The following is a 115369-nucleotide window of genomic DNA, read 5'->3' as shown; positions in this document are numbered from 1 at the left end:
AAAATTCCTGAACCACTGGGGATAATTTCAGGAATTTACCCCATTCTGAAAGAAAAGAAAAAGAAAAACCAAACTAGGTAAATAGCAACTTTTCGCTAACCCTTCTTGACTGCTTTCTTGCTCTGAGTCCCTTCTGCTCCTTTGGGAAAGCACCCCGGAAGGTGTTAAGGGCCCCTCTCCACTCTCCGGAGTCCTGAGTGTATCTCAGTTGTGGGGGTTGTTAACATCAATACAGCCCAAGTCCCTGTTTGCTAATTCCTCTCAGATCAGATCAGATTAAGAGAAGAGAATGCTAAGGAACTGTAGGGAAACTCAAATTCTGCCTCACTGTAGAGATAGGGGGAGCAGCCACGCCTGTAGGGACCCCATAACCTTGCTCAAACACCTCCCCAGTCCAGCTTGGGAGGACTGGGAGGGAGTGGGAGTCAACCTTCCCTGAGCCCTGGCACCTGAACTACCATCCAAGGGAGCTCCTGCACCCGTCCCCCGGCCTTCAGCAGGGTCTGTGCAGCAACTGCCTGAGAAGAACCCGGGTGCCCCCGGCAGCACCCGGCATGCCAGCGTGAGGTGAGAAAGCCAGTCAGCCTCTGTTTGGTGAACCCCCATTCCGTTTCAATTGCAGGAAGGTGTTAGCTAGGTGGTTTATGACAAATTATTTTATCTCTGCCAGCTTTCTGATTTATACAGAGAAAAAGTTGTTGTAAAGATCATGTGATTGCAAAAGTGCGTAGCATAAAACATGCTATGTGAATGTTAACTGCTTTGTTGTATAAATTAAGATCTCCCTGGACTAGGACGATAATGTAAAGAAGAAAGAGAGAGTCTTTCTCTTTCTTCCCTATTCCCTCCTTTCCTACCTGCCTACGTGGATGAAGGGATAAGAAGGAGAGGAAGAAAACATATTTAGCTCAATGAAATTTATTTCAAACATGATAGTAAAAGCAATTTTAAAGGAACTCTAAGCAAAGCTCACTAAAGGGACACGTAAATTGTAATCTATTTGCACTGATAGTGTTCACAGAAGATTTACAAGTTTGGGAACTTTAAGAAAACAGAAAAGCAGTTTTCTACTACTTATAAACTCTGGCAACAAACAGTCTGCTTTTGAGTTATCAGTCAGATTTCTGAGTGTCCTGTCCACTAAAAGAAGACGGAAGTTTATTTAGCCTGGTTAATCCCATTTTATAATGCTTTGTAAATAATCTAGGGCATTTGGTATTTTCACCTTTGCTAGAAAACTAAGAGGAAATTAGCCATTTGGCTATTACTTAGGAAAATTCTAAAACTGTTAACTAAGTTACTTGGAATTGTTTTCATCACTTTAAACCTAAAACTGGTAATTACTGTGTGTGGAACAAGAGGGATGAGGTGAGAGCCTTATCAGTTCACCTACAACACCTTTTCTCCCTTTCACAGAGTGGGGGAAGGTATCAAACAGCACAGTCCATAGCCCACTAAGAATAGTTGGGGTAGGCAACAGCAAGCTCAGCCCTTCCCTGGGGTCTCCCTCAATTCTCTGTAATCTGTAAACTTGCCAGTTTTTTTATTTTTTTTTTCCTTTTCTTTTTATTTATAATTTTTTGACAGTATATATGCATGAGTAATTTTTTTTTATAATATTATCCCTTGTATTCATTTTTCCAAATTATCCCCCCCTCCTTCTACTCCCTCCCCCTGATGACAGGCAATCCCATACATTTTACATGTGTTACAATATAACCCAGATTCAATATATGTGTGTAAATCCCATTTTCTTGTTGCACATTAATTATTGGATTCCGAAGGTATAAGTAACCTGGGTAGATAGACAGTAGTGCTAACAATTTACATTCACTTCCCAGTGTTCCTTCTCTGGGTGTAGTTATTTCTGTCCATCATTGATCCACTGGAAGTGAGTTGGATCTTCTTTATGTTGAAGATATCCACTTCCATCAGAATACATCCTCATACAGCATTGTTGTTGAAGTGTACAGTGATCTTCTGGTTCTGCTCATTTCACTCAGCATCAGTTGGTTTAAGTCTCTCCAGGCCTCTCTGTATTCCTCCTGCTGGTCATTTCTTACAGAGCAATAATATTCCATAACCTTCATATACCATAATTTACCCAACCATTCTCCAACTGATGGACATCCGTTCATCTTCCAGTTTCTAGCCACTACGAAAAGAGCTGCCACAAACATTTTTTGCCAGTTTTTAAAAAACCATCAGCAAGGTCATTGGCCCTGAGAATTGAGCCTCTTTAGGATTTATAGTTTTTAAATGAGAAATGGGTTTACTAAGAATCTATAAGTTTGTTTAATGACTGATCCTTTAAGCACCAGGATAAGCTTAAGCATATCAACCATGTTAAACAAAATCTCCTATGGGTTTAAGTCCTGGGAAACTTAAAATAATGTATTAACCCAAAGCTGCAATGAGTAGAATTTGCTATTAGAGATAAAATCTCTTGACTGTAAGTAATCATCTTTTTTGAATTTGGCTCCTTAATCATTATTAGGTCAGTACCCACCATTCCAGAGAAATGCCATAAATCACTCAGAGGAATGCTTTCCTGGGCTCTTATCTGGGCAAGAGCTGGGAGGACAACCTTGGCCTGTGCTTAAGGTGGGAGCCTTCTGACTCAGTTTCCCAGTTTTGTTTCTTTGTTTCCCACCTGAGTCTGGCTAGGTGGTGGAATTATTACTGCATGATTGGCTGTCAAACAGACCTAAGGATGCTTCATCTTGTCATGTGTGTGCTCTCAGGCTCAGGCTATTATCACATGTCCCTGCTTTTTCCCCCTTATAACAAATTTCTATAATCAGAGTAAATGATCGCAGAAGCCCTGAGCCCAGAACAAGTGTCCCGGGGAAACAAAGGTTTTCTCCCTATATCTTAAACATGCTTGCCTTTGCATACCACTGCAAAAAGACTCACGGTTTCTTTTTGCCCTTGAAGGGGCAAATCCAGGGGAATAACCCCCACAATTAACCTGGACAGTCATGTCCATAACATGGAGGTAGCTCCGGGCCTCCGCGGCAGCCCCCACATATTTAGGCTGGTCCTGGCTACCCGTATGTAGATGATAATTCTCTCTGCACCAAGAGACTTTCCTGAAGGCAGCCACAGGAACCCCTAACCTTTAGGCTTCCTGGGGCCATAGTTTCTTTGTCCAAAAGCCCACATTGCTTTTCACTCTATTAAGTGTTTGGGACATGAATTACCTCCCACTCCCTTTTGTTCACAGCAGAGAGGAAGCGATCTTATCACTCCCTGAACCTTCCTCCGAGAAACAGCCAGTTTGGATTTTATCCCTAACTCTAGTTATTGCCAAGCCCCTCTGAGATTCCATTCAGGTCCCTGACACAATTCTCCTCGAATGGGGCCCTGATCGGGCCATGGCTTTTAAGACCCTGAAAGCTAAACTAATTTCTGGCCCAGCCTTAGCCCTACCTAAAGCCTTTTACACTATACATTGATGGAAGGGGGGACCAAGTCCTAGGAGCCCTGACTCAGTCCCTGGGACCTCATCCCAGACCCCTTGTTTACTTCTCAAAGAAACTTTTTGGTAACCCTCCTGCCTTAGAGCTAGCTGCCCCCGCCCTTCTAATTGAGGGAACCTCCAAGCTCACTCTAGGACAACCATTAGAGGTTCTAACGCCCCACTGGGTTCAGAGCATTTTTGCCCTCACCAGAGCTTTAGAATTGGGGAAAGGAATGAGAGTGAACGTCTCTATTTTTAATTTTGCCTCTCATATTTTGCATGCTCATGGAGCTATATGGGAAGAAAGGGGACTTTTGACAATACAAATAAATAAATAATCCCCCTATTAAATATCCAGGGGAAATTCTACAATTACGTTATGTTTTGTAAAGAACCCCAAAAGGGGGATTCATTTCAGGCAAGGGAGACAGGCTTGCAGGTTCAGCTGCTCTTGCTGCTGCCTATTTGCCCCTGACCATGCCCCTTGGGTTCCCCAACTCCCACACTTCCTCATTGCTCCCAGGAACAAGCTCTTGCTAAAGAAAGGGGGGACACCCTCTCTCCTTCTGAATGGTTTCAAACACCCTCAGGCCAGCTTCTAATCCCAGAGACCAGCCAGTGGAAACTTCTCTTTGACCTACATACATTTGGGGAAAAATGCTCTCCAGTTCCTCTGAAACCTATTTTTACCGGCCACAAGCTGGGAGAAACAGGTCTGTCTGGCCCGCCCAGTTTGTGCCCAGGTAATCCTAAAAGGGCTGTTAACCCCCGTTCTGAAGCCTATCGGGAGGAGGGGTACATATCTGGGGAGGACTGGCAGATGGATTTTGCACATAAGCCCCCTGGCATGGGCTTTAAACTGCTTTTGGTTTTTGTTGACATCCTTACTAATTGGTTAAAAGCCTTCTCTTCTAAGACTGAAAAGCCTCAGAGGTTTTTACTAAAAAATATCAAACCCATTTAAAGTTAATTATTATCTCCACTCTGTCCTTCATCCTCTCTAGCCAAGGCTTCCTGCCTTTTAAACATCACAGTGCTTGCACTGAGCACTGCTTTCACTGTATATGCCCTTGTTCTACCCATTACCTCTATTCCTTTAAGGGAACAGAAGGGGGATTTGGGGAAAACATTCTTTGGCATTTATCTAAGAAAAGCTGTCTAGATGAGACCTCATGATAGCCTCATCTCCTTCCTCCAGTCTTCCTCTGGATGGGGTTCCTGGTTACTGTAGCGCCCACACTAACTCCACTTTTAATTAATTTAATTTTTGCTCATATTTGACCCTGGCTTTTCTAATTTACTTGTGAGATTTGTTTCCTCCAGGCTCCAAGCTTTCAACTTCCAACTATTTGTTCACTCTGAATACCTCTGGCTAATTTTGAATGCTGCTTCCGTCATCAGTCTGGACCCCCTGAGTAGGGACAACTCCACACTCCCTATCAGCATGAAGCAGCTCCGGAAGATGAGATCTCCATCCCTTTATCCCAAATGAGTTTGGGGTTCAAACTGATGTACTTCTCCCGCTGATCTGGACCAAGAGTTAAGCATGGGGACTCAAGCTTTCCTTGTGTAATAATAAATTTCTCAAATGATTTCACATATATTTGGAGAGAGAAAGGGGATCTGGATGAACCCAATTCAAATGGACTACCTCCCTCCCACAAAGTCCTGAGGATTCTTGGGGAGCTTCTGCTGTTAAAAATGTGGCCAAAGCTGATGGGGGAAGAAGAGTCTTTGAGAAGACCAGGTCTTTCAGAAAGATCATGATATAAGGATAAAAAGCTGTGCTCCCTGCTCTGTAAATGAGCAGTGGTTCTTTTTTTTTTTTCCCTTTTTTTTTAAAATTAATTTTTATAATTATAATATTTTTTTGACAGTACATATGCATAGGTAATTTTTTTTTTTACATTATCCCTTGTACTCCCTTCTGTTCCGAATTTTTCTCCTCCTACCCTCCACCCCCGCCCCTAGATGGCAGGCATTCCCATACTTATTAAATATCTTATAGTATATCCTAGGTACAATATATATGTGCAGAACCGAATTTTGTTGTTGTTGTTGTTGCAAGAATTTTATTCGGAAGGTAAAAAATAATCTGGAAGAAAAACAAACAAACAAACAAACAAACAAAAGTGCTCACAATTTACATTCATTTCCCAGTGTTCCTTTTCTGGGTGTAGCTGGTTCTGTCCATCATTGATCAATTAGAATTGGATTAGCTCTTCTCTATGTTGAAGATATCGACTTCCATCAGAATACATCCTCATACAGTATTGTTGTTGAAGTGTATAACGATCTCCTAGTTCTGCTCGTTTCACTTAGCATCAGTTGATGTGTGTCTCTCCAGGCCTCTCTGTATTCCTCCTGTTGGTCATTTCTTATAGAACAATAATATTCCATAACCTTCATATACCATAATTTACCCAACCATTCTCCAATTGATGGACATCCAATCATTTTCCAGTTTCTAGATACTACAAAAAGAGCTGCCACAAACATTTTGGCACATACAGGTCCCTTTCCCTTCTTTAGTATTTCCTTGGGGTATAAGCCCAGTAGTAGTATGGCTGGGTCAAAGGGTATGCACAGTTTGATAACTTTTTGGGCATAATTCCAGATTACTCTCCAGAATGGTTGGATTCTGTCACAACTCCACCAACAATGCATCAGTGTCCCAGTTTCCCCACGTCCCCTCCAACATTCATCGTTATTTGTTCCTGTCATCTTAGCCAATCTGACAGGTGTGTAATGATACCTCAGAGTTGTCTTAATTTGCATTTCTCTGATCAATAGTGATTTGGAACACTCTTTCATGTGAGTGGAAATAGTTTTAATTTCATCATCTGAAAATTGTCTGTTCATATCCTTTGACCATTTTTCAATTGGAGAATGGCTTGATTTCTTATAAATTAAAAATTCTCTGTATATTTTGGAGATGAGGCCTTTATCAGAACCTTTAACTGTAAAAATGTTTTCCCAATTTGTTACTTCCCTTCTAATCTTGTTTGCATTAGTTTTGTTTGTGCAGAAACTTTTTAATTTGGTGTAATCAAAATCTTCTATTTTGTGATCAATAATGGTCTCTAGTTCTCCCTTGGACACAAACTCCTTCCTCCTCCACAAGTCTGAGAGGTAAACCATCCCATGTTCCTCCAATTTATTTATGATTTCGTTCTTTATGCCTAAATCTTGGACCCATTTTGATCTTATCGTAGTATGTGGTGTTAAATGTGGGTCCATGCCTAGTTTCTGTCATGTGATGGTTCTTGAAGTCTATGTCTCCACTGGTGGCCATGAGGTCAGTGAATTAAGAGGAGGCCTCCAAAGGCAGAGGTTCCCTGAAAGGCTGCCTTTCTGGAGCAGGTTCTCTTATGGTCTCTGAGGCCTGACCCTTTAGTGGCAATGGGTATTTATGATGCATGGAAGACACACCAGATCAGGATCTCTGGACTTCTCATGATACGGACAGCTCCTCCGGGAAGTCCGGCAGGACCAGGGGATTAAGGCATGGGGTGTTTTCTGGACATGGGGAAGTCTGGAGCTCAGAGGCATTGGGAGTGACCCAGAGACGGGCAGAGCTGTTAGTGTCCTGGGGGATAGGAAAAGGCCCAGAAAAGGCTGCAATGGGAGGCTTCCCCAGCCATGCAGGCCCGTGGCCCGGGCTGGGAGGCAATGCTGTGGGAGGTTCATCTGGTCAGCAGCTGTCTTGTGACTCCTGGTCCCGTGGGTCACTTGGATAATCTGTTTGCCACCAGCCAGAGTCCAGAGATTTTATCACAAGTGCCTTTTCCTCTTCGGACAAAGGCCCTTGTGCACAAAGGGCATGGTTCTAAAGCTAGGTCACAGTGCAATGAAAGGAGGCAGAAGAGGGGCTTGTGAAATCATCTCGACGAGTTTGTCAAACAGAGGGACGGAAGAGCCCCACAATGGCCTTCCTGTTCTTTAGAGACAGAAGGCAGTGCCAGAATGCAAGACGGCTGGGGGTGGGCAAGGGGACAGAGGTGGGGTCCCTCCCTTCTGGGGGTGACTCCCTGGGGTTGGCAGGCTGAGGGGAGTCATGCCCGTTGCCCAGCAGAAGCCAGGCCTTCTGAACAGTTGGCCTGGGTGGCACATACCCCTGGTGCCTGAGGCCCTGGGAGGGAGGGAAGGTCAGGAAGTCAGAGATCCCTGGGAGAATGCCCAAACCCAGCACGCCTGCGATGTGTCACAGTGCCGGGGGAGGGGGGGTTAGAATTTTGCACGTATGCTCACACCAAGATTTCAGAACCCTGGTTTCCGAGGTTGCCTTTTGGGCCCGTCCAGCCCTTTTCAGTGACAATGTCACTTCATTTGGGTTATTTGTGACTTCAAGTCACAAATAACCCAAAGTGTCGCTGAGGCGCCTAAAATGAGCTTCACTTGCCTGGCATTCTCAACATTCAGGGAAGGCAGAGAAAGTGAACCGCTCTCTCCAGGCAGCTGCTTTCTCCTAGCCTTAAACCCCTTTACCCTAGTCTGCCCCTTTACCCGTTCATCCCAAGCCAGGGCTCTGCTCTCAGTGCTCCCTCCAGCTCTGCCTGCCCCGCCTCGGGGGCTCCCCCTGGGGAAAACTGGGACATTTGTCTCAGTAAGAAGAGCCCGTCCTTTCTGCTACTTCTGAAGGCCCTCTCGAGAAAAAAATGCCCTGATGTGACCCCCTTCAGCCACCCAAGAAGTGAGGACATAAAGGACATGCTGTACCCTAGATTAGCCTATGGAGATTACTAACAAATCTCCTAAAATCACTAATATAAGCATGTTTAGACTTGCTGGGCCCATAGAAGGAACACTTGCCCACAGGAACTGTTCCTTGAACCCAGGTAACAAGTTGCTTTCTGTTTTTAACAGATCCTACGGCTAAGCTATGGTGTGAAAAAGATTTTAGGCAGCCTTAGCATTCCCAACATGGTTTAGAGCCAAAATTTTGGATTAAAAGCTTTCAGCCCTGAATTCAGGAGGACCCGAGTTCAAATCTGGTCTCAGACACTTAATGCTTCTTAACTGTGGGACCCTGGGCAAGTCACTTAACCCCCAGCCTCAGGGGAAAAGAAAAAAAGCTTTCTTCCTTCATCCTAATTGTCAGTTACCCTTGCTGTTTTCAGCCCCCCTGCTTTGGTGAAAAAGACTCTGAACCAAATGCTCTCCCACGGTAGTGGGAATCAGCAATTTTTTTGGCTAGTTGTCTTATTTTGGGGGGACCAACCCATGGATTTCCTGAGGCAAGATCTGAATCTGAAGACGTGCAAAATTGTTTCTCCAATCTGAGGCTCAAGTATTCTGACAACAGAGGATGGGTGGGGTGGGAGAAGCAGTCTTCTTGGGATGGGTCTCACCTGCTGCAGATCCATCCTCCAGCATGCAGCGTCTCCCCTCCCAGGGTGTCCCTGTCCCACACCAGAGTAGGGACTTCCTTTTCTGTTGCAGCCTCCATTCTGGGCAGCGTTTGGTACATCTCCACCTGCCCCGGTCCCAGGGTGATGTAAAGCTAGGCAGGGACACGCACCCCACCTCCTTGGGTTTGTGTTGGCTTTCCCACAGCATCTCCCATGGACAGAAAAGGTTTTAAAGATGTGTTGGGTCATTTCTTATAAAACTCTGACTCAAGATTACTGAGCCAATTTCCCAGAGGAGGGGGAGCCCCCTTTCTTCCTGGTGTTCTTCACCCCCACAAAAGCCCTTCCATGAATATTTGCGTCACCCCAACAGCTTTCTCAGCCCCACACCCCATACACGACAGACACCACAAAATCAATCCAGAGGAAACATTTATTGGGGGGAGGGGATCTGCACATGCCAGCAACTAATCTAGGGGCCAGACGGATTCCCTCCTCCTCTGTACCACGGGTGGGATGTTCTGTAGCTTAGGGTCTTGCCCACTCTGGCTCATTTCTTTCCCAAGAGCTGGAGCCAGGATGAGCAGTCACCCCTCCCCTACCATGTAGTAGCTCCCTGGAGGAGGGAACCGTGTGAACTCTGAATCAGCTCGGTGAAGAATCCCCCATCAGGAGTGGCTGCTCAGGCAGGGGCCTCCTTGGTCTACTTCAAGAAGCCTTTCTGCAGACTGGCCTCCCCTCAGGAGTGGGGATCTCGCTCAGAAGACACTCTGAAGGCATGGGTAGGAGTCTTCCATTCCTGACCTGCATCCAGCTTCAGTTTCTCATTATCTTTGCTCTTCAGCCAATCGGGGCCCCCCATCTGTTGAAAACCTTGGATCCAGCTGCCAAGGAGGGAAAGCTTCGGGGTGCCCCCCGAGACGCCTATCCCACCCACAGAGGGCAACTTCAGGGCTGTGGCTCCTTTTCCAGGTGATGTCTCCAGGCTCTTGTTGGTCTGAAGTGCTTCTTCCAACCAGGCCCCCTGACAGCCTGAGTCCCAGGGAGGAAGGTTGATGGGTGTCCTGGGGGGGGCCTCCCTCACCAACATAAAGGAAACAACTTTTCTTTACAAAACATCGCATCTGCTGAGTATTTTATTCAGGGCAACAATGAAAAGGAGAGCAGGACGAAGAACACTGTCCTCATTTGCAGTATCTGTCAGCTTTCAACTTGACTCTCCTGTTTAAACAACAACAAACCAAAGTGAGGTGCCACATGTGACAAAGGCAGAATGTGGTCCAGGGGAGGCCAGTGTAAGCTTCCTCTGCTGTCACACACCCGGGTAGGTCTCCTCCACCTGTGATCCCACGGCCCCAGGACAGCCCTCATGTTTGGGGGGCTCTTGCCACAGATAGTGATTTAACTGTGGAGCTTGAATTGGATTCCCGCCCTGCAGCCCCCAGCTTCGGGCCTTTGATGCCCAGGGGTAGCCTCGTTGTGGGGTGGGCTTGATCCTTAGGACTCAATACAGCCCGTTCAGGGGTCACAGTCACAAATATGGGAGGAGATAGAAGCTGTGCTCCCTTGTGCCTAGACGCACTCTCCAGGGCTGGCCAACAGGCTCACCCTCATGAGGCTGGAGGATCCAGGAGCTGAACTCTGGAGGGGCTGCTCTGCTCACAGCCTCCAATCTCACTTTTTAGGACTGTAGCAAACTGCAGATTAATCTGAACCCAGAAGGATGAGTTCCCTAAGAAGCCAGGCCCATCAGCCTGATTCTAGCACTGAACGCCTGCTGAACCTCAGGACGCTAACTGGGAGCCCCCATCCTCAGGCATAGGAGGGATTTTGTCCTTATTTATCTGAGGAGCAAAGGAGGCCCTGAAGCAGGGCCATTTTTCTACTGGTGTGGGTGGGTGGGGAAGGGAAGGGCATTTCTAGTCTCTTTCCATATTATATTTTCACTTCAAAACCTAAGGAAAATAGTGTTTCAGTGAGATGAGAAGCAGCTCAATCCAGAAGAAAACAGTGGATGTGGGGTAGAATCTGCAGCCCAGGGAGCTGCCCTGACCTTCCTTGGGCCTCATGATGTTTCCTCATCTATAAAATAGGCACAAGTCATGACTTTTACCAAAACAAGTCACTTCTCTCCCAAGCCCCCCTGCACAGTAAGCTCCCCTAGAGGAGCAAGAGAGGCAAGGGTCAGACATCACAGGCTCCCCAGGTCCAGGTCTGTAGCTGGAAGGGCCTTCAAGGCCAGCGACTCTAACTCCTTTCCTTTACAGAGAGGAAAAAGAGACCCAGGGAAGGGAGTTGGGTGGGATCGGGCTCCAGAGAGTGTGCACCTTGTGCGTGTCCGATATGGGTACAGGGAGTAGAAGGGTGTGAGCATGCACAATTTAATGTGTAGGGGTGAGGGGAAGCAGGGCGGTCCAGCTGGCGTCATCTTTACTTCCCCCCAGATTTGAGAACACTTTTGTTCATTATGAATATGATGAGTGTGGAAATATGAAAAACAAATCTAAAGATGTCATCTCTGGGGACTGGTTTTTGAATTCCCTGCACAGGTTCCTGAGGTGGAAGGAATAGGCCGAAGACGTACCTGTCCAGGAGTGTCTCGTGAAAAAGTCCGTCTTTCCGGGCCTGTTTAAGAATTCTGCTGTCTTCTTTGCTTATTTTAAGTTTGTGGTCTTGGAAGCTCTGGAATTTCTTTCTGTTGAGAAAAATGACACGCTAAACCAAACCACATAACAACAATTCTGATGACAGCCGGCGCTTATAAAACACTTATGTTGTCAACTTTGACCCCCCTACAGTCCTTGAAGGAAATTTCCAATTTTAATCCCTGTTTTGTACTGAGGAAGGAAACTGGGCCGAAGGTCAGCCTTGCTCAATGAGGACTGATGGAGGCTGGATCTACACTCAGGCCCCACACTCTACCCACTGCATCACCTGCTGCCTCAAACAGCCTACCAAGCTCCAGGACCCCTCGGTTCAGCCCCAAGTCCAAGTCTAGCAGGTCCTGGTGCCAGCAACGGCCTCCCCTGGCCAGAGACCGTATACTGGGGACCTTTTCCTGGCCACGCCAACCTGAGAGGTACCAGGCTGTGGAGGGGGTGCCACCAGCACCAGGAAGTAGAGGGCCAAGGGATTGTCTACCAGAGGAGGGGAAAAGCCAGGAGGTGTGGGAGTCCAGCTTCTTCATCCTTCCTATAGTGGCTTTCTTCCCATTACCTCTCACCCCCCTTCTCTGTCCCAAGTAACCAAGGGTGAAAAGGGGAGGAGGAAGGAGGCAGTCTTGCTGAGCTCCCCCACAACTCGTCCTAGGCCAGCCTTGGAGGTGCAAGCCCTGCTCCTGGATGACAGTGCAGGGAGATCTAGCCCAGGCGTGTACCTGAGAGTCTGTGCCCAGACGACTCCCAGCACTGCTACTTGCCCAGGCTGACTCAGGGTGTTGCTCCCCGACAATGAACCCTCTTGCCTCTGCAGCGCCCACCAGGGTCCCGTTTGGGGAGAGCTCCATGTGGCCCAGAGGGGCTAGCCTGCCTCCAGCCACAGGTCACTCCCTGCTCCCTGGCACGGATCCCACTCCCGGCACCTTGCCAGGTCAGCAATTTCTGATGTGTCCCTAAGCTCCATTCACCATCTTGATGCCTGCCCAGAGTGGAGTGGAAGCTGCTTTGGAGCAAACCCCGTCTTTGCCTTGGTATATGGATTCTCAACACTTAGCACAGTGCTCGTCACAGAACGACAGCTCCATGAAGGCTTCTTTCAACTTTTCTGCCCCTCTTCCATCTTCCACTCCCTCCCTGTGTCTTCTGGATTATTTACAAGTTTTCTGAACAAAAGATGCTGACCGGGAACACTCCAGAGAAAAGATCCTGACCCCTGACCTACTGCCACATCATGCATATGTTAAGCAGGACAAGGATCCCACCTGTTTCCCCAACAACAAGCCTAGAGCTCATCAGTTTGGCCACCTGCTCTTTCCCAAGGGCCTCTGGATTTTTTGGATGCTAGGCCCCCTCTGGGATGTGGATGACATGGACCTCCCTCAGAACCAGGGTTTGAAGTGAAGGAAAGGCTAGACTTCAGCCTGAGATGAGTGAAAATAAAGTCCCACGTTTCCCCACCCAGGTTCACAGACCCCTTGAAATCTACCCATGAAGCTCCTTGGAGCCTTCGAAGCCTGCTGATCAAGTCACAAATCCATAGTCAGTAGTCCTGTGTCAGAAGAAGTGGGTTTGAACACCCCCCACCCCTCCCTCCTCCAGTGGGTTATCAAGGTGGCAGATATTTGGACACAAGTGTGAGTCCTAATGAATCATTCTTTAGGGTGAAATACCTCAAGAGCCTGAGTATGGGAAACAAGCTATTTTCTCGGATAATTGGAGCACAGATATTCCTTGCTTAAAGTCACATAGCAAGTAGTAGGCCACCTGGGACTTTTTTTCCATGGTTTTCTTTCCTAGAAGCTCAACTCTAATGCTAACCTTCCTCACCCACTCCATCCTTAGTGGGATATCCTATTTAAAAAAGCTCTTGAGGAAGATGGCAAAAGATATCTGTTGGAAATGTGTCAGGAGAGAATCCAACCATCCATTCATCCATATAACATGCATCCACCCATGTATCCACCCATTCATCTATGCACTCACCCACCTCCCTATCTATCTACATAACCATCCATCTATCTGCCAGCCACCCACTTATCAATCCATCCATTCATCCACCCATCCACCCACTTGCCCACCCAACTACAATACATACACATAGTTGATTTCACACTGCTTCACATTTCCTTTGTCTTCTTCGGGAATATCATCTTTCTTCTTAGTTTCTCTTTCTGCACAAGAGCGAATCTAGAGGTCAGGGTTTGGAGAACAAAGAACAGGACACATGTTATCCCAAATAACTTTGTGGAGGATCCCTCAATAAGAAGCTATGAAAGGGACCTGCTCCTTCAGGAATGGGGCTGCAGAGAGAAGGCAGGCTCTGGAGTGGGAGGCTACAGTTTAGGTGTATTGTGAAGAAGAGAACACCCAATCCATCAATCAAGCCACAAGAATTTGTTTAGTGCAATGTTGTGCCAAGAGCTGTGTCAAGGGCTGGAGACACAGGAGAGACAAAAATGAAACAAACCAAACTCATGAGGAGTTCACATCCTATCAGGAGACAACACAAATACATATGTACGTACACACACACACATACACACACACTAAAATAAATAAAAGACATTAAATCACAAAGTAGCTAAGGAAGGAGGTAGAGCCTGAAGGGATCAGAAAAGGCAGTGGGAGACCTGAGCTCTAGTCCAGATTTTTCTGCTGACATGCTATATGACTCTGACTTAATTCCCTGCCATTCCCTGTTCTCAGGTCCATCCTCCATAAAATGAAGAGGGGAAGACTGGATCAGAGTTCAGCTTTTTAACATCTTCAATGTTTGGTCAGCCTGAGGAAAACAATAGACTTCTCAGTTTAAATGGGTTTAAATACAAAAAATAAAATATATAGATGGCAAAGGATTGTAATTATGCAATTAGAGACTGCAATTTTATTGAAAAACAGTTACCAAAATATTTTTTAAAAAAGTTTCAGGATGAAAGGAACAAAGCATTCATTAAGCATTTGCAATGTGCTAGGAACCAAGTACAATGATCTCTATCCTGTCCTGATCTACTTAAAGTGACAAATATGGTAAAAATGGGAAACAGATTAAAGCACAGACCATCATCATTTCCTAAGGAGGCTTAGCCCATGTAAGTCAGTCATGAGAAGCTGAAAGAGATGGGAAAGGCCTCAGTTGGCTCCTGGACCTCCAGGATGAGGAAGGGAGGAAGCACAATAGCAACCTCAAGGTGGGCTTATCTTAGAAATTTGCTCCTGCAGCCTTCATGAAGGAATAATACAACAGAGAGGATGCAAATCAGCCTACTGAGAGGGCGACCCCCTGGAAAGATCTGCTGCTAAAACCTTTTTCTTTTTAAGACCCTTGTATGGATGTCTTTGGCCTTTAAGTTCATCTGTAATCTCAGTTCTTCCTCTACCCCTCTCAGGGAAGAATAAAAAAGAAAGGCAGTTTAGCAAAGCAGCACAGTGCATCAAGCCGGACCACTGACCAGAGGGCCAAGGCTGGTCTGGTGTTCAGCATCCCTCAAAGAGAGGCCAGAAGGACATGATGAAAACAAAGAAGGGAAAATGACTGGAGCTGGCCTAGAGATCACTAAAAGCCTTCCTTCTCCTCTTTGGAGACAGCCAGGTAGCACCCCGGGCACAGTGCTAGGCCTAGAAGTTAGGCCTGAGTTCAAAGTTAGCCTCAGACACTGAATAGCTGGGTGACCCTGGACAAGGTGCTTTGTTTCTGCCTGCTTCAGCTTCCTCATCTGTGAAATGGGGGCCAAATCATAAGAGGACATAAGGAGATCTGATTTGAACAATGATTTGTCCAGGACCTGGCATGCAGCAGATGCTATGTAAATGCTTGTTTCCTTCCTAAAAAAAATACTGACAATATTTTCAAAAAGGGGTCCTTCAGGCACAATGTAACATCATACAAGATTTCCCAAAGATGAAACACTTTTCTAAGTAGAAAGGGGAACAGAATGGCCAAGGCTTTAACAAAACAGCCGGCCAAAGTCTGTCACTATTTTGGAGACCCTCTGGGGCCTCCAACAGAGGAAGGAGCCCCTTGAGCAGGGGAGAGTCCTCATGCTGCAATCCTGTGATGCTGCAGAGCTGCCTCCACAAAGGCCAAAGCTGATCTAGAGGAGCTACTTTAAGTTTCCTCCCATTCAGGAGAAAACCAGTGGATGGACGAGGGCTGCCCACTATCCATGTGATGGAGCTGGCTCATCAGTCCATGCAAGAGACAGACCTTAGAAGATAATGAACTGGGCCTAGAATCTAATAGGAGAATCAATTTGTATCTGGGATATTAAGTGTTGCTTTTAATAACTCTAAGTCTATCCCTGAAACAAATCCATCTTTTTTCAACATCAATATTCTTTTGAAGGGGGACAACTACATGGCACGATGGATAGAATGCAGGACCTGAAGTCATGAAGCTTCCTTTTTCTGAATTCAAATCAGGCCTCAGAAATTTACTAGCTAGGTCACTTAACTCAGTTCCCTCATCTGTAAAATAACATGGAGAAAGACATGACAAACCACTCCAGTATTTTGCTAAGAAAACCCCAAAGTCAGACATGACTGGTAAACAACTAAATATTCTTCTGCAGATGCTGTATGACTATGAGTTGCTGGATAGCTGCAGAATAAAATGTGCCAGTCATCAGTGAAGCAGGGGGAAATCTTATGGTGAACAGCTTACTGCCAACAGAAAATTATGGGTGTGGAGTCAGGTAAGAGACATCCTCAAAGGGAAGAAAGTTTGGATAAAAAGAGAAGACTATAACATAAAACAAGGGATGATAGACAGACAGACAGATGCATGGATGGACAGTGTATGTTCTGGCATATTTACTGAGGCATTGTGAATTATACACAAGATTGAGTCTCCAGAAAATAACAACATGCTTCAGAGAATTAGATCATAGAAAACAGGAACTAGAGTTGGTCAGAGAACAATGCTTTTCGTGAAAATCTATGGTTTTAAGATCTATAAGTAGCATGATTTCTCTCAATAAATGGTTCTGCTGAATTATCAGCAACTTCACCTCCTTATTCCAATGGCCACTAGCCCATTTGTGTGGCACTGGTCACAACACAATTCCAATGTCCTGGAGAGAAACCCTTATGTGGAAGGCTAAGGCCAGGAGAGAGAGAGTGACCCCAGACAGACACAGCTAGGACTGTGTGAGGTCTGTGTCCCTAATGGGAGGATGCCCAGGGACACTTACGGCTGCCCCCCTCAGTCAACCAAAGCTGATGCAGCATGATTACCTTGATCATTTCTTCTTCTCCTGCAGTCTTGCTCTTGGCTTCTATATCTCCTCCTTCATTGCACCTGATAAAGCAGCTGTTTGAAGCCAGCAAAGCCATCTTCCCCTAGATTGGAGGGGAAAAAAAAAAAAAAAAAAGTTACTTAGTCAATATATAAAAATTTTTTTTTTTTAATTAATTAACTTAAGTTTTATTATTCCCTATGGAATTATTTTCCTCTACCAATGAAAGGCATTAAGCACTGGATTTACCCTTGGTTTATCTAAGCTCAACTGGGAAAAAACCACATTTTTAAAAGCTTTTTTTTTTTTTTTTTAATCATAGCTTCTCCAAAGAGTAAAGTGGTCCAAGGATATGAAACAAAATTTAAGAGACCTGAAAACCATCAACAGTCATGTGAAAAACTGTTCTAATTTAATGAAGAGAGCCGTGGATACTTGAAAAACCATAAGGTTTCACCTGGTGCCCAGTAAATGGGCAAAAGTGGCAAAACTCAGTAATCATCCATATTGGAGGGGCTTTGGGAAGATGGGTCCATTTATACGTTGTTGATAGCCCTCTTTACTGACCCCATTTACTAAATTGTCCATGTCCTTTGACCTAGAGACACCTCTGGTAGGCTCAAAGACCAAAAGAAAGGCCCTATATATGCCAACAGATTTAGATTATTAATTTTTGTGGCAGTAAAAAAATAAATACAAAAATGGGTGGGTGCTCATCAATGAGAGAATGGCTGGACAAATTCCAATGAAACAGAAATTACTTTGTATAGAAAGAAATGAGAACCAAAAGAAATTTAGAGATCTGTAAGAACATGTAAGGAAACTGAAGAGAACATAACCAGAAAATCACTATGCATAATGATTATGATGACGTTAATGAAAAGACAAAGTATCGCCAAAGGCAAATTGCAGATAAGGAGGTGCACCTCCCTTTGGTAGGAACAGGGTCACATGGGGCAATGGATGTGGGTGCAAAGCTTCCATGCACAGCCAGATGAATGAACTGTCTGCAGGAAGAGAGGGTTCAGCAGGTGGGACACACCTGGGAATGACTGGGATATAAAAAACCAAAGGGTTTCCATCAAACTGAAAGTCACCCAGACTGATTCACTGGAATCCCTGCTGCCTTTCCTGGCACCCACAAACAACACTGCCACTCACGTCTTGAAAGACTGGCTCCCACTGCTCCCGGGGGCCAATGGCATCGGATCGCCCCACCACGAGGCCATCTGAATTTATTCCAAGGTACTTTCCATAGCCAGACTTGAGAGCGATCCTTTAAGCAAACAGAGATAAGGATGTTTAGACCCGGCCTTCTCCGTCCCCTCCCCAGCCTTGCTCCCTCACCTATAGCACAAAATCCCAAGGACATGCTAGGACAGACCCCAGACAGACACAGCTAGGATTGTGTAGAGCCTGTCTCCAGGCTCCCCAGTAGGAGTGGGTGACTCCCCCTTGTCTCTAGTGTGGGTGTATGCTGGCTGCACTGGGACAGGAGAGTCCCAGGTGTGAGGAGGCAAAGGACCATGGGCCAACATTACCTGGTGTCAGACAGCTTGACCGCTGTTAGCTGCTCAGGAGGGCTGGGGCCTTCGTCATCTAGAAAACAGAAACATTTAAAACAGACTGGCTCCTGGGACAGAGCCACGCTTCTTGGAGGCCCCAGAGAAGTGCATGAGGGTGTGGGAAGGATGCTGCCACACTCGTCTCATGGGCACGGCCTGCTCTGGGAGGCTGTCAAGGGTCCTTGGGTGCACCCTCCCCACTTCTTGGAGGGACTGTCCTCACTTCAGGGTCTGGCTCCTCTGAATGAGCACGAGGCCTCCAGACTCAGCTGTGGCTCTGGCCACCCCCAGAGCCACCATTCTGAAATGCCCTCTGGGGGCCTGGAACCCAGAGTTGGCCTGATACCTTTGCTTCACAGAGGGCCAACTGAGGCCCAGGGCAGCCTGCCCCAAGGCACCTAGACAGCAAGGGGGAGAGCTGCCTCTGCAGGAGGTGCTATCTTCCTCCTCCCCTTGCAATGATTTATTTCCATCCCCATTTTCGAAGCCCTCAACCTTCCTCTGGAGTCCTTCCCCTTGCACTCCTTCCAATGGAGGGAGTCAGGGTGGCTGGGGGAGGTCTGCCCCCTTGGCATTAGAGACCCTTCCCTGGTACTCTGTGGTAGCCAGAGCCAGCCTCCTTCCCTGCACCTTGGCCTTAGATGCAGAAAGCCTGAATTCAAATCCAGACTCAGACACTTAGTGGCTGTTAGGTCCTGGGCCATTCCCCCGGATTTAAGTCCCTCCCCTTTCCAATCCACCTTCACCCTGGTCATCAAAGTGGTGGCCCTATGCCCAGGTCAGGCTGTGCCCCCTGCTGTGAGCTCCAGAAAAGATGCCATGTCCTCACACTGGCACCCAGAGTTTGCCACCCAAGGGGAAGCATCATCAAGAATGGAGCTGGGAATTCCAAAAAGACGAAAGACATGATTCTGTCACATAAAAGCAAAAGACTTTGGAACAAATAAAGATCAAGCAACCAGAATAAAGATTGAAGGTCAGGACAGGAGCATATGTTTGCTCATTCAAAATTACTAGTAAGACTGACATCCAAATCTACTGGGAATGGTCACAAACATCAGTGTTTGAGAGCCATTCCTCAATTCGTGCACTGGGCAGGTCTAGTAATAACAATAGCTAACATTTAAGCAGCACATCCAATGTGCCAGGTCCTGGGCTAAGTCCTTTACAAGGATCTTCTCACAGTAATCCCAATGAGTAGGGGCTCTTATTATCCCCATTTTATAGTTGAAGAAACTGAGGTGAAGTGAAGTGATTTGTCTGGGATCACCCATCCAGTAAGAATTGGGGGCCATACCTGACCTTGAGTCATTTTGACATTTTGACAAGGAGGCCCTTTCTCTGACCCCTGGTGCTCCCTCATGCCCACTCTGAGGGTAAGGTCCCTGAGGGCAGGGGCCACTGGGCACTGGAGGCAGCTGACCACTCTCTGACCGGTTGCCTGTGCACACACAAGGGCCCGACCCAAGGACCTTCATTCGCTCCCTCCTGGACTTCTGACCACCAACCTTCTCTATGTGGTGCTCCTAGGGTAAAGAGGCCATTGTCAAGGGCGTGGACGTAGGTTCCTTTGTCCATTTCAATCGCTATGGTTCCAGAAATCTCACCAAAGTTTCTCACTGCCCACCAATTTCCTAAAAAGCAAAAGAAATACTCTCATCTTCCTTCTAAATTTCAGGTGTTATCCCAGTCCTGTCAGGCTAAAGTGGGCCACAGTGTTCCAGGGTCCCAGAGCCCTGACTGGGGGGGCTTTGGCATGTTGGTGCCACCACACTGCAGGAAATCCTATAAGGCGCCAGCACGGCTGGACTGGCAAGGGGAGACCACAAAGAAGAGGCAGACTGTGGCCCATGGGCAGAAAACCTCAGGTGGCCCCAAGAGGGGCCCCTGCTGCCCCTGCCAATCAGACAGAGCTCCCCGGGGCCTCGTTCCCTGGGCGGAAGGCTGCTCCCCACCATTGCCATTCTCTGGAGGTGGCGGGGGGACAGGCCGTCCCGTCAGAGATCAGGAGCAAGGCGGGGACTTTGGCAGACCCAGCAATGACAGTGACTGCAGATGAGGCTTCTAGAGGGTGGGTCTTTGGGGATAGGGAAGGGTGGAAGCCAGGAGGAGGCTAGGAGAGCCCAGCCCCATTTCTGCCAGCCCTGGGGATTCCTGGGCACTCCTAGGCGGGCAAAGTGTCTCTCCAGAATGACCTCATTTTGCATTCATAGCTAGCTAGCACCTTCACCAGGGCAGGGCCAGCTTCTAAGGGGCAGAGCTGCAGAGGGTGCAGGTTTTCTTCCTCCCACCCCCACTCTGACCACTGGCTGACTTCCTGCTGGAAAAAGCCCCAAGGGAGCTTCAGCAGCCTTAGCTTCCCACACAAGGTTGTCCAACTGACTCAGAGCTGGGAAGGGCTGGCCCGGGGTCAGAGTTTCACCAACGCTTGGACCTGGCAAGGAGTAAAGGGACCAGGCCTGAGGGGCAGGGGAGGATCAGTGACAGGCCATCTCAAGTGTCCCCGGGCCCCATTTTCCTTTAAACTGGCCACGAGTTGTACAGACTGTAATCACTGAGGAAAGACTAACAACTGGGAAGATTCATCCAATACTCAGAAAAAGTAACATGAAAATGCACGTGCTGCATCACTCCAAGAACCCCGGGTAGGAGCAGAGCCGCAGGGAATCTGAAAGAAGACCTAGTCAAAACTGAGGACAGGAGGAGGATTCAGGAGCTGCAATGACCCGGGGTTGGCAAGGACACCGGCTCTCCCCCAGGCTCTCCGTGGCTCAGTGCAGTGTGGCTGGCCGGGCTACCTCGGGCCTGGCTCGCTGCTCTAGGACTCAGGGCCCCTTCGGGAGGGGCCCCGGCGGACTCACCCACACAGTCGAGCTGGCTTTCCTCCTCCTCTTCCCTTTTCCGCTTCTTCTCCTTGTTTTTCTTCTTCTTACTGTAAGACACAAGGGGAGGCTGTGATGGGACATTACTGGAGGGAGGGGGAGCCGACAGACGGGACACACGGAGGCCCGCGGCCAGGCGGGGTGGGCAGACTCCGGCCAGGACCAGGCCACAGCCGCCTCCCCCGAGGGCTTCGGATGGAGAGGGCACCAAATCTCTGTGACTGCCACGGCAGGCCTGAAGAGGAGGGCCCCACACATCCTCGGGGGTTCTTTCTCTAGGTTTGACAAGCATCAGTCACGAAGCTCTGATTAAGGACCTAATACGTGCCAGGCTACAGACCGAGGAGAGGCACAAAACCCCCACTCCAACCCATCCCTACTCTCAGTCCAATGGGGCATGCACACATATACAGAACAAGCTCTACACGGGAAATAGGGCATACCAACAGGGAGAAAGCCCTGGAATTGGGAGGGCTTAGAGAAGGCTTCCTGGAGAAGTGGCATTTTAGTAGGGACTCAAAGGAAGCCAGGGAGGCCGGGAGACAGACAGGAGGAGGGAGAGCACTCCAGGGGGCAGAGATGAGGAGGGAGAGCACTCCAGGGGGGCAGAGATGAGGATGGAGAGCACTCCAGGGGGCAGAGCACTCCAGGGGGCAGCGATAAGGAAGGAGAGCACTCCAGGGGGCAGAGATGAAGAGGGAGAGCACTCCAAGGGGGGCAGCGATGAGGAGGGGGAGCACTCCAAGGGGGCAGCGATGAGGAGGGAGAGCACTCCAGGGGGCAGCGATAAGGAAGGAGAGCACTCCAGGGGGCAGCGATGAGGAGGTGGAGCCCCTCAGGGGGCAGAGATGAGGAGGGAGAGCACTCCAGGGGGGCAGTGATGAGGAGGGAGAGCACTCCAGGGGGCAGAGATGAAGAGGGAGAGCACTCCAAGGGGGCAGCGATGAGGAGGGGGAGCACTCCAGGGGGCAGCGATAGGGAGGGAGAGCACTCCAGGGGGCAGCGATAAGGAAGGAGAGCACTCCAGGGGGCAGCGATGAGGAGGTGGAGCACCTCAGGGGGCAAAGATGAGGAGCGAGAGCACTCCAGGAGGGCAGAGATGAGGAGGGAGAGCACTCCAGGGGGCAGAGATGAGGAGGGAGAGCACTCCAGGGGGCAGAGATGAGGACGGAGAGCACTCCAGGGGGCAGAGATGAGGAGGGAGAGCACTCCAGGGGGCAGAGATGAGGAGGGAGAGCACTCCAGGGGGCAGAGATGAGGACGGAGAGCACTCCAGGGGGCAGAGATGAGGAGGGAGAGCACTCCAGGGGGCAGAGATGAGGAGGGAGAGCACTCCAGGGGGCAGAGATGAGGACGGAGAGCACTCCAGGGGGCAGAGATGAGGAGGGAGAGCACTCCAGGGGGGCAGAGATGAGGAGAGGGGGCACTCCAGGGGGCAGAGCACTCCAGGGGGCAGCGATGAGGAGGTGGAGCACCTCAGGGTGCAGAGATGAGGAGGGAGAGCACTCCAGGGGGCAGCGATAAGGAAGGAGAGCACTCCAGGGGGCAGCGATGAGGAGGTGGAGCACCTCAGGGTGCAGAGATGAGGAGGGAGAGCACTCCAGGGGGCAGCGATGAGGAGGGGGAGCACTCCAGGGGGCAGAGATAAGGAGGGAGAGCACTCCAGGGGGCAGAGATGAGGACGGAGAGCACTCCAGGGGGCAGCGATAAGGAGGGGGAGCACTCCAGGGGGCAGAGATGAGGACGGAGAGCACTCCAGGGGGCAGCGATAAGGAGGGGGAGCACTCCAGGGGGCAGAGATAAGGAGGGAGAGCACTCCAGGGGGCAGTGATGAAGAGGGAGAGCACTCCAGGGGGCAGTGATGAAGAGGGAGAACACTCCAGGGGGCAGCGATGAGGAGGTGGAGCACCTCAGGGTGCAGAGATGAGGAGGGAGAGCACTCCAGGGTGCAGAGATGAGGAGGGAGAGCACTCCAGGGGGCAGAGATGAGGACGGAGAGCACTCCAGGGGGCAGAGATGAGGAGGGGGAGCACTCCAGGGGGCAGAGATGAGGAGGGGGAGCACTCCAGGGGGCAGAGATGAGGAGGGGGAGCACTCCAGGGGGCAGAGATGAGGAGGGAGAGCACTCCCGGGGGCAGCGATGAGGAGGTGGAGCACCTCAGGGTGCAGAGATGAGGAGGGAGAGCACTTCAGGGGGCAGAGATGAGGAGGGGGAGCACTCCAGGGGGCAGAGATGAGGAGGGAGAGCACTCCAGGGGGCAGAGATGAGGACGGAGAGCACTCCAGGGGGCAGAGATGAGGAGGGGGAGCACTCCAGGGGGCAGAGATGAGGAGGGAGAGCACTTCAGGGGGCAGAGATGAGGAGGGGGAGCACTCCAGGGGGCAGAGATGAGGAGGGAGAGCACTCCAGGGGGCAGTGATGAGGAGGGAGAGCACTCCCGGGGGCAGCCAGACAGAGTAGCCAGAGCTAAGAGGGCCCATCTCCTTGGTAGAACAGCCAGGTGCCTGCAATCACTGGGTGGAGGACTATGTGTTGGAGAGAAACCTGTACGTCTGGAAAGGGGGTAAGGGGCTGACCACGAAGGGCTCTGAATGCCAAGCAGAGCGTTCAGAATTGACTCCGGGAGGCACTAGGGGCCGCTGGAGCTCACTGAGTAAGGAAGCGCTTGGTTAAAATTCACTATTTTAGGAAAAGCTCCTCAGTAGCGGAGGCGGCGTGAGGCTGCCGGCCAGGGGGTTCCCAGAGTTAGAAGAGGCGGAGACACGAGATGTTAAACTCCTCTTCAGCACTCAGTCCTTCACCACCTGAAGGAGGGAATGGGCTACAAAAGCATTGGAGAAGTGACAGTGGCTCAGCACCTAAGAGCAACACTGTTAGTTTCTGACAATACCCGAAATAACACGATTCTAAGATAAAACGCGCACCTGTGTTTCCAGCAGAGATCTAGTTCTCTATCTACAAGTATGCGGTGTCTGGAGCCACAGAAGCCGGCTATTCCTGCCTCAGTTTCCCCGTCTGTACAATGGGTGACAATAGCATTACCTGCCAGGCTGTTCCAGAGGCAGCGTGTGGTCACGTCACTAAAGCTCTGCAAGCCTTAAAGTGCCCTATAACTGCGCGCGGCTGCTGTGATCCCTGTAACTGGGAGCGTCAGAAGGGAAGCAGCACAGGGACAGTCAGGGAGGTCGGTGAGAATCGGAGCAGGCCCAACTGAGGCTGCGCAACACAAACGTGGCTGAGGGACCAGTCCGACTCCCAGAAGTTTCCAGTAACCCCCACAGAGCGCCTCTAGGGGCTCAGAGTTGGGATCTTAGAGGAGAGAAATCCCTTCTGGATTATTTCAGGAGGGGAGGAGGGGGGAGGGGCTTCCAGGTAATTATTTATTGCCCTGTGACAGTTCCCAAGGTGGGGAAGGGGCGAGAGGCAGACGCGCGCATGCGCGCACACACTCGCGTTACAGAGGAAGTCGAGGCAGCCCAGGGAGGTTCGGGAGAGCCCGCCTAACGCTGGGTGCGGACACAGAGAGGCCCGCTCCTCGGCTTCTTACAGCAACTGCCCCGGGCGATAACTGCTCAATAACACAAGCCACAGCCGGGCACTGCGCAAGCCCGTTCCTCAGGGGGCGGGGCCAATACGAAGACGCCCTGGCCCCGCCCCCATCCCGGCTTCCGTAGCGCCCGCTCCACTCCTCTTCTTCCCCAGCCTCCATCGCCTCAGCCTCCGGGGCGGGCTAAAGTAAACACAGCCGCCACACCCATCCCCCGCCCGGCTCCTCCCGCCTCACCTCTTGACCTTCGTGCCCTTCAGCACCAGCTTGGTGGACTTGACTGATGCGTATTCGGCCATGACTGCGGCTCCCGAAGCAGCTCAAAACTACCGCGAACTGTGCTTTGGCAAATCCCACTTCTCTTATATGGCGCAGGGAACACTTCCGGTTCATTGTTAATTTCCGTTTTCTTCCCGGAAGCTACAGAAGCCGCGGCGGTCCGACATACTTCAGGATGCGTTTTCGCGCTGCGAAAAGGCAGTGACCCGGAGGGTGGAGGGAGCTTCCTCACGTGGACGTCCAGGGGCCGCTGAAACCCCACTTCTAGTCTTCATCCTTAGAATCAGCCCACATTTGCTTAAAGAGTGTAATCGTCTTTCATATTGATCATGTATTGGTCAATCTGCCATGGGGGAGGGGAAAAGTTAGACAAAAGGTTCGACAATTGTCAGTGTTGTAAAATTACCCATGCATATATCTGGTAAATAAAGACTATTAAAAAAAAAAAAAAAAGAATAATCGTTTTGAGTGCAGGGCTCTCTCCCCTACTCGTCCCCAATGGTATACAGTAGGCGCTTAATAAACGAATTATCCTGACAAAAGTCAGCCTCCGCTCTGTGACATGTGACATGTGAAGGCCACACTGGCCGTTATCTCAGCTATCTAATGATTTCTCACTTTAGCATTGATGCTATGACGTTTAAAAATTATTTCTAGAAGGGATTGCAGGTTTTCATAAAACGGATCAACTTTGGTCTCTTTGACATTAATGGTTGGAGCTTTGAATTAAATAGATGCCATTCTATGACTCACTGTTATTTAGCTTATATGCAGAGCACATGTAAAACGCCAAACTAAGGCTGCTGGGAGAAAGAGCAGTAATCTCAGTCCTGCAGGTGATGTCACTGTTGGCTGAAAGAATATTCCAGTGAATAGGAATGAAGAAGCTTCTGGGTGAGAGTCAGAGAGGGAAGTGTAAAAGCTGGCTTGAAGCTTAGAAAAGGGGCCGCTAGGTGGCGCAGTGCATAGAGCACCAGCCCTGAAGTCTCAGGAGGACCCGAGTTCAAAACTGACCTCAGACACTTAACACTTCCTGGCTGTGTGACCCTGGGCAAGTCACAATCCCAGCCTCAGGAAAAAAAAGAACCTTAGTGAAAACAACAACTACTATATCTTGGCAACTTGTTTCATCACTCCCAGGCAAACAGGGAGCACTGTAAGATTTTATATTGTTAGGTTCAAAGATGGCCGCAGACAGCAGTTGCAGGCCTGAAATTAAAAGAGGCTGCTTCCTGGGAGGAAAACGAAAGCCATCAAGACCGCAGAGATGGCACTTTGCCAGCAAAGGCCCCTCTAGTCAAAATCGTGGGTTTTCCAATGGCAACGTCTGCTCGTGAAAGCTGAGCGCTGCAGAACTGTGGAGCCGAAGACTTTGGGGAATGCTTGGACAGCAAGGAGATCACATAAGTCAATGCTTAGAGGAATTAATTTAGTACAAGCCTTCCCCAATCCACAAATGGTCAAAGGACGGGAATAGACGATTTTCAGACGAAGAAATTGAATCTATTTTTAGTCATATAAAATATTATAAATCACTATTGGTTAGAGAAATGAAAATTAAGCTAATTCTGAGATTGACTAAGATGACAGGAAAAAATAATGATGAATGTTGGAGGGGCTGTGGGAAACCTGGGACACTGATGCATTGTTGGTGGAGTTGTGAAAGAATCCAGCCATTCTGGAGAGCAATCTGGAATTATGCCCAAAAAAGTTATCAAACTGTGCATACCCTTTGACCCAGCATTGCTGCTATTGGGATTATATCCCAAAGAAATACTGAGGAGGGGAAAGGGACCTGCATGTGCCAAAATGTTTGTGGCAGCTCTTTTTGTAGTGGCTAGAAACTGGAAGATGAATGGATGTCCATCAGTTGGAGAATGGTTGGGTAAATTGTGGTATATGAAGGTTATGGAATATTATTCTTCTGTAAGAAATGACGAGCAGGAGGAATACAGAGAGGCTTGGAGAGACTTACTGATGCTGAGTGAAATGAGCAGAACCAAGAGAACATTGTACACAGCAACAAAATTATGTGATGAGCAATTGTGAAGGACTTGGCTATTTTCAACAATGAGGTGATCCAAGGCAATTCCAATAGCCTTGTGATGGAGAGAGCCATCTGCATCCAGAGAGGGAACTGTGGAGACTGAATGTGGAGCAAAGCATTTGTCCTTGTTGTTTGTTTGTTTTTTCCTTTCTTGTGTTTTCTTCCCTTTTGAGCTATTTTTTTTTTGCATAGCATGATAAATATGGAAATATGTTTAGAAGAATTACACATGTTTAACCTATATCAGATTGATTTGGAACACAAGGTTTTGTCAAGGTGAATGTTGAAAACTATCTTTGCCTGTATTTGGAAAAATAAAATACTATTAAAAAAGAAATTCAGACTTCACTGGAAGATCAAATACTGAAGTTGAATTTTAAATACTTTGGCTACATAATGAGAAAAGAGCACTCACTGGAAAAGACCCTGATGTTGGGGAAAATTGAAGGCAAAAGGAAAGGGCGATGGCAGAGGATGAGATGAGTAGATAGTATGGAAATCATGAACATGAACATGAATAAACTTTGAGAAATAATGGAAGACAGAAGGGCCTGATGTGTCCAGGTGATCATGAAGAGTCTGCAAAAGTGAATAACAGCAAAGTGAAGATTTTCCTTAATCAATATGATGGAACAATAAGGGTCATTGAATGAAGACAACGGATAAACAAAAGGCACTTCCAGTGGTTGGCTGAGGAGGTGATCCATGTCCTTGTTGCTTCGATAGAAAACAAGCTGATCCCTTTCTGTGGGGCTTGTTTTCATTCTCTGGTTCCTCCCTCTCTCTCTTCCATACCCCCATCATTAGAGGCAGACAACTGGTGCGCTGACTAGAACTTTATATACTGAAGTCAAAATGCAGCCTCCGCTACTCTAGCTGTGTGGTCCAGGGCGAGTCATTTTACCTCTGCTTACCTCAGTTTCCTCAACTGTAAAATGGGAATAATAATATCAACTCACAGGGCTGTTGTGATCAAATGAGAATCTTTGCAAAGTACTTACCACAGTGCCTAGCATTCAGAAGATGCTTAATCAAAGCCTGTTCCCTTCTTCCTCATCAGCAATGACATTTTGGAGCAGGAATACCTAACAGAATACTCCACTTCTTTTATTTTGTAGTTTTTGAGTAGAGCAGAGGGGTCCAGCTCCAAAATCTGAAGGGACAGGAGGGTTCTCTTTCCTCTCTCCCCATTGTCCATGGTGTTTTGCAATGTCCAATGGAGCCAAGTTGGCTGCAGAATCAGGGAGTAGTCCAACTCTATCTGCAGCTTTGTTCGGTCATCTGACTTCAGGGAACAAGATGTCCTTTCCAGGATAAACTCCAAATCTCGTCGCTGGGAGACCAACTTAGGCTAGGATACTCAGTTCCTTCCCATTCTCCTGGGGCTCTTCTCCCCTCTGATTGGAGGGCTGATGGAGGCACCAAACCCCTCCCAAAGCTTTCCTTTATAGAAGGCAGCATTTGGACTTTTCCAGCTCATTCCACTCTCTTAATTTTAACTCCCTGGAACAAGATCCCCTTTGGAGTCCATCTCCCTTGCCCTCACTGCCAGTTTCCTTTTGAGCATCATTTTCTTCAGTAAATGGTAAACTTCTTGAAGGCAGAGACTATCTTTCTTTCTCTTATTTGTATCCCTAGTGACCAGCATGGGGCCTGGACCATGACACAGTAAATTGCTGGCCAGTCCCTATATATTATAACAGGGGTTCTCAAACTACAGCCCGTGGGCCAGATACGGCCCCTGACGACCTGCTGGGTAAAGGCAAATGGGCTGAGGGGTGGAGACAGAGTGAGAGCTTTTGTTTTTACTACAGTCTGGCCGTCCAACAGCCTGAGGGACAGTGAGCTGGCCCCCTATTTAAAAAGTTTGACTGAATTTAATTTAAAATTTACTATCAGAATACACATTCCATTAATATTATAATGGTTGGGGCAGCTGGATGGCACAGTGGATAGAGCACCAGTCCTGAAGTCAGAAGGACCCGAGTTCAAATCTAATCTCAGACACTAAACACTTCCTGGCTGTGTGACCCTGGTCAAGTCACTTAATCCTTATTGCTTAAGCAAATAAATAAATAAATAAATATATATATATATATATATATATATATATATATATATATATATATATATATAAAATGGTTGACCACAATGGCAGTGCTAATCTTTAGTGGAAAAATATTTGCCTAAAATGTCAATATCCCCTAGGAGCAAGACAGAGATAAGGAGGGAGAGCACTCCAGGGGGCAGTGATGAAGAGGGAGAGCACTCCAGGGGGCAGAGATGAGGAGAGGGGGCACTCCAGGGGGCAGAGATGAGAAGGGAGAGCACTCTAGGGGGCAGAGATGAGGAGGGGGGCACTCCAGGGGAAAGAGATGAGGAGGGAGAGCACTCTAGGGGGGCAGAGATGAGGAGAGGGGGCACTCCAGGGGGCAGAGATGAGGAGGGAGAGCACTCCAGGGGGCAGAGATGAGGAGGGGGGCACTCCAGGGGGCAGAGATGAGGAGGGGGGCACTCCAGGGGGCCAGAGATGAGGAGGGAGAGCACTCCAGGGGGCAGAGATGAGGAGGGAGAGCACTCCAGAGGGCAGAGATGAAGAGGGAGAGCACTCTAGGGGGCAGAGATGAGGAGGGAGAGCACTCCAGGGGGGCAGAGATGAGGAGGGAGAGCACTCCAGAGGGCAGAGATGAAGAGGGAGAGCACTCTAGGGGGCAGAGATGAGGAGGGAGAGCACTCCAGGGGGCAGAGATGAGGAGGGAGAGCACTCCAGGGGGCAGAGATGAGGAGGGAGAACACTCGAGGGGGGCAGAGATGAGGAGGGAGAGCACTCCAGGGGGCAGAGATGAGGAGGGAGAACACTCGAGGGGGGCAGAGATGAGGAGGGAGAGCACTCCAGGGGGCAGAGATGAAGAGGGAGAGCACTCTAGGGGGCAGAGATGAGGAGGGAGAGCACTCCAGGGGGCAGAGATGAGGAGGGAGAGCACTCTAGGGGGCAGAAATGAGGAGGGAGAGCACTCCAGGGGGGCAGAGATGAGGAGGGGGGCACTCCAGGGGGCAGAGATGAGGAGGGAGAGCACTCTAGGGGGGCAGAGATGAGGAGGGAGAGCACTCCAGGGGGCAGAGATGAGGAGGGAGAGCACTCCAGGGGGCAGAGATGAGGAGGGGGGGCACTCCAGGGGGCAGAGATGAACAGGGAGAGCACTCTAGGGGGCAGAGATGAGGAGGGAGAGCACTCCAGGGGACAGAGATGAGGAGGGGGGGCACTCCAGGGGGCAGAGATGAAGAGGGAGAGCACTCTAGGGGGCAGAGATGAGGAGGGAGAGCACTCCAGGGGGCAGAGATGAGGAGGGAGAGCACTCTAGGGGGCAGAGATGAGGAGGGAGAGCACTCCAGGGGGGCAGAGATGAGGCGGGAGAGCACTCCAGGGGGCAGAGATGAGGAGGGAGAGCAATCTAGGGGGCAGAGATGAAGAGGGAGAGCACTCCAGGGGGCAGAGATGAGGCGGGAGAGCACTCCAGGGGGCAGAGATGAGGAGGGAGAGCACTCCAGGGGGCAGAGATGAGGAGGGAGAGCACTCCAGGGGGGCAGAGATGAAGAGGGAGAGCACTCCAAAGGGCAGTGATGAAGAGGGAGAGCACTCCAGGGGGCAGAGATGAGGAGGGAGAGCACTCCAGGGGGCAGAGATGAGGAGGGAGAGCAATCTAGGGGGCAGAGATGAAGAGGGAGAGCACTCCAGGGGGCAGAGATGAGGAGGGAGAGCACTCCAGGGGGCAGAGAAAAATTGCCAAAAATGGGCTTTAGAAAATCATAGATCCTAGAAAACCAGCTGAGTAGCTAAGATAAAAGAGAATCAGAAGAATCCATGAAGGAAGACAAGAGCTTTCAGAAAAGGAATCAGAATATGCATTCTCCATACATATGTTTCACTAACATTGTATTTCCATTTTGAGCCCAGAGCTCTGGGCCTCAAATCCGTAAGACTTTCTGAGTTCAAATCTGGCCTCAGACACTTAACTAACTGTGTGATCCTGGACAAATCACTTAACTGTATTTGCTTCAGTTCCTGAATAAAATGAGCTGGAGAAGGAATTGTCAAATGATTTCAGTAGCTTTGCCAAGAAAACCCCAAATAAGGTCAGAAGGAGTCAGACGTGTCTGAAATGACTAAACAACAAATCTCCATGGATGCTGTGTATATTTGTGAGAGAGTATACGCCATATTTGGGGGGAAATTAAAACAGTTCCAGCTCTTCTAGCTCCAAATCTATGATCCTGATTCTTTTTTTTTTTTAAATTTTTTATTATATATATATTTTTTATAATATTATCCCTTGTATTCATTTTTCCAAATTACCCCCCCCTCCCTCTATTCCCTCCCCCCGACGACAGGCAATCCCATACATTTTACATGTGCTACAATATAGTCTAGGTACAATACATGTGTGTGAATATCATTTTCTTGTTGCACAATTAACATTAGAATCCGAAGGTACATGCAACCTGGGCAGACAGACATTAGTGCTAACAATTTACACTCACTTCCCAGTGTTTCTTCTCTGGGTGTAGCTACCTCTGTCCATCATTGATATGATCCTGATTCTTGCCATGTCTTTTTTTTTTTTTTTTTTTTTTTTTTTTAATTAAAGTAAATACCCTTTATAAGAAGTTCATTAAACCTGGCTGGTAGACTATTAATGGGAAGCTCACTGGTGACATTAAGTTAGATCCTCAGGAGTAACTGAGAACCCTGAGAGTAATAGTGCTTCACTGAGGGACCCCACCTGCCAGTCCTGGTGTGAAATGGGGGGAGTTACCGCAGAAAGGCTGAATTGCAAAGGGCAGCAAAGGAGCATGGGTCCTATCCATCTGTATAAGAATGGGAGGAAAATGGGACTATTTCATGGAACAACCCCCCACTAAGAAGGCCAGAAATTCAAGGGAAACATGTGCAGGGCACCAACCTTAACCCCAAGTTGAAGATGCCATTTCCCCTTTACAGCTGGAGTCCTCTTGTGCCTTGGGCCCTATACTGGAAGGCAGTGACACTGGGATGAGAAGATCTGGGTTCAAATCCCACCTCTGATGCTTATTTGCTGTGTGACCTTGGGTAAGTTACCCTTCCCTGGGCCTCAGTTTCCTGCTTTGTGAAATAAGGAGATGGGACTAATAGATGGCCTCTGAGGTCCCCTCCAGTTCTGGAGTTTGTCCAACGTTAATAGAAATACCCCAAAAAGCCACATGGTGGCGGTGTTTCACCAGATCTGGAGGAAGGGTATTTTGGCAAAGGTTTGGAGTTAAATGGAGAGGGAAGAGACTTGTGGGTACACAGACTGATGGGGGGCTATTATAAGAGCCTACATGAGAGAGACAGAGAAAGAAAGAGACAGAGAGACAGAGAGAGAGGGGGAGAGAGACAGAGACAGAGAAGCAGAGAGACATGGAGAGAAATGGAGAGAGAATGAGAGGGGAAAGAGGGAGAGAGAGAGACAGAGACAGAGACGGTAAGGGTTTGAAGAAATGTGGTGGGCACGTGAGTGGAGAGAAGGGGAAGGCTGCCTGAGAGAACGAAGTGAAGATTTGACTGCAAATGATGGGAAGGAGAAGAGGGGAGGCTGGGGGTCTGGGTGCCTGGAAGGATGGCAATGCCTGAGCAGAAATGAGGACTTGGGGGCTGAATGAGATGAGGTGAGATCTTTCAAGACAGTTGTGAAAATCGAGTAAGGCTTCATCTACTTCAGAGTTCGAGTAGGCCTGAAGGACTCTGAAGGGCATTGCCTTCCCCTCCTATGACATCTCCCTATTTCATCCAAATATGGGCAACTATGTACTTATTGGTCAAGTTCAATTTCATGGGTAGATCTCGCGTTTAGAATTAAGACTCAGCCAATGAGGATGAGGGTCAGTGGTGGGAGGGGGCGTTTTGCGTTAGGGATTAAAGGTGCTGTCTTGCCCACAGGAGGCGCTTCCTCTCTTCGATAGTCTACTCGAAAAGTGGGACGCCCTTCTCACGAGAAAGTACAATAAACTTTGCTTTTCTCTAGAGCTCTCTCCAGCTTTTTTATTAAATGGTGACCCCTCACCATTTCCGTACCACACAGGGCTGCGGGTAGGAAGAAATCTTATTCTACTCTCATGCATTTATTATGTCCCCCTGTGCCAGCCACTGGAGATGCAAAAACAATGAAAAACCAGTCTCAGGGAGGCAACTGGGCAGTGAGAGCGAAAGGGGCGGGCACAGGACTCTGGGACTGGAGCCAGTCCTGTCTTGGGAGCTTCTTAGGTATGCTTCTGGGCAAGTCACTTCATCTCTAGTTTCCCCATCTGTAAAATGGGGATAAAAGCACCTACTGCTCATGGGGCTATCAGAAGGTGTATGAACGGCGCTTCGCCAACCTTAGATTCTGGGGGAACTTCAGCTACTTCAGCAGTGTGTGGACCCCGCCTGAGCGGATAGTCGAATTTTCAGCGTGAGCTTCTGCAAGTCAATAAAGCTTGATTCTTTGGTTGATAGTCAAATCTTAGAGGAGTCCCGCGGACGTTCCCCTCCCCTCTGCCCCGGAGCGCATCGCTAAAACCGTGGCCAGCAGCCCCTGGGCTTATCCTTCCGAGGGGAGAACGGTCACCCCTGGTCGGCGTGGGGACGCCTGGGGAAGAAGGCCGGGAACGAGGAGCGGGACTTGCAGGCAGCCGGGCGTGGAGGGCTCGGCCCGGGCAGGGGCTGATGGTGGGATATGGGGTTTCCGAGTGGTTTCCCGAGGAGTCTACTAGAAGTGATCGTCCAGTTCTTGGGAAGGGCTGAGATCAGTGAAAGAGAGAGAGGGCTCGGGGCGGAGGCGTGGGAACCCTCAGCTTTAAAGACACCTAAAACATGGTGGGCAGATGAGAGGCTCATGGTGGGGGGGAGGGTCCCGACAGAAGGGACTTAACGGTGATGAGCGCTCTTCGGACTCACCAGGGGAGGGATCGTCGCCTTCAGGGGGATTAAGTGAATTCTGTTCGGTCCAAGGGGATAGAACTAGGGGCAATATAGAGAAGTCCCTAAAGGTCAGGAACGCCTTCTTGTCCATGATGGCTGTCCCAGAGAAGAAGGGGCCGCTTGGGGGGGGGCAGCACGCCGGCTCTCAGGTAGCTCAGGGGCCCCGAACCCACCTAGAGCCTGCGGAGCTCCCGCCTGATTCAGAGCGGGCGGGACTCTGGCGTCAGACCATCCTAGGGGTGCTCTTCTGTTCCACCCAGCGGGCCTATGTGCAGAGCCCACTCCAGCAAAGCTGGGCGCCGTGAGCTGTGGAACCGGATAAGGGATGGATCCTGCCCCCTGGAGTTTAGTATATACGTCATACTTCTGTGAGGGGGATAATGAGGGAAAGACTCCTGCTTTGAAGCCAGAGAACCTCCTGCACGACGGACAAGTGCCCTGACCCCCAAATTCAAATCCATCCCTTTCTATGTATCATAGTATATATAGTGGAGAGTAGGAGATACTTTGTTCTAGGTATATAATAGATATATAGTATGTAATAGTAAATATCTCACTCTGTGTATGTAGCAGATAGTAGCATAAAGTTTGTTCTAGTAACATACAGTAAATGTAACATAGTAGCATATACCTTATTCTGTATATGTAGCAGAGAATAGGATGCACTTGGTTCTATGCATATGATAGATGTGATATATACCTTTTTCTTTCTTTTTTTTATTTGTTTTTTTTAATTTTATTTAGAATTTTTTCCCACAGTATATATGCATGAGTAATTTTTTTATAATATCCCTTGTATTCATTTTTCCAAATTATCCCCCCTCCCTCCACTCCTTCCCCCCATGAAGGCAATCCCATACATTTTACATGTGTTACAGTATAACCGGGATGATATATACCTTTTTCTCTCTCTATAGCACACGTAGCACAGCCCTCAGTCTGCCTCACTGAAGACAAAGGTTCCGCTTGTCCACGTTTACATCCTCCCTGGTACCCAGCACACTTGTACAGAGGAGGACTCTTAGGCAGGGAGAGCAGTGATGTTGGTTGCTGGGGCAAAAGTAGGGCAAAACCGGCCAATTTCACACCTCCATTCTGTCTTATGTTGCTCCTGTATTGATTTGCATGGCAGCCAGGGGAATTATGGGGGTTGAAAAGAGTATCAATCACCCCAGATCTTCTGCAGGTTTTCTAAGTGGAGCCCCTGGGATAACTGAAGGCAGTCCAGGCTAACCACTTAGGGATATGATTTGAGTTAAGGGAATTTTTAACTGGAGTTTAAATAAGAGCCTGGAACAAGAGAGGCCGTATAGCAATCTGACAGATTTGTATTACAAAAGGAGTAGCATCAGGGCTGGGGCTATGAGCTAAGGAACTGAAAGGCCACTCCTTAGGAAGAAGCTGTCATTAAAATACCAGTAGATGGCAGCAGAGAGCAGCAGCATTTCCATGGAGACTGCACTATTTCCATGGAGACTGCACCCAGGGGCTTCAGGAGAGCATCTCAGTGGACATGTCCTAAGCCATTGTGAGCACAGGACAACGGAGGACTCTTTATGGAGAGAGAGTGCGAGTTGTAATGTTTGTAGTCTTTGGCCACATGAGCCGTTCCAAATGTTTTCCCTTTATGTATCTCCTCTCTGACTGATGTGGTAACCTGGGGGAAGCTGTATCCCTGCGGGTACAAGGGAGGATTTCCCCCCACTTATTTTTGCCTACTATTTAATTAAATGGGTTTTCTTCTTTTTTGTTTTGTTTTGAATTAATGTGCCTTCTGATTGACCGAATAAAAGCAAGCACATTGGTGGACATCTTGACCTGGCTGTCCAGTAGACATCTTCAACTCAACCTGTCCAGAACAAAAGCTCATTCTCTTTTCCCCTAATCCTCCCCATGTCCTACCCTCTCTACCACTGTCAAGGGCATCACCATCCTCCCAGTCCCTCAGAATCACAAGTAGGAGCCATCCAGACTCCTCGCCTTCTCTCACTCCCCATATACAAGCTGGTACCAAGATCTGGTGATTTTACCTTCGGAGCATCTCTGCACCTTCTCTCCACAGACCCTCATCACCTCATATCTGGACTCCTGCAACAGCTGTGGGGAGGGGCTGCTTGCCTCAAATCTCTTTCCTCCCTAGTCCATTCTCCATTCAGTCACCAAAATTATTTTCCTAAAATGCAGGTTGGATCACATCACCCCCTCACTCAATAAATTCCAACGGCTCCCTATCGCCTCCAGGATCAACAACAAAATCCTCTATGGCATTCAAAGACCTTCACAACATAGCCCCCTCCTACCTTCCCAGTTTTCTATCATCTCACTCCCCGATATTTATTCTTCAGTTCAGCGGCACTGGCTCCCTGACTATCCCTCCATCTCTTGCATCTTCCAGGCATTTTCTCTGACTGTCCACCATGTGTAGAATACTCTTCTTCTTCCACTGTAACTACTGACTTCCCCAGCTTCCTTTTAAGTCCCAACAAAAATTCTACTTTCTATGGGAAGCTTTTTCACCTGTCTTAATTCTAGTGCCTTCCCTCTGTTAATTATTTTCTATTTATCCTGTTCATAGCTAGTTTATATATATATATATATATATATATATATATATATATATATTTGTTTATTGTCTCTCCCACTGCCTTTTGCATTTTTTTTTATATCCAAGATGCTTGTCACAGTGCCTGGGACATGGTAAGTGCTTAATAAATGTTTATTGAGTAACTGGGGACTCCTGATGTCTAGTTTGTGGTGGTTGCTGACCTATCCAATGTCTTGAACCTAGGGTAGTTTGGGGGCAATAATGGAAAGAAACCCAATTTGGTACCCAAATTGGGTTCTAAACCCAGCTTTACCCCTGACTCCTGCTAGGTAACCTTGGTTCAGCCTTTTCTTCTTGGAATTTCTGAGCTTCATCACTCTTTGAAAAGACCTTCAATTTCATCCATCAGTCATAGATCAGTGGAACAAACTCCAACTCCCTTCTCTTCCCTGCCCCCACTTCCCAGATCTCCCTGGGTCTCTAAGCACTTCATCAGCCCCTAATGCCAGAGCATGGGTCCTGTCTACAAGAGGAGCAACCTATCCCTGGAGCACATGGTCTGCTCTGATCCTCAGAGGATGACTTCAGCCATCGATAAAAGACCTAATTTCCTCCCTGCCTTGGATAAGAGTGGGACCCAAGATTGGGAGAGCTGATGTTGGAAGTTCAGCATGCCATGTGGAATGGTAGCCAAGTGCCAAAGGCCTGGGTGGTCCAGCCCGTTGATGCCTTCAGGGGGCACTCATGTGGGCAATCCAAAGTGGATGCGGCTCAGACGGGGAAGAGGAGACATTCCCAGATGTTCTCAGTGCAGTGAGATGAGGGGGAGGGAGTGGCTTGGGCACAGAGGAGTGATTTCCCAAAGGGGGCTCCCAGAGGTTGTGGGGGACAACCAGAGAAGCTCTGAGACTCTTGGGGAAGGAGTGCCAAGAGCTGGACCATCTCCTGGAGCTGCTCTGTGTCTTCTGCAATGGCCCAGGGCACAGGGCCCCTCCTCTGCAGTGGGGGTAGACCTTGTTCTGGGTCTCTTCTGAGGATTGGAATCTAGAATCTGCACCTTTCTTTCCTTAGTTGTGGGGGTGGGATGGGAATTGGGGCAAGGAGTTACCATTGGGGGTAAGTTGACATAAGGAAAATGTGGACTTAAAGTAGGACAAGCCATTATTAAGTACCTACTGTGTGCCAGCCACACAGGAGATACAAAGACAAAACAAAAGTGTTTCCTGCCCTTAGGAACTTACACTTTATTGGAAAGACAGGAGGACATAAGATGTCTACATATCAGAACCAGCAAGATACATGCAAAACCATGCAAGATAATTTCTCTAGGGTGAAGGGACTGGGAGGCTGCTCCTGAGAGAGATCAGGCAAGGCTTCCTGGAGGGGGAGGTCCTTGGACTGATCTTGAAGGAAACTAGGGTCTCCAGAAGGCATGGCATACCAGGTAGGGGGCACAGCCTATGCAATGGCATGGAGGTGAGAGAAACTTACCGTATTGCTAGGAAGGAACAAAGAGAAGAACACTTTGGGTAGGGGACAATAATGTATGAGCAGGCTGGAAAGGGCTGTGTGTGCTAGTGCTCTTGGGAGGATGGAGCAGGGGAGTGACAAGGTACAATTTATGGATTAAGTAGCAGAGAGAAGGATGGACTGGAGAGAGGGAGACTAGGCTGGGAGACCAGACGTGAGGGTCCTCACCGGGCTGGAGGGGAGGGTGTGTCAGAGACCACAGACTGCATGGTGTGGTGAGGAGGAGAGAGAAGGAGGAGAGTGGACTAGAGGGACTGTGAGACACAGCTCTCCCTGGGAAGGGGAAGTTTGGAGGGAGAGAGAAAGGAGAGCTAGTCAGCTCAAGGCAGAATGTCCAGCGGGCAGCTTGTGACCTGAGTCTGGCACGCAGGGGACAGTCTGGGGCTGGATGTAGAAAGCTGGGAGTCCTTGGCAGGGGAGCTTATGAGGTCACAAGGGGGGAGAGAGACAGAGAGAAATAGAGACAGGGACAGAAACAGAGACAGAGAAAGACAAGAGAGAGAAAGAGACAGAGACAGAGAGAGACAGAGACAGACAAAGACAGAGACAAAGAGAGAGAGACAGAGATAGAGAGAGATAGGGAGAGAATATGGAGGAGACAGAGAAAGGGAGCCTTATGTGCATTCTTCCGATCAGACTACAGCTGGCCAGCTGCATTTAGTTTGGGGTGCTATAATTCAGTTAGGTCATTGATTACCAACAGTGCACCCCAAAGGAGACAGGATGCCAAAGGAGCCATAAATTCCACCCAAACAAAGAGCAGAGGAGCTGGAGAAGAGAAATTCCAGGGGGCCAGCTGCACCAGACGCCTCCTTCCAGCCCTGTATCCAAGCTCTAAAAGGCCCCTGGGCTGGCTGCCCCACTTTGTAGGAAGATGAGAAGAAAGAGAACAGAAGAGCCTCCATCTGGAGCTGGAAGGACTTTGGAAGTCTTTGGGTACAATCCATTTCATGGATTTGGAAACTGAGCCTCAGAGAAGGGAAGGAGCTTCTCTAAGTCACACAGATAGTGAAGAACAGTCAGGTTGGTGCTGGAGCTGTGACTGCCAAGGGATGAGAGGAGGCTGTGGGCAAACATGGATGGGAGCCAAGGGACGGCTCTAGAAGAGGTGCCTTCTTCCCTTACCCTTAACTCCAGCAGGCTGGAAGAAAGCGCTTCTTCCTACTTAGCATGAGGATGTTGGCTAGAAGGCCTCTGGGGCCCCTTTCAGCCCTGAATCTAGGATTCCATCCAGGAGGAAACTGAGTCTCGGAGAGGGGAGGGGACAAGGGCTCGATGGAAGCAGCTGGGAAGAAACCATGGCAGGATTGGGGCCCCGGTGCCCCAGCTCCCCCACTCTGTCCCAGCTGCTTCTGCTCTCGGCACTGGAGCGAGCCTTCCCGGGGACTGTCTCAGAATGCACGCTCACCTTACTCGCCTGGGCCAGCTCCAGTTGGAACCAATTATCCCAAGTGCGTCTCACTATATACATCCCCTAAGCATCGGCATTTTGGAAAAGCTGCAGATTTAGTCCCATTGTGAGTTTGGAGTTGTGTTTCCTTGGAAAAATTCTGGCCCAAGAAAATGAAAGTCATACTTGGGAAGGTTGCCAGTTAACCCCAAGAGCCTACATGAAGTTAAAATGTTGATTTTCCTAGAGAAAAAAAAAGTAAGTGCACACTGATTTTTGCTAGAACTGTCAAAACAAGGGCTGCAGCCTCCTGGAGGCTCTCTTGCCTGGCCTGCCAAAGGGAAATGGATGTGCTCCAGCCGATTCCCGTAAAACAACTGCAGCCCAGCCCACCCCCAGCCTGAGTTCTGGCACAGGACAAGGAACTGGGGCTGTCTGGAGAGGGAGGTCCTGGCTCTGCTTCTCTGGGGCTAAGTGACCCTGGGCAGGTCATAGTGTCTCCAGACCTCCGATTTCTCAACTGTCAAAACTCCTAGGCTTTGAGGGGAGGTCCTCAGGACGGGGTGCAGACAGGAGTTTTCCTTCTGGTGGGTCAGCATCCCTCCAATCCCCCACCCCTATCCTATCATCATGCTCGTCCAGGCAAGGTATAGTGAATGGCAGTGTCCACTCATGGATGGGAAAGACCGTGGACAAGAAATGGAAGCTATTTGTGCAAGAGAACCCTACTTGAGGGCAGATCTTTGAGCTGAGAATGACCCCTACTGCACTTCTTCATGCTTCAGTTTTGCCACAAGTCCAGGACCACCTGTGTCCTCAGGTCTGTCCAGGCTGCTTCAGTTCAGATATCGATCCCTGTTCTAGACATTGGAGAGGTCAAAGACAATCTTTAGAGGTCCTGTTCTTCATGGTGCCCTGGGCAGAGATGCTTCTGATCAGTGGGAGGGAGAGCCAGATCAGGTGCTTGAGGGATGATTGAGGGACAGAAAACTAAGAATAAGGAGCTTGCTTCCAAGGTACCTGAGCTGAGTCTGGAAGAAAGATGTGGAATCTAAGTGATGGAGAGAAGGGGGAGCAGATATCAGGCCTGCAAGGCATAGGGATCTCACAGCCAACTCAGAACCTCTTTCCCAAGGGACCCAAGAATCAACTGCCTTATTTGAGAAAGTGCGAAGAGACATCTAGAAAGAACTGGGTTTAATGACTAATAGGAAAGTAGTTTTAAAAATTATTGTACATGTGTAACCTATATCAGATTGCTTGCTGTTTAGGGAGGGGAGAAAAAAATTGGAACTCAAAATCTTACAAAAATGAATGTTAAAAATGATCTTTACATGTCACTGAAAAAATTAAATACTCTTGACAAATATTATAAGTGATAGTTATATGACATACAAAAATGATCCTTATAGTTTAATTTTTTTTTAATTAAAAAAAACTGAGTTTAACTTTTATTTTTTGGAGAAGAGAACACAAGCTGAAAAAGATTTTTATGAAACTTGGATGGCCATCTTGAGAGATCTGAATGGTGGGACTCTGTAGAGTTCCAGTGTCTATGGAGAAGTCGGTCTGACTCTAAGCTTTCTCATCAGTAATGGATTGTTGAAATATTTAAATATATCTTTGTGCTGTTTATCATACTATTAATAAATCATATCTTTAGTAGCAATGTTTAGCTGAATCTATGAGATCAAGATTTAATGTCAAGAAAGAGCTGAGTGAACACTTATGGGGAAAAAATGACTTTTCTTTTATAAAATAGGGTGGGGCTCAGAGTCAATTGGCTGATTAATGAGAAGTTGTACATTTCTATTCATTTACGAATCATAATATAATCCTCAATTGTCTTAGAATCCAGGTGGATAATTAACCAGATAGTGAGTCAGGAGCAGTTAGAGATGGATGATAATTTCACTACACATGAGGATGGGCTGCTGTCCCCAAAACTGTTTCACTTAAAAAAGTCATTTTTATAGACATTTCCCAGACATATTTCCATGAAGCTCTCTTTAAAATGAAGAAAGTGACAGCCACAGAGAAGTGACCTGTCGAATATCACTGAGATGATAATGTCAAAAAACAAGAGTCTGAACTTTGTTGTTCTGGCCTTAAATCCAGCAGTCTATTAACTATACACTGCTGCTGCTTAAGAATTTTTGTTTTTCATATCATTTCCATTCTTTCTGTTATTGTTTGCCTGCATTATTGTTTTTTCTTCCCAGGTTATTTTTTAACCTTTCTAAATCCAATCGTTCTTGTGCAGCAAGATAACAATATAAATATTTACACATCCATTGTATTTAACATATTTAATATGTATGGGATTATCTGCCATTTAGAGGAGGGGGTAGAGGGAAGGAGGGGAAAAGTTGAAACAGAAGATTTTGCAAGGGTCAATGTAAAAAAATTACTCATGCATATGTTTTGTATATAAAAAGCTATAATAAAACAAATTTTAAAAGGAATTTTTGTTTTGTTTTTTAAATTTTCAATAGTATTTTATTTTTCTAAATACATGTAAAGATAGTGTTCAATATTCATTTTTGTAACACTATGTGTTCCAAATTTTTCTTTCTCCCTCCTTAAGATAGCAAGTAATCTGATATAGTTTAAATATATGCAATTCTTTTTTTATATTTGTCATGTTGTGCAGGAAAAATCAGACCAAAAGGGGAAAAACATGAGAAAAAGAAATATACAAAAAAGTGAAAATACTATGCTTTGATCCACATTCAGTGTCCATAGTTCTCTCCCTGGATATGGAGAACATTTTTCATCCTAAGTTTAATGGAATTAAGTTGAATTACCTCATTGCTGAGAACAACCAAGGGCATCACACAAACTTGTTGCTGTGTACAATGTTCTCTTGGTTCTGCTCACTTCATTCATCATTAGTTCATGTAACTCTTTCCAAGTTTTTCTGAAATCAACCTGATCAACATTTAAAAAATTTAATAATGAACAGAAAAACCCACCAAAAATGTCTCTTATTTCATGTGCCCCCCAAAAGAGTGAATGACCAAAAGGGAAAAACATGAGAAAAAGAAATAAAGAAAAAAGTGAAAATACTATGCTTTGAACCACATTCAGTGTCCAGAGTTCTCTCTCTAGATGTGGAAAGCATTTTCTATCCCAAGTCTATTGGAATTAAGTTGAATTACCTCATTGTTGAGAACAGCCAACAAGTCCATCACACACTATGCTGTTGCTGGGTACAATATTCTCTTGTTCTGCTTGATTCATTCAACATTAGTTCATGTAACTCCAGGATTTTCTGAAATCAGTCTGCTCATCATTTTAAGAATTTAATAATAACAGAAACCCCATTAAAGTGTTTCTTTTTGTGTATCCATAAAGAGTGGATGACCAAGAGGGAGAGTATAGATATGAAAAGTAAAGTTGATGAAAAATCAAAAGGTTTTTAAGGGGCAGCGAGGTGGCGCAGTGGATAGAGCGCCAGCCCTGAATTCAGGAGGACCGGAGTTCAAATCTGGTCTCAGACACTTAACACTTCCTAGCTGTGGGACCCTGGGCAAGTCATTTAACCCTAAATGACTCAGGGGAAAAAGGATATCAATAAAAGCTTCTCTTTAAAAAGAAAAAAAAAAGGTAGAATGGCACTGAACTCAGGTACTTAATACTTCCTAGCTGTGTGATTCTGGGCAAGTCACTTAGCCCCAGTTGCCTCGGCAGAAAAAAAAAAAAGGGGGGGGGTTTATCAATAAAAAAACTTCTCTTTTTAAAAAAAGTTGGAATGGCTCCAAACTCACACACTTAACACTTCCTAGCTGTGTGACCTTGGGCAAGTCATTTAACCCCAATTGCTTGAGGGGGGGGAGAGGATATCCATAAAAACTTCTTAAAAAAAAAAAGTCATCATGGCTCCAAACTGTCAGAACCAAACAATCCACACAACACAACACAATTTCCTTTTCCTTTTATTTCAATTTTTCAGGGCAAGAATTTTTTTTTTTTTTTAATTCTGCCCATTTAAGACGATTTGACAGTCAACCGCAATTACATTTCACAAACTGTGGCATGAGAAAAGCCCGCCGGAGGGCCCGCTCATCTTTAGGAGAGTCCTTCGCCCAAGCGTTAGGTGAGATCGGCTGGAGGCGCCTGTGTGAGGAGGGGCCGGACGGGGCTGGGCGGCGGCCCGGGGCAGCCCCTCAGAGTCCCGAGAGGAGGCCGGAGAGCCCCGCTTGTGCTTTGTGCCGCTTCGTCCCTCCACGCTCCCGAAATGCAGACGCAGCCTCACCTGGCCACGGGTCAGTCCTTTCCCTGCGTGGGAGGAGGCTGTGGAAGTCCCTGCGTGGGTGGCAAACATTCCTGCATGGCAGAAAGTATTCCAGGACATCCGGGCGTAGCTCCCCTGCTCGGACGAAGCGGGCTCTCAAGCTGACGGGACTGGGGAGGGGGGGGTCTCCGTCCACCCCTGCCCCCCTCCCCCCGGGGTCCTTGTTCCGCTGCGGGTTCCTCGCGAGCACACGTCACACATTCCACACTACCACAAGGACGCACGAGAAGGCGGGCATCCGGGCGCCTCGTGCCCACGGCAAGCCCTCGGCCGTGCCCGCAAACGCCGCCCTAGCTAGGACGGACTGCCCTGCTTCATGCCGAGCTACAAAGGAGAGACCTATATGCATAGCTATGGATACACACACCTAGAGCGCCCACCCGCCCCGCGTCCGGCAGGTGGGCTGCAGAACCACGGACACGTCACCAGCTGCTTACACTGTACACACATACACAGAGAAACGGGACACTCCGCCGGGCCGCCCAGCATATTCAAGTATTGGAGAGTGCGAGGGAGACAAACAGGTCCGAACCGGCTCTGGGCCGCCAGCATTTGGCACGTCCGCCCGCTTGGCCCGGCCGGCGACGGCTCGGCGGGCTCCCTCCGGGCGGAGGCCTCCGGCCCTCCTCCCCAGCTGTGCCCTTCAGAGGGCTGCGGAACTTGTAAAGGTCACTGGCATTCAACGGGTCAATACTTTTTTAGGACTAACAGGAGATGACAGCTGGGCCGTGGTCTGACCGTCTCCTCCTCCTCCGAATCCCTTTATTCCAGATAAAAGAGAGAGGTCCATTCCCCGTCATGGCAAACTGAGGCAGCTCGCCCCCATCCCTACCCGGAAGGCGGCTCCCTGCGTGGGGCCCGTGGGCCACATAATGCCACGGGGTTCTAGAAGCTCTGAGGGAAACCACACAGGGGATGCTGCTCCCGGCCAGGCCCCATCGCCCGGGGTGAGGGAAGCACCCTGCCAGCTTTCAGCTGCCTCTGGGCCGACCCTCCCGCAGACATCGGTGCCTGGCTCTTGGGAAGTCAGGATGGACTGGGCCATTAGGACCTCTTTACTGTCCCTGAGCCCATTCGTGGCAGTAAGATTTCTCAGCCCGCTCTGGGGGCAGTAACGGGGGCGGAGCAGCGAGCAGCCTTCTGCTAATGGTCACCTCAGCGAGGGAATTAACAGCTGTGGGGGTGGGCGGGAGGGGGTCTGCAAGCACACTGCTGGGAAGCGAGACTCTCCCCGACCCCGCCCAGCAGGAGGAATCTCAGCCCTTAGAGCTCTGTGTCCTCCAGCTGTTGAAGCCTTGGGAGCCACGGCTCAATCCCCAAGAAGGGCCTTTGTTTCCATCTCTCCATGGCCTTCTCTAGGGCCGAGCTGAGGGATGCCGGGCCCAAAGCTAGGTCCGGGCTGGGGGCAGACAGCATGGGGAGACTCCCGGACAGGGGTGGATCTGGCCCGCTCTCCGGCTACCAAGGGGACGTGGGCCGGCGGGCTTATACATATCCTGCACAGTGGCAGCGGGAAGGGGCCCGAGGACCCCTCCTGTCCGATTCCACGGTGAGAGACTAGCAGCAAAGAAGGAACAGAATGAACCTCAAACCCCCTCACAAACCTTCCTGGCTGCAGGTGAGGGGGGAGAAAACCAGGAAGTCAAGAGCAAGAAAGAGACCCCAACCCACGAAGGAAAACAAGAAACCAGCCCCAACTTGGCACGGTTCTCATGCAGAATATTGCACCCAGTGTGAACTAATGCTAAAAGCTTTCAACTGTATAAATTTAAATGTATTTTCATATTATAAAAATAAAGATAAACATATACATATTTTACACTGGTCATTGCTCTGCAGCAGCAGTGAGCTTCAGGCAAGGGTCTCTCTTTCCCATGGAACAGAATTGACTCCAGAGTCTCTGATCCAGCCATGTGGACGGCAGCTATGGCTTATGTGTGCACAGAAAACAAAATCCCTGAGTGGCCATTTGACCTTCCTTGCTTTTTTTCTTCCCTTTCTTTTCTTCTTTTTCTTGATTTTCTTCCTTCCTTCCTTCCTTCCTTCCTTCCTTCCTTCCTTCCTTCCTTCCTTCCTTCCTTCCTTCCTTCCTTCCTTCCTTCCTTCCTTCCTTCCTTCCTTCCTTCCTTCCTTCCTTCCTTCCTTCCTTCCTTCCTTCCTTCCTTCCTTCCTTCCTTCCTTCCTTCCTTCCTTCCTTCCTCGGCTTTCCCCTTTTCTCTTCAAGTAGCTCTTCCTTGGCAGATCACAGTTCTGAGGTTCGGATTGTAAAACGTTTGCTCCATAGTCTTTCCCCTTCTTTCTTCTTCCCTCCCTCCCCAAGCCCCTTTCTCCCAGCTCCATTTCCAAAGGGTCCAAGGTTGTCCACTTCATCCTTTGAAAGTACTTTCCATATCTGTCCAAGCTGGGAGACCATCAAAGGCTCCAGCCCCTAGACACCAGCCAAGACGGCCCTCGAGGGTTCAGAGCTGTCTTCCTCTTCCCATAGCCCCACCTGCCATTATTGGTTTCTGTGCTTTTCGCCAACATTCTTCCTGTAAACAGTAGGGAGGAAGGAAGAAAAGATGCTGTTAGGGGGAGCAGGAGGGAAGGATGCCATTTCTGACTCAAGGAAAAGGAGGCAGGGGATGACGTGAGTGATACCTGATGGGGACAGAATAGATGACTAAGGGCAAACCATCCCCCTCTTTAAGACTCAGTTTGCTAACCTGAAAAATGGGGAGAATAACAAGAGCTATTATTTACATAGCTCTGCAAGGCTTGCAAAACACTTTATCCATACTGATTCATTTGACTCTCACAATAACCCTGTTGGTAGATGCTATTATTATCCCCATTTTACAGATGAGAGAATTGAGGCAGATGCAGGTTAAGCTCAGAGGCAAGTGGCTAATTAATGTCTCAGGGAGGATTAGAACTCAGGGTCTTCCTTCTTGAGTGCAGGTCCAGCCCTCTGACCAGCACATAGTAACAATACTTGAGTTGGCTAGGTGACACAATGGATAGTGTTGTATTTGGAGTCAGAAAGACCTGGGCATTAAATACCCTCTCTGAGCCTCAGTTTCCTCATCTGTAAAATGGGGAGTAATAGTACAGACCTCTCAGGATGGTTGTGGGAATCCTATGAGATCATTTTTATAAAAATGCTTAGCACAATGCCTGGCACACAGTAGGTATTTAATAAATGCTCATTCCATTCTAAGACCTGCATTGCGGAACCCAGTGGTGACAGAGTAGAGGGAGGCATTAGGAATTGACATACGTGGCGGAGAACTTGGCTGTGGGGAGATCTAGATGTCCTAGAAATTCGGTGACATTTTGGGAAGAAAATATTTTTGAAATGGCAATCATCATAATAAATAACGATTATGATTGCTAACATTTATACGGCTTTTCAAGATTACAAAGTGAGACCTCCAGGACCAGTTGACACTGAGGAAAGGGGGGAGGGGGGACTGGGCTCAAGCAAAGCTCACTTGGAACAGGGGCTGATCACGGTGGGCGTCGGGGGGTAGACCAGGGCCACGTTCACTCGCTCGCTGCCATTTTTGGGGCAGATGATCTCAGCGACGCCCTCTGGCCTGGGCTGACTTAGCAACTCCCCTGCAAGAGAAAAAGAAAAGAGTTTGATGAGACCCTGGGAGAAAAAAAGGCTGGAGGGATGGAGTAGAGACACGGAGGGAGGCCCCATCCATGGTCAGAGCCCAAGACAACAGCCAGACACTCAGCCGCCTGGCGCCCAGCCATGGCACCCATCCATAGCCTCCCCCAACTGCTCGGCATGGAGACAGTACAGGAGGCTTCCTCCTCCTTCTTGCTTTTCTTCCTCCCTTCTTTCCCTACTCCTTTATTCTTTTCCTTCTCCTCCTCCTCTTTCTTTTCTTCTTCTTTTTCTCTTCCTCCTCCTTTATTCTTTTCTTCCTCCACCTCTTCTTCCTCCTTTTTCTCTCCCTTCTTTCCTTCCTCCTCTATTCTTTTCCTACTCTTTTCCCTCCCTTCTTTTCCTCCTTCTCCTCTTCCTCCCTTTTCCTCCTTCTCCTCTTCTTCCTCCCTTCTTTTCCTCCTCCTTCTCTTCTTCCTCCTTTCTTTTCTTCCTTATTTTCTTTCTCCTTTTCTATTTCCTTTTTTCTTTTCTTCCTCCCTTCTTTTTCTCCTCCTCTTTTCTTTTCCTCCTCCTCTTTCTTCTCTTCCTCCCTTTTCCTCCTCCTCCTCTTCTTCCTCCTTTCTTTTCTTCCTTCCTTCTTTTCCTCCTCCTCCTCTTCTCTCTTTTTTTCTTCCTCCTTCTTTTCCTCCTCCTCCTCTTTCTCTTCCTCTTGCTCTTTCTCCACCTCTCCATACAGTAAGAGGACCAGCTTTTTCTGCCCAAGCCAGCCTCAGCCAGTATGATCACCACTAGTATTAAGGTACTAGAACAAGCTAGCAAGGTCAGGCTGGGTGAGGATTAGAGCACCATAAACCAGCTGACAAAGGCCCAGGCCAGACATTGTCTGACTCAGTTGTAGGGGCTTTGGAAGTCATTTGGGAAGAAGCAAAAGCCCAGGGGCACAACCACATAGAGAGTACCCAGCAGGAATAACTTGGAACCCTGACTCTCCTCTGCTATACCTGATGCACTTCCCACTGTGCCACACTGTTAGCTCTTATTGTGTCAGGAAACCAGAAAACCCATCACTAACATCCTTCTCTTGTCCCTCCCTAGGATTGCAGGTTTTCCATTGGCCAAAAGCTCCCACAAAAGAGAGAATGCTATGGGCTGATGCTCTGCCTTGGTGGAGGGGATTCCCTCACCAGGAGCTCCCTGTGCCAATCACTTTAAAGGTCCAGACCACAAAAAGCTCAAGGCTGAGGACACAAAGACAAAACAAAAGCCAGACCATGGCCTGAAGAACTTACATTCTACTGGACATACAGAAAAGCCAGGGAAATCTTTTGAGGAAGGGGAGGGAATTAACAGCAGGGAGGATGAGGGAAGGCTTCAAGTAGCTGAGCTTGGAAGGAAGGAAAGCAGAAGACAGGAAGGATGTCCCATGTGGCCTGGGGGTACAGACAGGATGTGAAGGGCCGAGCTTGGCAAGAAGCTGGATACCTGAATGGGAGGGGGGTAAGTGTGGAAAAGGGAAGAGTGTGCACTAATCAGGGAAGGGGGAGGCTGAAGGCTTTAGATACTGACTGAGGAATGTTTATTTTTACCATAATGGTAATAGAGAGCTATAAATATAAATAGAAATAGGGAACTAGAAAAGGTTTATAGAGTAAGGTGGTCCTGTCATTCTGGTAGCTGCCTAACTGGATGGACTGAAAAAGGGCAAGACTGGAGGCAGGGAGACCAAGCAGGACTCTGTTGCCATGGCTTAGGTGAGAGGCAATGATGGTTGTGTGAAGGAGAGGGATGTGGACATGACAAGTGTTGTGGGGGTAGATATGGGCAAGAAATGCCAGTGATGGACAGGGAAAACAAGAGCGAGTTGAGGAAGACACCCAAGTGGTGAGCCTGGCCGTCCACAACGTGGATGGAGCCTTTTGCAGAAAGAGAGGAATTCAGAAGACAAAGGATTTTAGGGAAAAGATACTAAGTTGAGTTGAGCACATGTTGAGTTTGTGATGCCTAGGGCACAACCACTTGGAAATGTCCAATGAGCAACTAGTATGGCAGGACAGAGCTCAGGGATGGATACACAGATCTGGGTGTCTTCTACGAGGGACGATAACTGAAGTCACCAAGTAAGAGAGTGGAGAGAGAGACAAACAGAGAGATGAAGAGACAGAGATAGAGAGAGGAAGGAGAAGGAGAAGGAGGAGAAGGAGAAGAAGAAGAAGATGATTATGATGATGATGATGGTGGAGGATGAGGAAGAGGAAGGGGAGGAGGAGGAAGAGGAAGGGGAGGAGGAGGAGGAGGAAAAGAGGGCCCTGGGCAGAGTCTGGAATGGGAGACACTTCAGGTTGGGAGACGATGGGCCAAGAACAAAGGCTAAGAAGAGAGATAAGTGTCAGGAAACCCAAGCCAGAGCAGGGACAACCAAGAGGAGACAGTGACCAACAGATTCCAGAGCTACAGAGAAGACTGAGGGGATGAGAACTGAGAGAAGTCTATCAGGTTCATTGTCTCCTTTAGTGCAGTTCCAGTTGAATAATGTGGTCAGAAGCCAGATCAGAGTGTTTAGAAGAGGGTGAAAGGAAAGGAAGTGGAGGCAACAAACAGCCTTGTATAGCACGAGACACCAAGGGTTGCTGATGTTTAAATAAACTACAGCTAGGCAATATGGCGGAGTATGGAGAGCTAGCTTTGGAGCCAGGAAGAGGTGGGTTCAAATCCTGTCTCTGACACGTTTTGGCTGCATGATCCTGGCCAAGTCACCCACATTCCAGTGCTCTAGCAGCTAAGACTCTGTCAGATGAGATTGGTAGAAGCTTTCTCATCTGGAGTTCTCTTTGCCAATGGACCAGTCTCTTATTTGTCACCAATCCGCAATGTCCCATGTGCTCACACCAATCTAAAAACCTTGTCCACAGAGATGCGGGTACGGCATGACCTATTCTAGAACAATTCCTGCTGGCTCTCGGATCACAGCCTCTTTTTCTAGGTGTGAGTCATCCATCCCTCCGGTAAGCCCCCCAGACCTTTGCCAGGAATTCAAAGACCGCTAGCCCAGAATTTGCAGATTTCATTTTCTCCCATTTCTGAAAATCAGGCTGCACTTCCCTTCCCTAATCCTTTGACAGCTCTCCCGTTTCCCAGTCATTCAAAGGTCCCTAACAGGGGTTCCACCATCACAGCTGATGGTTCTCCAGGTAGCCTCCTCTGACCTCAATGACCCGAGCTCACCGATGGCAGCCCAGTGCTCTCACAATCCCCCACTTATCCTGGGTTTCACCTCCCTATTAGTCGTTTCTGATCTATCCTTTCAGTCACAAAGACCATTCTCCTGGGCAGAGAAAACAAAGAAATTGTTGGACAGCTCTGCCTTGTCTCCTTTTCCATTATCACCATCCCATTCACTGCCATCAACACTGATGCTCCTCGATTTCCCCATATCACTTACACCTGCCTTGCTGTCCTCAGCTTCCCTGGAAGTCTCTGCTTTTTCTGTGTTAGTCCACCTGACACCACTGCTGCAGGACTGTGCGAAGCTTCTGCCGTCCACCCTTCACCCACCTGCCCTGGCTTCCATATTCCGTACATGTCTATTCTAAATTTAGTTGATTGGGGAGTAATCCAGTGACTTCCTCTCTCAGAAGTTCTTTTTCTTCTAATTTAATGTTAAAAAAAAATTTTAACATTTTAACATTCTTTTTTTAATTTCAAAGATATTCTAAAACAGCATATATTCTGATAGAATTAAAATTACACTAGAGTAGGACTCAATAAATGCTTGGCTATTGATTGACAGAGGGGTCACTTCCTTTCAAGGTCCCCATCCTTTTTACCCCATTAACTAATTTTTTGTTGGGGGTGGTAAGAATCAGATGCAGAATGGAATGCTCCCCTTTACCTTCTGAAGGGCAAAATTAGCAGTCAGGTAGATTAAGAAATTACCAATAGGTCTGCTTTTTGGGGTGAAGAGGGAAGGGGAGCAAGCTGGGGAGAAAAGAAAGTCTGGATAAGTAAAGACTTTCATCACTACAAAGTTGTGATTGTGGGCCAGAAGCCTCCTCTGTTACCCAAGCTTTCATCTGTTTCCTTTGCCCAGGTGGTTTATTTCATACCCTAATGACAGCATTATCACGGATGATATTACACAGCAAGAACAGCAGTCAAGATACCCAGAAATTTACAGGAGACAAAACCCAGCAAGAGAACTTTGGGCAAGGCGTTCCCCTCTCCTCTCTGGGCCTCGGTTTTCCCACCTAGAAAATGAGGGGTTTGAACTAGATGGACCCTAAGAGCCCCTCTAGCCTTAGGGCTGGGATTCTAGGATTCAACATTTAACAGAAGTTCATCGGAAAGAAGAAAACAGAAATCCATGAGCAGATCTTTGGCCAAGGAACACACTGCTGCCCTTGGCTCTGGCTGCCACACTGTTCCTGCCTCTGCTCACAGATGGTTTTTGGCTTGTCTTTCCATATCCTCCCTGCCCCTGGTTCCTTTTCTCTTATGTACCTTACATTTCTTCCTTTCCTCCTTCTTTTCTTCCTCCCTCTCTCTCTCCTTCTCTCCTCCACCTCCATCCTTTCCTTTCTTCCTTCCTTCCTTCTTTCTTTCTTCCCCCTCCCCCTTTCCTTCCTTCTTTCTTTCTTCCTTCCTTCCTCCCTCCCTCCCTCCCTTCCTCTGTCCCTCTTTTCTTTCTTCTTTTGCTCCCTTCTTTCTTCACTCCCTCCTTTCTTTCCTTTCTTCCTTTCCATTTCTCATTCCTGTACTGGTCTTCCCCCTCTGTGCTTCCTCTGCTCACAAGGCTTCAAAAACAAGCTACATCAGAGTTCCTTGGGACATTTGACTCTACAATGACTGTAGCCCACAGGGAAGCTGGGAAAAAATGGCAAGTGCAGTCATTGTTAATTGGATTCTAAAGTATGTTGCTCTGATTACACTAAATTGCTTGAATTATGATGGTCCTGGAGAAAATAAACTTGTGAGAAGTCAGCTCAGGTCAGTTCTTGCTCGGGTCCTAGAAGATGGCTGTGGGATATCCTGGGAGAGAGAGGCTTGTGTGACTTAACCTCTCAGGCCTTTAGTTACTTCAGTGCTCTGTAAAATTCAGGGTCCAGACTAGACCCAGTCTGAGGTTCCTTGTAGCCCTAAATCTGTGAGACTGTGTGTCTGGGCATGTACCAGGTATCTTAGGGGAAGGAGAGAGCTGTGCTCCCAGGCTAGGTAGGGGAGATGGCTCTGTACAAGAGATGAATGACTGGCTCTGGGAATAAGGATGGACTAGAGTAGGGGATGGAGGAAGGCAGTAATGGAAGATTTAGACTGACTGAATGGGGATACAGGGCACAGGACCCTCTGGAAACTCAAGGGGAAAGGGCTCCTACTGGCTATAGGGGCAGGGGAGCTCTGATGATGCACCTTAGTGATGGTATGGTGGGGACAGACAAGAAGCATGGTGGGATGCCTGGAAGTGATGAGGGGTGAGAGGAGGGGAGTGGACTGAGGTCTGATCACCAGAAGGCTCTGCATTCAGAGGGAAGGGAGTCAGGTTTCCCCAGCACTGGGAGCTATCTGGAGCAAGTGAGGGTGTAGGTATGCAGTCTCCACATAGCATTTCCTCTGGCTTCCTGCCACTTGGTGAAGAGAGGGGGAAGGGAGGGAGAGAGAGAGAGAGAGAGAGAGAGAGAGAGAGAGAGAGAGAGAGAGAGAGACAGAGAGAGAGAGACAGAGAGAGAGACAGAGACAGAAAGAGAGAGAGACAGAGAGAGAGAGAGAGAGAGAGAGAGAGAGACAGACAGAGAGAGAGAGAGAGAGACAGAGAGAGAGAGAGACAGAGATAGAGAAGAGATTACAGGGGAGGGGACTCTTCCCCCTTTGGGGCACCTGAAGGTCGCCATCTTCATCCCCATTGTAAACTAGCATTTCTCTACCTCTCTAAGGCTGGCAAATCCCTTTTCAATTATCGTCTCATTTGATCCTCACAACAGCCCTGGGATGTAGGAGCTATTATAGTCCCTGTCCTACAGAGGGGGAAACTGAGGCAGGCAGTTTAAGCACCTTGCCCAGGGTGTCCCCGCATTGGACGCTGCCTTCTGACTCAGCCTTCCCCACAAAGAGACCCAAAATAAAGACGACAACGTTGAACGGGGACTGCCCCCCCCTCCCCCGTGGAGCAAATCGGAGGAAGAAGTGATTCCGGCTGGCTGTGGGAGAAAGTGAAGGGCTGGGCAGGTGGAGGCTGCGGAGGAGAAAGCTCAGAGCCATGGCTGGCCCGAGGGGGCCCTTAGCCTCGGTCTCAGCGCCCGGGACCGGGCGCAGCGGGAGCCGCCAGGGCCGCACCGTTGTCTCCCCCCCTCGGGACGGGGGCATCTCCCGGGCTTCCTTGTGCCCTGGCACACAGTAGGTGCTTAGTAAGCGCCTGCCCACTTGGCTTGGCATTTGGCCGGGCAGGATAGGAAGTCCTGCAGCCGCAGAGCGCCGGGGGCCGGGAGCGCGGCGGGACGGGGTCCCTCTGCGGGAGGAGGACTGGCCGGGGCCCCCGCGGCTGGGGCCGTAGTCCCCTGACTTCTAAATGGGCCGCAGAGCCGCGCTGGGCCCTCCCTGGAAGGAGCCGGGGCCGGCGCCCCTTCCCATCCACCGTTCATCCCCTCCTCCCCGCTCGGCCCGGAGCCACGCTTGGCTGTGCTTTACCGGGAAGGCTTTATATAAATACAAACCCACCCAAGAAAGGAAAAGTATTTCCCTTTTTCTGTCCTGGAGAAAGTCCCAGCCGCCTTGGCCGGGGATCAGACACGCTCCGATCAAAGGGGGCACGGCGGGTTGGAGGGAGGTGGGGGAGGCCGGCTGCAGCCTCCAAGGCCCGGCAGCCCCAGCGAGGGTCTGGCGAAGGCGCTCGCTCCTTATTTGGAGCGCCCAGAAGCGCCGTCCTGGGGAAGGCTGCGGCTCCGCCAGCGCCAAACTTCCAGGCCGTGCGCCCGCCATAGGCTTCCTTGGGCCAGGGGGCTTTGGGGGGCGGGGGCCAGCCTGGGCCGTGCCCTTCCCAGGGCCTGGCGCACCAGCACTGCCCCAGCTCCCAGGGAGCAGTCACCAGAACATGCGTCCTTGCCTGGTCTCACGGGATTCCAGGGCACCCAAGGCCACACGCAGGGAAGGACCTTTTAAAGGAGCTGGCGAAACCTCGGCCACACGGGGAGCCTCCCACGGGGAGCCTGGTGTCCATTTCACAGATGCTAAAACTGAGCTTTGGTGAGCTAAGTGACTTGCCCAGCATCACACCGCTAATACATACCAAAATTATTATTATTATTATTATTATTATTCAGTTACATTGAACTCAGGTCTCTGACTCCAGGCCCAGTGCCCTATCCATGGGGCCACCCAGCGACCTCTCTGAGCTCTGTGTCACCTGCAAATCTCATGAGCTCGCCATCTCTCCGTCTCTATGTATATATTGTATAAATAGATAACATTTACATATAATATATTACACAATATATAAATTACATAATGTATAATATACAATATCTATTGTATAAAGTCCCTGATAAAGGCATTAACAGGGCCGAGCCCAGATCACTGGGGCAGTCCACAGGAGACCTCCTGCCCTGGTGACATCGGCCCAACAACGGCCACGCTTTCAGTTCAGCCAGCGAGCCAATTCTGAGCACTGGCAAGTCCTTATCTCCCTGTCTCCCTCACAAGAAGAGCACGAGATTCTTTACCAATTATTTGGCTCAGATCTTGGCAAACTCTGCCTGCCACATAACGATCACAAGGTTCTGCATTCGGGGGGAAGGGGCCAGTTTTCTTAGGTCTAGAGCACCCCCCCCCCACGTGTGTGAACCTTCTCTGTGCCTCTGGAGTGCTCTGGCCTTCCAGCTTCCTAGCCCTCCATAGCCCGGTCAGAAAAGGAAGGAAGATGAGTTAGCCTGCGCTTGATGGAGCTCGAGGCGATCGATGCTTCCCTTTCAGGTGGCTGCTCCACATAACACAAGTGACTTCATCCCAGCCAGTTTCAATTTCATAGACCATAGGAGGAGCGGAGCCTGGGACAGCGAATGAGCTCTGCCTTGTCTTTCCTGGGTCTCAGTTTCCCATTCTCTAAAATCCAGGTCCTTCTCTGGAAGCTCTAAGATTGAGGGATTCCGGGCAGAGAGACAGAATTCTCAGAGAGCCCGAGTTCCCTTCCCCAGCTGAGAGTCTACGAATCTCTGAGACGAATTCCAGGACAATCATTAATCCCTGTTCATTAATCAGTCTGATTTTATACGACTCACTGTACACATGATTTGTTTTCTAAGCCTAAAAAACACCCAACTGGTCAGCAATGTTTAAATTATCCTGTTGGGATTAAAAAAGGATTTGGCCTGTGTCCAGAAAGCCCTCACGAAACCCCAAGCATGCAAAGAATTTAACAGATCTCTTGCAAGTTCCCATTCCTGTCCCTAGAGAAAGTCTGCTAATATTAACCCCATGCATGCAAAGCAAATGGTCATTTTGCAAATAAGCTTTGGGGTCAGTCTTCTTGCTGCTAAGGAGGACTTCCCAAAAATACTGCTACCTGAGGAACACTGGCTTAGAGTTGGAAAAGTGCTTGGAAAACACCCATCCCATTTGACAGATAGGGAAACTGAGGCCCAGGGAGAGGGGACTGCATATAGCAAATGAGAAAGGTAGGCCTCCAACACTCAGGGATCCTACTCTTCAGATATTCTATTTCTATCATTAACTATGAGCAGGGCTTCTTAAACTTTTTCCACTTGCAACCTGTTTTCACTTGAGAAGTTTTTACATGGCCCCAGGTATAATGTATATAAAGTAAGTATAAAAATAAAATCCCAAATACCTTTGGCAAAGGTTTTTCCAGGGGACTAACTTTCCCTGATCTGGACCACAGTTTCTAGAGATTAAGTTCAAATGCCAGCTCCAGGGATGAAGAGAGATAATTGTGAACAGTGTGACCTGAGCCCAGTCCCTTTACCTCCTCTAAGAGGAGAACAATGATCTCCTAGGGCTGTATAGAAAGTGTTCAAGGCTCTCCCTTTTATTTATGAGCTTAGGCAAATCACTTCTTCAGTCAGGCGGTACAGTGAATAAAGCGTGGGGACTAGAATCAGGAATGCAAATCCAGCCACACTAGCTGTGTGACCCTGGACAAACCACTTAACTCTTATTTGCCTCAGTTTTCTCATCTGTTAAATGAGCTGGAGAAGGGAATGGCAAACCCCTCTTGTATCTCTACCAGTTAAAATCCCAGAGAGTCAACAAGACTGAACAACAACAAAAATCACTTCTTTTCTTCCTCTGTACACTGAGGGCCCAGTCCCAATGCTCCTTTAAGGTCTGTTTAAAAACACTCTACATCAAACTGTGCATACCCTTTGATCCAGCAGTGCTACAACTGGGCTTATATCCCAAGGAAATACTAAAGAAGGGAAAGGGACCTGTATGTGCCAAAATGTTTGTGGCAGCCCTTTTCATAGTGGCTAGAAACTGGAAAATGAATCAATGACCATCAACTGGAGAATGGTTGGGTAAATTATGGTATATGAAGCTTATGGAATATTATTGCTCTGTAAGAAATGACCAACAGGAGGAATACAGAGAGCCTTGGAGAAACTTACATCAACTGATGCTGAGTGAAACGAGCAGAACTAGGGGATCATTATACACTTCAACAATGATACTGTCTGAGGACGTATTCTGATGGAAGTGGATATCTTCAACATAGAGAAGAGCTAATCCAATTCCAATTGATCAATGATGGACAGAATCAGCTACACCCAGAGAAGGAACACTGGGAAATGAGTGTAAACTGTGAGCATTTTGTTTTTCTTCCCAGATTATTTTTACCTTCCGAATCCAATCCTTCCTTTGCAACAACAACAACAACAAAATTCAGTTCTGCACATATATATTGTACCTAGGATATACTATAGATATTTAATATGTATGGGCATGCCTGCCATCTGGGGAGGGGATGGAGGGAAGGAGGGAAAAATTCGGAACAGATATGAGTGCAAGGGATAATGTTGTAAAAAATTACCTATGCATATGTACTGTCAAAAAAATGTTATAATTATAAAATTAATTTAAAAATTAAAAAAAAATAAAAACATTCTACGTTCATGAAAAAATCTGAATTAGCAAAACTCTGCAAGTTGAAGCCCTCAGAGACAACCCATGAGAAGAAAGCTTCTTTTAAGTGAGAGAACTGCTAATCCACGCCCAAGAGTTCACATACAGATATCACTCAGACATATTCTCTCTCTGTCTGTCTCTTTCTTGCTCTTGCTCTCTCACACAAACATACACTCACCATTAGACATTCTTACATGCTCAGACACACACTCACCCATAACCATTCACACACTTACATTCTCTCACATGCTCAGATACAGACAGAAATATACACCCATATATTCACACAATTCTCTCATATACTTAGATATTTCTGCAGACAGAAATACACACTTATGTACATGTGAGTGACTCCCAGGAGTGAGGGGGTTATCATTGGACAGATCTAGAACTAAAAGGAGCCTTTGAGACCAAAGGTCCAAACCCCTCTTTTGACAGATAAGGAAATGGGGATCTATGAGATTAAAGTGATATTTAAAAAGAAAATAACAATAGTTACCATTTCCATAGCGCTTTATAAATATGCCTTAATTTGATCCTCACAACCACCCTGGGAGGTAAATGCTAAGATCATCCCCATTTTACAGATTTTACCATTTTACCCGGTTAAGTCCACATGCATTTATGAAGCTCTTTCTCTATGTTAGGTAAGCATGGTGCTATATGTTCAAGGGCCTTTGAGGGACATTGGGCATTTCCTCATCTGATACTCAATATTATTCCCAGTCTACATAAGAAGCAAGTGAAATTCAGAGAAGCTTTTGTGCTTCCGTAGAGCCAGGGCTAGGAAGAAGAGAAAATGGGTGCGCCTTCAACCAGGTGGGACTTTCTGGCCTCTGGGATCTGTTTTATCTACCCTCCAATGCCCAGGGAAGAAGGTGGACTCGAAGACTAATTAAGTATTGCCCGCCATAGTCATCCAAGACAGTTCCAATAGTCTTGGGATGGAAAATGCCATCCACGACCAGAGAAAGAACTATAGCGACTCAATGGCGATCGAAGCATCCTATTTTCACCTTCCTGTTTTGTTTTTCTTTCTCATGGTTTTTCCCTTTAGTTCTGATTTTTCTTTTCCAACATAACTAATATAGAAATATGTTAAAATGACAGTATATATACACACACACATATTTATCGATAACCTATATCAGATTGCTTATTGTTGAGGGAAGGGAAGGAGGGAGAAAAGCATTAGGAATTCCAATTCTTGGAAAAATGAAAGTTGAAAACTATCTCTACGTGTGATTGAAAGAATATAATATTAAAATGAAAAAAAAAATTAAGCTTTGCCACTGAGTTTACAAAGAAATATTTCCTGCCCTCAGGGGGTTCCCATTCTATTCTTTCACAGCTGGAGGTGGCGCTTGGATAGTCTCCTGTATTACTCAGACTGGCACTGCACAGTCCTGGGATCAACAGTGTTCTAAACTTGCCCAAAGCCCTTCCCTGGCCCCCTCCCCGCCCTGTTAGTTACAGCTCAGCCCTGTGGGTCTGTTTCCTGGTTTCTGATCTTTTGGCTTGGCTCCATCTTGGCTCCTAACCCTCTCCCACCCTTAGCTTGGGGTCCCATGGCCACTTCCTGCCTTCTGGGGATCCCCTGTTTTCTCCTTGCATAGAAGGAACTGTAGCCTTTTCTCTGTCCAGTCACCTCCGCCTGCCTGGGAGCAGGGAGGAAGGCTCCCAAGTCACCCTCCCCCGTCCCCATGGGGAGCCTGAGGGCAGGGTGCAGGAGGCATAGGATGCGCTGGCACAGGGGGCAGGCCGGAGAGGGACAAATAGTTGGACAAACCATTCAGAGCTGGAGGCGGCCGGGGGTGGGGGGGGAGGATCAGCAATCAGGAGCCTGGTATGGACCCGCTCCTGTCTGAGTGTTTGGGCTATCCCGGCAAGGTTCGGGCTCTGGGCTCTGATCCAGGAGACCTGAAGGCAAATCACAAGCTGGCACTTGCCAGCTTCCTCTTTTGGGGGAAACAACGGATAACAACCCTTGTAAGGCCTGCCTCACAGAGGGTCAGGTGGCTAGCCCCTAAGGTCTGCAGAGGGGCAGAAGTTAGTACAAGGATTAAGATCTCCTTTTTACAAAGAAGGAAACTGAGGCTCCATGAGGGAAAGTGACTCAGCCACCTTTTCCTGGCCGGCAGTGCCAGGGGCTGGCTTTGGGCTGAGCACAGCTGCCTGACCTGTCTGCACCCATAGGGGAGCAAAGTCTGCTCTTTCCATCATGATTTTTTTATGAGACCACCACTGAAAATGGAAAAAAATATTCTGAGAATTTATGAATATTCATAAGCCTCCCTCCCCTTTCCCTTCTCCCTCAGGGGTTTTGGTTGCTGGGTGGGGTTCCTAGTTAAAAATTAAAAAGCATCTGTGTGACTTGGGAAGTATCTCAATGGGGCTAGAGGGCTGGCAGTGGGTGGAAGAAGGGGGCGGCCTTCCAGGAGGATATTCTGGCTCGATGCCCCCTCCCATCCCACCCCTAACATGGTCTGCTGGAGGAGGACAGGGTGGGACCCAAATCAAAGCCCCCCCTGGGGGCTCTCATGTTCTGCCTGTGAGCCAGGAGCCAGGAGTGAACCTTGTGAGGTTGGGGTGGGGAGAGGGGAGCGATGACTGGAAAGTTAATTTTAGACCAGTTTGTCGGCTGTTAAGGACGTGCAGTTCCCAGAGTTGGGCTTGGTCCTTCTGGGGGTTGTTTCAAGGAAACATCAGCAGGTTCCTGCTGCCCACGGCTGGCAGCTGCTTCCACAGAAAGTCCCAAGCTCTTATTCCTGCAGAGTCCCTGGGTATGCTACTGGCCAGAGCTGAGCCTTTCTCATATGCATGTGTGTGTGTATGTGGGGGGACCCATGGGGCTCCCCTCCTCTGCTTCTCTCCCAATTGAATGGAAGCTCTTTGAGGGCAGGAATTGGTTCCTATCTCCAGCATATAGTGTCTGGTACCCAACAGAAATTAATAAATGTTTTGTTGATTGATTGACTGATTGCTTAAATTGCTTTCTACTTTTTAAAAATTGTATTTATTTATTTACAAAGCACATGCATGAAGTTGAAAAGTTACCCATGCACCTTACTTTTAAGAAGGATAAATTCAATACTTTCCTGAAAGATCCTAAAGGCTGGGAGGCCTGAGAGCTAGGGCATCTCAATCTGGCTAAGAATGCGCTCTGAAATGTTCTGGACAAGGGGTCATTTAGACCCTCTGCTAGCAGCCTCCCAGTTCTGGGGAGCTCACCACCTTCTGAGATGTTATCAGATGTTCTGAATAGATTGTAAGGGACGCTCAGGGCTGAACCACCCCCTCACATCTCTGTGGGCACCTGGGGCTGCCTGCTTGGCTGAAGACTGGCCAGACCCAGGGAGGCTCTGAAGGACTCTGCGCTCCCTGCCAGTAACTCAGTCTATCCAGAAACCTTCTGTTAGAACCTGTTCCAGTACAAGGAGAGAAGCCCTCACGGGCTCACTTCAGATGCAATTTAAATGCATCCAGGGGAGGACAAATGCCTGGAGAGTCAAGGACTGTCCTTCTGTTCTTTACTGTCCCGTGTCCCTTCCTGAGCCCCCAAGGAGATGGCCAGCATCTTGGGAAGGGGGTGTTCTGGCCTGTATCTTTTTCACATTTGCTGACAGAGCTTTTTGTGACAAAAAGCCGTAGGAATCTGAAGAAAGAGAGCTGGACTGCTCATCAGGAAGTCCCAAGGAGCCGGCATCTGAAGCACCCAGCCCCGCTTTCCCTTCTGATTCCAGTGATGAAAATCGGCTCCACTAGACCCAGGACTGGACCCTGGGAGGTCTGGGCTACTGAGGCTGTAGCACCAGACTGTCTCCTCATTAAGCATCATCCCTTTTTTTTTTTTTTTTTTGCTATTTTATTTATTTTTTAAATAATGGCTTTTTATTTTCAAAATACATGCAAAGTTTCAACATTTGGGGTAGTAATCATTGATCTCAGACAAAGTCAAAAGTCAAAAAAGATTCAATCAAGAGGGAAACCTACATTAGATATCAGCCATGCTAATATTATTTTAGATGTATGTGTATATATATGTGTGTGTGTGTGTGTTATATATATTGCACTAAGTATATAGGCATATATATGTATATGTGTATGTGTACCTCCAAGTGTGTGTACATGTATGTATGTATGCATTCGTAAATATCTCCAATAAAGCATCATCCCTTGCACCTTGAGGGAGCTAGGATAGAAACAGGAAATATATATATATATAATATACAAGGGGGAGTCAGTCCCAGGATGGGCTCCTAAGGACGCCTGTCCCTTACTTGCTGCGTCCCATTGGGCAAATTCCTTTGTTTCCTGGACTTTAAAAGGATAGGGTCAGAGGTCTCAGGTTCCTTCCTCCTCAGGAACCCAGGATCCTGTGGTTTCCTGAGACCCCTCCAGGCTTAAATGGCCCACCCCAGGAAATAGGCGGTCTTTCCTGGAGTAGACCAGCAGGGCCCAGTGTGATGGTCACAAAAGCATCTGTCCCCAAGCCTCAAGACTACATGTCCCTCACCAAGGGACAGGCCGTGTCCATCTCTCATCTAGAATGCAGGTTTCCAAAGTAAGGGACGGCGCTGGATGCTAGTCTTGTCCTGAAAAAATCCTCCCCTGAGCCCGGCAAGACCTGACTGGAAAGGTATTCGGCATACTTCCCACCCAGTGGGAGCCTGAGGAGGAGAAAGAGGGAGAACCTGCTTCTTGTGTCTACCCAGGCCCAGCTCCACAGAAGTTATTATTCTGATTATTTGTGCATTTAAAGCAGAGCGATGTCATGTTCCTGATGGGCAGGGATTCTTAGCCCCTTAGCTTGGGCACTGGTCATTCATAACTCTTCATTAGGGACAACCCTAAGTGCTTAATAAATAAATAATATATTAAATATAAATATATAATTATATTATGTAAAACATAAATACATATATGTAAATATATGATTATATCAAGCTCTATTATAACCCACTTGCATAATTGTCTAGAAGAGTTTTCTTGCATCAGGCTAGAATAGAAAGTGTTGACGGTGTTAAAAATCCCCATGGAAATGGTCAGAATGAGAGTTATTGAGGTAGAATTTTGGGTCAGGGAATTATCTCTCTGACATGAAATAAAATTGGGGAAGAACCAACTGCGACGCTGCTTATGCAAAGGAAAAAACCGTGCCTGGGCTAACTGGGGCATTTCAGACAGAGGGCTCTGGGAAAAGAGAGTTGCTAATTTAAGATAGAAGCTTGTGAGGAATGGGGGCAGAGCCGGACAGACCGCGGAGCAGGACATAAGGGAGAGCTTCGCATTGTAAGCAACGAGGGCCTGGGAAGACTTAGAAGCACTGATGTGGAGAATTGTGGGGAGGAACGGGGGGTACCGACATTAATAGGAAGAAAGAATGAACCAGAACCTGATCACCGAGACAAAGTGAGGGGGATGCTTCCCACCTAGAGGCAGCTGGAGAGGGAGGGCCTGGAGGTGCTGAAGGAGATGTTCTGTGGACCTTGCACCCTGATACAGGCAGGGAAGGATGAACTAATTGTTAATAAATGTCCATCGGGGCAGCTAAAAAAGCACAACAAAATCCGCAAGAGACACACAAAAGAGCTGATTAGTTACCACCTTAAGGAGTTTTATCTTTTTATTTTATATTTTAATTTTTTTTGAGACTGGATCCCCCTCTCTCACCCAGGTTGGACCCTCAGGGCCAGGCTGACATCACTGCTGCTTGGACTGTTCTATTTCTGAGCCAGCCTGCTCCTGGGCCGGCTCATCACTCACCATATTAGAGTCTGACACTTGACTGGCTGAGCCCACTCCGGCTCAGAACTCCCTGAGCTCCACTAGCCTTCACCACCCGGGAAGCTGGGATTACAGGCGTGGGCCATCACATGATTCATATAAAGTAACTTAAAAAATTCAGTTTTTTATACAAGCATCTTTCTTTGTATATTAAAATGTTTGTCTAATGATTACATTTGCAATAAGAATTACATTTATAAAAAGATCAAGAAAACCCACAGCCAGGCCATTTGACACATGGATCTTGTGCCCCATAGGAGAGAGCTGGGCTGGCTCAGTGGATAGAGCTCTAGGTCTGAAGTAAGCTGAAAATCTAAATTCACCCATTTTGGGGGAAAATCACTTAATCTACTTGCCTCAGTTTCCTCACCTGTAAAATGGGGGATAAATAATAACACCTACCTCCCAGGTTTGTTGTGAGGATGAAGTGAGATAATAGTTGTAAAGTGCTTAAGCACTTTAATAAATGTTAGTTAAGATGATAATGGTGTTAAAGTCTCCATAGACGCCAAAATATTTATAGCAATAATGTGTGTGTGTGTGTGTGTGTGTGTGTGTGTGTGTGTGTGTGTGTGTAAGAGAGAGACAAAGACAGAGAGACACACACATACACCCAGAGACACACAGAGAGAGAGAGAGAGACAGAGAGAGAGAGAGACAGAGAGAGACAGAGAGACAGAGAGAGAGAAAGACAGAGAGACAGAGAAAGAGAGAGAGAGAGAGAGAGAGACAGAGAGAGACAGAGAGAGAGAGAGAGAGAGAGAGACAGAGAGAGAGAGAGACAGAGAGAGACAGAGAGACAGAGAGAGAGAGAGAGAGAGAGAGAGACCGAGACAGAGAGAGAGAGAGACAGAGAGACAGAGAGAGAGAGAGAGAGAGAGAGAGAGAGAGAGAGAGAGAGAGACAGAGAGACAGAGACAGAGAGAGAGAAAGAGAGAGAGAGAGAGACCGAGACAGAGAGAGAGAGAGACAGAGAGACAGAGAGAGACAGAGACAGAGAGAGAAAGAGAGAGAGAGAGAGAGAGAGAGAGAGACAGAGAGAGACAGAGACAGAGATACATTCAGAGAGAGAAATAAAGTAGCTGCCTAATGCCTGGGGGATCACTGAACAAATGAATGTCATGGAATCTCCCTGGGCTGTAACTGGACAACCTTGCATAGTATGTCAGTTGACGGCTTGGTTAATTTTCCTAAATTGATTTTTTTCTTTCATTTTATTCTTTGTTTTAAGGGAAGACATAAGGATGTGGAAAAGAGGACATAAGAAAAAGCCCTCATAAAAGCTTTTTTAAAATGCATCTAACCGATGCAAGGGCACTTGGAGAGTCACAGAACATCAGACTGCTTTGAAACCCAAGCTTCAGGTCAGAGAGGTCACGGACAATTCTCTTTTTTTATTCTTCCTCTGTTTGTGACAATGTCTGTGTTTGTCAAGTTCAGAATAAGTAGAGTAAAAATGGAAAAATAAATTTAAGACTCTAGGTAGGGCTTATGAGTGCCCTTGATTTCCACCGTGGACCAGGTTTGCAGAAAATGGATCCACCTCTTCCTTTTGGGCCAACAACGCATTCACTACAAAATTAAAATCATCATCTTTCTTTCTTTTTAAAAATTAATTTTTTATTATTTTTGTTTATATGTCAGCCACGTTTCCCAGTTCTCTCACCCCACTTCCTCCTAGAAAGCTTATCCTTAGTGCGGAAAAATAGGGAAATAATACCCAGGTCATAAGAAATTTGCCCTGGTACGCAATGTTCTGCACCCCACCCTCATCATTAGTTTCAGTCACAGAGAAGTTGCCCATCTCCACCGCTCAGGGCTTTCCCCCAGGGAGCTCTCAGGCTCAGAGGCCTAGTTCCTATTCGTGGCCCTAAATAAACCAGGCGGCTGCTGCCGGAGGACGGGGCCTTGCTTTTTTAAGCAGCAACAGTTACCAGCAGACGGTTGGATCGATGCTCAGGCTGGGAGCTGTGTGGGACAAAGGGAAGCGGTTTAGATTCCCCCTTCCTGAAATCTCCCTGGAGTCCTGCCCCTGGGTTGGGGGCTAAGCGGAGAAAAGTCAAAGTCAGCAAAAGAAGGCCTGAGGAAGAGCGGGAAAGAGCCCGCCCCCGTTCATCCTGCTGGGAAGGAGATGCGGCCCAGGGGAGGACTCTCACGGTGCCCGGTGTCCCCCAACAAACAGCTGCTGACTAAGTACAGCGCAGCCCCTGGGCCACCAGGAAGTGAGTCCCTCAGGTCAGCCCCGAGCCATTCCCTACGGAGAAGTAACCTGGCCACAGGTGACCGCGGCAGGGGGCGACCAATTAATGTGAAGGTCCTTCGTTCTCCGGAGATCTGGGAGACTTGGTCATTGGAGGGTGACAGCCTTCCTTTGTGAAGGGCAGAGGAGGAACAAATCCCCGACCCCTCCCTGACTCCTCTACCTGCTTTTCCTGAATGTAAGGGGCCTGGGGACCTCGGAGAGAGACAAATCCCGGAAGCCCATCCCCGGGAAGCTTCCGGGACAATGTTGCACTTAGATGGGGCGGGGGACAGGAAGTCTGCTGTGGGCCCAGGGCTGGAGCCTTGGATCTGCACGTCCTTCCAGGGACTCCTACAGGTCTGCGCCAGGTAAGCAAGGCACCTGGAGCTCCCCTGCGTCTGGCCAGGCTGCCGCCCTGGTGCACGGAATGTCCTGCACGCCGGTCGCCTGGCAGGTGCCCGGGGGGATGGGGCTGGCTGTGAGGTCTGCAGAGCCCGTGTTTACTCACAATCAGCCTCAGAGGCCGGGCCGTGCTTGGCCCCATCTGACAGATGAGGAAACTGAGGCTGGCAGAGGCCCGCCGACAGTGTCCAAGGCAGGATCTGAACTCAGGCCTTCCTGACTCCGGGCCAGGTGCTCTCTTCACCCTGCCACTTAGCTTCCTCGTTGGACACGAGGGGGGTGGGCAGTCCCGTTATATACTGGGGGGGGGCTTGTCTAGGGCTAGGGTCCAAGTCAGACACCCTGAGTCTGAGGTCAGGGGGCAAGAAGCTGGGAGGGCCGCAATCGGCCGGAGGAGTGCATCTCTGGAGAGAAGAGCTCTTGGATCAGTCAGAGGGCGGAATGGGAGGAAGGCGGGCCCTCCGAACCTGCTTTACTAGAGACAGAAGGAAGAGAGGGGAGACTCGCAGCCTCCCAAAGAAGTGCAGGGGCTCCGGCGAATATGACTCTTCCTCACCCTCAAAAGGCCCGCTGGTCCCCTTCCCTGGGCACCCAGGACACCCGTGCAGCCACTTTCGGTTCCATTTACTAAGCCCTGAGGAAGCAGGTGTAGTGGGGGGGGGGGGAGAGACAGAGTGTCCATGGGTGCTGGAGCCCCTTGTCTCAGAGCCTGTTCTGCCTCCAGCACATGCTGGTTGATAAGTGACAAATGGCACAGCGGGTGACAAGCCACTGAACCTCTCAGTGCCCCAGAAAGAACTTCTCAATGCTCAGACCCAATTGCAAGAATTGATCTGTAGTGGGGGGGGCAGGCAGGAAGCATTTATTAAGTGCCTCCTGTATACACCATGTGCCCACATGTGCCAGTCACGGGGCCGGTGCCCAGAGTGTCCATCCCACCGGTGACGGTGGGCAGGCAGTGGGGCTCCAGGCCGGGAGCCACACCTCCTGGGTGTGGGGCCGTGACCGAGGTGCCCGAGCTCTTTGCTAACTTATACAACCAGGGACTGCCCCAGCCTCCAGGACCCCATGGCGGGCCCGGGCCTCCAAGCTCTCCAGGGGGGTGGAAGGGCTTTGCCCCAGCTGGAGGAGCTGGCAGCTCTGTCCCCGGGCTCCGAGCTCCCAGCCTTGGCGGGGTCTGGCTGGACGCTTCCCCTCCCACCAGCAGGTGCTGTTCTGCTTCTGCCTTTGTGCCCAGCTCAGAGGTTGGTAGGGAAGGAGGGTTTTATTTTTACTGAGTTGCCCGGCCCCGGGCGAGAACTTGGGCTTGCTGGCTCTTTGCCCCTGGTCCTTTCACTGAGGGCATTGATCCGGCTCAAGTCTAAGCAAAGCTTCCAATCCGGCTCCCACGGAGGCAGGGGGCCTCCAGAGACCCTTCCTGTGGCACTCAGCCCCAGGCCCACATGACCTGGAAGGAGGCCCCCGAAGCCAGTTTTACATTTCTGCATTACACGAATCTCACACCTCCCAGAGACACGCTCTCCTGGAAGCCCCTTCCCCTCTGCCAATGTCCCACACGGCGGGAACTCATCTTTCCCCAAGGAGAAGGACCAGCCCTTTCTCAGCTCTCGGAACAAGCAAGGCCACAGGCACGGGGCCCACAGACCGGCCTGCTCGGGCCCGCACCCATTAACCCTTTCCTCAGCCACCGCTCCGTCCCGTCTCTGCAGCCAGCTGGGTCTCGAAGGCCTCCTCCCTCCCTGGAATCTCTAGTTACCTCCTCAGCCCGGGCCAGGGCCCCCGGAGGCCTAGGTGGACTCCCCAGGGCCCCGGGCCTTCCTCCCTCAAACTGTGCTGTTGGGTCATTTCAGTCCAACTCTCCGTGACCCCGTTTGGGGTTTTCTTGGCAGAGATGTGGGAGTGTTTTGCTGTTCTCTCCTTCAGCTCATTTTACGGTGAGGAAACTAAGGTAAATGGACTGAATGGTCTGAAAGGACCCGAAAGATAAAACAGAAGCTAGAGCCCTCCTAGGGCGCTGCTGGGAACCCTCTATTCAAAATCCTTCAGGGATTTCCTTTCCCAGGAATGAAAATTCTTGGTCCCAGCATTCAAGGCCCACTTCAATGGCTTAGTTACAGACCTTTCCCTTTACATTGTCTCCACTCAGGCCAAAGTGGAGCTCCCCATCCTTCTCCTCTTTGCTTTCACCCATCTCTCCGCCTCCTTTCTTTGTTATCTTAATCAATCAAACACTGTCTATTCTACTTATCATCCTGGCTGTTCAGGGAGGGAGAGAGTTTAAGTATCATAGCCCCATTTTACAGAGAAGAAAGCTGAGACTCTTCAAGGTAACTCACAGAGGGTCATGGAATCATGAGTCCCATGGATCCCCAACTATTCCCTCAAGGCCCAACTTGGAGGTAAATCCTCCACGGGCCAGGATTTCTCACCTTGAAGGAGCAAGGGCTGGACTAGAGATCTCACCATGGTCTGGGAGCTCCCAGGGGAGGAAACGCCTTTTCCCAGTGAACATCAGCACCCTCTCTACAACTCCGAGTCTTAGAGACCAGCCAGGATGGACCAGGGACCACGTGATGATTAACTCAGGCCTTTCTGTCTCAAGGCTGACTCTCTGTCTACTACTCCAGAATGTCTGGATAATCACATTTACACAACAGAGGGTATAGGCTTTCATGCTTGCTACAGAACAGAAAGTGCTCCAATAAAGTAATTATCCAAAAGTAAATAAACGACCCAAATAAGCAGCAGCCCACAAGAGTCCCCATCTGGCAGGCTGGCCCAAGCCAGGGCACCGCCCTGCAGGATGCGGTCCCCAGGGAATGGCTGCATTCATTTATTTTAATCCCTTTCCCTCATAGATCTCTTGGGTCCTGCAAGGAGACACAATCTCGCGGGGATGGTCTGTTCCCTTCCTGCTGCTCCAGATATACAGGCCCCTTTCTTGGATCACAGAGTCAGGGCCTGGGCCAGGCCTGGGCATCCTGAGCTGCTTCCCCGAATCCCAGTGACCCTCAATCTCCAGGACCAGAGTCCAAAGAGGAAGCACAAGAACAGGGAGGTTTGGGGAGGGGGGCTCTTGTTCTTGGACTGGGGGTCTGCCCTCCACCACAGGAAGGGGTGGAACATGGACTCCCAGAACTAGACGGTGAGCTTGTGAGGTCCCTCCTAGTGCACGGAGTGGAGGATGTGGGCGGGGATGGGGAACCTCAGCGGAAGCTCTGCAGGTATTTACACTCTTTGATGGCATTTCATGAGGTTTAAACATTGTAAGTTGATTCTTCTTCCTTCCTTCCTCTATATCTGGGACATCTTTTCTTTTTCTGAGGTTACAGCGTTTGAGAGCTTTAGGGGGGAAACCCTATTCCACCATCCTATCTAACAAGATCTCACCCCTCCCACAAAGTAGTGGCCAATGTCTCCTGCTTTTCCGGTAGCCCGCTACGCAAGGACTAGACAAGAGAACAGCTGATTACACTCTAAACTGCTCAGAAGGCAGATCTCCCCCCCCCCAAAGTTACTCAATGGGTCCTTAGCCCCTGAATGGGGAATCTCTAAGGATTGGATATAGTGGGGGTGCATCAGAGAGAAGGGTTGGGTCGGTGGGAGAATAGTGGGTCCTTGCTAGTGAAGGAGGAGTCAGGAAAATGGGATGGGGAGTGGAGAACGAGCTCGGGTTGGGATGTGTTTACAAGACATCTAGTTCAAGATATCAATAGACTTCCAAGAATGAAAGTCTAGAGCGATGTTAGGGCTGGATGAGTGAATCTGAGAACCCAAGTCGTGACCCATTTGGGGTTTTCTTGGCAAAGATACAAGAGTGGTTTGCCATTTCCTTCTCCAGCTCATTTTACAGATAAGGAAACTGAGATTAAGTGACTTGCTTAAGTGTTTAAGACAGAAAGAGGAATCTTCCTGACTCCAGGCTCAGTGCTCTATCCATAAGCAACTAATTAATGCTTTTCCATTTGTTTCTTCAGCATTAGCACCCCCTCCAACACACATACCCCCTGCCACAATATCCTATAAATGTTGTAGAAAAAAAATTTCTTTTGCAGAGATGAAGAAGACACAAACAATGTGGCTAAAGCTGGTCCAATATACTAAGAATGTCAATACCGCCTCAATTAATTTATGGATTTAAGGCAACACCAAAGGGATGCTTCTTGTAATCAGATAAAATAATGAGATGTTCATGGAGGACAAACAGACCAGATTATCAAGGGAAATGAAGGGAGGGGAAAGAAGGAGCGTTTGCACGGACAGATTTCAAACCACACAATGATGTGGTGATTGTAAAACTATTAGGTATTGGATTAAAAAAAAAGAACAAATCATATAATCACTAACTGAAGCCTGCTATAGCCAACGTAGTAGTGTTTGATAAGCAACATCTCATAAAACACAGGGAAGGAATCCAGGAAAAACAGGGAAAACAGCAATTTAATGAAAAATGGGACTCCAGCCATATCTTATTCCCTTCATTCAAATAAATACCAAATGGAACAATGATCTTGACATAAAAGAATGAATTATTCAAGGACCAGCTGCTCCAGTCTAATGAGACAAGACAAGCTAAGGAGGGAGATTCCCAACAACTGGAAGGGGGAGAACTCAGGTAGAATTCATGGAGGAGATGATCTTTCCATTTAGACCTGAAAGAAGAGAAGGATTCTAAGAGGCAGAGATGGAGAGGGATGGCCTGTTACTTATAGAGAATGCCATATGCAGAGACCCAGGAGGGAGAAGAAAGTTGATTGATTCAAGAAAAGGCTACAAGGGGCAGCTAGTTGGCGTAGTGGATACAGCATCAGCCTGGACCTGAGTTCAAATCTGACTTCAGACACTTAATACTTCCTGGTGTGACCCTGACTTAACCCCAATTGCCTCAGTAAGAAAGAAAGAAAGAAAGAAAGAAAGAAAGAAAGAAAGAAAGAAAGAAAGAAAGAAAGAAAGAAAGAAAGAAAGAAAGAAGGAAGGAAAAGGAAGAAAAAGAAAGAAAGGAAGAAAAAGAAAGGAAGAAAGAAAGAAAGGAAGAAGAAAAAAAAGGCTACAAGTTAGGTTGGTTGGAATACAATTGGTTGGAATGCAGAGTACATGATGGAGAGTAATATAAAATAAATCTTGAAAGGTTAGTTACAATTAGATTGTGGAGGCCTCTAAATATTAATCTGAAGAGTTTCTATTATATCTTAGAAGCATAGGGAGCCACTGAAGATGTTTGTGCAGAGGAGTAACAAGGTCAGAAATACATCTAAGGAAAATTAACGGCAGTGTGATTTTGACACCTCTGGACTAAATGATCTAAATTCCTTGCAGATCTAAAACCTGATCCTAGACTATTTTCTTATATAAAGTTTTGTTAAACAATATAGAAATTGTGTAGAAATTGTGGGCAATGTGTGCAGGATACATTAGAAAGGGGGGGGGAAGTTGGAAACAAACAGACTAATGAGGAGACTTATAATAGGAGGTGAAAAGTGTGGAAGTAGTAAAAAATAAAGCTTATTAATTGATTTTTTTTTCAAAATTATTAAGGTGATGGCCAGGTGAATGGAGAAGAAGGGGGCTTATGTACACAATTAATGTAGTGTTGTTAAAAACCAGTTGTTTTAGATCAAAAGGGAAGTAACAAATTGGGAAAACATTTTTACAGTTAAAGATTCTGATAAAGGCCTCATTTCCAAAATATACAGAGAATTGACTTTAATTTATAAGAAATCAAGCCATTCTCCAATTAATAAATGGTCAAAGGATATGAACAGACAATTCTCAGATGATGAAATTGAAATTATATCCACTCATATAAGAGTGTTCCAAATCACTATTGATCAGAGAAATGCAAATTAAGACAACTCTGAGATACCACTACACACCTGTCAGATTGGCTAAGATGACAGGAACAAATAATGATGAGTGTTGGAGGGGATATGGGAAAATTGGGACACTGATGCATTGTTGGTGGAGCTGTGAAAGAATCCAGCCATTCTGGAGAGCAATCTGGAATTATGCCCAAAAAGTTATCAAACTGTGCATACCCTTTGACCCAGCAGCGCTACTACTGGGATTATATCCCAAAGAAATACTAAAGAGTGGAAAGGGACCTGTATGTGCCAAAATGTTTGTGGCAGCTCTTTTTGTTGTAGCTAGAAACTGGAAGATGAATGGATGTCCATCAATCGGAGAATGGTTGGGTAAATTGTGGTATATGAAGGTTATGGAATATTATTGTTCTGTAAGAAATGACCAGCAGGAGGAATACAGAGAGGCTTGGAGAGACTTACATGGACTGATGCTGAGTGAAATAAGCAGAACTAGGAGATCATTATACACTTCAACAATGATACTGTATGAGGATGTATTCTGATGGAAGTGGATATCTTCAACATAGAGAAGAGCTAATCCAATTCCAATTGATCAATGATGGACAGAATCAGCTACATCCAGAAAAGGAACACTGGGAAATGAGTGTAAACTGTGGGCATTTTTTGTTTTTCTCCCCAGGTTATTTTTACCTTCTGAATCCAATTCTTCCTTTGCAACAACAACAACAGCAACAAAATTCGGTTCTGCACATATATGTTGTACTCAGGATATACTATAAGATATTTAATATGTACGGGAATGCCTGCCATCTAAGGGAGGGGGTGGAGGGAAGGAGGGGAAAAACTCGGAACAGAAGGAGTACAAGGGATAATGTTGTAAAAAATGTTATAATTATAAAAATAAATAAATAAATAACAAAAAAATCGAAAAAAAAAAAAAAAAAACAGTTGTTTGGATGTGAAGGTAAGGGAGAAGGGAGAATTAAGGCTGTCTCTGAGGTCGTGAACCTGGCAGGAAGGTAGGAAGGATGATGGTACCCACAATAGAAATGGGAAGATTGGGAGGAGGGAGTTGTTGGAGTGGAGGGAAGAAAGAGGAAGAGCTCTGTTTTGGTCCTGTTGAGCTGGAGGTGATGGCTGATCCAGATGGAACTGTCCACAAGGTGTTCCGAGAGTGATATTCAGGAAGAAGACTGAGGCTGGGTATGTGAAAATGACCATCATCTGTCTAAAGATGGTCCTTGAAGGAGAGAACATTCAGAGAGGAGAGGAAAACCCCCCAGACAGAGCTAACTCATGATAGGATAGGGCTGGGGGAGGACATTTCCTGACAACTGAAAACCCCAAAAGAGCTGTAAAATGAGCTTCTGCCCTCCCCACACAAATGGCAGTTCCTATGTTTATTTATAAAATACCAGAGGGCACAGTCCAGAACTCCTAACAGTCTGCAGTACATCTCACCCATTTGACATCAGAGTGACTTATTTTATTATTATATTATTGTGCTTTAAAAGGGAAACCATTGAAAAAGCAGCACTTTTGTTCTTGCAAAAAAAAAAAAAAAAAAACAGGAAAAAGGCCATTGGGTAAAGCATTGGACCTGGACTCATGAAGACCTGAATTCAAATCCTACCTCAGCCACTTATTAGCTGTGTGACTCTGGGCAAGTCACTTAGCCTAGACCTGCCTCAGTTTCCTCAACTATAAAATAGGGATAATAGCATATAACTCACAGGGTTAAGGATTAAGTGAGATAATAAGTGTAAAGCATTTGGCACAATAACTGGCATATAGTAGACATTTAATAAATGCTTGTTCCCCTCCCTTTTTTTTGCCTGTTATGCCTAAAGAACAGAATTGAACATCGAGGGGATGCCCATCAACTGTGGAATGGCTGAACAAATGGTATACGAATGTAACAGAATACTATTGTGTCCTAAGAAATGAGGAGCAGGCAGACTTTGGAAAAAACCTGGAAAGATTAACATGAACTGATGCTGAGTGACGTGAGAAGAACCAGCAGAACACTGTCCACAGTAATAGCAATATTATGTGAATGATAGATTAACTTTCTCAGCAATACCATGAAATGAGATAGTTCTAAAAGACTCCTGACGGAAGGAAAATGCTATCCACATGCAGAGAAAGAACTATGGAATCTGAATGCAGATTAACTTACTGTTTTCACTCTTATTGCTGTTTTTTCTTTCCTGTGGTTTTTCTCTTTTATTCTGATTATTTTTTCACAACATGACTAATGTTTATTACTATTGTACATGTATAACCTAGAATAGATTGATTATTGTCTTGGGGAGGGATGAAGGGAGGGAGGGAAAAAAAAAAAAGAAAATCAAAATCTTATAAAGGAAATGTCAACGAGATTTTATAAAGGTGAATGTTGAAAACTCTCTTTGCATGTATTTGGAAAAATTACATCCTGATTTAAAAAAATTAAATGTCAAAAACTAACAATTTTTTTGTATTAAAAAAAAAAAAAAAAGAAAGAAAGAAAGAAAAGGAGACCTGCTTTCATGAGTTGGCTAAGGTATACTCTTTATGGGATCTTCCTGCAGAAATGAGTATCTGGGCATTTCCCACCCTGGCCCCAGAGGAAAGGGGATACTTTCAATCATTTTACAAATAGCTCTCATACACATATCACTTTCTCAACCTCCCCACAGAGTTGGCAATGCACAGCCAGGGGGGCTAGGAGGGAAACTCCTAGGTTTCCAGGTACTGTGGGCCCACGCTACTACAGGGACTAGAGCTTTCTGAAAGCCCGCACAAGGGCTGCCATCATAGGGATTATGAGGGCTGCAGCCGGAGAACCGTTCATCTCTCCCTCATGAGTTTTCTGTAGATATTTTTAGAGCGGGTGCTCCAAGGAGCAGGAGCAGGCAGTAGTCTGGGTGACCCAGATTCTAGGCTCAGGCCTGCCCCTGGTTTGTGAATAAGGTGACCGCAGAAAGGTCACCTTTTCTCTGAGCCTCAGTTTACTCTTCTAAGAAATGGAAGGATAGGATTAAATCACCTCTAAGGTCTTTTTTGGCTCAAACTCAGTTTATTTCCCCCATTTTTTCCTAAGCTCATACTTGTGCTAAGCCCTGGGCGCCTGAAGACCAAAATGAAGTGGTCCCTGCCCTCAGAGGAGCTCATATGCTGATGGCCAGGGGGCTTCTCATAGATAAGCTTATGGGGGGTATGAGGGATATTGGTAAATAACTACATCATCCTATTGAAATGACTGCATTTCTTTATTCTTATGTGTGTATATGGGGTATATATGGTGTGGATGGGAGAGCTCTATGAAAGTCTAAGGACTGGAAAAGGTGGGGAGCCCCTGCTTCAGATGCAAATGAGAGGAATATGGCAGACCTGGTTTTAGGACCAGAGGAAGGGAGGGAAAGGGAGGAGGCAAGTGATGGCCCATGTGGAGAACATGGTCTTGGCTAGAAGGCCCTAAAGGCATTCTTTCTTAGAGACCAAAGCAAAGGAGGGAAGGACAAACCTTTGGAGTGTGCAGTGTGGGGGTGGGGAGGACAGGGAGCCTTGATTTCCAAGGCAAATCCCCTGGCTGAGAGAAATGGGAGTAGGGGGAGAGAAGCAGTTCTGGAACACCCTCCCCAGGAGTGAGACAAAAATCCAGGGGGGGAGAATGAAAGGACCCCCAGAGGAGAAGTTACATGGACAGGCAGTGGGCTGGTTAGCGCGGTCAGCGGGATGACCCAAGCCTGAGGTTGGCAGGGTATGATGACAGCAGGACAAGGAGCCCAGGGGAAGGAGGCTGTGGCTGGACAGGTTCCCCACAGTCAAGAGTGAAGGGAAAAAGGTGACTGGGGATGACTGAGAGAACGGGCAGAGAATGAAAGGTATGTGGGACGACAAAGGAGAAGTCTGGAAGGGAAAGGCAGATGGGGAAAGGGAAGGGCAGGTATCTGTGGCTCTGGGCAAGTCCCTCCCTCCCTTCCTCCCTCCCTCCCTTTCTTCCTTCCTCCCTTCCTTTTTTCCTTCTTCCTTTTTTTCCTCCTTCCTCCCTCCCTTCCTTCCTTCCTTCCTCTCTTCCAAGTCCCCAAGGATAAGGACAGTATCACGATGGAAGAGACAACAAGCCAGGCACATATAAAGAAAGAATACAATGTGACTGGAAGCCAGCAGGATCCTGGAACCTAGATGTGGAGAGCAAGACAAATGTAGGGAATGAACGAATGGGCACACAGCATTTAAGAGCTTACTCTGTGCAAGGGCAGAGAGCCTGTGCTGCTGGTCATGCTCATGGGCTCTGGGATGGCCTGAGATGGAGGGCTGGGAGGACAGGAGAGGTTGCCTCAGGTGTGCAGTGTTTGGGATCCCTGGTGGGATAAGGGCGGAGGCTGCCAGATCCAGTCTCTTCTGGACCTCACCATCTGCCCAGTGACCGAAGCATTTTTGATGAGGACTGAGAAGCAGCTTCTCCCCTCGGTTCCACGTAGTCTTACTAAGTAGGTTTGGGGGAGGGAACAGTTCCTCAGAATCACTGCACTTTTCACATATATACATCCTCAAAGGAGGTGACGTTTCTGAGTCCTACAGAGGCTCCAGACACTCCAGGGAGGAGCAAAGGTGAGTGCTCCCATTGGGAAGGTGATTTAAAATCATGGAGCTAAAGGCACATAGTGACTCACAGTGGTTATCCTGAGGGGATTCCCGGGAGGAGCTGGACAAGAGTGACCCGGGAGATGGGAAGGCACGGATAGATAGCGACCTGCACCCCTAGAAATCTGATCCATATCAGTGAGCTCTTGGATCCATCCAAGTATCAAAGAAGAAAAAGTCATAAAGCACTTTCCTAATAATAATCCAAGGGACCTGGCAGGGCGCTGGCTTTTCTCCTCATCTTACAGATGGAGGAACTGAGGCACAGAGCAGTTAAATGACCAGCCCACGGGCACATAGCTAGTGAGTGTCAAGGATAGGATGTGAACTTACATCTTTCTAATTTTGAACAATGTGTCTCTTCTAACACATTGTGTTGCTGACCGCTTCCTTTCTCCCCCACCCCTCCCCACCCTCATGAGCAGGAGCTCACCCAGAGAAATCCAGGCCTTCAGTGGCCCCTAATCCCTCATCATGAATAAAGGGAATCTTTTCACTGCAGGTCCAAAGTGTGACACTTTCCTACACCCACCTGTTTACATTCGTCCTGCCGAAAAGGAAAAATAAAACCATCCCCATCTTCCTGGTAGAAACTCCACTCTGATCTTTAATAATGAATGATAAACACTGTCAAGTTTCAGTGGCAACAATGACAATGCTCTGCCTGCTTAAGGATTACATGGCAAAAGTCCAGGGATCTAATTTAATGCCCGTTTCCTGGAGAAGAGCCCATTCATTCAGCCAGCTGCTTCTGCCCTCACAGCATTCCCTCTTCCACCATCAGGCAAGGGAGTCCTGCTAGGCTTTCTGCCTTGTTGGTCCTCACATTCACTCTGAAAGCAGGACAGGTCCTTAAAACCAGCCCTTCTCTCAACGGGACAGCTTTCCCTTCTCTGGCTCTTGCTTTCGCTCCTGTCAATCTGCCTTCTGCCTGTACTCTGGCAGCAGTTACCAAGCTGCCATGTTTGTCACGGCTCATCTCCATGGTTCTTGTGTGTATTTCCTGGATGTGGACCATGGCCAGAACCCACTGGAACCTCGTTCTGGCTGTTTAATTGATTCTGTTGGCTTTATTCTATATTAGTTCATGTCGATCCTAGAACCACTGTAAGCTCTGAGAGATAAATTTCATCTTTTCTTGCCTACGACCAGGTTGTCCTTCACTTCCCAAGCCTTGCCATCATTAACATTACACTCTCCTCCCCAATACACACACTTGGAACCCTCTTTAGGTACTTAAGCCTCTTGAGGGCAGGAATTGCCTTTATTTTTGCTTGGAGTGTATCCCTAGCACATATAATTGCAAATAACACAGGAAATGCTCATCAAATATCCTACCATTCCTCTATCATTCATGCCTCTCAGGAATCCAGTATCCCTGATTCTAGACTCAGCTCTCTCTCTGCTGCTTCACTTAACTGCCTCCAAATAACAAGAGGCAGGAGAAGAACAAACAAATTGACAGAAATCTTGATGTGACAACATATAAAATTCTTTATATTTGTAATTCCTTACCCTGCACTAATGGTCCTGGAGCTGGTTTTATTGTGCATTCAAAGGCAACAAGAAACTTAGTTCCATGAGTCATAATCATATATTCATATGATATATATAATCATATAATCAATCAGTGTTGATAGCAGTGTTCTAGGAAGTGTTTGAGAAAAGACCCCTGTGAAAATAATGACAGCTTACTTGCCAGTTTTCTCCCAAGATTGAAGAGAAATGCTATAGAAATCCTGGTGAGACCCTCTCTATGAAATCCAGGTAGACCCTCAAAATCACTGATATCAGTATAAGGGGATATAGGGGAGGGCAAAAAAAAGTTGGAATGAAGTGATACCTAGAAGTTTCCCATCTATGGATCATGAACACTTTCTTTGAGAAAGACACAGGAAATGCTGGACATGGCAGGACAGGTCAGCCAGAACTGTAACTTTCTGGTTACTGAAATAGGGGCAGTAGAACTAGGGGTCAGTGCTCAATTATCAATTTCTTAGCTCAATAATCAAGATCAGCACCAAATTAGAAGAAAAGAAATGAAAGACATGATCTGCAATGAAAGCAGCTCTGACTTGACCTATGTAAACAAACTATTGATGCAAAAAAAGGAAAAGATATTATCATGGTCCATTACCATTTCATATGGATGTCCTACAATAAGGTGGTCAAGAGAGCCTGGAAAATATCTCAGCCATTAGAAGCTTGAGCTCCCTGCAAAGTGGAGCAGTCAAAAGAACATTTGTTTAGAATAAAAATGCATTTAGAAAGTCCCATTGGGGAGGTAGTAGAACATCATGAGTAGTACAGCCTCATAAAATAATAATGTTGATGATAAAGCTACCCAAAATTTATGTAGTACTTTTTAGGTTTGCAAAGCACTTTACAAATATTGTCTCATTTTATCCTCACTAACTAACCTTATGATGTAGGTGGTCTTATTATACATTCATTTTGTAGATGAAGAACCAAGGCAGATGGAGGGTAAGTGACCTGCCCAGGATTACAGACCTAGTATTCCTGATTCTAGACTCAGCTCTCTCTCTGCTGCGTCACTTAACTGCCTCCCAATAACAAGAGGCAAAAGAACAAACAAATTGACAGAAACCTTGATGGGACAACATAGTATTTTCACTTTTTGTCGTTGCTTGCTTGCTTGGTTTTTTCTTAATTTTTCCTTCTTTTGATCTGATTTTTCTTGTACAGCATGATAAATGTGGAAATATGCTTAAAGGAATTGCACATCTTTAACCCATATTGGATTATTTGCTGCCTAGAGGAGGGGGAAGGAGGGGAAAAATTTGGAACACAAGGTTTTGCAAAGAAGTGAATGATGAAAACTCTCTTTGCATGGATTTTGAAAAATAAAAAGGTATTAAATATAAAAAAGAAATCTTGGTTTGAGAACTACAAAACCAGATCTTCCAAAGAATATTTTAGGTTGAAATTGAAAGGAGAACAAGAAAAAGTTGAAAAATGGGAAATATTTGTGACGATTTCTATAAGAAAAGAAATTATTTTCTTCTAATTGTGCTTTCCCTTCCTGGCTCTGTTCCTGATTTTCCAGGCACCATGACCTTCTCTTTTATGATTTATATTTTTATTTATTTTTTTAAACACATGAATCATGTTGGGAGAGAAAAATTAGAGCGAAAGGGAAAAACTACAGGAGAGATTAAAAAACGGAAAGAAGTGAACATAGCATGTGTTGATTTGCATTCAGTCTTTTTCTGAATGCAAATGACATTTTCTATCCAAAGTCTTTTGGGATTGTTTTAGATCCCGGAACCATTGAGAAGAACAAAGCACCATAACTTTTTTTGCTTTCCTTCCCCACTTCACTTTTCCCTTTTTATGCACAGTCTTTCTTCATTAGAGTGAGAGCTCCTTGAGGTCAGGATGGGCTTTCGAACCTAATTCTTATTTCCTTGCCTTCCCTTCTCCATCAATAATAGGGAACAGGCCACATTTAGCCCCAGAAATCTCAGTTCCAAACGTGTTGTGAGAGGAGGGCCATGCTTAAAGCTCATAATTTCTAGGGCAGAGAGGGATCAAGTCCTCCTCAAAGGGTCGACAATGGTGAATGATTGGAAATAACAATAGCATTAGTCCTGAGGGAGTTGATCAAGGAAAAAGTCCTGATCTATAATTACCAGCTTACACACCTCCTTTCCTATCATGAATAAGTCTTTATGGATGGGGAAGGAACAAGTGTAACGTGCTCTCCTGGCAGTTACAATTACTAGTCTGTCCTAGACCCACCAGAGTACCTTTGACCACTGTCCTTTGCAGTGTGAGCTCTACCCGGCTCACCTCCTCTGAGGCCTTCAAAGGTCTCTGGCCACAATCTCTTGAATCTATCGCTTAATAACCGGCAGCGCACTCAAGAACAGCCACGTGTAATCTTAAAAGCCTTTATTATACCTACTCACATAATGCCCTAACTGATGCCCTGACTTGTTGGTTCCCGAGTGAACACCTGGTCAGAAGACCCATGTGTTCACTACCAAAACCCTTACCTCTTTTGGCTACCAATCTTGGCTTGGCCACCCAGGCTAGGAAGCCAGGGTGAAGAGCGCCAGGTTAAAGAGGGCACTTGCTGCCTGCAGTGGGCTTACATAGGGCCTGTGAGGTCACACACACAGCCAATCAGCGAGAGAGTCACCCATTATGAAGCTATCTCAATATGGCCAGGATCCCGCCCAAGGGCAGTCCTAATATCCACAGAAATTACTTCCGGGCCTCAATCTCCTGATGTGCTGTGGCACCCATTTAAAGGCCCCTTACAAACAAGCATTTTTAAATTTACAAATATTATCTCATTGAATATGAACCTAATTTACACAGGTATTAAGGGATCTGATGATGAAAATCCAAGGAGAAGGCAGGTGGGTTTTGCAGCTCAGATTCTACAACTGGTCACCTCTTGAAAGTTTTGCAATTGGATGAAAAAGTATAAAGAGCAAAGGCGCACCAAGAATCTACTTATTGTGGGTGGAATTTTAAAAATATCATGTGATTTGGCAGAGCTGACCCATCACTCCTTCTAGATTGGGCAGATATCAGGAAAGGAGTTGGATCTGAGAAGCTGTACCAAAAAGGAGCAGAACTTGTTTTCTTGCACCTGAGTCTCTGTGCTGGATATCTATGAGTTATAAGCAGCCATGAGCACAAGAAAGCAAACCACCCGTGGTCAGAAATCCCAAAGAAGCTCCCCACAGCAAGAAAGGCCTTTCTTATACTTGTCTTGTTCTGAAACCCCACATGGACCCCACGAGGTGGGGCTCAACCCACTGAATCAAAATCAAGAACAAGGTTCAATACCATTTACCTCTTCAGAGACTCAGTAAGCTTATATATGAGAGGAAGAAAAATCTTCAAAGTCACAAATGCCAGAGACCTTGTTCTATTTTGCAAAGAATATATTATGGGGTAGTGACACTAAATCTGGAGTCAAGAGAGCTAGCAGCATCTTAGTCTGGCCTTGTTCCTAGGGCCCTGACCTGCCTCCTTGGACAGGTCATTCAAGGTCTTTGGGCCAACAGCATCTATAAAATGAGGAACTCTATGGTCTGGTCCTTTCTGCCTGCAGATCCCAGGAGGGATCCTGAGTCTGCAAGGGAAAAGGAATAGAATTATTCTCTATATATATCAGTATCATATATTATTTTATTATATACCAGTACATATGTTAATATATTATTATTAGGTACCAGTATTTCACCATGCAAGGTAAATGGACAGAGTCACAAATGGGACTTTGGTTTCTGGGCTTATCAGAGCCTCTTCCTCCGGTGAGCCACAATTCACATGGAAATTCCCCAAGAGAAATGTGTCCTGATTCTCCCGTGGCCCAAGGAGCTGGAAGATTTATGGACTGGAACGAAAGGGAAGGGAAGGGACTCTGTGGTCATCTCATGACTAAACATATTCCAGCCTTGGTTAAGAAGGCTCTGTGCCTGAGAGCTGCCCATCATACCATCATGTGAACTTTTCTCCATTTGGGGACCTAGAGTCTCCAGAGCTTCCCCTTTATCTGGGGATACTGCCCTCCCTGAGTCCCCCTCCCCAAAGCTGCCAAACTGGTGCTCTTCAAGCCCAGGTCTGACAGCTTCTTCCCTCACTCCAAAATCTTCAGGACTACAGCAAGGATAAACTATTTAAAGTCCCTCACACTCCTTCTGTTCCAGCCGAGCTAGACAACTATTGTCCCTGTAGGTGACATTATTTCCTGCCCCTGTGACTTTGTACAGGTAACGTCCCGTGCCTGAAAGGTGCTCCTGCCTCATCTTTACCTCTCTGGTAACCAGAGCTTTGGGCTCAGGAACCCTGCCCTTCCCCCAACATTTGGGATTTATTTTGCATGGATCTCCATCTGTCAAACGGAGGAAGTTGTTCCAGATGGTCTCTGGTGCAAGTTACCGGTCAGTATTTGTGTCAGTAGAGGGAATTTCCATACTGGGAGTTTCTTATACTAATAAAATTACAGTTTCAAACCCAAAGAGTTAGAGGGAGAGAGGATAATAATGGGAATCATTCCTGCTCCACTTACTAGGATAGACAACAAATATAAAAGCATATATAAAATACAAACAAGAGCACACATAAAATAAATTCAATGTATTTTAGGGGCAGGGGTGAGAAGGTAATAGTAGCCAAGGAGATCTAGAAAGGCTTAAAGGACAAGGGCACACACCTGAGCAGAGCTGTGAAGATTCTAAGAGGGGGAAGTAAGTCGGGAGGGCATTGCAAGAACGTATGTGCAAAGGTAAGGAGGTGGGAGATGTGTCCAGTCTCACAGGTACCGCAAGGCTACATGTGACGGAGGTAGATGGGAACCAGACTGTGAAGGGCTTTTAATCTCCAACAGAACAATGTGCATTTGGTCCCAGGGGTAATAGGGAGCCATGCACTGTAGTATGGAGCAGGGCTGTGCTGCGGGAATGCTCCTTTGTGAGAGCAGGGATTGGAGAGGCAGGGAAGTCAGTTAGGAGGCTTTGGATAACCCAGACAGGAGGCGAGGAGGGCTCCAATCTACCTTTCCACAGCCCCACAGGACTTCCTCAGCCAAACTGGCCAGTGCTCCCTGCTGTTCCTAATGGGAGATCCGGTGGGGAGAGGACTTGGAGGAGGATGGCTGCCCCGGGCATTTTCCTTCTCCTGGCCCTTGGGTTTTGGACCCTCTCCATAGAGGAGGAAACTCTCAGCGAGGCCCGGGCCAGCTGCGCAGCCAGGGAGGCTGGCCACGGGGAGCCAGGACGCCAGCTGGCCCATTGTTTGTGGCCAGGTCCTGCAGTCCCTGCTGGGGAAACCAGGGCCTTCCGGCAGCCGCCCAATCCCTCCAAGGTCAGAGAGGACCTCTGAAATCGCTCAGCACCAGGCTCCCTCCAGCGTCCCAGCCGGACAAGAGGTGCTCTCCAGGAGGCCCCGTTCAATCTGTCTTTGAACCCCAGCCCAGGCTGGAAGGCCAAACTTCAAGGCTAGCCTCCGAGCCCTGCAACCTTCACCCACCCAAGGGCTGGACATCTTTCTAGTGGACTGTGAGTCTCCTCCGGGGAAAGTCACAGTAAGTTCTCAGCTCTTGGCAGAGCCTGCCAGGTACAGGGCAATCTACCCTCTGCAGAGGAAACAGCTGCAGCCTTCTCAGGAGGCACCGAGGGTGTGCGGGCCAGGAAATCCCCAGGTCAAGGCTCGCCTTGGCAGGTGTGGGGGTTGGGGGCCCAGAATACCTGCCACTCTCCAGGCAGAACTCTGTGGACAGAACACAGCTGCACGGCCAGCAAACCTGGGGAGAATGACGGTCCTTTTGTCCCCTCCTCAGTCTGGCCCCTTGTACAGTGTACGAGTGAGCAGAAGGGGGCAGGTGGGCTCGGAGGCAAAGAGGAAGGAGGTTTCTGGGTTTTGTGGATCAGTGTCTTCTAATTCAAGACCACCAATCTCCCCTTTGGAACATCCTCTGCTCACAGAATCACCCCATTCCAGGCCCAAGAGGACATCAAAGGCTTCTAGTCCAGCCTGCAGCTGAGCCAAAGCTTCCTCTCCAGTGTTCCTAAGGGACAAGGAATTCAGTGGCCTGTGTATGGAAATGGAGCCTTCCAAAGAGGAAAAGCACCCCCCCTCCCCCTGCACAAGACTCATTTTGGCTCTGATATCACCAGGCGATTTCCCTTGAGCCAAAATCTGAACAGTGCTCTCCGTCTCTCTGTTTCTCTCTTTGCCTCTCATTCTCTTTCTCTGCCTCTTTCTTCTCTCTGTCTTTGTCTGTTTCTGCCTCTGTTTTTTCTTTCTTCTCTTTTCTTCCTGTTTCTTTCTGTCTTCTCATTTTCTGTTTCTGTTTCTTTCTCTCTGCCTCTTTTTTCTGTCTTTATTTGTCTCTCTCTCTCTTTTTCTCTTTTCTGTTTCTTTTTCTCTGTCTCTTTCTTCTCTCTCTGGGTCTCCCTCCCTCTTACTCTCTGTCTCTCTTTGGGTCTCCCTCTTTCTTTATCTGTCTCTTTCTCTCTGTGTCTCCCTTTCTCCTCTCTTTCTCTTTTTTCTGTCCCTCTTTCCTTTTCTCTCTCTCCCTCTGTATCCCTCTGTCTCCCTTTCTCCTCACTCTGTCTCTTTCTGTTCCTCTCTCTCTCTCTCTCTCTCTCTCTCTCTCTCTCTCTCTCTCTCTCTCTCTCTCTGTCTCTGTCTCTCTCTCTGTCTCTCTGTCTCTCTGTCTCTCTCTCTCTCTCTCTGTCTCTCTCTCTCTCTCTCTCTCTCTCTCTCTGTCTCTGTCTCTCTCTCTGTCTCTCTGTCTCTCTGTCTCTCTCTCTCTCTCTCTGTCTCTCTCTCTCTCTCTCTCTCTCTCTCTCTCTCTCTCTCTCTCTGTCTTGTCTCTGCCTCTGATTCCCAGAGGGCTTCCTCTTGTACAGCCTCTCCCCCATGTCCCTCCCTGTATGCTTTTATCCAAAGCCTGGTGCTCCCCTCTTCCCTCCCTGCTGTCCTGGCAAGCTCAGACCCGTTGGCCCCAGGCACTGATGCTGCAGCAGGACCTGCCAGGGAGGTGAGTCACTCCCTCCCTCACTGCCTCCAGGTTCAGTTGGCTGGAATCCTGCCTCGCAGGAAAAGGTGCAAAAAAGCATTCAGACTGACCTGAGCTATTGGATGCTGAGCACAGTCAACGCAGGGAAAGGGCCCCTGGCCAGAATCACACCATTGCTGCAGCTGTCATGGAGGGCGCAGGATCCTGCCATTCCAGAGGATCCATCCCATCACCATCCTTGGGGACTGAGAGGGGTCCCATCAGAGAACCCAGGAAAGGAACAACTCCTTATCCCCGGGTCTTCCTGCCGCTATTTTCTCTACCACCCTCCATTCATCCTCCACAACACTGTCCAGATGTTTACTCCCATCCATCCAAGCATCCACTCATAGCTCCTTGTTGTCTACTGATACTTGCAGACACAGAACTCCTAATGCACCAGGGGCACTCCTCTGGATTTCTTGGTATTGTGTGAATATGGGTGAAACCCGGGGGATGTCTATCTGTTCTCTGCTCTCCTCTCCATGACTCCCCATCTTCTCTTCTTGTTATTGTCTTCTCTGAAGCCCTCACAAGGCTTCCCTGTACAATTCTTGGGGGAGAATATGCTGCGCTGCCTACTCACAGGGTGAGACTGGAAGGATAGAGAGATGGGAGGGATGGAGAGATAAGGGATAGAGAGATGATGGAGAGATGATGGAGGAATGGAAGGATTTAGCATGAAAGCCTCCCAATACTCCCAACAACTTGACTCCCAACACATACTTAATTTATATCAATCAGTCCATAACTCCTGGCCTGTCTAGAGCTAGGCTTCTTTAACATTTCTTGACTGTTACCATGTCCTTTCACCTTTTTTAGCTCTGTTTTCTGTATTGTTTCCCCCCATTAGAATGTAAGCTCCTTAATCCAATTCCAATTGATCAATGATGGACAGAATCAGCTACATCCAGAAAAAGAACATTGGGAAATGAGTGTAAACTGTGAGCATTATTTTTTTTTTTGTTTTGTTTTGTTTTTCTTCCCAGATTATTTTTACCTTCCAAATACAATCCTTCCTTTGCAACAGCAACAACAACAAAATTCGGTTCTGCACACATATATTGTGCAGGATATACTATAAGATATTTAACATGTATGGGAATGCCTGCCATCTAGGAGAGGAGGTGGAGGGAAGGAGGGGAAAAATTTGGAACAGAAGGGAGTACAAGGGATAATGTTGTAAAAAAAAAAATTACCTATGTATATGCACTGTCAAAGAAAATGTTATAATTATAAAAATTAATTTAAAAAAAGAAGAAAATAAATAAATAAATAGATGAGTAGATTAATTAATTAATTAATTAATTTATTTAAAGGGGGGGAAGAATATAAGCTCCTTGAGTGTAGGAACAGTCTGGCTTGCTTACACTATTTCCCCAGGGTCTGGACTTAGCAACATTTCATAAATGTCCTCTATGACTCAGCTTGGTTGAGTTTTTCCCCAAGCATTCTTAAATTTCATCTTTCTTCCTTGATTTCTTGCTTTTATGGGACAAGATTGTGTGTGACCTTCCTCCTTTTGCAAATGAGTTTATGTTCAAAATTAGTGATGCTCTGGGTTGTCATCTTTGACCTCTTAGTAATGAAACCAAGGTAGTTGTTTCTGGAGTCACCTGTTGTTGTGGTGGCTGATTCACAAAGCATAAACTTCCCTAGAAAACGCTGACGGTCAGCTATTTTACCTGTTTCCCATTTCCCTCATTTAAATAGGTCAAGTAGACATTGCTTCAATTATATATCATTTAAACATATTTGTTCTTCCAATTTGGTGACGATGTTTATTTTTCTCTAATAAGCTGACAGACTAATCTCATGTGGACATCTGATCCCAAAATGATTCCCTTCTCTGTTAAAAGGTCACTTAGAATCCACACGATTTCCTTTTCTATAAAGCTATTGGGTTCCTGCTCAGCCCATCAGCATCTCCTGACTCTTGAAGTCAGAATAAAGCATTCACGAGAATCAAGCTTTTCAATGCAGCTTTTGCTCTTTACCTGTCTTTGCAATTGAAGTCACTATCGATGGCGGTTGTGCTTTTATTGCCTTTAGACAGCTTTATCCAGCTTTGTCACACTCTCTACTCTTTTTTTTTTTTTAACAGCTGCGGCAGCGACATAAGCTGTAATTACTTTTGTATTTTGCTACATTCCTCTCAGGACCATTACAGTGCAATACTGCCTGGACAGACGTGCCATAAAACCCACTCTCCTAGAAGACCAAATGAAATCTCCTTCCTGTTTCCAGTTTCATTTCCAGGAGGAATATCAAGGTTGAGGGGAGTCTTTCTGTGATGAACATTGGACAAGTGTCTCACATTTGGAGTCCCCACAGTTAACAAATTGTTGCCCAAATTCACTTTTTTTTTTTTTATTTAACACATTAGAACTTCTTGAAGACTTTGGGGGCAGACACTCCATACTGACCACAGTCTAAGATCTTGTTCCCTTTCCTGCCAAACTTCCAGAAGCCAAAGGACTTCTTGAGACTGAGGACCACTTTGCAACTTTCTTTGGTTCATGAATTCCATCATATGGGGCTGGCCTTTTTTCCCCTCACCCCAATACCTCTGCTAAGCCCTTTTTCAGACTGGTTACACAGACCTTGACTGCTACCATCCCCCAGGGTTCTGCAGCAATCTCAGGGTCTCCCCAGCAGGACCCCAAGAGCCCCTAGTCACTTATACAGGGTAAAGCGAACAGGGTGGTAAATGTCAATGAGACGGGAGAGCATCATCTAAATCCCAGAAGCACCAGGTCAATGAAACCAGAGGAGAAAAATGTCTATTGAATAGCCCTTGGGGAAGTGCAGAAAGAGGGCAATAACTGTTTTGTAGGTCACCAGCAGTGGACAGACTCTGCCCAGGGAAGTGAAAACAGAGTAAGACCCTTACCTCTTTTGCTTCATTAGTCAAACTAAGAGAGTCATTCAGGGAAAGGAAAGACAATCAGCTCTGTCCTCATGAATGGGGCCCCATTGGGGAGAGGGGCAGGAAGGAGAAGGAGCAGAAAGGGACTGCCAGGGCACCCACCAAGCTTAGGATGCACACCTGTGGGGAAGGAAAAACCCTTACCAACAAGACTACCTTTAGTCATTCAACAAATGTGGGCAAAAACTACTCCATCTGGACTTTGGGCCAGGCCATGGAGGGTAGAAGGCAGGGAGGGGAGTTTCCAGATCATACATCCTGTCCTCCAGCAGCTTGTGTCCTAGTGGGGGACTGGATGGACCCTTTGGTCCTGAATAAACCCAATGCAAGGCAGAAGGTAGTTAGTATTTGTTGGGACCTTGACACAAAGTCCCAAGAGCAGAGTTTAGCAGAGGGAAGATCCTGCTGTCTGGGAGTTCAGAAAAGGTTTGATGCTGTGGAATTTATTCAGCAGATTTTCTTTTTGGCATTTTAAAAATAGACTTTATCGATCTTTGGAGCCAACTCTTATAACAAAGAATTTTTTTAAAAAGAAAAGAAAATTGATAAAATAAAACTGATAAAAATTCACTGAAACTAAAAGCTTCAAAAATTCCATGCAACCAATCGAAATTCTTTAAGCATATCCTGAATCCAGAGTCCTGGCTCGGAGGCTGAAGATGACACAAGTTTGTCCTTATGGAGCAGAGGGGTGACAAGACAAGTATGAAGGTAATAGGGATAGGGATTGGACCTGCAAGGTCGTAGCTATAGGGAATCCCAGGGGAAGAAATTCCCTCTACCAATTCGGGACAATTGCATCTCCCATGCAACTTAACAGGCATAGGGAGATTCCTGGAGCACTAAAGTTGTGTGATGTCTCAGAGTTACACAGCCAGGATGTATCAATGATAAGATCTGAACCCTGGCCTTCCTGGCTCTAAGACCAGATTCCTATCCACTGTTCCACATTGCTATTATATAAATGCAATCCAAATCCAAATATAATAAGTAATTCATTTTTTTTTCTCTTTTAATATAGTTAATTCTCCCTACCCAGAAGAATTTATGGGAATACACTCACAAATAACTGAGATGTAGGAAAAAAGGGAGTAGTTATAGGGGAGGGAAGTGCAGGTTCCTCCCAGGAACCTGGGAGCAGAGTCTAGATTGTGCACCTAGCTTCATGGTCTGCTGGCATCTGGTAGGGGCTTCACCTCTCCTGGGACCCTGCACTCAGGGAGCCCACTTGTTTTACAGAGGCCCAGAGAGGTGGTGGGTCACGCCCAAGCTCACATTCTGGTTCAGATAAGAAATAGAGACAAAGAGCGGAGCCCTTCCTTAGCTTACTTATTTTTTAGCTTCCTTTCCCCTTTGGCATCAGCTCCCCATCCCTAGACAGTGAGCCCAGTCCTAAGACCAGCACACAAGCTTTAAAAACCTGTCTTGCCTTCTGCTGAAAACATAAGCAAGAGGAAATGGCTTTGTTCCTTGCTTAGATATCAAGGAAATCACAAGTGTCCCAGGGGAATATCCCTCAAGATCCTCTGGATTCAGAGCTGGGAAATCACCTGCCACTTTACAGACAAGAAAACCAAGGTCCTGACAATAACTATCACTTATCTAAGATCCTAAAGGCAGACTCAGAACTAGAATCCCAAATCAAGAGCTCTTGCCCAAATCCTGGTAAAGCAGATACTTTTCTTTTAAGCACTTAAATAGAACTAGACATGATGGAACAATAGTTCCAAGAGAGGGTCAGGGGCTAATTAAAAGCACTTGACACACACTAGGCACTTAATACTTGCTTGTTTCCTTCCCTATCTTCCTTTGGCCAAGACAAGGGGATTGACTCGCTAAAAGGAGGATCTAGAAAGTAGGGGTTCAAATGGGGTAAATAGGCAAGACACTTGGTAAACCTGAATACACCAAGCCACTGATTATCAGGAATATGAGATTACAATTATTGTTAGCAAAGCAAGGATTAAAACAGGTTATTCCAAATCCAGGCTTTTTTTTTTTCCTCTGTAGGACCAGCTGTTGCTACATTTAAAACAAAATCAATATTTATTGATCTCTTTTGTTTATACACCTTCTAAATGTTTCCCTGTAATACACCCTCTAAATGTTCCTCTGAATCCCTTCTTTTCCCCTCCCAAAGAGTCATTTCTTGTGACAATGGATGTGATAAGTTTTTTGCTGGGTTTTTTTTGCATCTAAACATTTGACACCTCTTCCCCATCCCAGAAGAGTGAGAATTATGACAATTATTTTGGAAATAGCACAGAAGGAAATAGGTGGCGTAGGTCTGGCCTAGCATGGTTCCAATAAGTTTCTGTGGTCTGGTGTATCCTTGCTTTAACAGAGAATAGAGAAGTCCTTGCTCCCTTTCTTCAGTTCCTTACTCAGTTATCTTTCACAGTGCTCTGGGAAAGTCTCCAGCCTTACAGAAAAGAGAGGGCACCCTTTGCTCTCCGGCCAGAGCAGACGAGGCAGAAATCCATGCTTTGCTCCCACCTCAGCAACCTCATTATTTCAAGATTTTTCAACTACATGTTTATTTTCCTCTTGAAAAGTCCCCTCTCTCTGTGCAAACTTAGTGCCACTTGCAAAGACAGGTCATTGATCCGAAAAGGGAAGAAAAAAGGAGGAAAAGGGCCCAAGCTTGCTATTAGGACACTGGAAGGCAATCCGGTTGATGCAATGACCAATGTCCCAAACCCCTTATGATTTAGTCCCACAAGCATCTCCATTGGTTATCTACGGCCTGATTGTCAATGCTCTAGCAAGCTCTTCCCCACTTAAAATTCTGATGCTTAGCTCATTCCCTAGGATCTACAGAAAACTAATCTTGGCTCCCCTAAGCCATCTGTGCCTCTTTAAATGCATATACATGTATATATTAACATCAATTTATACATATATATACACACACATAAGGATATAAATAAAGCTAGATATATCTCTTTACATGTTATACCCATTCTCTGCACAGGTTTAATATAAGCTCCTTTAGAGCCAGCATTGTCTTTACAGCACCCAGCACATAGTAGGTGCTCAGGAAATGAGGGGATCGGATTGCTTAGCAGCTGGTTTCCTTCTTTTGGAGGTAGAAGCATTTTTTCTTTCCCATCCCCCAGTCTTGGGACTAAGGGGGATTGTCTGGATAGTTTCTTGGCCCCAAGCCCAGCTAGGAACTCCAAGTCCTGGTCCCATGCTGGGACCACTCAGACCAGTTTCTCCTCCCTCATCTCTCATGCTGTCCCTTACTTCTCATCCTACCTAACTGCTTGCTTCTTCTCTCCCTCCTTTCCTCATCTTCAGCTTTCCCTTGACCTTCAAACATGAGTACTCCCAAAGGCTCTGTTCCAAGCCTTTTTCTTTTCTCCTTAAACTATCTCCTTAATTCCCATGGCTTTAATGATCACCTCCATTCAGATGATTCCCAAATCTATATGTCCAGCTCTAATCTCTATCAGGAACTCTGGTCCTGAATCTCCATCAGATACTTCCATCTAGACATGGTTGACAGAGAGACAGACTCGAGTCAGGAAAACCCTGCTTGAGAAGCTTATTCACTTAATCTTTGTCAGTCCCAGTTTCCTCATCTGTAAAATGGGGAGTGGTGGACCCAATAATGTCTAAGACTCCTAATTTTAAGAAACCTCTAAAGTCCTTTCCAATTCTATCTTGGAGTTCTCCATCCAACTCCACTAACTCTCCTACTTGTGCCCCCATCCTGTTTTGAATCCTCCCTTGCCTCCTCTTCAGCCTGTCCATCCTCCCCCCCAAACTCCACTTTTGAAACATCTCTCCCACCTGTTTTCTCCCCTCCATTTCCATAGATCCCCACCCCAGTTCAGGCCATCACTTTTTTTTTTTTTTAATTGTTAATGATCTAAGACTTTCCCCTCTCCAATGCCATTCTCAAAGCTGCCCAAAAACTTAATCCCAGGCTTCCTCTGCTCATGGGTTCCCCCTGTTTAAAATCTCTCAACGTTGTCCAAACAAGCTGTGACTCCTCACTCTGGCAGTCCAGGGCCTGTCACCTGGCTAGCACCTTTTTTCTCCCCTATTTCTCTCCATCACCTTCTGCACCTCCCAGCCACACTGGTCCTGCCCCCTCCCATCTGTCTTTGTGCCTTTGTTCCCCCTGCCTCCCACACCTGGTCTAGGTTCCAGTTGCTAAGGCTCCTTTATTCCTGCTTCTTCCTTCAAGAACCCCTTCGGGTTCACATCTCCCAGAAAGTCTGACTTAACCTGCCCCATCCCTTTTCCAAAGCGATCTCCCTGCCATCCATATTCTCTGGGCATATTGCCTGGGCTTCTTGGCGTTTTTCTCTCCCTCCCTTATCTCCCAGACATGTAGGTGTGAGCGGGTCCTCATACCCTAAGCCTTTGTCCCCCAGTACCCCCCCCACAGCAGGGATTTGAGCCACACCGGCCCCCTTGCACTGGGGGAGCAGACATCCTTTCTTTTCTCTAACCTATGGTCCCTTGGGGTGCAGCTACCAAATGCTTGCCTGGCTTCTGAGAACACAAGAGGGAATTCAATGTGATTGAGGTACAGGCAGGGTGGCTCGGGGTGATGAGATAACAGAGGCTCTCACAGGCTCAGTTAACTGGTGATCTGGAGGCCTTTTCAGGGATGAATGAGCCTGGCCTCAGATCTGGGGCAGCCCATCGGAAACACCCGTGTCCGGTTCCTCCAAAGTCCCAGGAGGAGCGGTCTCCTTGTGTGCCCTCAGTCGAGGACACCCTTCACCCAGGGAGGCGCAGGGAGACTTTGGTTTCAGTCCCCTTAACTCTGAAGGAGGGGGCCTGGTAAACAAGGCCTGGGCCTGGGCGGGGTAGCCAAGGTGGGGTGGGGCCAGCCAACAGTGACACAGGCTAGGATATATCCAAATATGTTTCTGATTAGGCCATTTGGAACAGTGTCAACCTGCCTGACCCACCCTGGAAGAAAGGTTTTCCAAAAAGGATGGGACTTTGGCCATCTGAGGGGAAGTAGCCCAAAGCCATCTTTAGGCCTAGATCTCCCTCCTTCCCCAGGATGGGCACACAAAGGTTTGGGGAGCAGCAACAAAGGGAAAAGTAGCCATGTGCCTGTCTACCTGACATGGCCCTGCCATCCCCAGGCTCAGACTAGGGCCCCTCAAAGCAGTCATATAAAACTACCCAGCACAAAAGACAGAAGCTAAGCTAGTCTTCAGCTCCCCCGAAGTCAGTGCACAGAGAACCAAGGAAATCCCCTTTTGCACAGCAATGTCAACATTTCCTGCTCAGGGGAAACCTTCAGACCTCCTACCTAGTCTCCTAGCCATCCTGGGATTGGGCCCACAGATGTGCTTGGGAAATGATCCTTTTTCAGGCCCGGGGGCCAATCCACCCTTCCTGGAACCACTCACCCATGGCTCAGACACCCAAGGCATTTTGTCTGGTTCTCCTTGAAATTCAGAAGAAAAGGAGGATTTTGACAGTGGGCTCAAAATTGACAGAAACTCATAGGAAAAGACAGGAAGGAAATGCCAAACCATGGAGGCTGAAGTCAAAAGAGCTCATCAGATACTTTGGGTCTGTGACATTTAGTGAATTAAAGGTATGGAGGGGTGACCTGCCAACGCCCCCGCGCAGTGCTTGGGGTTCTCCTGGAGATCTGGGGGGCACGTCTCTTAGGATTTATGAAAGCAAACACACCCACAGACAGCCCCTGGTTCTGCCTCCCTTCTGCACCAAGCCTGGAGCGCGCCCAGCCTTAGGTACTGAGGACAATCCATCCTGAAAAAACTGCCAAGGGAAGAGGTGAGGTGTGGAGGAGAAAAAGCCCCTGGCCTAGAGTCTGGGGGCAGGAGCATGGGGTCCTAAGGCCAGCTTCTTTCTTTTACAGATAAGAAAACTGAGGCTCAGGAGGAATGACTTGCCCCAGGTCACACAAAAGTTTTTATATCTAGAATTGAGACCATCAGGGTCAGCTCCTTTCTTTTACAGGTAGAGAAACTCAGGCCCCGGTGTGTGACTTGCCCAATGTTAGGGATGAGATTTGTACAAGTTCTCTGACTCCTCTTTCCACTGCTACTTTATATCTGAGTGGTTCTGGACAAGTTACTAAACTGTCCTGATTTTCCCATTTCTTCCGTAAAACTTAGGGGCCAGACGGATGATGGCTATGTGCCTGCAGGCTTAAAACGGGGATTCCGAAGCCCCTGTGACCTGGGGATGCTCCTTTCCCTCTGGGAACCTCAGTTTCCTTAGGTGAGAGATGGGGGCTTGTTGGATGGAGATGTCCTAGGTCCCACCTTCCCGCCCAAAGCCCCATCCTTCAGGTAGCCTGCCAACCATTAAAGCCCAACGGCGGAACCTCCCACGCTCGATCCCGGCTCCCTTCCGGCACACAGCCACTCTGGGAGCGCCGCGGGCCACGGGAGGGCCCGGTCCTCCCCCCCCCACCCCGCCCCAGCAGCGGCCGGACCTCACCTGGGAAGGCGTGTGGGTTGGGGGAGCCTCTCTTAAGGCACTTGGAGCAGAGGATGTGCACGGTGTAGCAGAGGCCGGGCCACTCCTGAAGCAGGGCATCCAGCTCCTCGAGCAGCGGGGTGATGGCCTGCCATGCCGTCCAGATGTTGGGCAGGGAGGCGTGGCTGGCGATGGACAGGGTGTCGGGCTGGCGGGCGCTGCGGCCCGGCCGGTAGCTCACCACCACGGGCACCTTGCCGCGGTAGGCGAAGATCTGGAACCTGCCGTCGGAGCGCTGCACCACGTGCCTGTTGATCTGGACGCTGTAGCGGGCGAACAGGCCCGGGGGGAAGAGCACGGGGAAGCTGTACCGGATCTGCAGCTGCTCCGCCACGAAGGACTGGCCCGCGAGGGCCGCCGCGGCCGCGCCGCCCGAGCCGTCGATCCAGGCCTCGGCGGGCGGGACTTCGTTCTGCACGTAGCACGGGAACTTGTACCAGGCCGCCGAGGCCCCGTTCAGGGCCTTGCCCTTGGCCTTGTTGAGGCAGTAGCAGAGCCCCATCTTCTCCAGCAGCTCCAGGAGGAGCTGAAGGTCCTGGGGGGCCTGCACGTGAGGCCGCAGCAGCAGCCGGATGACGTGGGCCGGCAGCAGCCCGTGCAGGAGGAAGCCCTCCACGTAGTGGTGGAGCTGGGCGGCCCGCAGGGGGTCCGCGCCGCCTCCGTTTCCCTGGCCCCCAGCCTCGCCCTGGGCCCCGAGCAGCAGCTTCCGAAGCAGCAGGCTGGAGTCCCGCTGGAAGAAGACGTTGAGGATGTCGATGAGGCGAGGCAGGTTGTGGAAGACGTGCTCCTTGAGGGCCGGGCTGTCCTCGAAGTAGAGCAGCTTGCCGCTCTCGTGCAGGTAGGAGAGCGCGCTCTGCAGCCGGTCCTCCGTGAGCCCGGCCTGCAGGCCCAGGCGCGCCGAGTCCCACCAGCTAAGCCACAGGCGCTCGGCCTGCGGCCGCTGGAAATGCAGCTCCTCCAGGACGTGCCAGGAGCGGGGCAGCACGCGGTGCAGATTGGGGAAGATCTCGCGGTGCTCCGCCACCGACAGCAGCTTGGCCCGCAGCCTCTGCAGCTGCGCCGGGGCCCGGCAGCTCACCGGCAGCACCGGGGACAGGATCTGCGGCCGGTGCTTCAGGAGGTACTGCAGGTGAGCCTTGCGCCTGCGCAGGTTCTTGTCCGACACCCCGTAGTAGGCCGCGTGGGGGCTGGCGCAGCGCAGCTCAAAGTCCCGGGCCAGGGCCTCGTCCACGGCGCTGGCCAGGCGGCCCAGCCCCGCCGCGTCCTGCTTCTCCTGCAGGGCGATCTGTCTGTGAATGTCCAGGCACTTTTCCTCCAGCTCCCGCTCTCCGCACAGGTCCGCGTGCGTGCCCACGATGCAGACCACGGCGTGCGGCACCCGGGCCCCCACGCAGTGCAGGAAAGAGCCCACTGCCGAGGGGAAGCTGGAGGGCTCATACGTGGCCAGGTTGACCACCAGGACGTAAAGGGCCCCCGGGGAGAGGAAGAAGGGCTGGATGACCTCATAGCTCTGGTCCCCGGCCAAATCATAGACGATAAAGCGCAAGCCCCGGGCGGCATCGGCAGTCCAGCTGGTCACCTCGATGCCCTTACTGTTGCTCGAAGTTGGGCCAAGGACAGAGTCCGGGCCCGGGTGGCCCTTCTCCCGACTCCTCCCTGCTCGAGCCCCTTCCTCCCGGTCTCCCTCAGTGAGGCATCTGCGCAGCGAGGTCTTGCCCGCGGCCTTGCGGCCCAAGAGCAGCAGCTTGAGTCGCGGCTGCACGGCAGGCTGGGAGTGGGCGAGCTCCTTCTGATAGGCTGCGATGTAGGGGATGCCCTTCATACACACCTCATAGGGTGGCTGAATCAGTGGGTTGTCCTTGACCTTCCACAGGCCCACACGGGAAAGTTGCCCAAAATTGTCAGGCAGCACGGCGATCTGGTTCCCCTGCAGCACCAGCTCCTCCAGGCCCGTCAGCTCCACGATGGAATCCGGCAGATAGCGAATCCGGTTATTGTCCAGCCATAGGGTGAGCAGCTTGCTCAGGCCCGAGACCAGGGCCGGCACTGCGGTGAGCCGGTTGCGGCTCAAGTAGAGTTCCTCCAGGCTGGCCAGAGGCAGCAAAGCCCCCGGGAAGTCCTCGAAGAGATTGGAGGAGAGGTTCAGCATCCTCAGCTGCTGGAGCCTACTGAACTGGGCGGGCAGGGCTTGCAGCCCGTTGCTGTCCAGCATCAGGCTCTCCAGGCTGGCTAACTGGCAGAAGCCAGGGGGCAGGGTGCCAAGCTCGGCCCCACTAAGCCAGAGGATCTTGAGAGCCCGAAGGGCCCCGATCTCCTCCGGCAGGCCTCGAAGTCGGTTCCCGGACACATCCAGCTCCTCCAGGGCGGCCAGCTGCAGGAGCTGAGGGGGGAAGGCGGTGAGCTGGTTGTGGTCCAGGTCCAGGGTGCGTAGGGCACGCAGGTGGCCTAGGGCGTCGGGCAGCTGGGGGAGCTTGTTGAAACTGACGTCCAGCTCCTCGAGGTGGCCCAGGGTGCCCAGCTGGGCGGGCAGCTCGACCAGCTGGTTGTGGCTGAGGTTGAGTTTGCGAAGCTGGGGCAGGGCGCTCAACACCTCGGCGGTCACGGCACCCAGCCGGTTGTGGCTCACGTCCAGCTCGGTGAGGCGGGCGCCCAGCTGGCCCAGCAGCGGGGGAAGCCTGGGCAGGCGGTTCCGGCGCAGCACCAGACCCCGCAGGAGGGGTAGGCTGCCCAGGGCGGCGGCCAGGCCGGTGGGCAACTCATCCAGGGCATTGTTGCCCAGGTTGAGCACCTCCACGTCGGCGAGGTCGGGGGGCAGCACGAGAGGCGGAGGCTGCTGGGCCGACGTGGGGCTGGGCGACCCGGGGCCGGGGCCGGGGCCCGGGTCCGAGGAGGCGGCGGCCGCGGCCCCGCTCAGACTCAGCTGCCGCAGGTTGCCCCGCAGCTTGCGCGCTCGCAGGGCGGCCTCCCGCCACAGGCGGGCCGTCTTCAGGTCTCCGCCGCCGCCGCCGCCGCCGTCCGTGCCGGCCATGGCGGGCCCGCTACATGCCGGCCCCCCGGCTCCGCCGCGGCCGTAGCCGTGGCCGTCGGAGCAGCGGCTGGGGGGGCGGCCCGGGGCTGCTGGCGGGCGGCGGCGGTGGGGAGGCTCCGGGGGCTCGGGGGGCCGGGCGCCACGAGCATCCTCCCCCCTCACATGGCCCGCAACGGAGCCGAGACGCTGTCCCCGCCGGCTGCCCGCTGCCCACCGCCAGCCGTCAGCCGCCCGCCTCCCGCTATCTGCCGGCTGCCGCCCGCTGCCCTCTCTCCGCCGCCCGCCCGCGGCCCCGGCTCAGATGGAAGCTGGTGCTGTTCCTGCGGCTGGTGCTGCCGTGGATGCAGCTGCTCCCGCCCGCCGCTGTGGCGCTGGGGCTGGTGCGGCTGCTGCTGCTCGGGCCTGGCCCCGGCCCGGCCCCGGCCCCCGGCTCCGGCTCCGGCTCCCGCTCCGCCCCGGCTCCTCTGCTCCGCGGCGGCTGCCTTCCTGTCTCCGCCCCACCCGGCCCCGCCCCGCGACGGCTGCAGCAGCAGCAGCGGCAGCAGCAGCAAAGCGGGAGGAGGAGGAGGAGGAGGAGGAGGAGGAAGGGAAGGAGAAGGAGGAGAAAAAGGATCAGGAGGAGGGGAGGCTGCTGGGGACTCCGAGGCTCCGGGAGGGGGGGCGCTCACGTGACCAGCGCGGGGGCAGGCCTGGACTGGGGAAGGGGTTCTGCTCCTCTGGGCGGGCCGGCAGACTAGGCTGGGCTGAGCGAGTCCAGGATCTGCCCAGCGGCCGACCGCCGGGGAGGGGCTAGCTCAGGACCGGCCGCCCGCCCGTGTCCTTTGTTAGACAGCCTGCACCCCGCCCGGCTTTCTTCTCCCCTTCCCCACCTTCCCCTACCTTGGTCTTCTGAACCTGACGTAAGGCCCCCTCCCCCCAGCCCAGGCTTTCCTTAGCTATCAGAGCAGGGGGGCTGCAGCGGGGGGCTGGGTTGCTCTCCTCTGCCGACAATGCACCCTCCAGACCAGGGGCAGCGGGAGCGGAGGGTGGAGGTGACGCGCAGTGCTCCTGAGCCTTTCGCCTTATCTCTTTATGAGGACGGTGGAGAGCCGACCCGGAAGTGTCCAACAGGTCCGAGTCCGCGCACGATCGCTGGGCTGAGCTCTGGAAGACACCTGGGACGTCTAGTCGAGCCCCTTTCTTTTACTGAAGAGTCCACTGAGGCCAGGAGAGGGCGGGTCTCATCAGAAGTCACATTGGGATTAGAAACCTAATCTTCCCACTGTACCTCAACAAATGGTGAATGGAAGGAAGGAAGGAATGAAAAAAGCATTTATTAAAGGTTTCCTTTATATCAAAAGCTGTGCTAAGGGCTTGGGATTCCAGAGAAAGGAGGGAGACCATCCCAGCTTTCCCATCTAATGGGGGGGGGGCACAACAGGCGGTCTCAGCTCCCATGGGTTCAGGGAGAGTTGTCAAACCAAGCTCATATTCCTAGAGGGCCAGTGAAAAGAATCCAGGACTTAAGCCATGCTCCAACAAGCCGGGCCATGTGGCTTCTCGCTGAGCCCCAGTTGGCTCATTTGCAAAATGACCAGGACAGTAGTTGTCCAAATGCATTGGAACAAAATTACACGGTTCTCGCGTTTGCTACTGTAGTAGCCTCCAATAAAATACTCCTTGGCCCTTCAAAGTTGTCCCGGGATTCCCACTGAGTGGAAAAATTAGAAGGGTTTCTCTCCCCCTGGAAGTCTGGTCCCTGATGAACTGTCTCTCCCTAAATGCTGGGAGGCTCACTACCAGGGGAAGACTTGGATCCTCTTATCAGATTATGGGTGGGGTGTAGTGAGTCTGGGCGGGCCTGACCGACGGTAGGTCCTGGCTTTGTGCAGTAAAAAAGTCTCTTACCTAGTCTGTGCCCTGGGCCGGGCTTATCATTAGGAGATGCAAATCTCAGGTTCCAGCCCTTACTTATTAGACTTTGCAGTATTTGGACCTTCTTCTCCCCAGAACGTGTCCTAAATGTATTTCATTATTTTCAGGCTCTAGAATGCTGTGGGAGCCTAGATGCAGAAGTGAGAGGGACCCTTGAGGTCAGCTAGTCCAATCTTCTTTTACAGAGAAGGAAACCAAGGCCCAGAAGGTTAAATGGCCCAGGTCACACACGAAATGTCAGAGCCAGGGAAACCAGGACCTTGGACTCAGGCTGACTCCCCTTTTCTCTTCCCCAGACCCATTCTATGGAGTGGATGTTCCTGCTACTGACTCTTCTATAAGTTCTCTTCACCTTTGTAAATATTGGAGAGAGTTGCTGGGCTTGAAAAGTGGGCCCAGAGGCCAACCTTACTCAGGCAGATCCTGGGGGAACAGAAGGTCTGAAGAGCCAGCCCTCTTGGGGCTACGGGAGAACATGCTGATACACATAATTTCTAGTCTCTCTTTCCTGCTCTCCTCAAAAGAAAGATGAGATGTGGGTCTTTGGGATTTGCTTGGGAGACTTGCCAGTGAATGGGGTTCTGGTCTTTTCCATCAGATGGCATTTTGTTCTTTGGATGCCATACAATACTCCCTGTCCCCAGTTCTCTTGGTCCAAAGAACAAGAATAGCCTGGAATACATCCAGACCACGTGTCAGTTTATTCAGGAACTCATGGTATGTGCTCAGGTGAATGCTGTGTACCTGGCCATGGGACCCCTGAACAGCCCATAAACATTGCCCTTCCTCTTGTCCCCCCCTCCCCACCCCCATTACAGAAAAGGTCAAGAGACAGCAGCATTCAGGTATCTATTCAGATAATTCAGAACTCAAAGAGATCCTGGCCCTCTTTGAGGGGGCCAGAGACAGGCCAGGGCTGGCTCCAAAAGGGGCTGACACCCATTGCCCCATCTTGAGCCTCTGTGCTCTTCCAGCATCCACAACCTCCCTGATCTAAGAAGATTACTCTGCTGGGCCATCCATGCCTTCTGCCTCCATAAGCTTGGAACCCTGGAATTCTTATCTCTGATCAAAGCCACCTATTCTTACTCCTTTCCTCCTTCCATTCCTCCTAACCTTATTTTTTTGTCCTCCTTTTGTTTCTCCTCCATTTTCCCAGTCTATCCTCTCTATTCTGGTCTCCTTTTTCTTTATGAGGCAATTTAATGCTTGACTAATTTCCCCAGAACCTATCCTCTTCCCTGGAATTCCATTAGTCACCCCTTGCCAGATCTCCCAGATGACCTGTCACCCGCTTTCTCCATTCCTGTGTCACTATAGTTACTGTGTCAATTGGTACATGACAAATTTAAGTTAGTTAATCTCACATATGACACTCTCTCCCTGTGACACTTCAATGGCTGGCAAAGCTAGCCTACGAGCCGGGGAGTTTGGGGATTCAAGAACTATCTTTTACACAGAGCAGTGGGATAGCTCTAGTTTCCATGGAATGCATGGTCAGTACTTCTCATCTGATGTTCTAGAGGGGCTTTCTTTGCTGGACATTTCCTACACCAGTAAAATCAGATGTCTCACTCTCTCCTCCCACAAAAATGGGACGTTGGTGATACAAAAATGAGGCAGCCCCTATCCTCAGTGACCCTGTGTTCTACTGGAGCAGAGAGGACAAAACACAATCACAATAGTACCTAGTGCTTCTGGAGAGCTTGTGGATTCACAAAACATTTCAATACATCCTTGGCACATGGTAGTTCTTAAAATAAATGTTTATAAATTGATTGAATGAAAGCAAGGAAATCACTTAGAAGATGTAAGGATCTGGACTGAAGGGGAAATTGTGGGAGAGAAGTGGAGAAAGGGCACAAATGGGAGAAAAATTGTTTCTATTCTCCATAGAAGCTATTAGACTCCTTAGCCCCACTCATTCTTCTCTTTTAGTCTTCCTCTGTTCCCTCAGTTCTTCCTCTAAGCAGAGAATTCTGCTTCTTACTCAATTCAACTCCCTCTTCTCTCTCACTCCACACCACTCTACACCTCCATATAATTCCTCTCTATTGTGGCCCATTCCTTCCACCAGAGCTCCCATCTCTGAGGACAAGGTGGCTCTTTGTCTCTTCAAGGCCACCTCTTCTACTTATATCTTAATCTTCCTCCTCTCTCTTTTCTGGGAGCCTTCCCTCATGACCTTTCTGCTTTTTCTCTCATCTTCATGTCTTCTTTACCCCCTGGCTCCTTTGCTAACCCTACAAGCAGTTTCCTCCATTCTTAAAACAATGTCCTTTTGCACTAATACACTGTGGTGGAGTTAAAATCATCCAACCATTTTGGAGAAAAATTTGGAATTATGCCCAAGGGGCTATCAAACTGTGGATACCCTTTGATCCAGAAATGTCTCTACTGGGTCTGTATCCTAAAGAGATCATAAAAGAATGAAAAGAATGCACATGTGCAAAAAGGTTTGTGGCAGCCCTTTTTGTGGTGGCAAGGAATTGGAAAATGAGTGGATGCCCATCAGTTGGGGAATGGCTGAATAAGTTATGGTATATGAATTTAATGGAAAATTATTGTTCTATAAGAAATAATCATCAGGCTGATTTCAGAAAGGCCTGGAAAGATTTAAGTGAAGTGAAGTGAGTGAAGTGAACAGAACCAAGAGAACATTATACACAGTAATAACAAGACTATGTGATGATCCATTATGAGGGACATTTCAACATTGAAGTGATTCAAGGCAATTCCAATAGACTTGTGATGGAGAGAGCCATCCACATCCAGGGAGAAAACTCTGGAGGCTGAGTGGGGATCAAAGCATAATATTTTCATCTTTTTATGTTACTGTTTGTTTGCTTGTTTTTTTTCCTCTCTCAATTTTTTTCCCCTTTTGATTTAATTTTTTTCATAGCATGACGAATATGGAAATATATTTAGAAGGATTGCATATGTTTAACCTATATTGCATTGCTTGCTGTCTTGGGGGAGGGAGGGGAAAGAAGAGAGAAATATTTGGAACACAAAGTTTTGCAAGGATAAATGTTGAAAACTCACACTGAGTATATTTGGAAAAATAAAATACTAACTTTTTTTTAAAGTCCCCTCGACAGAGTCCTCTTCTGGAATTGTTGTTTTATGTCTTTTCTCCCTTTTATAGCTAGAATTCTGGAAAGGTTCATGAATACCTTACCTTTACTTTCTATTTTCCTATTCATTTCTCAGCTTTCAATCTGGCTTCCTGATCTCACCATTCAACTCAATGTTTTTGTTTTCCCACTCCAGATTATCAGGGATCACATAACTACTAAAGCCAATAGTCTTTTCTCAGTCCTTGTCCTCAGTGACCTCTCTGCAGCCAGAGACACTCTCCAGGTAAGCTCCTTTTCTCTTGTCTCCCACAACTCTCCTCTAGATTCTTCTTGCTCCCCTTTGCTGGACTTCATCCTTCTTTCTTCCACTATGGAGGCTGTCCTGACTTCTCTTATCTTGCCACACTCTTTTAGTGATTTCAGTGGGCTATGTGCTTGGCCACATCTCTATGTAAATGTCCCTCAGCTTGATATCCAGCTCTAAATTGTGTCTAAAACAAAACTATCATTACCAATTCTCCCAAATTATTCCTTATTTTTGTCAAGGGTATTACCATCCTTCTCGTTCTCAGTTTTACCACTTTTGAGTCGTCCTTCACCCCTTACTCTCCTTCATCTCTCAGATCCTGCCAGTCACCAAATCCCATTTCTACCTCTGCAAAGCTCTCTCCTCTAGTCCTTTCTCTCCCCTAGTTCAGACACTTGATACCTCTCACTGGGGCTTTGTTGTCAGAGCCTCCTGGTTGGTCTCTGCTTCCAGTCTCCAAAATATCATTCCTCAAGCACAGATAAGACCATGAAACTATTTTCCCAGAGATTTTTGTCAGTGAGCTCCTATCCCCAGAGGCTACAGTCTTTGGGTTTATTAAACACTAAATTACTATAGTCATTGACTATTGTGTCTTGTTAACCAAACCTATTTCACTGATCCATTACTCTATTTCTTAGCCAGTACCAAATGGTTTTGATGACCCCTGCTTTATAACATAGTTTTATGTCTGCTACAGCTAGGCCATCTTTGCATTTTTTTTCACTAATTCTCTTGAAATTCCTGATCTTTTGTTCTTCCAGATGAATTTTATTATTGATTTTTCTACGTGCAACTCTTTTGTTTAGACAATTTCAGAGGCTTCCAATTGCCTCTGGGATCAACAGCAAACTCCTATTTGGCATTTTAAACCCTTCACAAACTGACTCCAGTCTTCCTTTCCAACCTCATTATCCATTGTTCCCTGTCACCCATTCTTCATTCCAGCCAAACCGGATTTCTTTCTGCTCTTCCCACATGACATTCCATTTCTTGTCTCCGCAGGCCTCTGCACATTATTAGAAAGCCCTTCTCTAACCTTCGCATCCCCGATTTCCCTCAAAACACAGCTCATTTGCCATAATATTGGAGATCTTGCTGGATCCCTGGGCTGTAGTGTCACATTATCCAGAATTATGGCCTTTAAGTTGGCGCTATTTTACACAAATGCATTTGTCTGTATGCTCTTCTCTCAGACTGAATCTACCTGCCCAATGCAGAGTTAAGTGGGCAGAGTTAGGTGAAGAATGGTGTATACTGAAACAACAACCTTATAAAGACTAACAACTGTAGAAGACTTTGGAACCCTGATGGAAACAGTCTGAGGAAGCCAATGAACTTACTCAAATCAAAATGAAGCTTTTTTTTTTTTTTTTTTTTAACTAATAGAATAAAATTTTAGTGAGAAGGTAGGGAAAAAAAAATACTATTTTTTCTTCATTCAAGTTCAATAATCACTGGTCAAGAAACATTTAAACACCTACCACATGCCAAGAATTGTGATAACCCCTGGGGATACAAAGACAATTTTTTTTTTTTTAAAGATGATTTTTGTCCTCAAAGAGCTTATAATCTAATGCAAGAAAACAAACCATAAAAAGAAGGTAAAAATCTGGAGTGGTAGAGAGAAGGTACTCAAGGCAAGGACATGATAGAGTTTAGAGAAGCCCAGTAGTTAAGGGAGAACTGGGGTGGGGAATCTGTGCTAAGTCTTCTCCTTCAATAGAAACTGTGGAGTAAAGGGTTGTGGAAAACCACATTAAAAACTTCTGCTCCAGAGTCCATTACCTCTTGGGTAATGGACTCAAGATGCAGAATGATATAATCATTTTTTATATGACTATACATGTTAATTATAAGAATTTTGTTTTTCTTTTATGTGAAGTTTGAGAGCAAGGGGCTTAGGAAAGGAGAAAAGAGGGTTACTGAAATTCTTTTTAATGAACAGGAGACAATAGTTCAGAGGGAAGAACAAAAAAGCAGTTTACATTTGAAAGCTTTTGAAAATTGAATTGATGATATGTTTAAAGGGAAAAAGAAGCTGTATGTTATAGGGATTTTCAGGGCCAAGTACAACCTGCTTTCTATTTTACTTTGTATATGAAAAGACTTCTTTTGCTTGACATTTGTTTAGAATTTCTAAAAAAAAAAATTAAATTACTTTTAAAAGGAATGACTTTCATTTCTCTTTTATATCATCAGTGCTTAGACCTATGACTGGCACATAGTAGGTGTTTCAAAAACACTTGCTGGTTAATTATACATGTATGAACTACTTTGTCCAACCTGCACCTTGACATTTAAGTATTAAAATTTATTCTCAATTTTGTCCTCACACCCAGTAGTTGAAAATAGTAATAACTGGGCTTTTTTAAAACCAAGTTTTGATTCTTTTTTTCAAATGATAAATTTCTATTCCTATTTCTATTTCTTACTTCACAACAGTTATTCTTAATCACCCTTCCTGACCCTTCTCAGAGTGCGTTCCCATATGATGAATAGTATTTTTAGAGAAGAAAAGAATATTAGGACTTCTGATTGATACACTGAAAAAGTCTGTTAACATGTGCAATGTTTCTTTGATACTTATCTCCTCCCATTTACATGAACCAGGTGGGTGAGTTAGTATCTTCTCATCTCTCTTCATTCAAATCCTATGGGATGTTTATAATTGGGTTACATTTGAATGATTTTTTGTAATTTCTTTCTTTCCAACTAAATGATAGTAATTATTGTGCATATTGTTTTCCTAGTTCTATTGACTTCACTCTACATTAATTCATAGATTTTTTTCTATATTTCTCTGTATTCATCATACATCATTTCTTATAGCACTTTAATATTCTATGACATTCATGTACCAGTTTTTAGAACTATTCCTCAACTGATGGATATCCATGTTGTTTCCAATTCTCATCTATCACAAAAAGTGTTACTATAAATATTTTGGAGATTTGGGGAATTTTTTTCCATGTCAGTGGTTTCCTTGGGGTATAAGCCCAGTAACATCCTCTGGTTCAAAGGATATGGACACATTTTAATTTCTCTATTTGGGTAATCCCAAGTTGCTTTCCAAAATGGTTATACCATTTCACAGCTCCACCAGTAATGCATTAGTGTGTGTATTTTTCACAACATTGACTGTTGCCATTTTTGGCAATTTGCTGGTTGTGAAGTGAAAATTTAGGATTGTTTTGATTTACATTTCTCCTTTTGGAGAACTATTTGTTTATATCTTTGACGATTAAACTATTAGGAATTGAATATTAATTATATTCATACACGTGTGTATACATACATCTCTTTCTCTTTTTCTCTCTCTGTCTGTCTTGTTTCTTTCTGTCTTTCTTTCTCTTCCTTCTCTGTATCTCCCCCTCTCTCTTTCTCTATCTCTCTTTCTTTTTGTGTCTCTGACTCTGTTTCTCAATTGTGTTTCTTGGAGTGCCTATTCATCCTAATTATTTCAACTACTCGTTCTAAGTGGCCATCACTTCCTGTTAATGATGCTTTGATCTCTATGTTCAGGTCAGTTCTTTTGCCTATGCTCTGATCATAAATTCCCCTGGTATTTTTATTTGTCTACCTCATCATCATTCCAGATTGTCATCTCCTTCCAAACCAGCTCCACCTTCAAGCCTCCGTCTTTGTCGATGGCTTCACTACTGCCTCAGGCCATCAGCTTCAGAAACTCTGAGTCATTCTTGATTCCTCCCTTTGCTTTATTTCCATAGTCACAGTCAGTTACCAAGTCCCAAGGATTTTCCTTTGAAATCTCTCTGGGGCCCTTCCCTTCTGGTTCATGCCCACCTCCACCACCCTAGTCTTCATGGTGGCTCTCTTCAGCTCATCTTGCATAACAGCATCTCCCCCTTCCAGTCCCTTCTCCTTATACTGCCAAAGCAATACTTTAAATTATGTCATCATTGCCCCCTCCCCCCCACCAAAAAAATTCAATGACTCATTCTGTTGCTACCAAATCAAGTTAAAACTTCTCTGCCCAGCGTCAGGACAGCCAACAAGTCAAGTAGCACTTTTAAAGCACTTCCTTAGAGTATACAGAGACAAAACCCTTCCCTATCTCAAGGAGCTTCCAGTCTAATTGGGGGGGGGGGGGGAGGGAGAGAGAGAGAGAGAGAGAGAGAGAGAGAGAGAGAGAGAAGAGAGAGAGAGAGAGAGAGAGAGAGAGAGAGCATAAGATACACACAGGATAAATTGGAAATGATTTCAAAGGAAAGTCACCCAAATTAAGGATGACTAGGAAAGGCTTTTTACAGAAGATGGGATTTTTAAACTGACTGTAAGAGTTCCATGATCTTTCCCTCTGGGACACCTGGGGGAATAGTGGAAATTAGAAAGTTTTGTTAAGAAAAGACACATTCGTGAATGACCTTGGAATACAGCGAGAACTGGATGTATTCTGTTCCCAAGATTTCCAAAAGTTCATTTCACAGTCCAATGCCTGAGATTGATAGATTCATAATAATATGAATAATTGACATTTATATAGCTCTTTAAGTTTTAGAAAGCACTTTATATATAACACTGAGATAGAATTCTTGGCACATAGTAAGCACTTAATAAATGCTTTCTCTGTCTTTGTCTCTGTCTCTATTGAGAATTGATGGGCAGTAATGTGGGCACACGGACACACAGTCATTACCCAGAGTTCCTCAGGTTTCCAGGGATTTTGACCTTGAAGGAACTTTCTTCTGGCTCAGAAAAATGAAGACATTTGGCCAGGGTATTTTTGGTGTGTGTGTGTTTTTTTTTTTTTTCTTTTTCTTTTTCTTTTTTTTTTTGAGAAGGTTGGAGGGGAACTTGAGATGGGAGACATGGCCATTGAATGGAAACAAGACATGCATAATGGTAAATATTTCCATGTTCATGAACTGAAATTCCTTTATCTCATCAGTATCATTTATCACTCCATTTTTTCCTCTCCCTTAAAACCCCTAAACCTAGTTTTTTATTCTCACCATCACCACCAATCCTTCCAACCACCAGCTCTCTCCCAAGCTATCACCTGCCCTCTTCTCCCTTTCCATCTTGACCCAAAGCACCTAAACTAGAATCCCTTGCCCCTCCTCCCTTATCATGTCACTAAAAGTCTGACCAAACTTCATCCTTGGATGATTCCCACTGTCTGCTGCCTTTGCTCCTGTTAATATGCTGCTGCCTGGGTCTGGAGGAAACTATGAACTCATCTAACTATTCTCTATTCTCTAGGATTTTTGGAATGATTTCCTCCTGGTTCTCTTCCTACCTGTTTGATCACTTGTTCTCAGTCTCCTTTGCTGGATCTTCAACCAGATCATGGCCACAAATCTTGGGTGAGCCCCAGTGGTTCTTCTTGTCCCTCTATATGATCTCTCTTAGTGAATTCTTCAGCTTCCATGAGTTCCATTATCATGTCTATGAAGATGATTCTTAGATCTATTTATCCAACTCTACTATTTCTTTTGACTCCCAGTTATCCCAACACCAACTGCCTCTTTAGTGGAGTAGAGTTAATTTTCTGAGAAAGCTTTTTGTATTTTGATAAATTGAGCATATTAATAGTTAGAGAGAAATTTAACAAGGAAAAGAACCTGTGAGCTGCAGAGAGAGAGATGAGGGAGTAATCAGATCCATTCAAATACTCCTTTTTGGTACTGCTGCTTGCCTGTAGTCTTGTCTGACATTACCACATACATTATACACATCCATAGATTCTATGATACCCGGGGACCCATCTCCTCCTGACTCACATATATGTTAGCTGTAGACCAGAGCTCAACAAGCCTAAATTCAATTCCTGGCAAAATTCTAGAATATGTCAGCAAAGAGATGGTTAAGAACTATTTAAGCAAGACAGCAGTAAACATAAAGGGCCTACATGGTTTCCTCAAGGACAGACCATATCAGGCTAACTGTATTTCCTTTTTTTTTTTGGGGGGGGTGAGGATGGATTATTGAATTGTGTATATCTGTTATCAAATTCAAGCAGAAATGGGGACCACTAATCTGTACACCAGGATCCTGTTGGCTGCATATTGACTTAGTTTTAAAGTATAATGTTATCTGTGTTTTATTATACTTTCACTTATTTAGTTAGTTAAATATTTCTCAGTTACATTTTTAATATGGATTGAATGGCATTCAGGAGTGATGTAGGTTGCATCTTTGATGCTTTTTTTGTAGATTGGGGAATTCCATAGCTATAAGTTGCCTAGGTTTTAGTACAGTGCTATTCTTATGGAAGATGGTGAGAAGTGGACTAGATGAGACAACATTTAGATGGTTTAATGCCATTTTGTCAGGAAGTCTATATTATAAGGTCCTAGAGATCTATGCTTAGTCTTACGCTTTTTAACATTTTTCTCGGGGACTGTGATAAAGGTACAAACAACATGTTTATCAAATTTACAGAGGACACAAAGCTGTGAGAAAGAGATAATATGCCGGCATTAGGCTCTACAAAGAACCCAATGGGATTGAAGACTGGACTGAATCTAATGACATGAAATGGAATGGACATAAATATAAAGTCTTATGCTTGGGCTAAAAAATTTGGTTTGGGTCAAAGGACATTCTCATTCTTACTTAAATCATCATAAATAAGATAAACACTCTCCAAGAAATTAGTTTTGGGGGAACTCATATCAGTTACTAAAAGTGGTTAAGTCTTCTATTCAAGGGAAATATAATGACTATAACTATTTATAGTGTTCAAAACAGGAACACTTATCCTGGGGTCCAAGTAGTGTATGGATAGATTTCAGGGATCTAAAAACCTGGATGGGAAAAAAATTCTCTCTCTCTCTCTCTCTCTCTCTCTCTCTCTCTCTCTCTCTCTCTCTCTCTCTCTCTCTCTCTCTCTCTCTCTTTCTCTCTCTCTCTCTTTCCCTCACCTCTCCCTCCCTCTCCTCTATATATCTTCCTTTCCCTTTCCCTTTCCCTTTCCCTTTCTCTTTCCCTTTCCCTTTCCCTTTCTCTTTCCCTTTCCCTTTCCCTTTCTCTTTCCTTTTCCCTTTCTCTTTCCCTTTCTCTTTCCCTTTCCCTTTCTCTTTCTCTTTCCCTTTCCCTTTCCCTTTCTCTTTCCCTGCAGTGGCTCTCCATATTGATGCAAACTCCAATTGGCTTTAGTTATAGCTCAGAATTCCTTAGTTCAAGAGATTCACCAGCCTCAGCTTTTCTAAAATTTGGGGTTACAATGATATATCACCATGCAGACTATCTTTATTTCAATATAATTGGCTTTCTTTTAAATTTTATGTCTTTTATGTATTTATGTATTTAAAAACATGATTCTGAGAAAATGTCTGCATCCATAGGATTTATCAGTAAGGGGTCCATTACACAAAAAATGTTAAGAATCTGAGTTCAAAAGTTTGCAAAGCACTTAATATGTAGTTTGATTCCGTTTTCAAGTGAAATGAAGGACTTCAGACCAGAACATACTAGTAATCGTGTCATTTCTTAATTCCTTTTAACACATCTGAAACCTTACTTTTGTATGCTTCCACACCATTCTTGTTGCTGTGAGACCAAATGGCAAATGGATTCCTAATTTATTCAAATTCAAAAATTCCTGGCTCTTAACAATAAAATGGGAATGCTTTCCTAAAAATCAGCGAAAAGATTAATAAGGAGAATTTGTCCTATTTCATTTTTAGGACTGGCATATTTAAACTGGGAATTTTCCTTTCTTTTCCATTCCCCCCCCTTTTTTTTTTTTATAAATAGTATTTTATTTTCCAATTGTATATAAAAATAGTTTTCAAAGTTAATTTTATTATAAGATTATGAGTTCCAAATTTTTCTCCTTTCCTGCTCCCCAAGATGTCAAACAATCTGATATAGATTATACATATAAATCATGTTAAACATATTTCCACATTACTCATGTTGTGATAGAGGAAACAGAACAAAAGGGAAAATCCCCCAAAAAATCCCAAAGAGAAAAATACTATGCTTTGATCTGATTCATCCTCCGGAGCTCTTTCTCTGGATGTGGATGACATTTTCCATCGTAGTCTTTTGAAATTGTCTTGAATTCTTATAGCTAAGAGTATCAGAGTTGATCATGATACAGTGTTGCTGTTATTGTGTACCATGTTCTCTTGGTCCTGCTCACTTCACTCAGCATCAGTTCATGTAAGTCTTTCCAAGTTTTTTCTGAAAACCACTTGCTCAACATTTCTTATAATAATTAGCATAAGGCAATTCATGATATTCATATACTACAACTTGTTTAATTATTCCCCAATTGATGGGTATCTCCTCAATTTCCAATTCTTTGCCTACACAAAAAGAACTGCTACAAATATTTTTTGTTTTTGTAAGTCCTTTCCCTTTTTTAAATGATCTCTTTGGGATATAGACCTAGTAGTGGTATTGCTGGATCAAAGAATATGGACAGTTTTAGAGCCCTTTGGGCATAGTTCCAGAATGGTTGAATCAGTGTGCAACTCCATCAACAATGCATTAATACAATTGGGACATTTTCCACAAGTGCTTTTATTACCCATAGTTCTTTTTCATAAATTCATTCACTTGATCTTTCTGTATCAGAGCAAGATTTTCAAGTTTTTTCCTTGTAACAATATATAAAATAATAGTAATATGTTATGTATATGTAATAATAAATATTATCATAATAATATGTAATACTAGGAATATCTTGTCAAGTGTGACAATAATATAATTTATAAAATACTTTAAGGTTTGCAAAGTACTTTACAGATGTTACCCCATTTGACCTCCACAAAAGTCTTGGAAAATAGAAAACTATTTCTATTTTACTGATGGGGAAATTAAGACATAGGGAATTTAAATGACTTGTTTAGGGTCACAAAACTAGTAAGTATCTGAAGCAGGATTTGAACTTAGAAATTCCTGAGTCCAGATCAAGTAAACTATGTGCTGTTTCACTTAGCTGCCTAGACTATAAATTGCCTTATATTCTGCCCTCAAATAATTACACAATTTTTCATAGTCTTTCCTTTAGGAATTATTTGAAATAAGGTTGATTACTCTTGCAACAACATGAAAACTATGTGAAGTGCTTTACTTTATTTTTTGATTTTTAAAATATTTGATATTTTTTTTAAATTTGTATGAAGTATATAATTCTAAGAAGACCACATTTTAAATTAGTACTTGTGAACCTGCAATTTGTTCTGAAGCTGATCTCTGTCACTACAGACTCCAGTAAAATTCTTCTATATTGTGTCATTTTATTTTTTTTAATCAAAAATTTTGTTGAAAATATCTTTTGATATGGCATTGCCACCAGTACATTTTCAAGGTAACACATCTCCCTAGAATCACCTTTTTTATTATTGTTTTTTTCCTGATTATATATGTACATTCATTTTTTAGACACATTTTTTAATGAATTGTGATGGGAGAAAAATCAGAGCAAAAGGGAAAACTCACAAGAGACAAACAAATAAACAAAAAAAAAATGACCATGGCATGTGTTAATTTAGATTCAGTCTCCATACTTTCACTGGATGCAAATAGCGTTTTTCTATCCAAAATTTATTAGGATTGCCTTGGATCACTAAACCCCTGAGAAGAACCAAGTCTTTCATAGTTGATCATCACAGTCTTGCTGTTACTGTGTACAATTTATTCCTGGTTCTGCTTGTTTTGCTCAGCATTAGTTTGTGTAAATCTTTCTAGGCCTTTCTAAAATCAACTTATCATTTTTGTAAAATAGTAATATTCCTTTACTTTCATATATCAGAATTTATTTGGCCATTCCCCAATCGATAGGCGTCTATTCATTTTTCAATTCTTTGCCACCCCAAAAAGAGCTGCTACAAACATTTTTGCACATGTGGGCTCTCTTCTTTCTTTTATGATTTCCCTGGCATACAAACCCAGTTATGGCCCTCCAATATCACTTTCAACAACAGAACTTACCTATGCATCAAATAAGCATCTGTTGCTTTATTCACTTGAAATGCATACAGTAATATTTTAGTTTCTTGATTAATTGATTGATGAGGTCTTCAAATATATTGACATTTCTCTTTCCCACCATATTATGTGCAAGTGGAACAATTTACAAATATTTTGTATGTGATTTATCAAATATTTCGATTATATCAATAACTACAGGTAGCACTGATGTTCTTCCTTTTGAATAAGACTTTTTATATTTACTAATTCTGTAAGCAACTTTATAGAAATATGCAATTTTTAAATGTCATAGACATGATTTTTGGGAGAACTTAATAACAACAATAATAATAATTTGAGGGCACTTGATAAATGCTTATTGTTGTTGACTAACTACAACAAATCTCATGCCTCATAGTTTTGAAAATTGACCTAAAAGGGGCTGCCTTATCTCAGTATATTTGTGGCATGGACCTAAATTGAGTTAAAGGCAATAATTATAGGTTTGAGGTATCTGGGTCGGCTGCAAGTTGCCTCAGGAAGGAAAAGCAAACAAGTGGCATCTTAAAAGCATCTAGTTTTCCTTGGAAAAATTTGTTATTTTACCTGTATATTTTACAATGCACTCTTCAGATGCTGTTTCAATTTAATAGATTCCATGATATCTGCAGTGAAAGCATATTCTACAAAGTAAACAAAGTAGCCTTCCTTCTCCATCAATACTTGGGAATCCAATTATAAATATAGACTGTATTTGCTGTATTAGGACTTAATTTGCATTTCTTAAATAGTTTCTATGCTCTTTACTCAATTTTATGCTCAGTTTTAGTGACTTCAATGATATTTTTATCTTCTAACTAGTTGTCTATCTATCATGGAGGGATATTATTTAACTTAAAAAACTTGTGGACAATAAAACATTTGAAACAATTATAGTAAAATTTAATTGTCAAAAACGTCAATGCTACATATAATAATAATAGCTGGCATTTATACACGGCTTTCTGGTTTGCAAAGAACTTCACATTTATATCTCATTTGAAATATATAAACTGTATCAGGTTTTAGGGGTTTTTTTTGAAGTTGTAGAGTTTGTGATTATCAGCTTTTTAATTCTATTTGCCAAAATGAATGAAGATGAGAAATAATATAGTTGTTACCACGCAAAAATTGTTTAACTTTGAGATTTTAGCTCCCCCATTCTAGTCAGGAAGCCCTGCCTTCCCAAGTAGTGAAAGTAAAAGATATCAGCCCCAAGATCAGGTATCAATCCAAAGCTAATCTGATTTGCACGCACTATTAAATAATTATGACATTCATTGTCATTTGGAGAAAATCTTACATATTAGCTTTGGCTTTGTTGAGTTTGAACTGAAGTGTTTTTTTCACTGAAAAAAAGTAGCTTTATTGATAAGGGTGGTATTGGAGATAACTTAATCCCTTTGACCATTGATTCATCTCCTTCCTTTCCAGAGCTTAGTATAGAACCTAGCACAGAAGAGGCACTTAATAAATGCTTATTTTTGTTGAGTAATTACAGCAAGTCCCATGCCTCATAGTTTTGAAAACTGATATAAAGGATCTGCCTTTTTTCAATGTATTTGTGGCATGTACCTGAATTGGGTTAAAGGAGTAATTATGGGTTTGAGGTTTCTGGGTGGGTGGGCTGCAGGCTGCTTCAGGAAGGAAAAATAAACAAGTGGCAGAGAATTTTGTCAACAGAGGACTATCACCTGTGTTGCTGAATTTGTTAGTAGGAATTTAAAAGTAAGATTTGTGGCATAGAAATAACCCATAGTAGAGTATCCACTAGTAGTACATGGGAGACATGATTAAAGGCCTGTAAATGTTCTAACATATAAATGTGCCAAATTTACTGGTGAAAATAATTGAAGCTTAGAGAAATTTAACTTTTTCTAAAGTCTCACAGTTAGCAAACAACAGGGACAGGATTCAAACTTGGAATCCAAGCTCAGTATGTTAGCCATATAGCACCGAAATATACATATTTTTTTTTAAATTTTTTTTTTTTTAGTCATTGTAGGATCACAGGACATAATCCATGAAGGATCTGGTCCAGATAAAGAATCATCCAGTCTACTTCCAGAAGCTATGTCTGAGAGGAAGATAGTCCCAAGAGAACTGAAATCAGGGGGGAAAATTTAGGGTTGATATGTGTAAACACAGGAAGATTTTGTAAACACACCATCTTCAGCCTCACTTCACCTTCTCATTTCCTTAATAAGTATTTCCTCAGATTCCAAGCGGTCTAACAGGAGTGGATAGCTCCGAGATTATTAACATTGCAGAAATTCTTTCTCTTCTTCTCCACTCTCCACCCTTTTAATACTCTACCCCTCTTCACACATACATACAACGGTCTGAACCCAAACTACAGTTACAGGCTTGGGCAAAATGGTCATATGCTTTAATTGCTATTTCAAAGCGCATTGGAGGGGTATGTCTGAATCCAGAAAGGAGGACATAGAATTTCTTCCCCAGCCCTTAACATTTCTGCCTACTGGTCAGAAGGGAAACAGGGACGGAAGCTGTCAGTGGGCAAAGGGGAACAGAATTCTCCTGGGTCCTGCTACAGAGAGATTCTGTGTTCTGGATTCTGGTTGTATCAACAACCAGGACATCTGCTGATTTTCTACCAGACTATTCTCCCTGGCCACCCAATCATGTCTGATTATCAGGCCAGGGATCGATGTCTAGTCTCTTTCTCTTCTGATTTGACTGTGTTGAATTCATTCATACAGGAGCTCCTAAATCCTTCTCCAGGGTTCAAGTACTCCAGAGAGAAGT

General features: G+C 47.0%; 2 protein-coding genes across 3 annotated transcripts; both read right to left on the bottom strand.

Annotated features, from left to right (window-relative positions):
* Positions 1–9229: 9229 nt before the first annotated feature.
* FRG1 (FSHD region gene 1) lies at positions 9230–25094 on the bottom strand. 2 transcript variants are annotated; one of them, XR_012483452.1, is made up of 10 exons: positions 24938–25094; positions 21132–21202; positions 19779–19904; positions 18247–18304; positions 17867–17981; positions 16704–16808; positions 13567–13658; positions 11399–11509; positions 9821–10035; positions 9230–9650 (listed from the first exon to the last, which is right to left on the bottom strand). XR_012483452.1 is itself a non-coding variant. In XM_074275038.1 (9 exons), the coding sequence occupies exons 1-9, from the start codon at positions 24997–24999 to the stop codon at positions 9999–10001; spliced, it is 777 nt and encodes a 258-aa protein (XP_074131139.1). In that variant the 5' UTR covers positions 25000–25094; the 3' UTR covers positions 9230–9998. The 2 variants fall into 2 exon arrangements, 1 of the variants encoding a protein (XP_074131139.1); XM_074275038.1 differs by having other exon boundaries at positions 9230–10035.
* A 20666-nt stretch (positions 25095–45760) lies between these two features.
* On the bottom strand, positions 45761–97661 carry MFHAS1 (multifunctional ROCO family signaling regulator 1). Its single transcript, XM_074276506.1, has 3 exons — positions 94303–97661; positions 47238–47364; positions 45761–46295 (listed from the first exon to the last, which is right to left on the bottom strand). The coding sequence occupies exons 1-3, from the start codon at positions 97367–97369 to the stop codon at positions 46262–46264; spliced, it is 3228 nt and encodes a 1075-aa protein (XP_074132607.1). The 5' UTR covers positions 97370–97661; the 3' UTR covers positions 45761–46261.
* Positions 97662–115369: the final 17708 nt, after the last annotated feature.

This window comes from Sminthopsis crassicaudata, chromosome 6 (genome assembly GCF_048593235.1).
Source record: "Sminthopsis crassicaudata isolate SCR6 chromosome 6, ASM4859323v1, whole genome shotgun sequence".
Lineage (NCBI taxonomy): Eukaryota > Metazoa > Chordata > Mammalia > Dasyuromorphia > Dasyuridae > Sminthopsis > Sminthopsis crassicaudata.
The sequence above is the reverse complement of the archived record's forward strand: the minus strand, read 5'-3'. Positions and strand labels throughout refer to the sequence as shown.

What these genes read in the sequence shown, in the direction of transcription:
- FRG1 (XM_074275038.1), bottom strand. Translation starts at nt 24,999, where the DNA reads ATGGCCGAATACGCATCAGTCAAGTCCACCAAGCTGGTGCTGAAGGGC. An exon ending in AGGAGCACCACATAGAGAAG is followed by an intron (nt 18,305 to 19,778) that starts GTTGGTGGTCAG and finishes TCTGTTTTCTAG; the next exon opens with ATGACGAAGGCCCCAGCCCT. An exon ending in CAGTGTGAAATCAACTATGT is followed by an intron (nt 11,510 to 13,566) that starts GTATGTATTGTA and finishes TTTTCTCAACAG; the next exon opens with AAAGAAATTCCAGAGCTTCC.
- MFHAS1 (XM_074276506.1), bottom strand. Translation starts at nt 97,369, where the DNA reads ATGGCCGGCACGGACGGCGGCGGCGGCGGCGGCGGAGACCTGAAGACG. An exon ending in CAACCCACACGCCTTCCCAG is followed by an intron (nt 47,365 to 94,302) that starts GTGAGGTCCGGC and finishes TTTCTCTTGCAG; the next exon opens with GGGAGTTGCTAAGTCAGCCC. An exon ending in GTGATCAGCCCCTGTTCCAA is followed by an intron (nt 46,296 to 47,237) that starts GTGAGCTTTGCT and finishes TACTGTTTACAG; the next exon opens with GAAGAATGTTGGCGAAAAGC.